Source organism: Aethina tumida, chromosome 1, assembly GCF_024364675.1.
Source record: "Aethina tumida isolate Nest 87 chromosome 1, icAetTumi1.1, whole genome shotgun sequence".
Lineage (NCBI taxonomy): Eukaryota > Metazoa > Arthropoda > Insecta > Coleoptera > Nitidulidae > Aethina > Aethina tumida.
The window spans coordinates 1546574-1690752 of NC_065435.1; the positions used below are offsets into that span (position 1 = coordinate 1546574).

Below are 144179 nucleotides of genomic sequence, written 5' to 3' on the forward strand. Positions count from 1 at the left end.
CAAAAGAATTACAATTAAGGCACATATGGACGTTAAAATTAGTTATACTTAACCAGAAATTGACAAGGGTGTTTATTAATCTGCAAGGTGACAAATGAAAATGGTGAAGAAATACAATTTCTGGTTAAAATGCAATATCAGTTAAAGATAGGTATATAGCAATATGAGAATCTCAACAGAATTTAAATTTAAACTTTCTATGTACAAAGTGTGATTTTTTTTATAAAACATTTATTACAAAGTACATTAATCTACCTTATATTAGACTAAACACATCAATAAGATTTTAAATGTTCGAACCATACAACGGAGTTGTATTATTGTCAAGAGCTAAAAATTGCTTGTTTCTATTTTCAACATGACTTTCTACCAGACATTTATTTTATAGATGCATGAAACTTGTAAAGATGCAACGTCAATATGTCAAGGAAAATACATAATACTACTGTCTGCATTTCTATCATATTTTAAGTCCTTATAATTATAACAAACATAAGCTTTCGATAATACAAGAAAAAATAATAGACTGTCGATAAATAAATAATTTATTCATAAATTAAAAAAAATATTTTACAAAAAATTGTATACATTGATAAAACAATAAAAGTATAAATATTATTGGAGATTTAAAAGATATCCTACTGATTTTACCAGTACGTACATGTACAGTTAGTTTTATAAATTTCATACAATAGTACACTATACAATTTTCTATACAATCTAATTATAAAGGGAATTTTGTACAAGGGCGATGGACTGAGATTTGGCCGTCCAAAAGATTCGAATATTAATCTTGGTGAGGATGTGCTAATTGGAAGCGCAAATTCGTGCCGATCAGTACACTGCAGCTTTTTGCAAGATATGTCCAGACGCCAGCCAATCCAAACCACCCCCAAACAACAACCCAAATCTCAACTCTAGTCAAACTATCTGATAGTTTTTGCTAAAATAAAAATCAATTATCTACATCGTACGATTTCGAAAGTGATTCGGATTGAACATAGGCTCTGCTATTTTAACGAAGATCTTGAACGTCACAATTTAGTATTCGCCTCTTTTGGACATCTCCGATTATAATTTAAAAAGATTTCGCACGTTGTGTGCAAACACATTCACGTTTCACCTAATTTGCAACCGAAAGAGACATTTTTGCTTTAATAACATCAACATTACTTATAAAAAAAATATACATTCATTCTACTGCTACATTACAAGGATGGCCATCATGTTCATACAAATGCTGATTTTATTACACATATAATCTATGTTAGAAGTTCCGCATGAAAAGTGAAAGCTAGAAAGAACCACTGCAAACTTAACATCTGAAGCCTCAGATGATTTCGAATTTGGATCAAGATATTGCAGTGATTTTTTTTGGCTTAAGTGAAAGTATCACATCGAACATTATATATTGAATGCAGACGGCTAATAACAACGTAAATTTTGTTACACATAAAATAAAACTGTGATAGGAATGTTGTGATGCACGTATGAAACCAGAGAATGTATATTTTAAATTAAAACTGACTTATAATAAAATATAATATCGATTATGAATACGAGTATGTACAGTACAGTGCAAAAACTAAACAACCTTCAATACTGTTTTAACGTACACGAATTAAAGCGATTCGATTACAACGGAATAATAAAATACATCAGATTCGTTAATTAACGAAAGATCCGACCTAAAGTGTCTTTGGTTCGTTTTAAAATATAGGATCAAATCCGATAAAAATGGAATATTCACACGAACTATTAAAACTAATAAAACAATGGAGAATTTCTTCGTTATATCCATTTTTAAATAAAAATCTTAAAATAAAAAAAGAGGTTATAAATGGAATAAAAATAAATTATTACTCACTAAACACACTTTGAAATAAATATATATTACAAAACAAAATTAAGTTGCTACTCATTGAATATATTTTAAAAAATTCCTAATGGAAAATGAGTTCATAAAGGAACTAATTAATTTTTAAACACACTAAAAAGATTCATATAACAAAAATGAGTTTATAAATGAGACATATTTTCTTAACATTGTTACTCATTAAACATATTTTAAGTATGTATTCTTAATGGAAAAATTACTTAATAAATGGAATGGAGTTTTTGCTCATTAAACACACTTAAATAAAAAGATTTCATACAATAACAAAGGGTTTATAAATGAGACATATTTTCTTCAAGTTTTAAGTTTTTTCAAGAACATATGTTAAATAAGTATTCGTACATTTATTCAAATTGTTACTCATAAAACACATGGAAATAAAAAGCTTTCATATAACAAAAAAGGGTTTATAAATTAGACAGATTTTCTTTGAATTGTTACTCATGAACATATTTTAAATACTTATACTAATAGAAAAATGATTTTATAAATGGAATTACAAGTTGTTACTCATTAAACATATTGTAAATAACTATTCCTAATAGAAAAATGATTTTATAAATGGAATAAGAATTTCTCCAAATTCATGTGAATTAAAATTATGTATATCATCCTCTTCAAGATAAAATGTTCAACACAAGTTAAAAACTGATTTGACTTTTGATGCACATTTTAGCTTGAAGAAAAAAATATATTAATACCAACGTTTGTCAATAAATATTGTAATACTGTATATAATATCGGTCAATATTGGAATTCACCATCAGATCGAATCTTAGGAGAGGAACTAATAATTTGATCAATAACAGTCTTTTAAATCAATGTACCTTAAATACAAGATACACAATTAGTATAAACAGTTACTTAATTTTTGTTTAGTACTGCATAAATATGTGTAAAATAAAATAATTAAATAGTGTGAATTATTCAGTATATAACAATATAAAATATGATAACATTGTTAAAAACAAATACGCCGTGCCACAAAATTAATACGTCGACAACAAACCAACTAAACCTCGTTTCGTTTACGCAAAATGTACAATAAACTTTTGTTCGAGCATTCAAATCACAATTTGCCGTAGAAATTTGTCAGTCTTCGAGGAAACACCATTTTGTCGATGTATTAATTAACAACGGTCGGCGCGTGCAACAACTAAAGCTTGATTGCGTCAGATCAGATCTAATACGAATAATCAACTTTCGTTGCGCAATGTTATGCATTCGACACGAAAATTTACATTAGTAAAAACATTTACAATTATCACATTAAGGTATAAAACGGTTGAAACGGGAGCTTAGAGCCGCGGCTCGATCGTCTCCATACCTTCCGGGGATATTCTCAGATAGTCGGCGGTCACGGTGCCGTTCGCGGTGCCGTTAGCCGTCGGGAAAATGTCCGGCGCATTCTCGGTGGACGTGCACAACGTCTGAACGGCCAGATGCAGATCGAGATAGTCGTCGATGCAGGTCCATATGCCCGGCCGCTTGTTGTGGTACAGTTTGGCGTACATGTAAACGTCGATCTTGTCGTCGTGCAGCAGGTGCTTCTTCAGCGTCGTCAGTGCGCAGAACGTGGCCGCCTCCGTCCCACCGTATCTAGACAGAAAACGTGTTAAAAAATCTGTTTTTAAAATAATTAAATAAAACAAGTTAAAAGCACTTTTAAAGAATAATTTCCTAATAAATATGAATTAATACAAGAAGCAAGAATTACTGAACATATTAAGTTGTTACTCATTAAACACATTTTTAAAGAGTAAGATTGTGATAGTTAGTTAAGTTAATAAATATAAAAAAAAATAAAATTTTCTAATGACAAAATGAGTCTATAGTTGAAGCAAGAATTCATTCAAATTTTTACTCATTAAACACATTTTAAATTATAAATTTCTTCACTTAAATAATAAGATTTATTAATAAGAAAATCAATGTACAAATGAAATACGAATTATTCAAATTGTTACTCATTGAACACATTGTTACAAAATCCTAATAGAAAAATCAATTTATAGATGAAACAAGAATTTCTTCAAGTTGTAATTCATTGAATATATTAATATACATATATTGATACACTTTTAAATGAAAAGATTTCATATAGCAAAATAGTCTACATACACCATATAAATTTCATCAAGTTATTACTCATTAAACATATTTTAAATAATAAAGGAAAAATGAGTTTATAATAAAGAATAAGAATTTCTTTAAATGTTATACTCATTAAGCACATTTTTTATAAATTGTCACTCTCGCACTTTAAATATGAAGATTTCATAAAACAAAATGGTTTATAAATAAAAAATAAATAAATCTTCCTAATAAAAAAAATGTTACTCATTGGACATATTTTAAATAAGTATTTCTAATGGAAAAATGAGTTTTTAAATAGAATAAGAATTAAATCAAGTTGTTACTCATTAAATACTTAAAAAGATATCATTTAACAAAAAAAGGTTCATAAATGAGATATTTTCTTCAAAATGTCACTCATTGAACACATTTTAAATAATAATAATTAATGGAAAAAATAACTTTATAATTGGAATAAGAATTTTTTCAAGTTGTTTTACTTATTTGACATAATAAGATTTCATATAACAAAAATGGGTTTATAAATGAGGCACATTTTCTTAAAATTGTTACTCATTGAACAAATTTTAAATAATTAAATTATTTTAAATGGAGAAATAAGAATTTCTTCAATTTGAAACACACACACTGATGAATACACTTTTAAATAATATTATTTTGACTTACTTGTCTACAACAACAATTGGTCCATTTTGAATCACATTTTCTAGCACTATGTTGGGTATCTGATAGATGTCAGCAATTGAAGCGCCGCTGTGTGGCCAATTATTGCCGTGTATCATTCTCACACGTATCTCGTAGTCGTCTTGCAGCGATTGCATTATGAATTCCCTGGTTAAATATGTGTTGTGTATGAGCTCGTTCACTAATTTTACTTTAAACGATTCCGTATCGATGGTTTCTTGTTCGACTGGCCAGAACACTTCGAAGTCTTGGTTATCTAATATACTAAGCATTACAATTAATTGTGCATTGTGGTCCCAGACCATTTGCCAGAAGTCCTTGAATGTGCTGCGTAACGGATGCTGCGTGATTATGAACTCCCTCAGACTGTGGAAACCTTGAATCCATGTCGCGTTTATGTAATCGCTTCCGTCCTCGCCGGGCTTCGGGGTCAAATGCACCCTGGAACTCTCCACCGGCAATATATCTCTTAATCTATTCTTTGGCTGGTTTATCACTTTGTTCGCCGAAACTAGATTGAAGTCCTTACACTTAAAGCTTGTCACCAACTGAAACAAGACCGTTAACATTAAATTAATTCATATTTTCGATTAGTGACAGTTATATAAACGGGAACTTTCAGGTCTTTGTTAAATATAAACTACTAATTGTTATTGAAACCGTTTCCTTACTTTGAATTGTACATCCAGAGGCTTCCACAGTTCGCTCTGTCCCTCGGTACAGTTATTCTTCAATGCGTGAACGTATTTTGGGAAATTTTCTCGACTGATATTGGTTTCACCGGATTCGATAGCCTCGACGAGTGCGTCGTGTATAAATATGTACTGTTCTTCGGTCTGGACCAGGAAGTTACGTTGAGACCGGATGTGGCGTAGAAATCCGTAAATGTTAACCTCTCCTCGCGTTTTGATCTGTCTGAGCATCGCGTCCAGTACTATGTATGTTCCTGTACGACCGACTCCGGCACTGGAAACAATTACAGTTATTAATTATAAATAACAGAGAGTGGATGGATAGGTCCACATACCTGCAATGTACTATGATCGGTCCGGCGTCCGGGGGGTTGGAAAGTGCCGATTTTTTTACGAAATGGAGAACTGGAAGCGGATGGTCGGGGGTTCCATGGTCGGGCCAGTTAGTGTAGTGGTACTGATAGACGATCTTTTCGGTTAGTGTGGGTTTCTTCTTTTTAATCTGAAAGTATTTAAAAAACCACACATTAAATATGCTTAAATGTTATAGACTTTTTCAAACATTAAATATATTTTTAAATATTTACTTATAAGTAAAAAATAAATTTCTTCAAGTTGTTACTCACTGAACACATTTTTAAAAAGTAAAATTTTTACTCATGAAACACATTCTTAAGTAATAAAATTTCCTCATAAAAAAACTTTAGATGAGACAAAAATATGTTGTAACTCATGAACATATTTTTAAAGAGAAAGATTTTCTGATAGGATAACTAGTCTATAGATGATTTTTTTCTCAAATTGTAGGTCACTAAACATATTTTACATAAGATATTCTAGTACAAAATAAGATTAAAATTTATCCAATTTTTTACTCATTAAACATATTTTTAAATAAAAATATTTTCTAAGAAAATTAATTAGCATTTCTTCAAATTGTTACCCACAGCACATATATTTTAATTTGTAACTCATTAAACATATTTTATATAATAAGATATCTTATATGCAAATTATATAAATTATTCCCAATAAGAAAATTTTTACTCATTAAACACTTTTTTAATCAGTAATATTTCTTGATAGAAAAACAGGAATTTCTTCGACTTTTACTGATCACTAATACTCATTAAACACATAAATAATAAGATTACCTATCAGAAAGTGACATTAAAAATGGACCAATAATTTATTCAATTTGTTATTAATTAAACACATTTTAACATAATAAAAATAAATTATAAAAGATTTGTTGATGTTATCACTCCACGAATACAGTTTTAAAAAAATAAATCCTCGCAATAATAAAAATAAAGTTGCAAAAAGAAAGAGAAAGTGCCACACACCCAGGATATTCCCAAAATGTAATTTCCTAAGAAGTGAGCAAAGCACATTGCGGCTCTTTTATAAATAAACCCGCATTTCCCCAAATGAAGCCGTCCAGAGTACGATTTGATTAAAACTAAAGCCGAAAACTGGGTCGACCGGATTAGTTTTTAATAAATTATTAAGTAAATGCCATATCAGAAAACAATGGCCCGAATAAGGTATTTGATGCTAAAATATCGGACGAGGAAAAAGAAATTAATTGGACAAGCGGTCATTAATATTCCCCCGGGGGGATGATAATGAAATAAATGGCGGATATAGTCCGTACAAAAAAATATAATCAGGCTTTGTCTGTCGAAATTGATTTGGCATGAAAGCTTTTTTTAATATATTTACGCATCAATAAAATATAAGTTTGTTTACACGTAAGCTTGTTGCATAATACATTAGTTTAGTATTTATGTCACGACGACAATATGTCTTCCAATCGACAGAAAATTTAATTAAATCAACGCATTAAGTGAGGCAATTTGTGAAAACTTATGATACTAATAGAAAGTTTATTTATCGGAACTTTTAATGTGATTAACGTTATTTTGAACAACACTACAGAAATTACTGCAAACTTAATTGTTATTAAAATATTTACAAAACAATTACGTCTAAAGGTATTTTCTAGTTGGGTATAATTATGTAGCTGTTACTTAACATATATTTATTTAGGTGTGAACAAGATCTGTAACATTTAATGTAAATAAATAATCTAAATATTTAATGCAGGATTTGACCAGTTTTCATCTATAATTACAGACCAGTAAATACAACGGACGTTAATAATTTATGGAACAGGACTAATAGCTGTTTAGGCAAATTTAATTTTACCTCACAGAATATAATTTTCGACTATTAAAATATAATATTGATTAGTACGGGGGTCCATCTAAATGAAAGGGTACAATTCCAACCGTTTTGTTAATTACAACCCTTCTTGGAATCTCCTTGTAATTCAGACAATTAATTGAACAAATTATGGAAATGTCTATACAAACAATGAAGTTTGCGGTTCCATAGATGACACATCATTTAGGATGTGATGAATCATCAATTTATGATAATCGCAGTGAATCGAATAATTTTTACAAACCCGTAAGTGACGAATCTGCAAAGTCCTGATGGTGTAAGTCGCCATCACGTCCTCCTTGACCAGTCTAACTTGAATCACCCCGTAGGTCTCGGTACCCTCCTTAGGCCAGTACATATCACATTTCCTCTGCAACAGAAAAACCCGAATAAATAAAACAAATGAAATGAATGGTGACAACGTGCTTACCCGTCCACGTTCAACCAAATTGGTGATCATGACGATGATGTTGACCCGTTGCTCCCAAACCATGCGCCAGAAACAATCGAACGTCGACGGCAAAGGGCCTTGCGTGCCTATGTAGGCTTTAGACCATTGGAATCCGTCGATGTAATTCGCATTGATGTAGTCAATGTTCTTCTTCTGGCCGGGCATTTGCAACAACTGCACCCTGCTGTGATCATCTGGAATTTCAATTTTATGTGCAATCTATTCTTTGCGATTGATTAAAAACGGGCGCGGGGCGAAATTAAAATAGTTGCTGAGCGAAAAGTTTAAACGAATAGTTGTAAAACGGTTAACATAATGGTGAAACATGTTGGGAACATTACAGGGGTTGCACAACACAAACGGATTTCTTTTTATTTTTCATGAATTATTTAAAATAGCAAGGAAAAAATTAAGGCTACCATAAAAACATCTTTCACAAATTCCTACTAAATAATGCCACTTTTTGACAAAAAAAAAAAAAAAAAAACAATTTTTATTGATATTTTTAATATAAATGTCTTATTTTTTTCTTTTTATGCTATAGAAACATTTTTTCCAGCAAAATATATTTAATTTTACTCACCAGATGTTTTTTATATAAACAAAGATGGCGAATTTACATTAAAAATATCAATTAATAAAAAATTAATGTGCTACTGCAAAACACTGTTGCTTTTGAGGCAGTATTACTCTCCATAATTTGAAAAATGTGTATTTGTAATCTGCTTTCTTAATATTTTCTAATATAAGTGTGTCATAAACATATTTTTTATGTTTAAAAAACAATTTATGATTTCTTTTACCCATAAAAATTGCTCTGCTGGCGAAAGAGGTAATTATTTAATATTTATGACTTAATTTTAAAGTTCTTTTAAATAAACTGTCTTTCGAATATAAAAAATTCAAATCAATAAAAATCAAGCATGCTACGAAGAAAAACTTTTATTTTTGCAGCAATTTCTTTCAAAATCTAAGCATTATTCATTAAATTTGAAAAGTGTCTTTATAACGTATATTTTTATTTTTTTAATTTTCTAACAGATGTGTATGAACATGTCATAAAACATCTTTTTTATATTAAAAAAAATTATAATTTCTTTTTTTTTTCATAAAATTGTTCTGCTAGAAAAAAATATTTAATATTTATCACTTCATTTTAAAGTTTTTTCATATAAACTGTCTTTTGAACATAAAAATTAAAAATGTTTTGTGATGAATTCACACTAAAAATATAATTTAATAAAAATTAAGCGTGCTAAGATAAACAACTTTTATTGAGACAATTTCTTTCAAAATCATTATTCGTTAAATTTGAAAAATGTCTTTATAACGTACTTTCTTATTTTTTTATTAATATTTTCTAACACAATTATGTCGTAATATATATAAAAAAAATATTTCTTTTTTTATAAAAATTGCTCAGCTAGAGAAAAAGATATTTAATATTTATCTTTTCATTTTAAAGTTCTTTCATATAAAATGTTTTGTGATTAATTCACATTAAAAATATAAATTAATAAAAATAAAGCATTAAATAACTTTTATTTTTGCAGCAATTTATTTCAAAATCTAAGTATTATTTGTTAAATTTGAAAAATGTTTATATAACGTATTTTATCAATTTTTTATTAATATTTTCTAACATAAATATGTCATAAAACATTTTTAAGATAAAAAAATCTTTAAAATAATATAAGATTTCTTTTACTCTTAAAAGAGCTTTTTACCGAAAAATTTATTATTTAAAAAATATTATTTAACTTTAAAACTCTTTTATAAAAATATCTTGATCAAAAAATTAATAATATAAATTAAGTGTGTAAAGTAATTTCTTTTAAAATCTGAATATATATACCAAAATTGAATTAGTTTTTATTTTTTTATTGATATTTCTTCTACCCATGCGATTACTGCATTAGAAATATTAGTAAAAAATATTTTAAGCAAATTTATGACGTATTTTTTTCGTCGTAATTTGTAGGTTCATTGTTAGGAAAGATCGAATTATTATGAAATTACAAAGCTTTGTGACATACTTTTTTGATCAAGTGATTAAAAATTAAAAAAAAAAACCTCAAGCTTTTTTAATTAAAACTTCGGGTAAACAGAAGTTTGTAATACGATATTTATTAAGACGTCAAAGAAACCGAAAAAAAAAAAAAAAAAAAAAAATAAAAATAAAAAAAAATAATTGCATGTCCTAAACTGTCGGCAAATTAGAAGCCATTTGACCGTCTGCGCCTCAAGAGCCGGCTCCGTTCCCAACAATGGGGGTTCAATTCGAAAAGAAGGGACGTGAAAGCGACCAAATTAAAAAAAAAAAAGAAAAGAAAAGAAAAGGAAAAAAAGGAGTCGTCGTCCGTGTTTCAGCAGGCTAACGGACACGAGCTAAATCTTTAATGGACCGCGTCGCTTCGGTTTTAAAGCGGACGTATCCGGACGGTCGGACGGACGGACGGACGGTCCGCATAAATGGAAAACAGGCAACAAACCAAAATCGAGACTCACATGCGATGATGTTCAGGTACCGGTTCTTGGCCCTGTTGTCCGGATGCTGCGAGTACTCGGACTCGTGCTCGTCGGTCGTCGCCTCCGCCTGAATCGCCTCGTACTCCTTGCTGAAGCCGATGTCGCCGTCGGCGTGCAGCTCCTGCACGTGCCGCCCGAACAGCTGCACCGGTATCGCGCCCTTGTGCTCGCTGTTCGGCTCCGGGGGCGCGTTCCAATCGAGGGACGCGGTCGGCACGCAGCACGGCGGATCGTCCAGGTAATAGTAGGACGCGTGGAAGCATTTCCTGCAACAAATTCAAAAGGGGGTGTGGGTGAGTGAGTGTCCCGAGGGCGCGAAGCCATTACGATTCTGCGATTCCGGCAATGATATACGGCCATTGAGTGCCCGACCATTAAGACGCCTTCTTCAACTTCTCACGAACTGATACGATTTAGTTTTGTTATTGCGGAATTGGACGTCCGTAAAATCTGATGACTTCGTTAAAATTAAATATTAGCTAACGGAAAAAGTAATTTACTAAAATTGTGCAGCTTTTATGCTTTTTCTAACTATGCTATTTGTTGTTTTCCTGTTACATTGTTTTTAAAACATTTTTTGGGTTAAAAATGGCATTTTCAATTTATGCAAATACGCTTTAAAAGTTGAAAATCAATTTAAAAGCAACAGCAATGGCTTGTCACATTTATATTACGTTTGGAGAAGATGCTAGAAGTGATGATTTAGAACAATTTTGGTTTCGTTTAGTGACAATGAATGTATTAATGATGAACAACATCAAAGTCATTCTGAAACCTGTATAAAAGTAGAAATCAAGCAATATCTCATGAAAAAAAGATTAAATTCCGATGAATCAACCATTAGAAAGCTTCATGCAAATAAAAGTGGTAGAAATGGACCCACATAAATTTGTGAAGATAACAAAATTAGGTGTTTCATCTGAGCAAATTGTTGAAGCTAGTATATGGTGTTTAAAAAAAAGGGTTATCCCATAAAAGATTTTGGTCACTGTATGAGGAATTTTACATACTGATTAATACTAAGAGCAACAGTTTAGCTGCCAATTGACCAAGTTCATGAAAAACTGAGTCAAAGAAGAGTTTTGTTGGTCAATAGAAGAGGTATTCTATATTTTCAAGGCAAAACAGTGTTACATGTTGTATTAGAGACACAGGAGAAGCTTTAAAATGTAAAAGTTCTACCTCATCCACCAGATACAGACGAACTTCGATAACTTGATCATGATTTGCCACAAAATAATTGAAGTTTTGAGTTATTAAATAAAATATAATACTCATTTTCTAGAAATTTATCTAGTGATAAGTGTGGTTAAGTAGTAAGTGGAAGAAGGTTGCAGTTACTACTGGGATAGCCGAAAGGTTTGGTGTGTCTCATACATCAATTTTCCGAATATTACAATGGTAATTGAAGACTGGTAACTACACCCTTTTCTGTCCAAGATCCTTTTCTGAGACATTTATTTAACTTTAAGACACAAGAATCTTACTTTAGCACTTAGAAAACATCGAAGGTATTCGAATAACTATTGAATCAATTCGACAACGTCTTAGGGAAGATAATTTACAACCCCGTGTTCCTGCTCGAGGTCCCACATTAACCGTGGATCATCAGAGAGCACGTCAATTAGGGAGAAACGTATTGGAAAGTTCTCTTTATGGATGAGGTCTAGACTTTGCCTGTACACATGCGATAGACGAGTTTATGTGTTTCGACGGTCAAATCAGACACTTACTATATATACTCCTTTTACTGGTTAAATTTTTTTACTAATACAGGATAATCACATGACCACACACTGTGGTCTAAAATTATCTTGCTTCCGTTGGAATTGATACCATATTTAGGACAAGTTTGAGACATGATTACAGTCCCAAGAATTTGGAGAAAGAGGAGGATCTTCTACTACGAATTTGAGTATGAAGCTGTAAATCGAAATAGAAGTGGGAATGGTTAATATTAAATCATATTCATTATTTTATATAAAAATTTAGTTTAATTTGACCATTTTTTTAAGTAAATTACCATATATTTATATAATATAACTCGTAACATAAAAATAGAAATAGTTCTTGGAATTATAATAAACGGTTTAACTCTGAAGAATAACTTGCTTATAAAACAATTGTTGATTACAATAATAATTATTTAGTTGAATAAAAGTTAAACGTTAAAAACATAAATTACTTTTTCCGATAGCTAATGTAATAATCATTGATTTTCCGAATTTATTGCCGGATTATAAAATCATACATATTTATATTACGCATTATTTGCACTTTTGTGCCGTGTTAATTAAAACATGCAAAAAATAAATTAATGTAATAATTAATATATTTATCCATTTATGAAAAGCCAATTTTATTTTTAAACGATTTACACTAATTGCACACAAAAACCTTTAACATTAATTAATATAAATTTATAATTTTTAACAAATTTAACATTAAATTATTTTTAATGCATGCATATGTATTTATTTTATATGTAAATAATATAATTTAACATGTAAATAAATAACAGGATTTTAAGTATAAAATATATATATTCTAAACATTGTTTGTTGCTTTCCCTTGTTTTCCAATAATTATTTTGAGTCATTATTAAAATGCACAAATATATTTTTAAAATTAAAAAGAAAATATTGTTGTGATGATACGATTACAATTTGTCCTGTCACAAATAAACAAAGTATTAATTGTTTATATTAAATAATTTAAATATATAAAATTTGTTTAAGTTATTATATTACATAATTGAAAACAATACCTTTATCATTTATGTACACACAGAATCTTTGGTATTGTTATACTATTTGTTATAACTAAATTTAATTTCATTGTTTGCTTTGTTTTATAAATTATTATTGTGGTGTAAATTATGGATTGCTATTGTTTTAAACTACGTTGTTTTATGTAATATTAATTGAAATTCTAATATCTAAGTTCATAAATTTAATTTGTTTTTAGCTACACGTGGTTCAATGCGTTAAAATATTAATAAACAAAAGTTTTTTTTTTAATTTTTCCTCTACTTAATAGTTTACTGCTGATTTATTTTCTAAGGTAACATATAACATAATTGAGAAAATACGTTTATCATTTATTTATAAAATCTTTGATAATTGTTATAGTGTTTGTTATAACTAAATTAAATTTCATTGTTCCTATTGTTCTATAAATTATAGATTGTATTGTTTTATGGCGTGTTGTTTAGGCAATATTAATTGAAATTTATAATTATCAATTCTGTTCTGCAACTTTATAAATTTAATTAATTTCCTCATACAACTACACATATTGTTAACATTTTTAAAGTCAAAAACTTATAACAAAGGTTTTGCTTAAATTTTCCCAGAATGTTACAATTTGTTTATGTTACCAATGTTGTAAAAATTAATATTAACATGAAGTTGTCCTTTGTGGTGAAGCTTCCTGTGATGGGTGGTTTAAAATTTATCATTTTATAATACAATGGAAAAATTTATTTATTATTTATATATTGAATATTTGGTTAATATTATAGTGTTTGTTACGACTACATTAAATTTCACTTCATATTTTTCTAGAGGTTACTTTTATGATAAAACTAGATACATTCTGTTATACTTTCACATGTTACTTTTTTATTTATTGTAAATGTTATTAAGAAAATATCAATGCTATTTTTTGAAAATTGCATTCTGTTAAAGTTTCCTATGACTGTTTTCAATTTATATGCTTATATTAATTTATAAGTATGATATATAAGTACAAATTTTAATCCTACAATTTTCAAAATTTTGTTAATTTTCTTTTAGTTATACTTGTTTTAGAAAAACAATTCTCTAACAAAAATTTTGTTACGTTAATATTATAAAAAAATATTTTAATAATACTTTTAAAAATTATTCCCTATTTTAAAGTCTCCTGTGATTATTTTCATTGAATTGTTTAAATTTATTCATTAAATATTTGGTAATTATGTGGTGTTTGTTATTACTAAATTAAATTGTATTGTTCCTATTGTTATATAAATGTTTGACGTTAATTTATAGTGTGACATAATTATGAGTTTTAATTTGACAATTTTCCAAATTTTAAAATCAAAAATTTCTTTAAAATAGTTAAAAAATATTGTCTCCTGTGATTATTTTGATTTGTTTTATTTTCAAAAAAATAAATACATTGAAAACAAAAAGTTATTTTATGGTGATTGTTATAATTAAATTAAATTTCAATAAATTATTGATTGATTGACAATTTCTAAAATTTTTATAATTTCCTTATTTGGAAACAAAAGGTCTCTCTCTTAGAATATTGTAATATTACTTTTAAGAATTATTTTTTATTTTACAGTATCATGTGCTTATTTGTATTAAATTATTATTTTTTTAATTTTCTATAAACTATATTTTATTTGGAAACAAAAGGTCTCTTAAAATATTCCCTTAATGTTATTTTTAAAAATTGACTTCTATTTTAAAGTTTCCTGTGATTATTTTTAATGAACTGTTCAAATTTGTTTTATTTTCTAAGGTTCCACAAAATATAATTAAAACAAAAAATGTTATTTTATTATTTATTATGTCTTTGGTAATTTTATGGTGTTTTATATATTATAGTAAATATTATAAAGAATATTGAAATATTACTTTTAAAAATTATTAAATTTGCTTAAATAATTGGTATTAATATTTTTATTTATTTACCTTTGGTAATTGTTATAATGTTTGTTATAACTAAATTGAATTTGATTGCTCCTATTGTTCTATAAATTGTTGATTCACATTAATTTATACTCTGCTGTTTTAGGTAATATTAATTGAAATTTATAATTATCAATTCTGATCTCCAAGTTTATGAATTTAATTAATTCCCCATTAACCACACACGATTCCATAAAATTACTGTTCAATTACTGTTGTTGCTTTAAAGGATGGAAATAAAGAAAAACTAGAATAATACTTATCCTAAACGTTAAAATTATTGTTGATGTCATTATTTACGGATAAGTTTATTTGTCACCATTAAACCTTGACAACGACTAGACAATGTTCGTCGTTTACAAACGCCCTGCAATAGTTCACAATTAAAGATAAATATTAAACATGTGCATGTAGCTTGCATCAAAATCCGAAAGAACGTAATGGACAACGTTGGCGCGAAAGAAGAACAGCACACATTTGCAGAACTCCTTTCGAATACACGTACGGGCGTGCGGTCCGGATTATCCTGCCAATAATGCGAAGCGCTGAGGCATTCCGTTGCAATAATTTTTAGTATAAACAGCGCAGGACTACAAACTATTCGATCCCGGCTGCTTTTTCATATATATTTTCTTTTTCCTTTGTCGTCCGAGACGCGAGCAATTAAAATTCTGTCAAACGCCTTTCAATATCATGTTACAGCAAAAACTCCAATCGCATGTTGAATAAGTCATTATTAATTAATTAAATACAACCGGGGGGTGAGGTGATATATCGGAGAAAAAGGGTGAACTAAAAAAAATAAAATTGAAACGTATAAAGTAAATTAAGTTTTTAATCAATACTGAACGAGTAATAATCCTTGAGTAATTAAAAATGAAAATCTAGGTTAAAATTCAATTTGATTTGGACAACCTCATATTATATAAAAAAAATATTAATCGTTAATGGTTTTTAATCAATACTATTCGTAAAAATGAATATGAAAATAATCCTTGGGCGTTTATCAGTAAATCGTTAGTGAAAAGTATTCGGGATGCAATTAAAAATTTAATCCAGCCAAAAATTCAACTGTATCAAAATATAATTAAGCGAAATCTAACTCCGGCTTTATGACTTCGTATCGTGTGATGGATGCACCGAAAAAAACACTGATTGGTCGTTAAACAATTTTAATGCGAACTATGAAATTTTTTTTAACTTGCGACAACTAGGTTGATTCTCAAATTAAATTATCCTTGCAAAAAGTGTCAGGTTTTAAAAGTTGGATCAATTTATATGTATTTATCTGACTATGTGCATTGGCAAAAATAATTTCAGTTAAAAAATGACATTTTTGGATAACTATCTGCTTTATTTTCCCACAATGTTAAAAAAATCAATATTAAAAATTAAAAAAGTAAATGTGTATAATTTTAAGTCATTTTAATTTAACTAGTATTTTTATTTGTATTGTAATTTAACTTATTAATTTAATTACAATAATAAGTATTTTTAAAGAATTTTAGTACGAACAATTTTTTTTTTTTTCATACCTGGAACTACGATTTTCCAAATTAAATTATCAAACAAACAACATAATTAATGTACAGGTTTTGAAGTGCCAGATAAATTTAAATATACTGCTACATTGCCCACACTTTACTAACATAATAATCTCATCAATGCCCGACTAACGACATTAATTTCCGATAAAAGGGGAAATTGTTATCAACGTCGTCAATTTTGAGTCATTTTTGGGAGAATTAATATACACGATTATCAAATAATATTTTTAATAAATTCTTTCTTCACATTTGGAACAACTAGGATGATTTTCAAATTAAATTATCCAGCAATAACAATAATTATGTGTATAAATTATTTTATGCCATTTTTGAAAGAAGTTAACGTACAAGATTATTATAAATTTTAACCATGAAATTGTTTTATTAAATTTTAAATAAATTAAAAGTAATTTGGTCCAAGAACAAACTCTCAAGAATACAGTTTAACTTGTATAAATTATTCAACATTACCGCTAGTAAAACAAATGTGGGTTCTTTCTAAGATTATTTTAATTTAATTGGTACCATTTGATAATAATTATTTGTATAACATAATTTAGACCATTTTTAGAAGAAGTTATAGTACATAATTATTATAAATTTTAAGTAAATATTAACAATAAAACTACAAATTTATTAAATAAAAAAATAATAAAACTAATTTAGTCCAGCTACAAAAATTCAACAAGTTTCACTTTTAAAAATTAATCAGGTTTATTATTATATTAAAAAAATTATATTATTAGGTAAAAGGCAAATATGTGTTGTTTTATATGTTATTATTATATAAGACAATTAATATTTTTTATTTTAAATTCTTTTCATTTCATTGAAAGAAGTTAACATATAAGATTTTTATAAATTTTAACCATGAACTTATGTGTTTATTAAATATTAAATAATTTCTCTACTATTAACAAAATAATATTAATAAATAAAAAATAAAGTATTTTAACAAATTTTAGTGTAAATATTGAAAACTTGGAACAATTAGTATAATTTTAAAATTGAATTATCCAACAAACAACATAATTAGTGTCAGGTTTTAAAGTGATTGATAAATTTATGCATAGTTACCTGATAATGTGCATTAGTGTAACATAATTTTATTTAAAATGATGTTTTTGTTTAATTAACTGGTCTATTATCACATAATGTTAAACTAATTATAAAAACGAGTAACGTAGCAACCGTATCTTATTTAAATATTTGTCTTAGATTGTTAAAACAGATTGCGTACTGTAAATCTAAATAACGTTACAACACACTGTTGTATCAAAGGAAACAACAATTTCCGTCTAATTAAAATTTGAAACAATTCATCCAAGAAATACCTCAGTTGTGCACTAATTGTAAGCAGATTTTGTTTACCGGGAATTGAAAAATATAATTGTTCGGGAATAATGAAGAGCCAGGGAGAAGCTCGAAGTAATCACAAAGCAATTTTCAGCTGAAGTTTCAATTAACCGCTTAATATTTACCTTTTTAACTGGCGAAAACAGTTTACGAGACGATTTTAATTGGTATCAAACTTTGGCATACACAAAATCTGTCATTTAATTTATGCAAGCTGCGTTATTGGTGATCACGGATTCCGGATACCAAAAAGACAAAAATGCAAATAACATCAAATAGTTCTTTCTTTTTATTATTAACTAAACAATATATGTGTTTGCTAAAATTGGCGTATAAGATTAATTATACATTTTCTTAAAGGTTAAATAATTTACTACTTTGGTCCAATAACAAAAATATAAGAGAATATTAAGAATCTCACTTTTATAAATTAGCCATTTAAGCTACTAAAAATAATATTAAAAATGTTACACACATATTCCTATAAAAATTTTAATTCAATTAGTTTTTTTTTTGTTTTATAATTATTGTTATTATTTAAATTAAGTCAATTTTTCAACAGATTATGAGAGTCGCATTTATAAAAATCAATCAAATTATATATTATGTTGTTCTATAGGTATTTTAATTTAATTAGTATTTTGTGTTTTATAATTATTTGTAATAATAAAATTATGTCAATTTTTGAAGAAAATGTACATGATTATTATAAATTTTAGCTGAAAATTATCCTTTTAAATAATTATATATTTCTTTAAATGGTAAATAATTTAAAACTACTTTGATCTAATAATAAAAATTCAACAAACTTTGAGAGTCTTACTTGTAGAAATTAAATGAGATTATGTATTATTAAGATAAAATTAAAAATTGGCAAATTTGTGTTGTTCTTTAGGTATTTTAATTCAATTATGCCAATTTTATATTTTATATTTTATATTTTAATTTTATATTTAATTTTATAGTGTGTCATATTTAAACTTTAAAGTGTTAAATAAAACTAAATAGGCTCATTATACATGAATGGTTTTAACAATAATTAAAAGTGTTTTTTTGGATTTCAACAAATTTACGACAATTGTAGAAAACTGAAGGTCGTTTTAATTATAGGAATGAAGCCACTAAACAAATAGAAATTAAATTGCATATTTATAAATAAATATTGGTCTGTCTGTGTCATACCTTGTTAATTATTTGTAATTGTATGTATTTTGTTAAATGAATAGACCGCAATTTATCAAATAGAAAATTAATATTTAAGGATAAAACAAGTAATTCTGCATTCACAAGCAGGAAACATTAACACACAACCAAATAAAAATCGACTAAATCAAAACACCATAAACCGACCGTGTAAAATTGGAAACACACGTTAAAAACAGTTTTATCCTTTTAATAAAAGTTTAACAACGCACTTTTATTTTTTCGATTATGCACACTCGTACTTGATTCGTCCGAACGTTCGGACGATTAAATGCGAATATTTAATGGCCTTAACCGTGGTACAAAAACTCACCTCCAAAATACGAAACCCATGACCGCAAGCACGAACGCGACTCCGGCACAAATGACGCCCACAATGATGCCGGTCTTCAGATCGTTCGTGGTCTGCGGCAACGATTCTTCCTGTCTCTCGCAGTTCGGCCTCACCGACAGCGTTTTCTCTTTCGAGTACGGCCCGAAAATCGTTCGTCGCGTATAATTGCTCGTCGTGGCGGCCCTCACCCTCGCCCTATACAGGCCGTGTTTGGACACGTTCAATGTGCGCTGCAACAACGCAAAAATGATCATTTAACATATTTATGTAATTCCAATTAAGGGTAAATAACTTACTGAAGTTTCCAGGTGCTCTTCAGACGCGGTCATCGAATGACTGATGTTCTGATTGTCGAACGTGACGTCCACGTAATAATAGTTGATGGCTTTGTCGTAGTGATCGGGACGTTTCCATTTTATGAGGATGGTGTCTTCGGTTTGGCATGATAGTTCGAGGATTTGCGGCGCGCTCGGTCCCGATATGTCCGTCCTGTTGTACACCGGATCTGATGGTTCGCCCTCGTTCTTCTGCGTGAACGCCTTCACCCAGATTTTGTAATCTGTATTCGGTCCTGAAATTTAAATTTTTCTGTTAATGTCTCTAATTCACATAATAGAAAATCGATACAACTTTAAATAATATAGTTTAAGTCAAGGAAGTGTATATAAACAGTACTTTATAGTTTTAAATATTTTATGTTAAAGTTACAAAGTTTTCAAGATTCCAGTTTAAAGTTTGTCTGAAACTGTTTATAAATAATTTAAACGACTGTCATTAAAAAATAAGAGACAAAGTCATTGTTAAAAAGAGGTGTTAAGTTATATAAACTGCTTTTCAAGAGATTATTATTATTTTTTTCAGTATGTAATTATCTCTTTGGTTTGAATCACTAAACAATAGATAATATTATAAGATTATAATAAACAACTATTTATATAGTTTATATAATTATATAAACAAAAAAAAATTAGGTTTTAGGCAGCTAAATAAAATGGTAATTGCTATTATGTATAAAAGTTTAAATATTAAAATTTTTTTCTCTAAAACATATTTTATATGAATACTAATTAACATATTTTTCCCTAATAAATAATTAATAAAATAAATGAATTTGTAAAGGCTTTTTTGCAGTATGACAATAAAAATTACAATAAAAATTATGTAAACTGAACTTCAAAAATGATACGTTGTTATTGTCATTTAAATGTTTACAAAACTAAAATATTATATTGGGGACAGATTATTTATTATTATTGATTCAGAACTAAATTAAATATAAAATATACTAAAATGTGTTAAAAAATAAAAAATTTTGAGTGAAATTGATGAATTTATTCAGTAATTAATTTTTTATCTGATATTGAGAAAAGTTTAAAAATTAATAAAATTAATCTCATTAATGTAGTGTCATTACATTGACATTTTACACAATAAATGTATATTATAAGATATTCTAAAAATATATACATAAGTAATAAAAAATAAATATTAATAAATAAGTGAGTGTGAAAATTGTTAAGATTCAGAGAAGTTTAAATGTTAATAAAATTGATATAATTTAAATTTTAGCTTATATAATAAATATGTTTATGTGATGATTTTTATAATAAATATATTTATGTTTGTGCATTATTGCTAAGAAGTCTAAATATAAAACATACTAAAATACGAATTAACGAAACAGAACAATTAAAATTGGTAAAACTGTTCTTTGTTTAAAGTAAATTTTCCATTGTTTTTTTCGACTAAACACTCATTAAGCTTGCCAACAATTCCATAAAAAATAAACTCCACTAAGACAGTTTTATTGTGATATTCCAAAATAAAAAAAGTAAGTAATAAAAAATTAAATATTCAACTTGTTTAAATTAATGAGGGAGGATTGTTTAATTTTTTATGTGATAACATTTATTAACATTCTGAGAAGCTTAAAACATTAACAAAAGTAATATTTTTTAAGTTTCACCTGAACAATTTTTATAATAAATATGTGTATGCTTATTATATGTTTATTTAATATTACTAAGATGGTACTAATTAAATGTAAAAGATTTTTAAAGTAAATTTTTCATTGTACTTTCAAGTAAACACTCACTAAACTTAATTTCAACAACAATTTTACAAAAAATATACCCCAATAAGATAATTTGAAGATATATAAAACTACAGAATTAATAATATACAACATTGTTGTATTTATTAGTTTTAAGATGGAGTTGTTTAAATATAAAACATATTTAAACAACTCCATTGTTTATCTATTTAACATATATAAATTTTTCCTTGCTTTTTAAACAAAACAGTCACTAAACTTAAATCAATCAAAAATCGACTATAATAAGACAGTTCTAATAGAATATATTAAAATAATGTATGTAATGTAAGTAATAATAAATTAAATATTAAATAGATAAATATTGTTTTATTCAAATTCAAATTTACATTGTTATATTTAAAAATCTAATTTATTTAGAGATGCTTAAAGATTAATAAAATTAATGGCAGTCAAATTTTACTTCATTGATTTTTAACATAAATATGTTTATGACAATATTTACGTTTATTTATTATTACTGATTAATGTAGTAATGAAACAGAAAACATTAAAATTGTGATACTCTTATTCAAATTTGATTCTTATAATAAATAAGCTTTTTATTATTAATATTTACGTTTATTATTACTAATATGAGACTGATTAAGTAATAAAAAATTTTAAATCAGTGAAGGTTAATTGACAAAATTAGTGATTCAATCTGTATTCAATTTTTTTATGACATTGTTTAGATTGACAGAAGCTTAAAGTCAAATAAAATTAATGTCAGACAAATTTTACTTGAATGATTTATATAATAACTATGTTTATGTTAATATTTATACATTTATTAGTGATTAAATATAAAATAACTAAAATACGTAATGAAATAGAAAAATTAGAATAGTTACTCCATTATTCAAACTTTACCTATTTGATTCTTATAATAAATAAGTTTATTATTATTATTATTTGCATTTATTATTACTGATATGAGACAGATTAAGACATTTTAAATCAGTGAGAGTGAATTGACAAAATTAGTAATTTAATCAGTATTGAATTTTTTATATGACATTGTTTGGAATTACAGAAGCTTAAACTCAAATAAAATTAACGTCAGTCAAATTTTACTTGTATGATAAAATTGCTAAAACTTTGTCTAGAATAAATTCTTCCTTTTTTCAGCAAAACAGTCACAAGGCTTAATTTCATTAAATAGTTTATACAACAATAGGTTCGAATAAGACAATTTTAATAGGAAGTAACTAAAATTTTACAAAAAAATAAGCTCGAATAAGACAAATTTAATAGAACATATTAAAAAAGATAAAGTAGATAAATAAATATTGCCTTATTTAAAACAGTGAATTGTGATTTATTCTGTATTTAATTTTTTTATATGATTTTACTTAATTTTTGTAATAAATATGTTATTATTTACGTTTATTACTGAGATGAGATTGATTAAATAAAGAAAGTCAGATCTAATATATTCTATTTAATTACATCTGGCAAAACTGACAGTTGCAGTAAAAATCATCAGATAGTAATTTTTCTTTGTTTATAATTAATTTTCACTCGTCTTTCAACAAAATATTCCTTACAATTAACAAATATTACAGTTAGTAGGTTCCAATAAGTTTTAACAGAATATGCTAAAATAATATAATATAAATAATATAACCAGATACAGGGTGGTCCGAAATTAATGGGAAAATAACAGGCATAATAACAAAACTAGCAGTAGCAAAAAGTGATCAAATAGGAGATAATTGTTCTTTGTTTAGAATAGATTTTTCACACCTTTCTTAACAAAAATACTAAAGTTAATTAAACAACAATTTGCTAAAAACAATAAATTCTAACAAGACAATTAAATAAAAACGTGTGACTAGATACTGGGTGATAGGACATAAACAGCAGAAGATAAGTGTTTGTAGAGTAACATGCAGATAAACGTGGACTTACTTAAATCAGTGAGGGTGAAATTGATGTAATCAGTGTTGTGATTTATCCGGTCAAACTTGACGTCGGTGGTGTTGGCGTACATATAATAAACCCTGTAGCCGGCGATGACACCGTTGATTTTCTCCGGATTTTCCCATCTCAGCTCTATGGTGTCGGAGGTGACGTTCAGGACCCCCAAATTCCTCGGTTTAGACGGCACTGGAACGAAAGTAGGTGTGTACGATGGAACCGTTGTGGTCTCTTCGGTTTGGCTTTGGCCGAGGCACGCGGCGCAAATCGCGAGCAATACGCAAATAAAAGCATGGCCCATCTTATGACGCGAAATAGATGCCATCCATTCAACCCACTGATCGGATTTCGACCGGCAACATTATTACGCAAACGTGGCCGCGACCATCGTCAATTCGTCGCGTCCGCGTGCAGCCTCACAATATAATGTCATTTTTCGTTTATCAGACTCAATTGCACAGGAAATAACAATAACAGTTAGTGTTTAGGTTTATTATGCACCACCCAGCGGTAAGCTACGACAACGAACCGCTCGCGCAATGTTGCCAATCGACGCGGTACCGACCGCCTACCCGGTAGGTCGGACGTCTCGTCGCGACGGAACTACCGAACCAACTAGATCAATAAACGCTTTGTTTTCTTACGGTCCTTCTGAGCTACGCGAGCCGGTTATTATAACGTTACGTTCCTTTTGTTTCGATACGACATAATAAATTTACAGGACAATCTTTCGTTGCGACCAAATTGGTCAAATTAAATTTCCTGCCCCTCCTCTAGGGAATTTACATACCGATTATCGGCAAATTGGCAACGCCTCACCGTTCTTATTGTTGTTTATTTATAGATGTCGATATGATTTCAAACTTATTTGAATTTCTCTTTCGAATTTATCTAATTGCACGAATTATTGCCATTAAATATACATAATTGTTTGATTACATGTAATTTGGTTTTCTATTACAACGACTCATTTATTTTATTGCACTAGTTTACACATTTCAACTTTACAAACAGAAATTTATTCTTGCGTCTTTTTACGGTAAGTCTGGGGCGCTCCTCAAGAAAATTATATTCAATTTTTTATATAAATCTTTCAGTTTATCATCTTACATAAAGAGGCGTTTAAAATCAACGACAAACTTGATTAAGATGAGTCATAAAGGTGAGTAAAAAATCATGTATCCAACGGTACATAAATTATTTTAATAAGAAGAGAAATAGTTGATTTGCAACTATAGAAAGTTCAAATTTCATTCAATTTTTGACTGTCTTGTTAATTTCGTCAGTTATTGTGAGTATGTGAGTATGAGTTATTTTTTCAACAATAAATGATTTCAATGTCCCAAGTTTAACATTTTTAATAGAAACCTTACAAACATTTTAAGTCTTATCAGTCCAAAATCGAACAACAATTGAAAATCTAATTATAATAGATTATAATTATGTGTAATATATTAATTAAATTGTATCATTTACTGATAAAACACATACATAAACATAAAGAATAATTTATAAAAATATGTATTATTCAAATATTAAAAAAAAACAAATAGTTAGTTGGAAATATATTGTGTCCAATTAGTGCTGAATTAGTTTTAATTTATTTTATTACTAAATTAGTGGTGACACATTTTTATCATAAAATATAATAAAGTGGTTTGGTATTGTTTTTCAGTTTCTCATTTTATATAAACGACGTTCAGAATCAAGAGCAAGGCCGATTCAGATGAAAAAGAAAGGTGAATAAATTATGCACCCAACGATACATAAATCGTTTCAATAGGAAGAAAAATAGTAGAGTTGCAGCTGTAGAAAATTCATATTTCATGCAATTTTTTTACTGTTCTGTTAATTTCGCCATATGAGCAATTTTTTCAACAATAAATAACTTCAATATTAAATTTAACATTTATATTAATATTTTTATTATACTCTATTGTACTTTGTAAAGAAAGTTGCATTGTTCAGTCTCACATTTTACTGACGGCCAGATTCGACGCCAAATCCATTTGAGATGTGTCAAAAATATGAATAAATTATGGATCTAACGGTACATGTCATTTAGGTAGAGAGGAATATGATGGAGTTGTGGCTGCAGAAACTTCAAAATCCAAAAATCAAGTTCAAATGTATACAATTTTGTCAATTATTAAACTTTTTAAAAAAGTAGTTAATAGAAATATAAATAATTTGCTTCTATGTGATTAACCACTTAAGTGGTTATACATTTTTTGTAGAATATACTGGTGTAAAGAATACTGTTTACGGTGTAGTAATAAAAGGAAATAAATATTTACATAACAAAACGAAATAAAAATAAATGTATGTAAGTGTACCATATCAAAACATCATTTAAATAATAAAAAGGTGTTGAATTAAGTGAGTATAATTGCTGATTTATGATAATAACAAATATTATTATAATTGTTTAATAAGTGTTAAATTATTTTACTAATAAAAAAATCAGCATTCGTTTTTATTATGCTTTCAACATTTACTGAATAAAACATTAATTACAACGTAAGTAAAATAAATGTAGTGCTACCTTTTTATATACTTTAATAATACCAAAATAAATATAAATAATAAAGGTCCATTGAATTGGCTAGTTTTTTTATTATGCATGTAATAAGTTTATATTTAAACAATTAAAATTGAAGCAAAATATTTATCAAGTAATTAATATATATTGCGAATTAATAACGTGAGAACAACTTAGGAAATCAATTCTTGTTATCTAATTGTATTTTATAGCTGTTGATTTCTTATAATTGTTTAATTAGTTTAATTGATTCTATAGTTAAATCACTGATGATTTATTTTTATTATGGGCATACATTTTATTAAATACCATAAAGCAAAACAAAACTTCTATATCATTTACAACCTATTAAAAATTAAATATTTTAAAAATACGTAACAGAAATATAAAATAAAACGCTTTATAAATTTATTTTATTATTGATGTAATATATTGCCAATTTTAAAAGTTAATATTCGTAACAAAACATTATTAATAGTATTTCTTATTTGTTTTATAGCTTCATATAACAGTTTAGTAAGACTCAATTTATTTAACTATTAAATGTTGTTTTTTGTCGTGAATAAAGTAATTTGAATAAAATAGTACAATAAAGCTTTTGTGCTTCATTCACAACTAATGAAGAATTACAGTTACATATTTTTTTATTTACTATATTGATAAGTAGGAGATTAATATTTAATAATTAATGTCAACACAAAAATTGATAGTATAGTAATACAAAAAAAAAAAAAAAATAACATCAATATTTCCTCCATTTTTTAAATAAACAATTGTGCAGTAATTTTGCGAATAAATATATATAATGAAAATTGAGTCGGAAGCTTTTTCATTTATTATTTTTTGCAATTACTTTTCAATATAGATAAACAATATTTATTGTTTTTTTTTGTTGGATTTAATAGGACGAAACAATAATTTTAATTATAGTGGAATCTGCCGTGCAACCAAATATGTTTTAATTTTCGCAACAAAAATGTTTTCAATGTACATTCTGTAAATGAATAACTTCGTTGACATTAAATAAGTGAAAAGAAAACCTTTTGTATTTAAAAATCGGTTATTGCCATAAACAAAAGTTATTTTCGTTCGTCATATAATAATAACTGTTGTGGAATATTTATTTTAAATAAATAATTTATTAGAAATCAATATATAAGATTAATTTTATGTGAATATTTAATTAGGTTGTATTTTTTATGTTTCAAATAAAAGTGGTTTATTGGATTATTTATGGCGTAAATGGTGTTTTATTAAGGATAAATATGAAATTTGATAAAACTATTTGGTTTAATTTTACAGTGTCCAGTGTTTTATTATCTTGTGTAGCTACATGTGTGGGCGACCCGAATCGAAATAATTTCCCCAGCGTTTTATAGCAAATTCAACATTACTAACGCAAAGAGAATTTTATTCTTATACATATTTAATATGACCACACACACAAGATATAATTTATTTACTTACTTTAAATATATGTATATTTTTTTAAATGCATATACAAAATGTGTCTGACATTTTTAGTATTAATGATAAGACAAAAGTTCCTTTGTACTTATATGCCAATCAGATAAGATATTGCCACTTTTATTTTTTATTACTTGTTTAATAATTTTACGTTTTACTTTAAACAAATATTAGAAAATATTTGCATATTAGAAATCATTCATAACATACTTAAACTCAAATTAAATTGATTTAATTAAACTGCAATAAATTTTATTAACTTGTAGTTCAGTAATTTATTTATTAACAGTAATAACTGTATATTATAAATTGGAAAAATTAAAAAACAAATTAAAAATATATGTATTCAGGTTGCCTGCTATAAAAGGACCTCTTTTATATAGTTATCTTTGTCGTTAAGCTTTCGTGAACGAAACTTCCTGAAAGTTATTTGTTGTGTTTTTAATGGGTTATATACCTGTTAAATCAAATTTCATATAGATAATCAACATTGTCTGTTTTAATGGAAATAGTGAAAATGTGTCGAATTTTTCGTAATTTGTATCTGGTTTACAGCCAAAGCTATATTAAAAGTTTGTACATGAATTTAATAACAAAACTAAGGATCCGTTGTCGCAGATAAACAGATTTTATAGTTCCCGTTTCCACTTATTAGAGGCAAACAAAAAATTCTTTTTATTCATACTGAAATTGGAAACAATGATGTTATTTTAGCGGTAAGTAAAAATCAATAATATTTACAATGTTATTTAAAGCTTTGAGCTTTATATATTTATTAATCTGTTTTCTCAAAATTCGTGGAGCTTTTAATAGCCCTTAATTTGTTTAATTAGACAATATTATGATTCTGACAATTAATAACTTTTATTCATTCAAATTATTATTTATTTATTTAATAAAACAATTAATTGCCTCAATTTTATCGTTGTAGTAAATTGATAATTTTTAAAATTAAGAGCTACCTCACTGTATTTTTCTTTGAGTATAAATAAAAAGGATTTTTTGTCATCTTTAAAAGGGTACAAACGAGTGGAAACGAAACTAATAAATCTGTTTACATACGGCAGACAACAGATCTTAGTTTTGCCATTAAATATCCATATACAAACTTTTTATGTAGTTTGTATAATAAACCAGATACAAGTGATAAAAAATATGATACATTTTCAGTTTATCCATTTTGACGGACAAAACTGATTAACTATCTGAAATTTGATTTATTTAGTACTCAAGAACTCAATAACAGAGATGCACTAAAGTGGCAATAATAGAGCATTTTGTTCCACATTGAAACTGTTGTATTTTCACTTTTTATAATCATTTAAATTCTGCTTCAAATGTATGTTTTATTTGAAATTTATATATATATATATATATATATATATATATATATATATATATATATATATATATATTATGCTTCAACTGTATGTAATATAATAAAATAATGAGACAACAGAACAATTTCTTTAATTTATATATAAATAAATCTGTAATAAATAATTATAAAGGTAAAATCTTAAATATGGTTTTATAATTATTTAAATTTTGGTACAAATGTATGTTTTATTTAAAATTTGCTAATTTTAAATCTATAGATTTTTATTATACCATAAATAAAGGGAATTATAATCATTAATTATAACATATATTATAAAATAAAATGAACAATTAAAAAATTAGATTTAATTTAAAAATATTCGCTAACTGTGTATTATTACATAATTACACAAACCCCAACGGTGTTTTTTTTTTCAATAAATTTTGGATATTATTTGTTTCGTTCAAATTGTTGTATTTTCTTTATTTATTATTCGATTGAAATGAATCTGTTGTTTATAAATTATCATTTATAAAATTAACTTAACTTATATTATATATAATGATTATAATAACATATAAACAATTATTTATTATAAAACAATAGATAAAATTTTATTATTATTTACACATGTTATTAATTATTAACTTATTTAATTACACATATTTATGTATTTTTACAATAAATTTTAGAAATTATTGTTCAAATTTTTATATTTTCTTTGTTTATTATTATTTACTTTCGATTGAAATGAATCAATTGTTTAAATATAAAATTAACTTAACTTTAACAATATGTTATATTAATTATAATGATTATAATAACATATAAATAACTATTTATTATAAAACAATAGGTGATATTTGTTTAAAATTCAAATATTGTATAGGAAAAATTTCAATTCGGTTGAGAATGTTCTCGATCCGCATGCAACAAAAAAAATTCGACGTCGACCAATCAGACGCAAGGGATGAGTCGCCGCCATTAGCCGCCATTAGCCGCCATTTGCCGCCATTACCGCCGCGTCAGTCAGACCAGCCAGTCTGTTATCGATCGTCGTATCGACCGGTCGGGTCCGGTGGGGTGGTGGTCCGCGCCACCATACCCTCCAAGTTAATTCGGTGGTGCAGTTCGGTTTAGTGTAGTGACTCGTGTGTTCAATTAGTGTTGTGATTAGTGCCTTATTGGATATACTGGATACAACCATGGATTGCAAAGTAGGTGCCTTTTTGTTACAAATCAATTGTTTACCGGGTTGTGCAATTATTTTATTTGAACGGCACATTAATGTTGTTCTTTTATTCCAATTATATTTTGAAATTATTTTATACCAATTCGTACCTAGAAATATAAATTTAGTTAATTCTACTGAAACTTAATACAATAATCACTATAAATACTTTTTATAATGTCGGTTATATAAGTAATAATTAAAATATTAAATTAATTTATATTAATTTTAATTAAAATTATTGGAAAATAAACACTTAACAATTAAGAAAATAATTCAAACAGACCGACACCATAATTAAGAATATGATATAGATATAACTAGTTATTGGATTGTTTTTATAATTTCAGAAGTCGCTAGTATTATAAATAAATAATCAATTCTCAATGTTTTAACTATTGAAAAAACAATTGAATGGTTAATAACAATTAAAATAATAAATGCATTAATAAATCTTTGCATGGAATAGTTCATAAGAATAAATGCATGCATTAAATGATAAAATCATGAGAATAAATCAACTCTACTTGGATTAAGTGGAGTGTTTCAATCAATTAAAAATAAATGCATGGATAAAACTTTGCATGGATAGTTTATAAGAATAAATGCATGGATGAAACTTTGCATGGATAGTTTATAAGAATAAATGAATGTTTTAAATGACAATATTTCAGAATAAATGAACTCTACTTGGATTAAGTGGAGTATCAATGAATTAAAAATAAATGCATGGATAGTTTATAAGAATAAATGCATGCTTTAAATGACAATATTTCAGAATAAATCAACTCTACTTAGATTAAGTGGAGCATCAATCAATTAAAAATAAATGCATGGATAGTTTATAAGAATAAATGCATGGATGAAACTTTGCATGGATAGTTTATAAGAATAAATGAATGTTTTAAATGACAACATTTCAGAATAAATGAACTCTACTTGGATTAAGTGGAGTATCAAGCAATTAAAAATAAATGCATGGATAGTTTATAAGAATAAATGCATGCTTTAAATGACAATATTTCAGAATAAATGAACTCTACTTGGATTAAGTGGAGTATCAAGTAATTAAAAATAAATGCATGGATAGTTTATAAGAATAAATGCATGATTTAAATGACAATATTTCCGAATAAATGAACTCTACTTGGATTAAGTGGAGCATCAATCAATTAAAAATAAATGCATGGATAAAACTTTGGATGGATAGTTTATAAGAATAAATGCATGGATGAAACTTTGCATGGATAGTTTATAAGAATAAATGAATGTTTTAAATGACAATATTTCCGAATAAATGAACTCTACTTGGATTAAGTGGAGTATCAAGCAATTAAAAATAAATGCATGGATAGTTTATAAGAATAAATGCATGCTCTAAATGACAATATTTCAGAATAAATGAACTCTACTTGGATTAAGTGGAGTATCAAGTAATTAAAAGTAAATGCATGGATAGTTTATAAGAATAAATGCATGATTTAAATGACAATATTTCCGAATAAATGAACTCTACTTGGATTAAGTAGAGCATCAATCAATTAAAAATAAATGCATGGATAAAACTTTGCATGGATAGTTTATAAGAATAAATGCATGGATGAAACTTTGCTTGGATAGTTTATAAGAATAAATGCATGTTTTAAATGACAATATTTCAGAATAAATGAATTCTACTTAGATTAAGTGGAGTATCAATGAATTAAAAATAAATGCATGGATAGTTTATAAGAATAAATGCATGAATGAAACTTTGCACGAATAGTATATAAGAAAAAATGCATGTTTTAAATGACAATATTTCAGAATAAATGAACTCTACTTGGATTAAGTGGAGGATCAAGCAATTAAAAATAAATGCATGGATAGTTTATAAGAATAAATGCATGCTCTAAATGACAAATTTCAGAATAAATGAACTCTACTTAGATTAAGTGGAGTATCAATGAATTAAAAATAAATGCATGGATAAAACATTGCATGGATAGTTTATAAGAATAAATGCATGCTTTAAATGACAATATTTCCGACTAAATGAACTCTACTTAGATTAAGTGGAGCATCAATCAATTAAAAATAAAAGCATGGATAAAACTTTGCATGGATAGTTTATAAGAATAAATACATGCCTTAAATGACAATATTTCCGAATAAATGAACTCTATACTTGGATTAAGTGGAGCATCAATCAATTAAAAATAAATGCATGGATGAAACTTTGCATGGATAAGTATAGTATAGTATATTTGAGTTTTTAAATAGTTCTTTCTCTGGTTAAAACATTGAGAGAAGATTTTTTGTTTATTTCTTCGTTGATCGTCAAGACCTGCTCACACCTGGACCATGATGACCCAATCAACTATTGGAAAGACGATAAGGCAACAGGGAAAGGGCGTTCAAGGTAATAATTCATAATTTTAATTATCAATGAAACAATGATATTAATTGAAGGTTTTTGATTAATTTCAGGTAGGTCCAGAACGAGACTAGTTAACCTGGCAACTGGCAACGCAAAGTAAGTTTTTGAACAAATTGATTTTAATTCCAAATCTTCTTGCATCATGATCTTCTGACTTATATATAAATATGTTTTTGAAAAATGTAAGAAAGATACCTTTTATGATTTTCAGGAATGGTTTATTTTTATTTTCTTTGTCAAATTTAATGAGACGTTCTTTTCAGCTCAAATAAATTAATGATACAGTTGTGTTAAATGTTTGTTTGGTATGATTTTCAGGAATATTATATTCATTTATATGTCTTTTAAATAATACTAATAAGGCCCTCTCTTTCAGCTTAAATAAATAAAAAACAATTTAGTTTGTTTTATTTTCGTCACATTTATTGAACAAAATCCGAGGTCTACAAATTCCCTATTTGTTCGTCATATTATTGACCAACAAATTCCCTTTTTGTTCGTCATATTATTGACCAACAAATTCCCTTTTTGTTCGTCATATTATTGACCAACAAATTCCCTTTTTGTTCGTCATATTATTGACCAACAAATTCCCTTTTTGTTCGTCATATTATTGGCCAACAAATTCCCTATTTGTTCGTCATATTATTGACCAACAAATTCCCTTTTTGTTCGTCATATTATTGACCAACAAACTTCCTTCTTGTTCGTCAAATTATTGGCCAACAATTTTCATTTTGGATTATTTTTTAATTATTTTTTTATTTGCAGGAATTCATAATGATTAATTATTTTAATTTATTTACAGATAATAGAGTATTTAGATTTTAGTAAATTGTAACTTAGTGTAGGGCTGCATTTACTCAGCGAGGATTAGTATTTTTGAAATAAATAGTTTTCGCCGTAAATGCAGCGACAAGCTCACCCACAAATTACTAACCCAAAATTGTATTTTTAAATTGTAAGGCTTGTCATAGGATTTTCAAAATTGTACTTCTACTGCAGAGAACAATTTTGAATTATGTCCTATCTGATGACGCACGAAATGCAGAAACAAGCGGGAATAGAATATATTTATTTTCTATTTCCTTTCATTTATCATAGAGACGAATATAATTTTGGGTATTTTACAATATTATATATTTAAAACTTTATTTATTTTTCTTTTATTTTTTTTTTTCATTTATTAATATGTATATTTTTAATTGTAAGAATTATTAATGACTAGCAACTTATCAAATGCCCAGTTCAAGATTATGCTCGAAATTGTCAATAATAATGCAAACGTTCAATTTAATGTTATAATAATGTAGTATGTATATTGCTTTTTTGTTAATTATGATTAAATATGTATATAAATTTGTAAATTCTCTTGGTTTACATTAAAATTGCTGTACTTTGATGGTTTATAATATTCTGAATTAGGATAAAAATGATTATTTATTTAAAATTTGTCGATTGGTATCTCAAATTTTTTGGTTATTATCATTAAACAGGTAAAATGGGCTAATAATATTAAAACAATTAATATAAAATAACAATTTGATCAACTTTTTGATTTTTATTGGTCGAAACTGATTTATTATATTTTTAATATTTAGAATAAATGTTTATATTTCAACAACAATGTTGGGATTCCCGTCCACGGCAGTTGAGTTCCGATTCAGAAGCAGAACCGTGTCGAGACGTGTCTAATGAAAATAACCAGTTCACAGAAAGTCGGTTTGCTGAATGGCAACACTGATGGGGTGTTATACATGAATCAATTCAGTCTATTATCGATCTGCGTATTGATCTGTCGATCGGCGGTGTGTGCTCGCACCCTCGCCTTACATTAATTCGGTGGTGCGGTTCGGTTTATTGCAGTGACGTTTACGGTTAATTAGTCCGCGATTAGGGCCCCGTTAATTAGATAGTATACCTATTGATTTTCACAGTAAGTTTCTTTTATTATAAATCAATCGTTTACGGAATATTTCAATTATTTTATTTAAATTTAAAATTAAGTATTTTGTTAATCATTTATCATTTAGTTAAATAACATAACAAGTTACTTTATTAATACAAACAATATTTTAAAACAGTTACATAATAATATTTAAGTCCATTAATTAGTACAAATTAATTCGAAATTTCTGTTTATATCATGTATCAAATTATTATATAAAATATAAATTTCAGTTTATAATATATAAATCAATTATATGGATATTAAATATTCCGTAAATTATTTACTATTTAAAGGTGGAAGCTTTTTTTGAAAATTATTGTAATTTTGACTTGATAAAACCTTTCAAATTATTTTCTTAATTATCATTTTCGAAGTTATTTTAACCAAAAATTAACGTAAATTCAGTTACATAATAATATTTGGTGAGTATATTATAATAACTGTTTTTTTAAAAAATTGTTTTTATAATTAAAATTTTTGTTAAACAATTAAAATTATGATCCAACATTGATTGTACAACCAATGTTGAGGACGAACAAACAGCAGAAAAACAATGAGTACCGAGAGTAAGGTGAAAAAACACTTTTTTACTGTGCGTTCTTTTTATTAAAAAGAACACAGGTAACGTGCCCGTTCTCTTTTATTATTGCTTATTACATTAAATTTATTCCTTATTCAGAAATAACCTTTAATTTTATGAAATTTAAATAAAATAATTTAAAAATTCCCTTCATCGTTCAACAGTAAAAATAACGAGGTATATATTTAATAATGTGTACATTAATTACATAAAATCAATATAAAGTTTCTGTTAAATATTCAAATATTTTGTTTATAAATTAAATATGAATTTTGATTGTAATCAAATCACTCTTCTAACGTCGATATTTTAAATCAGTTTTCGTCTTTAGGGTCTTTTTTATATTTTTTTATTATTACAGAACATATTAAGTAGGAATATAAATAAATATAAATCATCTTTTAATGTTTTAACCGTTGAAAAAATGTTTTTTTAAATAATTCAATTTTTTTACAGTAATATGTGTTAATAGTTGATAGTTTTTTCGTACTTACTTCATTCTTTTGTTGGATAAATAAAGTCGTTAGAAAATGATATTTGGTCCTCAATTCGAGGTAAAGGAATTAGTAGATTACAGTTTCAGAAAGAGGGTTTGATGCTCATCAAAGTATATAACACTTTACTTGGATACGTAAAGTCTTGAGTCGAGAACGCTCAAATTAGTATATAGTTAAATGCTCAACTTTCATATAAATAGTATTAAATGATCAGTAATTTTAGTGTTTCGAAACCTGAGTTTTATACTCATTAACTTTTCTTGTATAAGTAGAGTCTCGAGATGAAAAAGTTTGTCTTTATTGAGTTTTTATAAATAATATACAACAATTAGTAGATTATAATTTCAGATAAAGAGTATGATATTCATTAAAGTTCATAACACTTTACTTGGATAAGTAAAGTCCTGAGTTGAGGACTTTCAAGTTAGTATAGAGTTAAATGCTCAACTTTCATATATACATACAGTATTAAAACATCGGTAGCTTCACAGTTTCGGAACCTGAGTTTGACGTCTATTAACATTACTTGGATAACTAGAGTTGCAAGATGAAAACTATAGTAGTATAGAGTTAAATTCTCAATTACATTTATTTGGAAAAGTAACGTCCTGAATTCAAAAAGTTCAATACTGACGTATTGTGTCAGATGCTTCTTCAAATTACATTAAAGGTCATTAATTTCAGTTTAGGAAAATTAGTTTGATACTCAACAAAATATTCAATACTTTACTTGGATAAATAAAATCGAGATCTGAAAAAGTTCACTTCAGTATTTAGATAAATAAAGTCAAAATATCACATCAATACTTGGTTGAAAGTTCAATTTTCTTATAATTTACAATTCCGAAAACTAAGATTGATGCTCATCAAAGTATTAAATACTTTACTTGTATGAATAAAGTCGACTTTCGAAAATGTTCATTTCAGTATTGAATTCGAAGCTTACTCTTAATAAGTCTTTATAAACTATGAGTAGTTTTTACAGTTTGAGAACCTGAGTTTGATATTGTAATCTGCAATGTTAACTAATGCTTTCTTTGATTAAAACAAACATTTCTTGTTTATTTTCTAGCTGAGTGAGAAGACAAAAACTTTTCGTTAACCTCTCGGAGCCATGTGAAGTGTGATGACCATTGAGGAGACGATAAGGCAACAGGAAAAGGGCATTAAAGGTAATAATTTTAATAATAAAATTTATTAATGAAACATTATTTATTATTTAAATGATTTCAGGTGGGTCCAGAACGAGACTAGTTAACTGGGCAACTGGCAACGCAAAGTGAGTTTTTAACACATTACTTCGGGCTGTTTGTTCATTGATTTTTTATTGTACAAATCGATTTCTTCAGGTATTGCTTTTATATAGAACAAATTACTGTTTATTCCATTTAATTGTATTATCGGTTTGATTGAATTAAATTTATTCCTTCCAAAAGAAAATATTTTGTGAAGTCTCTTGTATCTTTTGTGCCTTGGAGCATTTCATTTTTTATCTAAATAATATATTTCTCATAAACATAAAAATTGAGGTTTTCAGGAATTCTTTGTTATGTCGTATGTTTTTTTTCAGTTAATCTAATCATTGTTTTTTTAGCTTAAATAAAAGGAACTGTGTTTGTTTTACTTTTAACCTTCACGTTTATTCTTTCTACACTATGATGTAGCATTAGAATTTATGAAATAAACCGAGCTAATACAGCTTAAAATATTCTTGGTTCTTCTTCCTTTGAGCCTTGACTGGATACTATATTTCTCATAAACGTAAACATCGAGGTTTTTGACAATTGTTTATTATTTTGTATATTTTTAAGGTAATCTAATCAGACATTCTCTTTAAGCTCAAATAAAAGAGAAATGTATGCCCCTTTGTTGTTAATATTATTGACCAACATGTTCCCTTTTTGTTCCTCAGATTATTGTCCAACAAATTCTCTCTTTGTTCGGCATATTATTAACCAACGAATTCCTCCTTTGTTTGACATATTATTAACCAACATACTACTTTTTAGTACAGTTCTTGAATTAATTAATATTTTTTAATAAATCATTTACAAAATAATATTCATCGTAGTCTTCCAATATGTATATATACTTATATAAATTATAATTTTAACACGTACGCATGTGCATATGTGATTTTACCTTTGTAGTGTCATCTATCCGACAATAGCACAATATATATATATATATATATATATATATATATATATATATATATATATGTATATATATATATATATATATATACAAATATATAAAGGTTCATATATTATTTAATTTTTATCAGATGACTTTGGAGCCAATTTTAATTAATAATCAATAAAAATACCAAAATACTGTTTGATAAATCGATTGAGTAATGGTGTATGTTTAGAGTAATAGCTTCATTGAATAATCGATTGAGCCATGAATATCATTATTAAATCCAAACTGAAACAGCAATCATAGACTAATGTTGGTTTATGCAATAATACGTAGACGGAATAAATTGTTTTTGTAAAGGAACGGACATTCTAAATGGTTAAAATCGAAAAAGGGGAACAATGAAATGATGTTATTTAATAGAGTAGGTTATTTAGTGCTTGCCACGTAGAAAAATTAAAAAATACGTGTCAGGAGGAAACAATAGAACTTGACCAGATGCGCCTTCCCGTTTGGTGAATTTCGAAAATTGCACCAGTGACGAATCTAGCGTGAAATTGGCAATTTAAGGGCCCCTACCCACCGAAATACGTACTGAATACGTTTAAATTTGTTTGTTAAAAATTTTAGTGTCAAATTCGCGAACGGCAAAGCATAAGGGGTTTCGGAATAAGCGAACACCTACATAAATTGAATAAATCCTGATCAGATTATGAAAAATGCGCGAGTGAGTTGGTGAAAGGTGGGGAACGGAGAGACATAATTAATATGTTATTAGATACGTTATCAGTTAGTTACAGGGGATGAAGTACATGGGGAAAGTGGGGAAACGATTTAATTTATCTTCGATTTATCTCGTAATGAAAATGTATTCCGGGTATTATGTTTGTTATTTCGTGCCCGGTCCTGATTTAGATATAAAACGTGTTATTTAAAAGCGACGACGAAAGCGACTGCTTCCCTTCATTCAACGAATGAAAATAGTTGGCATCTTTTTTGCTTTAACACTTACAACGTGTTTAGGTGCGAAACGTGTTTATTTAGAACGTCAGGTAAAAAATCTAACAACACACATACAATTTCGGGGGCAAACAATTTCAAGAAAATCGAACAAAATTTAAAATTTTTCTTCGTCTTTAATTAATAATATTCAACATTGTATATCCTAAAGTAAGTTATATTAATACAGGCAAAAGAATATTCATATAGGTTTTTTTTTTAATATTTTTGATTTTTAGATATCAAAATTTAATACATCAAATTAACATAATTTATAATTATAGTTTTATTACTAATCTGTAATTTATTTTGTTATTAATTACCAATATTTCAATTGTTTAATTGAACAATTATATATGTTTAATATATGTGGATGCGCATATGCGTATATATGTAAACACTGCCACCTATGCAGCAGTAGCCATATTTACGCCAGTAATACGGGTTGTATATTGCTTTGCTAATATTTTGTTTTAAATTTTATTTAGATAAAATAAACAGATAGTTTTTAAACCTTTACTATTTTTAAATACTGACAAATATCTAATTATTAAAGTACAAAATATATAAAAATATTTTTTTAATTGTACAATAAATCGAAGATATTGCTTCCAATATCCTCACTCAATTTCGACAAATTTCATTTTATTTTATCATAATTTAGTACAATAAACTTATATTTGCCCTAATTCAGATAAAAGAAAAGGTGTTATTTAAAAACCACGTCCAAAACAACTGCTGCCTTTCGTTCACCGATTTGAAATACTTCCAATCTTTTTTACTTTGATACTTCTACGAGTTTAGGTACATTACAAGCCAGGATAAAATATTGTACATAAAAAACAGAAAATCTTACAATTTCTTCATATTTTATTTTATTAATTAATAGTATAGGAACAGACAAGTATATTGACTTAAATTTTTTAAATATTTTTCTTTAAATTATTTATTATTATAGAGTGCTGACTAGTATTGAAACGCAAAACACCAAAATATTGTTATTGTATTACAGTTTTATAACAAATATTTGATAGAAAGAAAATATAAATTTTCTTCAGTACACTCTGTTATTTGGTTATTTGTGCAATATTAAACGTATATTAAAATCTGCTTATGCGCATGTGTCCACACTGCCATCTATCCAGCAGTAGCCATATTTAAGCGGGTAATATGAAAACATTATGAGATATTTTTTAAGGCTTCTCTGTTTTTAAATGCTGATATATGTTTAAATATTATATATTAAAAAATTTTTATTAAATTAGTTTTAGAATTGAAAATAAAAAGCATTATAAATTTGATTCAGTAGATTTTAAATTTCGTCATTCAATTTCGATAAATTTCATTTTATTTCATTATTAATTTGTTCAATAAACTAATATTTTGCCCTAATTCAGATATAAAAAAGTGTTATTTAAATGTCACGTCGAAAACAACTGCTGCCCTTCGTTCACCGAATTGAAATAGTTGCAATCTTTTTTACTTTAACACTTAAACGAGTTTAGGCACGTTAGAATGAAGGGTAAAATATTGTATATAAAAAAACGGAGTCTGATAATTTATTTTATTATTAATAGTATCCAACATTGTTGTCTATCCGAGAGTAATTATATTAAAACGGACAAAAGGATATTTATTTATGTGTATAGATTTTTTAAATATTTTTAAATGTGATTCTCATGCTGACAAATATCGAAATGTAACAGGCCAAAATATTTTTTAGTTGAATAGTCTTGTAACAAATATATTTTATTTTGTTATTAATCATCTACATTTGCATTGTTTATTAACGCAGTTATACATGTTTAATATCTACGCATGTGCATATGCGTAAATGTGTCAACACTGCCATCTCTCCATCAGTAGCCATATTCAAATAGGTATTATAGGTCTGATATTGATTTATTAATAAATTTGTTTTAAATTTTATTCTTTTATAATTTAGGTAAAGTAAGGAGACAGTTTTTGAACTTTCACAATTTTTAAGTGTCCACCAATGTCTGAAAATTAAATTTAGTTGCACAGTAAATCAAAGATAGGAGAGAAAATATAAATTTCATCATTCAATTTCAACAAATTTCATTTTATTTTATTATATTTAGTATAATAAACTTACATTTGCCGTAATTCAGATATTAAAACGTGTTATTTAAATGCCACGTCGAAAACAACTGCTACCCTTCGTTCACCGAATTGAAATAGTTGGCATCTTTTTTACTTTGATATTTCCACAAGGTGTGGAATGTGTTTATTTAGCATAAAGAATAAAAAAATGATACACAAAAAGGGGAGAAACAATTTAAAAAGAATCAGACAATTGCTTCAATTTAAGTTTTATTTTGTTATTAATTAACAGTATTCAACATTGTCATATATTCTACAGTAGTTGTACTGAAGTATACAAAAGGGTATTTGTACAGATTTTAATATTTTTCTTTAAATTTTATTCTCATATTTTTTATATAATTGACAAATAATGAAATATGATACACCAATAGATTGTTAAGTTTAATTGTAGTTTTAAAATAAATATATGAGTTAATGTTTTTACAACAATTGTATTGCATTTATACACATTTAGTATGTGCGCATGCGCATATGCATGTTTGTGTTCCCACTGCCATCTATCTGTCAGTAGCAATATTCATCAGATAATAAGAATATTAAGGAGGTTATTTTAAATACAATATTTCAAATTAGTTTAAAAAAATAGTTTTATAATAGATTAATTCGGATTAATCAATTAATTTCTCTAAATATTTTATATTATTATTAATTAGTATAATAAATTAATATTCGTATTGATTCAGATATAAAAACATGGTACTTTACTATGAAGACAACTTCTACCCTTCGTTTGCCGAATTGAAATAGTTGGCATGTTTTTTAGTTTCACACTTACACCGACTTTAGGTGCGGAACGTGTTTATTTAGCACGTTTTCATTTCGGCTAGGATGAAAAATCACACTTATAAAGCGGGGGAAACAATTTCAAGAGAACTTGCGAAAGAGCCAATTAACGCCGGCTTAATAAACCGCCCCGAAATAAATTAAAAATCGCATGGTCCCAAACATGAATTTTATGGTTAATAACGAATTTACCATAAGAATGGCACCATTGAAAACTCAAGTGTTCAAAATCAGTTCACATAAAAAAAAGCTACGTGATAATTAATTAGCCCGTCATATCAGGTGTGAGCCCTAATCACTTCAATGTAATTTCGCGCCACATTCATCAGGTGTGATAATTGAAAATGAGTTTTAGTGCAATAAAGGAGGTAATTGGAAAATATTTACAGCGCAAATCAAATTTGTAATACCCTAATTACAGTTTGCTTAATAGCAATGGACTCACTACGCCGTTTCTACTTTTATTATTTTATCCAGTTTTATTGAGGCCGTGCGCTTTCAGTTAATTTAGATTTAAAATGACCGCCACATAAAACTGTGTAATGCATACAGGATTATAAATAAATCTATTCGGAATTGGTTGTTTTCAATAAACCAAACAACTCCGGACCGAAATGATTAATCTCAATCAATTGAATTCCTCCTTTTGACCGCGAGTTAATATCTACATTTGTTGAATGCATAAAATAGCGTATGCATACATAAATTAATATCAGGAATTTAATTAGGACGCGCCTGATTTTAGTTAGTTGTTACGGTGTTCATTTAAACTTGTCTTATTAGGGTTGAAAAAAGTTATTGGTTAACTTCTGGATTATATCAGAATTAATTAAAAAATTTCCCGCTTAAATTTATACGCTGTTTCAAGTTTTCATGTGTATGGACGTGGGAATATTTAAATTTTTTTTTTTTATTTTTACATTTTTGAAATAACGCTCTACTCCACTAAGCAACAAATTATTAATTAAAAAAATTTATAATATGGAAATATAAGCTATATTTGGCGTTATATTCCAAGTCAATAATTTTAGGTCGAATAAAAAACTTAATTGAATATTTATAAAATATCGAAAACTTGCTAGCGACGCATTTTTATAAATGCTGTTTTATCTGAAGCAATAAATTAATTTGAATTTAATTAACTTAAGCATCCTGCACCGTTTAAAAATAATATTGTTGTATTATGAATATTCAAAGAGGGGTGGAAGGAAGCCACTTGAATTCCACATTAATCACAACGTAAAACAATGGTGTGTCGCCGGAAAAAGGACAATACTGTTGCAAAATGCTTAATTAACAAATTTATTAATAATTTCCGAACTACGAGTTCGATGAAAGAGCTGAAAAAATGTGGATTCTTTTTTTTATGAGCTGGGGGTGAATAATGGCCTATCTAGTTAAAATCGATAGGAAAACAAAAGGATATAGGTAGAGCCACTTTTACGCTAGGGGAGGAATACAATAATATAGAAAAGATCAAAGTACTTTTTATATAATATTTCCCTATATTAAATTTATACACAGTATCTAACGTAATAAATTTATTTTATTGAAGTATCTCTCTAATGGAATTTTTTCCCTGAGAACATTTGATCCTTTATTTGCAATATCGTATGTGAATTTGAATGAACTTGGTTAAAATTAAGGTCCGTAAAGACGCGAGGATAAAAAAGTATCAAATTTCGCGAACAATTTTATCAATTTGCCTTGTTTAAAGGAATTTTAAACCTCCCTTCCATATACGAATTTCAGCAAAATATTATCCCCTGGGATGTATTCGTTTAAAGCGACAGCTAAAAGAGAAACCATGATAGTTTAGCTGATCCTCGAGCTTATACTGCACTCGCTTCAAAAACGGTTGCAAAATTAATAAAATAAATTGCAACACCCCACTTTAAGATTATAAATATCTGATGTCATTACTTAATTAACAAATTCCTCATATTAATTACGCTTGTTTTAAGACTTTTTGGTTGTCAGAAAATAATTACGAAATGACAATCCTAATATAAAAAGCTTTAATTACTACATGACAATTTTGTCTAAAAATGTAACACCAAAATAAATTTAAAACTACAACAACAAATCATGGTTAGAGAATAAAGTGTATTTTAAGTTTTGTTCCAATTTGTTTTGGGAATAGAGATAAATATAAATTTATTTGAATACATTTTAACAAATTTCGTCAAATTTCATTTTATATTATTAATAATTAGTACATGAAACCAACATTTGCACTGTTAATTGGTGCAATTATACATTTTTAATATACATCAATTTACGTGAATATGTGGTTTTATATTGATTTGCCAACAATATTGTGTTTTAAATTTGATTATTTTATTATTTAGATACAGAAATAAGGTAGTTGTTCCGTATTTTTGAATACCATTAGCCTAAATAAGTTTAATACATAATTTACAATAAACAAGAGTTAGAAAAGCAAATATAAACTTGTTGCCGTACAATTTATGTTTAATTTAATTCTGTGAATAAGTAGTACAGTAAATCAACATTTGCTCTGTTCCTTGGTGTGATTATATATTTTTATGGCAATATAATTGTTTATTAGGTATTTATTAATATAATTATCCAGAATGTTGTAGTTTTTTATTATTTAGATGAATTTTGAGTACTGGCAAGTATCTAAATACTTTTCACCTAGTTCATATAAACAGTTAATGTTTAATTTTACAATAAATCGAAGCTATTAAAGCAAATATAAATTTACTGCATTGCAATTTACATTTTATCCAACAATTTGATTTCATTTTATGTTATTAATTAGTAGGGTAAACCAACATTTACACTGTTTCTTGGTATAATTTTACAATTCCATGTGTGCATGCACATATCCATATATATGTTAACAATGCAATCTATTTAGCAACAAATAGAAATTTTATACTGATTTACTCCAATGTTATGTTTTAAATTTATTCAATTAAAGTGAAAATTAAATTTTTAAAATCTGTAGTATAGTTAAATTTACAAACACAGTGCTTATAGAAAGGAATATACATTTATCTCAGTATATTATAAATTGTATCAAACACCTTCGTCATATTTCATTTAATTGTATTATTAATTAGTACGGGAAACCAACATTTTGTACTTATGCACTTATGAATTTTATATTGATTTGCTGACAATATTTTGTTTTAAACTTGTTTCTTTTATTATTTAGATTAGTTTTTAGTATGTTGAATTACTTTACAATAAATATATCGAGGCTAGAGAAGCAAATATAAATTTACTGCATTATAATTTACATTTTATCCAACAATTTGATTTCATTTTATTGTTATTAATTAGTACGGTAAACCAACATTTACATTGTTTCATGGTATAATTATATACTTTTATATCTGTATGCACATATCCATATATGTGTTCACAATGCAATCTATCTAACAACAAATATAGATTTTGTATTGATTTGTTCCAATATTTTGATTTCTTTACTATTTAGTTAAGAGAGGAAATACTTTTATTGAACCACTTTCACATTACACTATAATTTATTGTTAATTGGTACGAGAATCCAGCATTTGTACTGTTTATTCGTGCAATTATACATTTTTAATATGCACCCAATTTGTACTTATGCACACATGTGGTTTTATATTGAATTTCGTCCATGTTCATTTTATTATGTTATTAATTGGTACAATAAACTAATATTTACACTGTTTCTTGATATAATTATACATTTTTATATGTGGATGCACATATGAAATATAGATTTTATATCGATTTACTGACAATTTTTGTCTTAAATTTGATTCTTTTATTATTCAGATAAAGTAAAAAGGTAGTTTTATATAGTTTAATAAGAAATGGAGGCTGGAGCTTAAATGGGATATATGATATATTTATCTCAGCATCTATTAAGTTGAATCAAACATCATTACATTCATTTTATTATTAATTGGTACTGGAAACTAATATTTGAACTGTTTATTGGTGCAATTATACATTTTTATGGACTTTCATTTAAATACTCATACACAGATATGGTTTTAAATTTATTTACTAACAATAATTTGTTTTAAATTTGATTCATTTATTATTTACCCAACTTTTTAAGTGCCAAATACAACTCACCTACTTAATTTTAATATTTAATATTTAGTTTTACAATGAATCGAGGCTAATAAAGCAAATATAAATTTACTGCAGTATAATTTACATTTTATCAAACAATTTGGTTCAATTTTATTTGATTCTGTTATTAATTAGTACACTAATTTAACGTTTGCTCTATTTCTTGGTATAATTATACATGTTTTAAATTTGTTTACATTGTTATTTAGGTAAAGTTTCTAAACTCTATGTTTTTTTAATGGTGACAAATATTTTAATACTCAGAGAAGAATTTTAAAAGAAATAAAGGCTAAAGAAAGAAATAAATTTACTTTAGCACAATTTAAGTTTCAATAAAGTTCATTTTATTGTGTTCACAGTAAATTAATAATAACATTTGATATTTTTGAAAAGTGACAAATGGAAAAACAATAAAATGTGATATACAACATACACTGTTATGCCCATATGTAGAGCCAATTTAATTTAAAGTAATTTTTTAATTATTAAGCGTTTAAACATTCCTCTATATACAGACATTTTTTATCTACATAGTTTTTATATAACCAATTAATGATTCCGAGTACACTAGACCAACTGTGAATTATGGTGGAGGAGCCGTTATGGTTTGAGGATATTTTTTTGGGTTTGACATGGGCCCGCTGGTTAAGATAGACGGGATAATGGATGGTTTCGTTTATCGTGACATTCTGGAGAATCATATACTTCCATTTGACGAAGATAACATGAGTTTAAGGTGGACCTTGCAGCACGATAACAATCCGAATCATACGTATTACACAAGTTAGTTAATGAATGGTTTGCTTCTCAACGAGTATGTGTAATGTCTTGGCCATCAACAAAGCCCAGACTTCAATTCAATTGGAAACCTTTGGCATGAAATTGATCGAAAAATCTATGCTATCTTTGAAAGAAATATCGATTATATTGAAAAGCTACAAAATCAATCAAAAAAGTGTTTAGAATTACTAGATACTAAATAAAGGAAGATTAAATGTATGTAAGGTTGTTTTATTTTATAGTTACTCCAATTTTTAACCCTTGAATTTCCTTCACATATTAATAAATACCTAACTAACTATTACACTATATTATTATTATACAATAATATGGATATTTAAAGACTTTTATCAAGATAAATGAAAATTTCTGAAGTAACTCTACTTAGATCGATTCATCAATATTTAAATTAAACACGATTAACACGGCTAAAAATATCATAAGGGCACGACATGAAGCCAAGAAAAGTTGGTTAAATATGAAAAATATTCGTTGTCAGTCACGTAACGGCATCAGGCAAAAAAAAAATTTTACAATGAGTAGAGAAAGTTTAAACAATGGCATAACGTGAGTCTTATAGCGAAACTTCATTAATAAGTTTGTACAACGAACAAAGTTGCCCTTCCACGGCGGTTGTACCTGAATTAGATCGAAAAATACGGTTACTTTGACGGTTCGCTCAAAGTTTATTTAATGAAATTGCCGTGTGCGAAGGAGAACGCCTTAATTCTGATAGAAATTAAAAAATGAAAAGTACCATCGATAAAAGCCGAAGCGTTTTTCGTTAAAGGAGCGGGTGTGGTGAAGTTAATACGGTTTTCAACTATGTTAAAGTGCTCGAATTAAAAATACATAGTTATAGTTTGCGCAGGATAAAATTCAAACTTTTGGTTTAATGGAAATTTAATGTTTGTGTCGTATTTTGAACGTGTCGAAATTTTAATTAAAACCTGTTAAAACACGCAAAAAACAAGGGTGAATTTAAGAATGTAAACAGTGCGGCCGTAAAATGAATTAAAGCGCCACTGTATGATATATAAAACAAAGATTTGCTAAGGAAAAATAGGTGGGGCGTGCGGAGGAAAATTGGAAAAAACAATTTAAGAGCAATTAATCATTTGTTGTTGAAGGACCTGTGCGTAATTAAAAAAAAAAAAACGTATTTAAACCGTGACGCAGAAATATGGTGCGTGCGACACATTAAGAATTTCGCGGTGAAAAAAGGGCACTTCGAAAATACACATTAAAATTGTTACAAAGCTTGTATGAATGAAAATTTTTCCAGTTAATGAGCGCCGATTTTTTATGAAAAAAAAAAAAAAAAAAAAAAAGAAATCAAGACTCTGGGGTGGATTTTAATTACGCGGATTAATGGTCGAGCCATCAATTTAAATTTCCATAATTTATTTTATTTATGAATTTGTCCGTGGAAATGATGATTTGTCTTCGGAGTTAAAAGTTTTACTGTTCGGAATAAAAATGTTTGTTTTATTGTTTGAGGTACGTCGGAGTCGTATTTGTCAGGGAGCGTTGCGTCGCTCTTGAATTTACCTACCGAAATAAATGAGAACTTCAGCTTTATCTATTAATCAATAGTCGTCGCTGTGCTTTAGAAATTGTTTAATTTCACGCTATCTGTCCGTCGATTAATTAAATATGTTATTAAATAATTGACAGAAGCCGGAAATCTGTACGCAATTCTGCCGAGCCGTATTAAATTAAACACGCACCCAGAGATGGTGGTGTTTACTGCATACATGCTTAATTGTAACACGAATTCCATATTTGCACAATGTACATGCACTAGTGCTCATATTATACCAATGTGAACTTTTAAACTAATATTAATTTACTAATCTTGTTTTATACTCTATTATAAAAAACTAATATTTAACTTAATTTCGAAAGGATATTTTTATAATTAAATCTGTGTTACTTAATTAATTATTAACACTTTGTATAATACTCTTTTTGTTTTATAATTTTGGTCCATCTCCATTCGGCATAGACGTTTTTATAAATTAAATTTAGACTCCACACTAAAAACTACTTTTCCCCACTGTTGTGTGGTCCAGTGAATGTGATCCTAAGCAAGTTAAACTTGGACTTTCACATTTTTAGTAGAATCAGGGTTTTTTTACAAGTCTGGGTTGAAAAGATCCCCCATCCACTAACTAAAGTGGTGGAAAAAAGTTTGGAATATTTTTAAAAATTAGATTTTTATCTTCTGAAACTTTTTATATCTGATGTAGTGGTGTTAAACAAATTCATTGGATATTTCAACAAGGCAACGATCTCAAAAAACACGTCCAAAATTATTAAAAAACATTAAGTAATATATGTAACGAATAAACAACTATTCCTCCCTTTTTTCAACCACTGTATCTTCTCACAGTGCAATTTCATTAAGTCTCTTTTCCTCCAGGTTGGCTTTAATTTCAGATAAAGATAAAATTAGATTATTTTTTGACATTCGACAAATTTTTTTGTAACTACCACTTAGACAAACTTCTCTAAATTTTTTAATAATACGTGAAACGATGATAATATTTCTTGAATACAGAGTATTTAGAAGAATATTCTTATATTGGATTACGCCTTTTTGTGGTAAACTTGTTAACCACCATCTAGACAATTTTGAATCTGTGTTTCATTTATAAAAGTAAATATTCTATTATTCTACCATACAATTTAAGGTTTTCTGTAATGAAAGAATATTTTATTAACTTCATATATTATTTACACACTTTTTTTCTATTTAATGACAATAATCCTTAAATACAAAGTATTTGCAAAAATATTCTAATATAGGATCTGAACTCTGAATTATAATTTTTCTTACTGTTTAAACTAATGATTAAATAATTATAATAAATAAAAGGCCGTTAGTAAATAATCGATTTAAATTCACATAAAGCAATAAAGAATCCTAAAGTAAAAAGTTGCTATAATTTTGTCCACTGAGAAATAAAAAGATTATGCAACTTTTTAAAGAATATAATTGGATTTACCAGTTGCGTTGTAGCCACAACAATAACAGAAAAAATAATAAACATTGTGGCTACTGGCATCCAATTCAAGTAGCACAGCTCATATTTTTATTACATTTTAATAAGTTGCCATAATTACGGCCACTACTGTACGTATACACAGAGATTAACACGACGCCAGCCATCAAACCCTCATGAATATGTTAAAAAAACCGCCGAAATTAAATTTAAATTCGCGGATGAGGGATGGCTGCGGACTTTTAAAATTTTTCCGCCGAGTTGAAGAAACTTTTGATTGCCCCGGGGCAGCTGTTACTTAAACAAAAGGTCAATAATATTTGCAAGCGAAGAAACACCACCGGCATAAAATCGGAATTATAATTTAAATGTTGTAAAACGACTGTTAAACTTTCGTTCTACGTCGAATTGCCCGACTCTCCGAAACCATCCTGGTAATTGCTTTAGTCACTGTTACCACGGCAACATTGTGACAAATTCACATGAGATTGCATATTTGAATTCGGTTTAGATGGAAATGCTGCGAACGTTCACGCCACCAAGAAAAATCACGGACCGGCGGTGTTTATTAAAAATTTAAACGGCAACCGGAATAAAATGTTTAATATATATAATTGTTGGGAGTAAACAAAAAGTCATTTTTTTCCTTGTTGACAGCAAATATAGGAATTCAAGGATTGAGGAATTCGCCTGGAATGCAATATGTAGTTTTAATGAATTATGAGGAATTTGATTTTGATATTAATTATCACGAAGGCCCTTTGTGTTATATTAATTGGAACATACGATGACAATTAAGTTCCAAATTTGAACTTAAATAATAATTTATTATTAACCCAGACCAACAGTCATTTTGGTGCCAATTATTTTTCAACTTTACGTCCATATTATTTTTATTCATACAACTTTCCAGCGTTTACTCTCTTATTTGACAGGCTCGTTGAGAAAACCTCCAACAATAGTCTTTATGCGGCTATCTTATCACTCCTAACATTGACCTCCCCTTTAATATTGTGATGGATCTATCTTTCTTTTATTTAGATATTTGTATCTGGATAAACTAGATTAGTTTCTTTTAATCTGGAATTCAGCAGTTTCCTGTGAGTATTCATTGATTAAAAAAAAAAATGAGGAATTATTAAATCTACTTCAAAATCATTATATTTTTCTTCATTAGACGTAGATGTTTCCGTATTACCTTTTGACGGCACAGGAAGGATCTAATGTGTATTCCTTCAGGTCTTATTGCTGAATTTAGACTGGCTACTCCCGTCTTTTATTCCTATTCCTTTTGTATTTTCGAGATAAAAATACCAATTATTGTGATGGTTCCGTGGTTCTCTCCAAATCATCAAATATCAAACTTTCTGCCTCTTTCCCATGATTGTCCACTATCCCAAATGTTTTACATACGAAGTATCCATGTCCTTATAAAGTATAAATATGTTTTTTCACTTTCTTTCCAAATGTATTCACCACGTACATATTTTTCTCAAAAGATATCATCATTTTTACTGTTGAATTTAATCAGAACTAAATTCAGTTAACTTTTATTCTAAGAATTAGAAAATACATCTTATTTATGTATTTTATCAAAAAATCAATTAAATGTCTTAAAAACTAGAATTGATAGACGAAATCTGATGAGAAGATGTCTTCACTTCTTTACTTTACTAATATATTAAAAACTAAAATAAAATCAATTAGTCTATACCTCAAAAACTGAAGCTTATGTACGAAATTTGATAAAAATGTATAATTTTTTACTTATAACTTATATCAGAACAAAATTAAATTAGTCTATATCTCAAAAACTAAAACTGACAGACGAAATCTAATGACAATTTTGAAACCAGTAATTTGTTTCTCTACACACATTTCATATATTTAAAAATTCAATAAGCTGCATAGTTTATTTTAAAAACTGCTTGTATTTTGTAATAAATATTATAATATATTATATTTATAATAATATACATTTATTGAATGCATATTTTTTGTCCTAAATCATTTTTGACAGAAAAATAAGTCGTTAATTGTTAAAATGCATAAATACTAATTTATTAACGATTAAAGAAGGCCTGTAAAACAATTTAATTGTTGTATTTTATATTTAAACAATATAGATAACAATTAATGTGTGACAGTTTAATAATTACTCTCTTGATTATGTATATTTATTGATTTAATTTTTACTTTTATTTAAATCATAGAATAATAATTAATATGCAAACTATGATGTACTATAAATAATTACTGTTCGCTATCTAACGCAAACAAATCAAAAATGTGCACTGCAAAAAATAATATATACATTTATAATTAAACAGTGAGGTGGATAAAAAAAAAGAATAATTAACTCCATATTTTCAGTACGAAAGTTAAAACTTAAATGGTAAAGGATATATCTCGGATAACTAGTGGTTAACAAAGAAAAATGATCGTCACTGTTTTCCTGCCGGGATCAACGGTTTTTTAATTTATTTATGGATTTTTCAATTTTTTTTTATGAGTAATAGTTGGAGAATCATTAATCTCACGTGTTCGCGATGACTTTATAAATCAAGATTTGCGGAGGAACTCCCTTCACTGTTTGATAAAAACTAATGAAATATTACGGTTAAACGACCTAAAAATTATGACAAGTGTAAAATAAAAGTCGGACAGTTTAGAATATTCGATACTCGAAATAGATTTAAAGCGAAATGCGGCGGATGGATAAAAGCTACCATTAAAACTTTTCGAAAGCTTGACGTTTCAGGAAATTACGATTTTTTCAGTAAACACATAATTTTTTCCACTTTTTATTAAAACCTACAATTTCCAGGATATTCCAGGTGAGGCTTAAACACATATCCCATCCTTTTGAATATCCAGGATAATTCGCGGAACTTCCGGTATCCTTTAATTTTTTGTCCGAAATCAAAAAAAACAGTCTACTTTTTTGATAAAAGTGCACAATTCAATTGTCCAATTTTCTGTGGAAAACTGCCGTGGTTTAATTACTGAGGTATAATGAACGAATTTAATTATGTTGTTAAATTAAAAATATATGAGGAAACTTTTTTTTAACTGTAGCTTGGCACTTGTTAAACCTTTGAAATTATAAATAGGATTCATAATTACTTGTCGGGAGCTTTTTTGTATATGCCAACTAATTGAATTTTTTTATCTGTAAGGAAACCAGGCTTTGTTATCTATAATTAATATTTAACTCTAATCCGAAACTAACCAAATCAATATTCTGTTAACACCACAATACCCACTTGATAGCTCATTAATTATACCTAACAAATCAGTTGTAGCACTATTTTGAGAATTTCGCATGAATTTCCTAATGTTAACCAGTAATATTAGCAGTACTGCAATTGAAAATCGTTCCAGATGGGAATAAATTAATGAACTTAAATCACTAATTATTGTAAAATATATTTATGTTTTGCTTTAACATTTTATGAGATAACTGCCCGTAAAATATATTAGTAATTATAATTTTATGCGTTCTACTTAACAATAGTTTAAATTTTGAAAACTAAATTTTTGAGAAATAAATTATGTCAAATTTTGTACATATAAAAGTTTTACTGAAGTACTTTACGAAATTAGTTAATAAATATTTTAGTAGAGCATTAATGTTGTACTGAACTTCACATTAATTTGTTTAAATAAATAATTTTTGTAATTTTTAATTACTGATATTGTTTTTGCTAAATTTAATTTAACACAATTTATTTTAATATAATTTTAGAAAACCTGTTCAAATTTTTTCATGCATGCAATTCTCGTTTATTCTCTGTAAAATAAAATTATTTAAATAGTTTAAATTGCCAGTTTATATTCCTACAATTTTTGTATTTGTTTTAAAGTAATTCAATTTTGTTAAAATGTGTTTTACTGAAATTTTTTATTAGATAAATAGAAAATTATAATTTTTTCTGCTTTGTTTTTCTTTACGTTAGTGTAAAATTTTAACTTCATTTGTATTTACATTTTTTTACATTTAAAATAGTGATTTAACACAATTTATTTTAAGATTAATTATAAGAAAATTTTCAATTAATAAACTAAATTCTATAAAAATTTAAATTCTTAAAAGTTCATTTTTATACAGTTACTAAATGTGATAAAACTTATCGTATTTTATTGAAACATTTAATTTAGTTATATAATGGTTTAGAAGCTCGTTAATGTTTAGTATTAACTTAATTATGGTTTTTATGTTATACTTCACATTAGGTAGTTTAAATAACGTTCCATTTTTATATTTTTTTATTTATTTTTTTTTACACCCTGTTGTTTTAGAACTCAATTTATATTAAGGTAATTTTAATTTTGAATAATAATTTCATATTCATTTTTACGCCTCTTTGTTTTTTGGTATTTTAAAAATTTGAGTATTTTATAATATTCAAACCAAATTCTATAAAAATTTAATTTTATATAAATGTTTTATTAGTTATTGAATGTGATAAAAACTCTGTTTTACTGAAATATTTTATGAAATCATTATAAAAATTATATTTTTTATACGACGTTTAACTATATATAAAAATAGTTAATTTTGTTAATATTAAATTTAGTTAATTATGTTTTTATATAATAGTTTACATAACACTGTATTATTGAGTAATAATTTGTAATTAATTCATTTTAAGATAATATAATTTTATTTATTAAACTATATTCTACAAAAAAAAAAAATGCTTTTTGTTCTTTAAATTTAATATAAGTTAATTTATTTTAATATAATTTACAAATTTTATGTAAAAATCAATACCAATATAACAGATTTGTAAATGTTGTTTTTAATATTTAAATTTGTCTTTTTAAAATATTTTAAGAGATAAAATTGTACTTTTTGTCGTTTTTTTATATATTAGTCTAAATTTAGTTTTGAGTCGTAGTAGTAGTTTTTTTTATCTTTTTATAATTGAAATAATGATTGAACACAATTTATTATAAGATTAATTATAAGAATTTTAAGTAGTTAAACCACATTCAATAAGATTTGTTATTTCATTTTTAAAGTTAATTTAAATCAATTTATTTTAAGATAATTTATAATAATAATGTTTTTTCAGTTCTCGTTTATATCCAATAAAATAATAAAATTTAAATATTTCAAATCACCTGTTTATATCTATAGAAAAAAAAAATTCTATTTGTCAAAATTTGTGTTTCACTGAAATTTTGTTTAGTCTAAATTTTAATTTTATTTATGAGTGATAATTTGATAATCAATTTTTGGTTTTTTTCTAATTACTTTAAATAATGAGTTAACACAATTTATTTTAAAATTAATTATAAAAAAATTGAGTAGGATTTTAAATTATTAAACCATATTCTATAAAAGTTTAATTTGCAAAATTTTATATAAAGTTTGAATGTGGTAAAAACTACGTTTTAACTGAAATATTTTACGAGATACAAAATAGTTTAGTACCTCGTTGATTTTGTTAATATTAAATTGTGTTAAGTTTTTTATGTCTTCTTTATGCTTCCAAAATTGTAGATAATTTACAAAGAAACTGTTCAGATGTCTTAAATATTACAAATTATTAATTTATAAGTTATAAAAAAGAATTAATTGTAATTAGTTAACATTTGTTTTACTAAAATATTTTATGAAATTAGAAGAAGAGAATTTTATATAAAATAAAAATATATTTTGTAAAAAAAATAATCTCATTATAGTTAAACGTTTAAACATTTAACGCATTTTCCCTTTTAATTTTTGATAGTTCAAGCTTTGGCACCTTATTAATTTTACAATAATAAGCAACTCAATTATCGTGCTACTCTTTACGTAGTGACTGTGTAAATCTGTGAAAGTTTCGTATTAAATCTCCGATTACTTCCTCGAAAGACTCCCGTAAAAGTAATATTAAAAATGCAGCATTCAGATCAGCGTTGCACTCGTAAATAAATGTTTCAGTGGCTCGTGCAAAACTTTTATTTATCATTTTGGAAGTACGACGGTAAATATGCCGAAACTTCTCCGGAGTAAACTGTACTAACGTGAGGTAAAATGATAGTTATGAGCCGTAACCAACTCCTTGATGAGTTGTAACTGAAATTTCACCAACTTCACCAAGTGTGTTTCATTAGGGTTAATTTATAATAAACTTTGTTAATATGAATTTTATATTTACGAGGTAAGGTGGGTGAGGTAAGTTTGCGCACGACACACTTTTGCCGAGGAGTAAATCTTGTTTAAATCTGCACCGAACCCTTTGCACGAGCTGAGATGTCTCAATTACAAAGAAGAAGCGCATCATTACCTTGTATTCGTTCGGTAGATCAAAGAAATAACGCAGTTAGCCGAGTTTTGTTCATCTAATTATTACGACATGGGGAGCATCTTTTATTTTTATTTAACTCCGCATTGACTTGCATGACTTGTTTGTTAGTCGACTAGATCCGGCAACGATAATCCTTGCATTTTACCAAAAGATCCTATTTCAACCTGAGAAATCGTATCCAAGGACTTAATATATAATATCTATGAAAATTGAAGTGCCCCTTTTTACTCGATCTCCTTTCCGATATCGCGGAAACGGTTCGGCTTGAAAAATTATCAAACCCGAATCTAAACTAGGCTCCCGATAACAGCTTATCGAAATCAGACACTGCATTTAAGTTTTCAGAACCGTAATGAGATGGGCTTGTGTGTAAATCCGTTGCGAAAGGATGTGCCGCACGAAATAACGAACGAGACGATGCCAATTAGTTTGTCTACAAGTCAATTGTTGTCTTATAAATTTTAATGTCCCGATTGCAACGTGATTGCTCGACACGACGTTGGAATATAGTTTGGTGTTTAATGAAAGATTGTCACTGTAACACACGGTAAATTAAAATAAACTAGTTTCGGCTGTTATATTACGAGTTTTGCATTCGAATATTCTGGGCGATTCAGAAATACTATATATAGGGGGAGTGTGTTGGCACAGATATTCCCAAATCCGTTGAACACACTTTTCTGATAAATAAGTAAATATATATGTTGTATGTTTTTGTGTACTTACCTCCTTCATCTGTCATTACCAGCACCGTTGTGTTTGGGCCAAAGCCCTCGGGATTAACGACTTGTAGGGAGACAAGATATTGTGTGTACGTTTCCAAATTTTGAATTGTGTGACTCTGAAATAAAATAATGACTAATTAATTATGTTTCGTAAATTATTAATAATAAAACAATCAAGTTTCACATATATCTTTATGTTTTAGTGTTTTTTTTTTATTAAAACAATGTTTAAGTTCATTTTTGTTTTCATATTAATTTACTATTTTATTGAAACGTGACCATTTTAAAATATAAAATATAAATAATATAAATAAAAACAGAACAAATATATTATTCCTATTAATAAAAATATTAATTTTGATTTAAACTAATACAAACTTGAACTAAATAAAAACTGAGTAAAAATATTTCAAGTTAAAGAAAATTCTTATTCTATTTTTTAAAGATTACTTTTATTTTACAAATTTCTGTCAATCTGTTTCTGTTAAACTAAATCTCTAATTTTAAAGAGATTTTAAATTTTTACATTAATTAAAATAAAAAATTCCAATTTGGTTGTAACTATTAAAAATAGAAATAAAACTTAAATAAGTAGTAAAAATATTTAAAATTCATATAAAACATAAAATGACAACAATAAAACTAATGGAGAAAAAATGTTACACACAATAAAATAATCTTCGTATATCGAGGAGACGTTAAATTTTTATGTTAATTAAAATCAACACCATTTTTTTAAATAAATTAATACAAAAATTCATGTTTTTGTTTTCTGATGTTTTTGAAATATTACTTTTACAATTTTTTTGCTGTTTTGTAAGTATTATTTATGAATTTTAAATTGAAATTATTTATAGGAATAAAATTTTAATAATCATTAATAATATTTGTCATTGTTTATTGCTATTTTTGAAATATTTATTTGTCTTGTTTGCAATATTTATTCTAATTTATAGTAAATATAAACGTTAATTCAGTTTTAGGTCTGTTTCCATACATTCGTAAGCATTTAAATTGAATTCCAATATGATTGTTCTCCTCTACAAATAGGAAGTTAATAAATTAAACTAAAAGGTTGATTGAAATGTTAAATAAATATACATAAAATTTAAATTAACTTTTAATACCTTATTTAAATTAAACGTATTGTTGTGAATTATTGAAATTTTTGTTTAATATGATGAACCCCATTATTTTATGTTAGTCCACTCTTTTTCGTCTGTGAATATGTTTTCAATTAGTTTAAAATGATTAATTGTTGTAGTTTTGTTGCGTTTTAAATAACAAACCAGTGGAAATAAAAAATGATATTTACTTTTTGTATTAAAAATACCTGTGGCAGGAATTTTCAAGTTTAAAGTACACATTGAGTTTGCCGGTTAATAATTTATTAAAAAGGGCTCCAGACATTCATATCACATATCGAACATACATAATCTGCTTTGTAACATTTAAAATATAAATTTTATTTCCGAATAAGGATTTTATTATGTATTCTATAAGTTCAACCTCTTATTTTATAAGAATATATGTGTGTGGAGGAATATATTACTGTGGAAGTGTAAAAGCAAATCGAAACGCGAATAAAAATATATTGGAGCTGTGCAAAATCTACCTATCAATGTTCGCAATTTATGTGCCACATTTAAATAAATTCAATATTATTCAGATGATTATTCACGTAATTTGGTTAGGTTAAATGCACCAGTTGAAAAGGTATTTAAATTGCCAGACGATATTTATCTTTTTGAATTACCCGAAGTACACAACGAATTATATGTTTACACGACCAAACTACTAATAGGCACGCTTTCAATAATGTTTCAGCCGCAATAACAAATTTATTTTAATAGGTTTCACTGTTGGTATTGGGGGGAAACGGGGTAGGTGTTTAAAAACGGTGAAACGTTACGTACCTCAACAGACGGATCCCTGATGTAAACCTCTTGGAAGGCCTCGTTTCCCATGTCCCTTGGCCGATAGGCGATCCTGTATCCGAGGAATTCGCCGTGAATTGTGTCCGGCGGTGGAGGCCTCCAGCTTACATGGATTGCCGATGCTGAAGTGTTGTGAGCCGTGGTGATTATTGGCTTCCCCGTCGGAACTGGAATCAAACAAAATACCTATACACCGATTGTTACACCCGAACTAACTCGACGCTTTGCACCCGGCATCCATTTCTGCTATATTCTCGGCTGTTCATTTTTATTATGACGAAACTTTCTGAATGTTATTTCTTTTTTCTTATTTTTACGTCTTCAATGTAAATTCAGTTACAAATCTAAATAAATTTTATACATGTTTTTCCTAATGGTTTGTGTCCTTTTGAAGCAAACAAAAATTATTTTTCTTTTAAACTCAAATGTTTTTTTTTATAGAAATAACAATTAAGTAAAATTTATAATATTATTAAAAGTTTAGGGCTTTATATAATTTTTATTAGTTTTCTCAAAAGTTTTATTATTGGTGAGAGCTTTTAACTATAAAATATTATTGTTTATGACAACCATAAAATTATTTTTAGTTAGAATTGTTGAATATTGTTGATTTTGATCAATTTATTATTCATTGACACATATTTATTAATTAAATAAAACAGTGAGGTATAAATCCTAGAAAGTTAACAAAGAAATAATAATAAGAAAGAATTCACTAAAAGTAAATCGTGGGCTGAATTACGTTAGTCACGCAAACGTGGAAAACGTAGATTCCTCCCCAAGACAGATAGGTGTATATTGTAATCAAGAATCAATTAAGATTTTTTGTCAACTAAAATAGGAAAACGAGGCAAAAGAAGCAAAAATTGTTTTAGGTAAATGTTTACTAAAACAGAGAGAGTATTAATAAATATGACTCAAAAATAAAAATAATTAACTACCAGCATTATATGTAATTACAAATATTAAAAAGCTAAAAGTTTTCGATGATAATGTATATTTTATTGATTTATATTCTACCAAAAAATATTGTTTTCAATTCTAGGATGAATAACAATTAATCATTAAAAAATTATAAATAAAAACAATTGATTATCAGAATCACATGTAATTAAAAACTTTAAAAAGCTTCAAGCTTTTAATAATATTGTATAATAATATACATAATATTGTATATAATAATAGAGAAAAACAAGGCAAGAAAAACAAGAATTTTGTAGAAAAATGTTAAATAAAAGAAAAAGGTGTTTTAGTCTTAATAAATATGAATATATGAAATAAAAATAATGATCAGAATTAATAAAAATTAACTGTCAGAATCATTCGTATATAAATATTTTAAAAAGCTTCAAGCTTTCAATGATATTGTATATTTTATTGATCATTCAATATTATATGTAATTAAAAACTGTAAAAAGCTTCAAGCTTTTAATAATATTGTATATTTTAACCTTTTATTCTTTCTATATTGTTACCAATTCGAGTTTGAAGGCAAGAAGAGCAAGAATTTTGTAAATAAATGTTGAATAAAAGGAAAAAGGTTTAGTATTAATAAATATGAACAAAAAATAAAAATAATGAACTATCAGAACGAATAAAAATGAACTGTCAAAGTCATACGTAATTAAAAACTTTAAAAAGCTTGAAACGTTTAATAATATTGAATATTTTTCATTTTTTTTATTTCTATCAAAAAACCACTTCGAGTTTGAATAAAAAGGTTTTTTGTTAACTTCAAGATAAAAACAAGGCAAGAAAAAAGAGTATTTTGTAGATAAAGTTAAAGTAAATGGAGAGATGTTTTAGTATTAATAACTATAACTCAAAAATAAAAACTATTAACTATAATTTATAAATAATAACAATTTTATTCTTATCATAAATTAATATTTTAAAGTACTTGAAGAAACTATTTCAAAATTTTAAAAAGCTCTAAGCTTTTAATAATATTGTAATCAGTTAAATAACTGATTTTTATTTTTACTAGACATTGTTTCTAATACAAGTTTGAATAGAAATATTTTATTGTCAATGTCTACAGGAAAACAAGACAATAATCATACGAACTCAATAGTAAAAATTAAACATTATTGTTTCCAATACGAGAATGAACAACAAGATTTTTTTGTCAGCTCCAAGACAAAGGTGCCAGTCAAATGGAAACGAAATATATAAAATCTGTTTACGTGGCACTTATTTTAGTTTTGCTATTAAATTTCATGTGCAATCTTTTTATGTAGCTTTTTACAATAAACCAGATACAAGTTATGAAAAATTTGACACCCTTCCAGTGTTTCCAATATAACGCAAAAAATTGATCATCTATATGAAATTTGATTTAGCAGGTGTAAAAGATTAAAAACACAAATTAAGTTTTGTTCTTAACAGAGTAATAATACCCCACCCCCCTTTAATATATAATAGACACTCGGTAGATTAATATCGTTGATAAGTTAGAAGCTTGGTGACTGAAACTTATTTCAGTTACCTTAGTCTAAACTAATAATAATAAAAATGTTAGTGCATTAGGCAGTTTCTCACTTGTACTCAAAATAAATAAAACATGTTTTCAGTCAGGTTATAGCACATTGTGGGATAAATCAATATTTATTTTATATAGGTACGTGAAAAATATTTTTAAATAAAATTTACTGCTCGACAACATGTTGCGGATAAATTTTCAACTCTTATTATATCAAGATCGTTACGGCTTCTATACCAAACAATCCAATTGTACTTTCTGACAATAAATAAGAAAAATATATAAATCAAAGCTTTTTCATTACTTTCATAAACATTACCCTTTGTAATAAATCCCATAACATAAATTGGTACTTGCTATTATGTAAATTAACGTGTTACAACATGACATGATGTTTAAACATACTTCATATCCTATACACAGTAAATGAACAAGCACAAAAATACATTTTTGACGAAGCTAATTATGTATTAATACAATAGTTTCATTGTGTCCATATTGGTGGAGTATTTTTATTTTTAATCTGCATTAATTAATTTCACAATCACTGTTTTTCAAATTACGAACTGAAATGTAACCGTTTTTGTTAGCATATTTTAAAATTAAGACATAATAATTGATTAATTACAATGGCAAATTTAATAAATTAGTCAATTAGAAACATTACGCACAAAAATATAATATTAAATTAACAATCACTTGTAACATGAACACATTGTCTCATACAGAAATGAAGTTGGACCACCAGAGTGCACTTCTATTAAAACTTTCTTCAAATGAAAATATTAAATTGTTAATTAACATGTCTGTTAGAGAATAATGCCCATTTCATTAATGCATCCACTAAGCAAAAGCTAAACCGTTTTACCAGAATTATAAATTTGTTAATAATATATAAAGTATTTTCCAACCCTTTAATGATGCTTTTATACATTTAAAGTTTATTTTACCCCCAGTTTCTAGTGTGTTAACATTCTTTATTTATTTACGGCGATTTAATTATTTTATACAATTTACCTGCTAAAACGTTTTCAACCACATATAAACCCCTTCCCTATTGAAAAACATTGTTTAATTCATGATACAATTCTCCCCATTGATTTTTTATGAAACACTCATAGACAAGTGGTGTATACCTGTCGGGTACCTTTTAACTTTTCCATTAAAACACAAGAGTCAAAAGTTTGGAAGTTACTCAACGGTACAAAGGATGATTTAAAAATAAAAAATAATTCAACTGGGAAAAAGTACGAATTTATAATGAATGTTTCGGAACGGTGAATAATTTACAGCTTCGAATTGAATTTTTCCGTATTAAATCGCCGGTTGTAAAATATATATACATACATACATCTGTGGTTTTTACATTACAACTCCCCATGGCCGGATAAATTGGTTTTTATATAAACGTCGAGGGTGTCAGAGTGGTACATCTATATTTTTACTTTACAATCCGGATATGCAGCTAAAACGTACAAATATCTTACACATTTTGCTGAGACGTTTTTTGGGAATTTAAATTTCGCGGTCACATTGACGAGTGACAGATGAAATAATTTTAAATTGCGCGCCTCAATTTTGTTGAGGGTATGTCAAAGCTACTTGTCACTGTTGATTTAAACAATTGCAACTCAAGTTATTTATGTTGCAATTGATCCTGGGCAAAGCATTTAACTGTCTTTTGGCTCCACCTGTAAGCAAGTAGCTGAAAACACATCTGTCAAATGACTGTCAAGATGCAATGTAAGTAGAATCATGCAATTTATTATTGTAAATAACAATTCTATTTCCAGCGCATTTTGTTAAGATTAATGAGCCGGACGAATATACCGGAGTATCACATTTTCGGTCTTTTTTAGTATTATTATCTCTGCACTTAGTCTGGTTATTTATACTTTTGTTTCTTAACATATGGTTTATTGGCGTCGAAGTGCAAGAACAGGATATACTGGATGAGAATAACAACGAGGAAGAAGATAATCGCACAAATGTTTTACGTGAGCAAAGGTAAACTAAAGTTTATTTTTAGCCTAAATTAATAACCTTTATATATAAGTAATAGTTATTTTAATAGGAATGATCTTCTTGAATTACAACGTCGTTATGATGGGTAAGCTTAAGATTTAATCATTATCAGATAATTATACTCGTAAATCATAAAATAGAAACAACAATAATAATGATAATTCAGAAGAGGAGCTCACACTATTCGACATATTATCTGTTTGATTATTTATTGTTTATGTAATGTCACCACAACTTTCGAATTCTAGGATCAACAACACTTCGAGTTCAGATGAATATTCACAATATTCAGATCATTCACCTGATACTGAGTAAGTAGTTGCAGAGTAAGTTAATTATTTGTTGTAATAACTATTTATTATTAAAACTTACATTTCAGTTTGCCTAACGAAGATGATTATCTTTTATTTTATATGTAGAAATCGATAATTTTCTGTTGTTCATGTGTTCATGTTTGTTTATAATGTTATCATTAGAACAATTCGATTTGTTAATGTTTCAGGCTAAATTAATTTAGTTATAATTAGTAATGAAATCTTAAAAGACTGAATAAGTTAAGATTTTTATAAATAATGCCTGTTACTTGTTAATCAATTTTATGTTGTTTGTTATTGTTCTGAAAATTTTGTTAAAATATATGTTTAAAAGTTATGAAAAACCATGTATTTATTATAAAATGAATAAAAATGTTAAATATTATTAAATATTTTAGTAAATCATTGTTACTAATTATGTTATAATTAAAACAATTGCGCAGTAACGCTAACAAGTACTCGGCGACCTCTTGTGATGAGTAGCCATACCTTTCAAACGTCACTTTGATTTGAACGTAACAATTAGTTTATTTTAAATAAACAGACTCACTTACAATTTTTGATATAGATATTTAAAATTATTTTTATATACGACAACGTTTCTTGTTGCTCAAGATCTTGTTACTATTTTGAAATATTTGTTATATTATAATTAAAACAACTGCGCAGTAACTCTACCACGTGTACAGCGACCTCTTTTGCTGAGTAGCTATACCTTTCATACGTCACTGATTTGATAGTATATATATATATATATATATATATATATATATATATATATATATATATATATATAAATTAAATTAACAATCCTCTTAATAGTAAGAATCTATATTATATTATTGAATAACTCACTTTCAGAGAGAAAAAAGGAATCTTTTTACTACAGAGAAGAGAACAATAATAATTAACATGAAACATTAAAGTCTAAATATTGCTGACACATAAGATGCTCCTGAAAAATGGTTTACAATGTTATTAATAAATACAAAACAACTCGCTCAATTAAAAATACAATAAGAAACCGTCCTAACAAGAAAACAACTCCTCTTATATACAGACGAATTGAAAAAATCAGTAAACGAACTCCTTTCTTCTTTTCTAAGCAAATAAAATATGAATTAATTTATTGATTTATGCAATATCAATTCATATCAAAAGAATATTTGAACAAGACTAAAGATTGTTCAAAAATATAAAAATTATCCTTCAGAATTTTGGCTAAGAAATTTTCAAATGACCCTTCGATTTGGAGGTGACAATTTATTTTAAATATTATTGTTCTCATTTACCATCTTTATTGTTAATTAACAATAAGTTTTGTTCTTATTACTGAAGACCAACTATTAAAATGAATTGAAAAATTCTTAAAATTTGCCATAAGAGCTAAATTTATTATTTCAATTAGAGTAGTTTTTGTTTTATCTATAATAAAATCAAAAGATGCAGCAACAACACTTTATAGTGTTCTCATTTTGTTCCTTAGATCTGGTTCATGATCCTGAACGTCTAATAAAATATTCAGTATGTCACTTTGAAATGCTACTATAACAGAGAATAATTATTAGTTCAAAATGTATCTTATCTCTTGTCTTAGAATATTATGATATTTCCTAATCTGAATGTTATTAAGGTATACATTTTGCCTTGTATAACTTAATATTATAGACAGATATAATTTTAGATGCGCCCCACAGTATGAATATCGAAGTGGATAACGAAAGACGAATTTAATAAAATAATACGAAACATTATTAAAATGAATCATTTCCAGTTGATTCGTCCCTTTGTTTTTATCATGTTCAATATTTAAATATTTATAGACTGAATCAATATTAATTTTCCAGGCACATAAACATAATATAGACCAATAGTTTGTTTAATTCAATATAAATTAGTAAATTAACCTGAATCACAAATGCATTAACTGATTTTTTCCACGTCGCAGACGAAAATTATATGCTGCACCCCTAACACGTTTGTACTATTCCCTAAGGAAGACCTGCACTTTACTTATTTGTCCATATAAATTTACTTATACCCAATAATGGGAATTTAATCCTATTCTAATCTCCCACTATTGACCTCTTTGTGTGAAAATTACCCCAGAATGACACCACATCAAATTAGCGTTAATAACTTGGAAAATGTGTAAACAAACAACGTATATTATAGTCGAGTCGTAGATGTGTACGTGTCGTTTGGAATTTTTGTGTGGGACTTCTGAACGAGATTTAATATAAAGTTGTGCTTGTTGAATACTAAAACAGATTCACCCACGATTCTAATCGTCGTTTAATAGAATTGATACAAACTTTGTTAAATACAATTTTATCACTTCAAATCTCACGCAAAATTTATACATTAATTGCCCGAATTCATATGCTTAATATAAATTAAATTATTATGTTCGGAAAGTTTTGGGGCGCGGTGCTTTACGCCGTTGTTATTTATGAGTTTTTTAGTTTTCCCCTGATTAAACTTTATTTCACTCTTATACGCGGCAAAACTCCGGAGTCTCTAAATTAATTTTTGCACAATTTGAATGCCGCACAATTATTTGTGTTGTGCCAACAAGATCTTTGAAAATCGATGCAATTACATTAATTACGCCGATTATAAGGGCGGGGGAGCGTTTTAATGCTAAAAACTACAAATTAAAGGCTCTTTAAATTTTCATTTTTAGATTTGCCCGGATTTCTGCCATCGTTTAGCCAATATTGGATACAGTGAAAGGGTTTTAAGCCTGATTAATTGTATCGAATAAAAACGATGTAAAATATTTCACGTGCTAATAGTATATTTAGGGACTCAGATGTGTGGATTATTGTCCGGACTTCGGCCGATAAATTTCGAACCTCTCTACAAATTACAGAACTAAAATTAAATCTCCGCTATATCCTTGATATTTAAAAAAAAACACACATATTAAAGTGGTTCCCGGTTCACTTTTTTTATACGATTTTCTTTTGTTACTTTTTATATAATGGAGGAGGGAGTTTTAATAGAAGAACAAAGTTTATCTCTCTAGTAGCACAGACAAAAGTTTAGTAGGATGCTCTTTAGGCTTTTTTTTTTGTCGAGTACACATTATCGCCGTGTCTCTGCAAAAGGTACAAAACTTGAAATGCATATGAGAGAGGGAATTTAAGTTTCCTCGTGGCAAAAAAAAAAACAATTCCGGGCAGATAAACTTTGTTAAAATAAAACAGGATTGGCTCAAAACATGCTTTCACGACTATTATAATTAATTTAGTGGATGGGGCAGAAAAAGGCTAAAATCTAAGTCTTTTAGTACCAGAAAAAAAAAGGCGGAACCAGAACGGGAACGTTAATCGCATTAGGGTCCAAGTTCGGTTGGAATATTGATTTGGGAACGCGTAAACCTGGCACAAGACAAGCTTTTCGAACAGTTATAATTACGGATAAATAGTAGTGCGAAAATAAACCGCAACATTCAATAGACCGTATCCAAGACTCATTATCTGGGTCGGTTACATTAATTTGGATATCAGTCGACACCACATGTGCCCTTTGTTGGTAGTTTATAAATATTCTGATAGTTAAGAATTTAATCTGCAAGTTTATTATTTAGGCGTTTATGTAACCGACGATGAGCCAGTGAGAATGTAATTTTGAATAAATTGCTCATAATGCAACCGAGCTGCAATATTTCAAGATAAATGTATGCTCCCTAAAGGCCAGTTTAAAATATGTAAACATGTGTGGTATGAACTCACGCTAACGATTATCAGCCAAAAGTATACAAACGAATCATGTTTGGTTCGTATCTTTTGAAATGGAGTCTTGAATGCGCCTCAAAAATATAAAAGACCTATAGAGAAATGTGATCGTTGGCCCATTTATTAAAAGAGAAGCGTTACTAAGAACTTGAAAGAGACCTTTCAAGAATTTAACTATTAATTATCGAGGGATCTATATTAAAAAAATTTAATAACTTAATATTAAGTCAAAACTTAAATAAATAACATTTATTTCTTAGACCTGGCCCATCATTTTGAGCGTCTAATAAAATATTCAGTGTCACTTTGAAATTCTATTATGAAAGAGAATAATTATTAGTTCAAACTGTCTCTTGTCATAGAATATTATATTTTCTAATCTAAGTGTTATTAAGGTTTACAGCAAATTATATATTATAATTATATAAATAACACAAGTTTTAGACCTGTTTGATAATGTAAAATAAATCATGAAATTGATTGATCTCTGCAAAACTAGATATTCATTTTAAAATGAGAAAAAAATATTTATTTATTTAATTTAATTATTATTATTATTTTAATTAAATGAATATAATTAAAAGAACTGCGCAGTAACATTAACACATGTGTGGCGACCTCTAGTAATGAGTAGCTATATTCATAGATGTTTAAATATGTTTGGATTCATTTACATTCATTTTTGTTGTTAATTGACAATAAGTTTGAGAACAACATTTAGAATAATTTATTGTAACAATTTTTAAAATAAACTGAAAATTTCTCAACATTTGCTAAATAATCGAAGTTTATTATTTCAATTAGATTTAATTTTATGTTTTAGCTATTATAAAATCGAAAGGATTCTACAACAGCACTTTATAGTCTTTTTGTTTTATTCCTTAGTCCTGGTTCATGTTTCTGAACGTCGAATGAAATATTCAATAGGTCAGTTTGAAATTCTACTGTAACAGAGAATAATTATTAGTTTAAACTGTTTCTCTTGCTTTAGAATCTTGATATTTCCTAATCTGAATGATATTAAGATTTATAGGAATTATTAAGTTGATACTAAGTTAAAACTTAAATAAATAACACAAATATATATTTATAATGAAATATGATGACAAACTTATGGTTTAATAAGATAAAATATATAATAAACAAATGAACATTCTGACGATGTAAAATACAAATAATAAATTTAGTTATTAATTATACATAAAAAGTATAATTACAAACTTAATGTTTAATGATGTAAAATAATTCAACAAATGAATAATCTGATCTAGAAATTTAGAATTATTTTCCCTTTGCAACAACTATTAAGATGTACTAAGCAATTCTTAGTATTGGTTATAAAAACTAAGTTTATCATTTCAGTAAGATTTAAGTTTTTCTTTAATCTATTATAAAATTAAAAGTATTCAGCAATAACACTTTTTAGTATTTTCATTTCATTCCTTAGGCCTGGTTTATAATTCTGAACGTCGAATAAAATATTCAGTAGGCTAACAGAACATGAGCACAAACTTCTTGTTTAATGATGTAAAATAATTTGAATGTTATAAAGCTATATAACTATTAATTATCGAAGAATCTGTATTAAAAAGTCAAAACTTAAATAACTAATACGAATCTTATGATAACAGACCGTTTGTAATAAAATAGGATCACAAATTTGGGGTTTAGTAATGTAAAATAAATCAGCAAACAATTAAAAGGGAACATGGCCTAAAACTGATTTAAAAGAATGTTTACATAATGTCATTAATACTCCTTAATTTCAGGCTCTCGCTTTTGAATTCTGTCCCGTCTAATTATATATTCAATCACGCCAATTACATTTGAATGAATGTTGGTTGGGATTTGGTAAAATGACCCTCGTATAGTGATTCAATAATTTGCCCACGTTGAACTAATGTATATACAAATTAATAATTAATAATGTGGTGAAATCGGTTAATAATCGTAATAGGATGTTCGAACCTATTTAATGGGATCATATCTAAATTAATGTATTTCACAAGGTAATGCCTTTAGAAATGCTTTTCAGTTATTGTAAAAAAATAACTTACTAATCAATGATTGTATAATATTTTACGAAAATAATGATAAATTACTAATTAATATCAATCAAAATTTTATATTATTTTCTTATAAGGAAGATGATTTTAAATAAAGAGAACCGACGACTTGTTAATGAGGTGCACGCATGTGCATATGATAATATTCGTTCACACTGCCATCTGTCAGACAGTAGCTATAGTAATTCCAATAATAAAAATTATATATATATTTATATAAAGTATCATAGGAATTTTATTGAATTGTTACTATATTTGAATATAATAAAACACAAAATTTAATATTCAATATATGCATTCGGTTATTTTAAATAAAATAAAAATTAACATTATTCAATGGGTGTAGTTAAAAATGTTAATATACGATTTCACAGTAAACGTGGTAAAATATTAAAATCAATTAAACAAAGCGACAGGCATGCAAAAGTCGTAAAATCCGCTTTTGAAATATGCACGGCCATTCAATATATCTGAAAATGATTTTTCGCGCCGACATATTAAACAAAGCAGCAGGCAATAAAAACATTAAAAGTTTTACTATCACACAAAGTTGATGCAATATAACTTCCATCTAATAACACACCATAATTTGAAGTTTCAAGAATATAGAGCGTTGCGAGTTTTGATGGAAATTTAGAGCAATAATTCCCCCTCACCTTCTCTAAGGGTAACCATGAAGTAAGACGCGATGCTCGGCTGGCTCTGGCCTAATTCGTTCACGGCCACCACTCGAAAACTGTACACGGTGTACGGATGCAGATTTTTTATTTGGTGGCTGGTCTGATTATCCGCCGTAACAACACTCTCCAGCTCGTTCCATTCGCCGTCTTCTCCGACGCTGTAACAACGACAAAAATATATATATATAGTATATGTGTGTACACGTGCAAATTTCATACCGTATTCCACTCGTACTTGTTCAATTTCCTTTCATTGTTCAAAATTGCTTGTTACGTTCTCTATGGGACGTCTAACATTAAATATTCATAACATATTCTACATATGTGGTTTAATTACTTGAATTCAATTGACTAATTGTTCCTGCCATTAGAGTTACTAGTTGGATGCTTGCAGTTAACGTATTAAATTTTAATATTAAACATTTATAGTTAATACTTTATTTCAACAATGCTCAAAAAATATATATTGGGAATAAAAAAAAAAAACGCATTTTGCTGATATTTTAATAAACTGCACGAATTGTCTGTAAATTATTGTATTTTAATTAAAATATTTTTAATGAACAGTTATTGATTTTAATTGCTAGTAGTTTTTAATTTGCTATTACATTTTATGGAGCTCCACGAATTTAATCTCTACCTTTTAACAGCTTACTACGCTAGATTTTATTTGTCTGTTTTTCATAAATACAAGCTAATAACTTTGAATAATTCACTGTTATTTTGTTCATTACTCAACATTTAAAATTAAAACAGCAAGGCAAGAAGTTCTTGCAATCAATAAAATTAATTGTTATAGTGCATAAGAATTATTAATTCAAACTGTGCATTTTAAAAGTTTTTATAATATAAAGATTTGTCTGTATCGACTACAATGTAAAAGAATGAGCTGTAAATTGTTTAATAATTTAATTTTTGAAAAAATTATATATTTTAAAGTTACGCCAAACTATGTATTCATTTATAAAATGAATAAAACATTCAGTAATACATTTTAAATTATTTTAAGACATTTATTTTTTATAAATCAAATATTCAAATTAAAGTAAATTTTGTAATTTAACATATTAGCATTAATATTAATTAACATAAATTCATGAATTCATTTTCAAGTTTTGGTGACTCCCCAATTTTTATTGTTAATGAATAAATTTAAAAACATATTAGAATAATATCTGTTTTTTAATCAGTATTTTGTCTGTATTAACAGTGACATTTATTGAACACAATATAAATGTTTAAATTAATAATTTATAAATTATTTAATAAGTTATTCGTAAATTTATGAAAAAATATATTTTAAATTAACAGTGGTAACATTTATTGAAGACAATACAAATTTGTAAATTAATTATTTATGAATTATTTAATAACTTATTGTAAATTTATAAAAAATATATTTTAAATTATTTTAGAGATAATTTTTTATAAATCAAATATTTAAATTTATAAAAAGTTTCATTCATACTTTGATAGAATTGCAGCATAAATTCATAAAAGGGAAGAAGTTTAAAATTTTGGTAAATTGCCAGTTTTTTGTTTGTTAATTAATAAATTTGATTTAATTATTAAGAATAATCTCCTTTTATGTATTAATAGTAACGTAACATAAATAAATGATTTATAAGTTATTTATAAATTTATGAAAAAATATATTATTATTTTTTATATATTAAATATTTGAATTTATGAAAACATTTATTTTATATTATATTATACAATTTTATAATTTAACATATGTTAACAACACATATTCATAAAAGGGGAGAGAATTTTTAAACTTTTTGGTTTTGGTGGTATGTCGGTGCACCGCAAAATAAATTTGCATAAAACGCAACGCAAAAATGAACATTGAATCTAATAAACTAAACACAATTGGAGAAAAACACATTAATTTAATTCGCAATTAGTTTAATCTGAAACATACAGGTATTAATTGTCGTTCCGACGAAATTTTGTAATTCAACAAAATACGAATAATACCGGTGCTAAAACGCACATTTAACATAATTAAATTCATATTTAATTTGAATCGAACGGTTTAATGTACCCATAAAAAATGCAAATCCTGAAAATCTATATTACGTATAAACAAGCTTTGATATCGAAGCACTCGATTTGTTTTGATCACGAATGGTCGATAGTGAACTGTCGGGTCTGTGGTGAAACCAAAAAAAAAAAAAAAAAAAAACAACTAAAGCGATATTTTTGATCGTGGTTTATTTTGATCAGATTTTTATATTTATAACTCACGAACAAGTAAGAGAGGTATGCATTTCGTTGGGGACTTTTTGGGGGATTTCTGCGTTTTTAAATAATTCATTCTTAATTTTGAATTGAGAGATTTTAATGGAATTATTGGCTATCGGCTATTGGATTTTCCCAATTGCCACAATATTCCGGTTTTGTGCCGTATCGAACGGACTCTAGATGTAACTCTAAAATATGCATATTGGAACTATTTACTTAATTTATTAAATGTTTTACGATATTACTTTTATTTATGCACATTATACCAAGTTTCAATTATAAATGAATGCGGTCCATATTTGCTAATTCTTTTCACGCCAACCAATAAAATTTTAATTGCGTTAATTAAGCACAATATCGAAATTGATGTACACGGTATAAAATAATAACATTGTTTCGTTCAATAGTAAATTTGGTTTGTTATGATTATGATTGTTTAGTATTCAAATCTAATTATCCAGAATTATATTAATAATAGATACGGTAAATTGATTTCTATTTTCCCCTCAAAATATATTTAGATTTTAATGTAATTTGTTTCACAAAAAAAGCATTTCATTAACACTGTTCGATAATTTCTGCAATCGAAATTTAACGTTCAAAATTAATGGAATTTATTTACATTTAATATTACATTCCATCTCTATCATGTGGCGTAAGTTTAACTTTTAAAAACAATGTTTCAACTCAAAACGGCTTAACTAAGTTCCTTTTTAACTTGTAGAATATTTATTAGGTTTTAGCACAAACGTGTCGGATTGAATATTGATGACGGGATCAGTGTTTTTATTTACTGTTCAACGCGGATTTTTTATTTATTGATAATGTTCAATTTAAATAAATTAATCACTAAAGAGATTAAATAGGCGGAAGTTTATAAGCCATTAAGCTTAACTTGTTATCTGTTAGTTCGATTAATAATAATGTGCAGCATGTTTTAACAATTCTCGGATTCATTTTAAGAAAAAACTTCGTATGAACGTAAATCCAGGACGTTTTAAATTTTACCATCTGGATCTCACTATTTAAGGCCCTTAGGATATATATTTATGTGAAGTTTTTTTTATTAAAATGAACTGGTGATTGTCTTTTTAAATATATTACCTTATTTTTGAAACACTTTGTATATTCACTGAAATAGGACACCATTTAAAATAGTGATTAACGATAAAAATTTTAAATTAGTACAATAATATTTAAAATAAATTAATCGTAATGTCCATATATAAATTTCATTTGATAAGTATAGCTACTCATTACAAGATGTCGCTACGAACGTGTTAGTATTACTGCGCAGTTGTTTCAATTATTACACTTTGTGGGACATTATACATTTGGGCTACTTAAAAAATTGCAATTATGGTAGCAAAATCTTCAGAAGAGATAAATTTAAAATAAACCGAAAAAATTCTGTTCAAATCCACAAAATACGTTTTATGGTTTATATATTTATGTCAATTAAATATATAAAAAGTAAATATATACTGACCACTTAAAGCTGCAAATATTCAATTGTTATTACTGGTCAAAATAAAACATATTGAAAATATCTTTAGATCTATTTAATCTGGGAAATTCAAATCATCTATTCAATTAGTTTCAATAATTAATTAATAATGAGTTGAATCAGTGATCTAGATACCCATTGGCATTGGTCTTATAAGATAGACCTCCAGGTGTTCTGGAAGTATTCTAGATTTAGGCTTGCTTTCCTTTCGGTGTCTAGCTTAGCAAAATTCTGACTATCCTTGAAGACATCATTCCATTCCACATTCAAATATTAGACGATTATACAATATGGGAGGAAACACAAACTGGGAAAGGTAAGATAGAAGTGCAAAAACTAGATTCTACAAGAAACACTTTGTATGGTAAGAAGCTTTACATCTTGTGCATACCACTGGTTGGCAATTGCACGAGTGGTCATACAATAAATTGATATGGCAGACGTCTTCCTAAATCTATCGCACGTCGTTCACGACCTCCTTTAGATCACGCTCTCCAACAATTGCAGACGGTGCTTCGACTCCGGTTTATCCGATTGTCAATTTCCACAAACTAAAGTTCTCCTTTAAGCCAATAATTGGCCCTCTATCAAACTCATTGAGATGACTAAAATGGAAAAATCCTTTAAACACAACAAAAGTGAAATGAATCTTGAACTGTGTCTGTATTATACGAATTTAACACACACACAAGATTCGACTAACGACCTTCTAAATCTAACCAATTTTTGTCCAGATTTAACCAGTGGATTTATGTATTCCATTTTCTGTGTGATTGAGTATATAAAAATGCTCAATTCAACAACACAATAAACAGATAATAGTAAGTGGACGATTGTTATTTTATCAATACCTCCGGGTCTATTCACAATTGGAAATACATTATTATGCATAAAAATATTTATTTATGACTGGAATTACTTCCTTGCAAGTAAACAAAAACATCCATTTATTATTGTAGTTAACTTTTCTAATGACTATAATCAGGTAAATTGTCTTGTCTTTGTTAAAATAACAATTTAGTTTTAAAAATGCTTTATTTTACATAAAATTACTCGTAACATTGTAAACAATGTAATATGAAACATAAATAAATTATCTCGTGTACCTTTAATGGCTTGTTATAAAGGGTGAAAATAATTAGATCCCTCACTATGAGTATACGTATCTCTATAAATTTTGCTGGCTCCAATTTATTTTATTCCTTTATATAATTTTTTTTTGTGCTGGCCGTAAAAAGGGGCACTTCAGTGAAACCTATATGTGGTAAATTGGTGCTTTTGAAATATTATATTAAGCTTAATTAATTTTTTAAATGAACGTTTATTAAACGGTGCATAGTTGTAGGCAGTTTTCAGTTAATTAATCAATTTTAAGTAACCTTCATTTAACACAGTTTTCGACGTCGGACATCGGAATTTATATCAGATTACGTTTTGCCTAATCTAATCATAAGAATTATCAAATGGAGACGGCATCCCCATTATGTTCGATATCTTTTAATCCGTAATTCTTTTGTATATTTTAGGAGACGTTCAAAAATACCCGGACGCGAGGGAAGAACGAGTTTAGGAGAGATTTAGAGGAATTATCTCCTGCTTTCAAATTATTTAGAGAAATAAAATACTTAATAAAAAAACGTGGGTCCATTAAAAGTTATCGAATTCCTTTTTTTTCCGCTCCGGCCTTCTTTTTAAAGCCGTCGTTATGTTTGTCGGCGAGTGAAGTAAATTAGTTACATTGTTCAATATCGCAATCAATAAAGTGATTAACATGACTCGGTGAATAGATCAGGTTCGTAATGTTTGCCCAATCTGCATGTAATGTCAACGTTGCTAATACCAAGAGTTTACTATTCTCGGATTTTAATCTAATAATTAAAATGTATTACTCGAGTATCGGTACTTACTTATCGGTAAAATCACTTAACCGAGTACACATTACTCAAAGCAAACATTAATTGCGATGGTAATTTAAGTTATTTCACGTTTTGTTGCTGCCGCCTAATCAATTACCGTGTGATTTTAAACATAAGTGGTTGTATATGCAGTCGTTTGAAACAAAACTTCGCTGTCAACGGCATTAAGTGCCTCAACGATACATTTCACTGGTATGTATATATATAATCTAATTTTTAAAATGCATTAGATTTTACAAAAGCGCAGCAGGTATTGGTAAAATCACTTAACCGACTTCAATTAATTTATCATTTTATCATTTCATCATTTCAGCCGAAGGCACATCAAATTATTTAATAATTTGGTCGGTGCAAGAAGAGGCACAGTTAACAACGTAACTGTTCACAAACAAAAGTTTGCAATAATTGTTTATCAATGTTAATTTATCGATGGTATGCTCAAATTGAAATTATTTACTCTATTAATTTTGACAAAATATTTTGTAGTCATCGCATCAATTACAACTACAATGTAACGTAAGTGCTTGTCTGTAATGATGAGACATAACTTTGTTGTCGTTAACTTGGGTAATTTGAAACTCTTCATAAGTTTGTTGTTTGTTGAATTTGCAATTCAGTAGATCATAATGAATAACTCAATTGGAAGTTATGCCATTTAAAAAGGTGCATTAAATATTTATTTATAAAAGTAAGTAACGTCAGTTTATTTTTGTTCCACTAAAGAGTTTACTTTTAATTAATTAATTCAATTATAAACTTTTTAATTAGAAATATTCCATGTAATAAATTTAAAAAAAATAATTAAATTTACTATTTTCAAGTTCTTTAAATAAAATACTGTTGAATTTTTGTAACCTGTGATTATGCATTAATTAATTATTATATTGTAGAGTAATTATAAAATAAAAAAATTGACACCCTATAATGCCATTTTGAATTTAATTTTAATAGTAAAGATCTGCCGCATCCAACAAAAAGTTAAATATACTATCGCTCATATGTAGGGCAACAAATTAAATAAAATATTCATTTTATTAAAAATAATGGATATGCGACTAGATACTAAATAAATTGAGGCTAAATGTACTTAAGGTTATTGTACTTTATAGTTGCTCTACTTTTATCCTTGAATTTTTTTCAAATATTAAAAAATACCTAACTAAATTGTTGTACTTCAAAACTGGCAATAATATGCATATTTAAACGTACACTTTTATTAAGGCAAATGAACATTTCTAAAGTTGTTTTACATGTGGGTAATACTTTAAACATTAAATAATTTAGGTAACAAATTTTTAAAAGATAATTTAGAATTTTTACATTTTAAATACTTAAACAAATAAAATATTGTTTGTTACTGCTCATTTACTAAAACTCAAAATCATAAACTTCTATTTGTACATTTACGTATCAAATATAATATATAAATATTTTTTTTTTAAATTGGAATTGTTACATGACACAAATCTAAAAGTTCTATATTTAAAATACTAGGTCAAATAAAATATTGTTTGAGGTTTTAAACTGGTGCATGGAACAAAATGTTAAGTTATGGAGTTTTAATAAATTATTATTATTCTATTATAATTATTAATTTAATTGGGTTAATATTAAATAGGAAATTTTATATGCTATAATGATAATTTAAATTTGAAATATATATTAAATGTAAATATTAAATTAAGTAAAATTCATTTTAATTTATATGAATTAAAACGGCGCATCCACCAAAACATTAACCATCAAAAACAGTTTTAGATTTAAATTACAATTATTTCAGTTAAATTATTAATTTAAAATCCAGCGAAACGTTAATTTGTTTTCTTTTATTATTAATATAGAGTTAATAATGTTTACGATTAAATTAAATTATCACACTTTAAATCTGTGTATGGTCCAAAATCTTACACCTTACGTAAATATCAATTAACTTTTGAATATGTCATTCCATGAAAGACACTAAATATTTCATAATTCATGTATAATATTACAAGATTAATTTTAAATAGAAAATTTGACATTCTTTAATGTCATTTTGAATTTAATATTTAATAATAAAATTTTCGAATGTCTGCAGGCGCATCCACCAAAATTAACATTGTTTAAGAGTTTTAAATGTAACAAGTGATTAAAGCCAATGAATTTATAAAAAATAGTTTAGAATTTTTATATTTTAATACTTAACATTGTCCATTAATTAAGATATAAAATTGACTTTTTTATACATAAATTGAGCCAAATAAAATAATTTTTAAATAGAAATTGTTTTACGACACAACTTTAGGACTTCTGTATTTAAAATATTAGGTCAAACAGAATATTGTTTGAGGCTTCAAATCGGCAAATAGAACAAAATGTAAACTAATGATATTAAAATAAAGTATTGTTATATTGTAATTATTAATTTAATTGAATTAATATTATAAAAGAATTTTATATACTAAAATGTGAATTTAAATTTCAAATACATATTATATTATGTGATTTGAAACCGTGCATCCACCAAAACACTAATCAACGTTTTGTATTCAACTAAATTAATAATTTAGGGTCTAGTAAAATGTTAATTTAATCTAAATTTTCTTTTATTATTAATACAGAGTTAACAAAGTTTTTGGTTAAATGAAATTGTCACGGTTGAAATCCGTCCTTCTTTCAAAATCTTAAACTTTGCAGACTGCTTTTAATATAGTAGAGGTTAAATATGTTATAAATAACTTCATTATTTAATGGAAACTGTTAAAATACTATTAATTTACTATTGTTTCTTTATACATTATTATTATTTTCATGTTTAATTAAATGTGTTACGTTGCTTTGGTCTTTCAACCAATCCATGACAATTTTGTATTTTTGTTTGGAATCGTTTTCATGTTGAAACAAATTTATTCTTCAATGTATGAAAGCAAATTGTTGTTTAATATATACATAAATTAATCTAAGTAGGCCGCATTAGGTACTGGCAGACATATTTTTAATATATTAAATAAATTGCTACAGTTATGGCTACTATTGTAGGTAGATGAAGATATTATTTCATATACAAAATATTTATTTAAAAACGACTATGTGGCTGAGTTTCTCATATTGTCGTAAAAATTTTAATTGAGATAATAATAATTCATTTATTTAATGAATAATACAAGTTTTAATAGGAAATATTACATGTACCCAATGTAGTAAAATTAAGTTTGTTAATTCTACATTTAAAATATTTCAAATGAAATATTGTTTGAGGTTTCATGCTTTTAAATGTTTCAAAGATTTTAATACATTATTATTAATTCATCATTTATTACATTGTTGGATTTTTGTTAAATAAAAAAATTGACATACTGAATTCAAAATTAATATTAAAAGTTACATGTATATAATTTTTATAGATTGAAACTGGCACATCGACCCAAATGTTAACTTTGTTTAAGATTTGTGAATGTATCAAATAATTAAAACCAACAATTTTGTAAAAAATAGTTTAAAACATTTTTTCACTACGTAAAGTTAGCCAATCATATTATATTTTTAATTGGAATTGTTCGTAACAAATTTGAAAGTTCTACATAAAAATTCTAGGTCAAATAAAATATGATTTGAAGTCTAAAATCGCTGCCTCGAACAAAATGTTAACTTTTGAAGTTTTAATATATTATTATATTCTATTATAATTATTAACTTAATTGGATTAATATCAAATAGCTAATTTTGTATGCTATAATGATAATTTGAAATTCAAATGTGAATTAAATTAATTTTAATTTACGTGAATTCGAACCTGTGCATTCCCCAAAACTAACCATCAAAACAGTTTTATATTTAAAATGCAATTAATTCAACCAAATTATTAATTTAGAACTTAGAGAAACATTAATATAGTTTCCGTTTTATTATTAATATAGAATTAACGAAATTTATATTTAAACGAAATTAACTTGCTTATGGGCTGTGTATTTTCGAAAATCTTAATCTTATAAATTGTTTCTTTTAAATAAATATTAATTAATTTACTACTATGGTAAAATACTTTTTTTACGTAAAATTAGCCATTATAATCTATATTTTAATTGGAATAGTTTTACGTAACAAATTTAGAAGTTCTATATTTAAAATACTAGGTCAAATAAAATGTGGTTTGAATTTAAAATGTTAACTTATGAAGATTTAATAAATTATTATGATAGTATTATAATTATTAATTTACTGGATTAAAATTAAATAACAAATTTTATATGAATTTCAAATATGTATTAAATGTAAATATTATGTTAAGTAAAATTAATTTTAATTTACATGAATTGAAGCTGAATATCAAAAAATTAAATTACAATTAAGCCAAATTATTAATTTGGAACTAAGGACATATTAATTTCAACCATTAATTAATGAAAATTGATTTACTGGTTAGTTTTGAATATAAATACACTAAAATTTATTTTAAATTGGAAGTAGTATAAAATAACGGGATTATTACTAGATAGAGAATTTGATTTTCTGTAATGTCACTTTGAATTTAATATTTAATAATAAAAGTAAAAAAAAATGATTTGATTTTCTGTAAACTCATCCACCAAAAATTAGATTTAGATTCCTCGTATCCACAAAAATCTTAATTTTGGATAAGTGATGATGATGAAGAAAAATTAATTTTAATTTATATGGCGCATCCACCAAAATTTTAACAATCAAAACCATTTTTATATGTAAATTACAATTGATTCAACACAATGTTAATTTAGTTATTTTATTATATTAATAATAAATTAATTTATGATCACATGAAAGTATTGGGCTAGAAAACTGAACACCTTCTAATTTTTATACTAAAATATCAATTTATTTAAAACTGGTGATTAAATTGAAATATCTAATGAACAAGTTTATAAAAGATAATTTAGAATTTGAATATTTTAAATACTTAATTAAATATAATTAGCTTTTTATACGTAAATAACAATTAGCCTACTAATAACTTTTAAAGAAGTTATGCAATTTAAATATTTAATTAACCCTAAACCGTTTTTAATAAATGAATGAATAATGGATCCAACATTTGTGAAATTCCAATTAATTTGGTGGTGAATAATAAAATGTATGAAAAGTTTACATCAGCAACATAACAAAAGTGAAATATTCCTTCCCAACATCCCTAGACGTTTTAGTTTGCGTACAAAACAACGCTTGATATACATCGCATGGCGTAGACATGCAGAGTGAAAGGCCCGTTGTTGGAACATATTGAAAGAATGCCGTTTTTAATTGCTTTATGAATTTTGAATTGTCCCTTAACCACGGCAAAAATGTTTTCCTCAATAAACCGGCAATTTCCTTGTATCGTGTCTCGTTATTTATTTATTTTTTTGCGTATCCGTTAAAATGAAAAGTGAACAAAAGCCCCGTCTCTCGTGTGTATTGATTCGTTCCGTAACGTTTGGTTTTGCCGCGACGTTTGGACTCTGCCTCTACCTCTGAACCGGTCCTGTCCTACGAGTCTAATTACCTCGAATCCATTTACAGGTCGGTATTCTCTTGATGTATCCAGTTACGTCGAATCGCGTGCCATCTATACAGTTTATCTAACCAACATCGATTGGTTCGGGCATCTCGCGATCAAATTAATACGAAGGCACTTTGTTCAGTCTTCAGACTTTTCTTCCACACCTCCGGGCGACTTTACAGCAGCTTAATGCACGGGGTTCGGGCCACGATTTTAATATTTCGCTTTCGTGAATGTGATTTTCATATCGGGGAGTTTTGTTAGCCGTGAATGTGTGTGACTAGTTCTGAATAGTTTCAGAACAATGCTACGGCCAAGTTTACGAAATTAACTTTATAAATCATATCAGAAAATCATTTAATTTTACTTACTACCTACATCCACCAAGTTTTTAAACGTATATTTTAAGGGATTCATCTTCTCGTCGCCATAAATTCGACTTCAGATGCGGAAGTTACTCAACTGGATGTGTTTTAATATTTACACTCACTTAGTAAAATATGATTCCGAGAACTTAAGTGTATGTATGTATACTCGGCATACTATCATATAAAATTCAGCAGGACAATGTCTATATGTCTTTGAGATTAACTTTCTGAAGTACATTGGATAGAAAATCTTTAGTGTTTCTTTATCATTTTTTATTTATTTTTAAACTAATATTAATTATTAATCAGAGCAAAGTGTTTTACTAAATTTTTTTCTTTTCGTAAAATTGACATAACAAAAGGAAAGCAAATAAAAATTGGCAGAATGAGGGTCTTAAATCGATTTAATTTTGATACTTATTATATTCTGATTCAAAGTCCGATTCTGATCCTGATCCTGATCCTGATTTTTGTTATGATTTTATTCTTACTTTGATTCTCATCTAAATTATGAGCTTGCTCCTGATCCTGATCTATACTGTGATTCTCATTCTGATTTTAATCCTGATCCTCTCCTGACATTGATCCTGTTGATATATCCAATTAGATTAAACGTCGATAGAATACCTGTCCAAATAAGTTAAATTTTTAATTTTATTGTGTTTGGATACCAATTCTAATTCAAATTCTGATTTTGATTCTCATTCTCATTCAGATCCTGCTCCTGATCCTGATCTTTGTTATGATTCTTATTCCGATTCTGAAAGTGATCCTGTCTTGATAGTGATTCCTTTGATTTATCGAATGATGTCGAATAGTGTCATATCACGATTACAAAATGTTAAGAAGGATAACTAACTTTTTTTAAAATTGATGGTAAAATGTGTCTTAAATTGATTTAATTTTGAAATTTGTTATGTTAATTTTAATTCGAAGTCTAATTTTGATCCTTATTCTGATTCTGATCTTGCTCGTGATCTTTATTTTTGTTTTGATCTGATTCCTATTTTGATTCTCATCCTAATTCTGACACTGCTCCTGATCTGGATCTCTATTATGATACGCATTCTGATTTTAATCCTGATCCTGATTCTGTTGATATATCCAATTAGGTCGAATAGGGTGCCATCTCTAAAATTTATCTAACCAGCATCCATTGACTGGAGCATCTTGTTATTAAATTATTATGAAGACCGTCCTCAATCTTCAGATTTTTTTCTACATCCTCGTACGAGTTTAATACTCAGTGTTTGGGGCGCCATTTTAATATCTGGCTTTCGTGAATATTATTTTCATATTGGAGAGTGAAGTGAAGCCAAGTTTTCGAGGTAGCTTTACCACCTACATCCAACGACTTTTTAAATGTATACTTTAAGAGATGCATCTCCTCGTTGTCATAAATACCTAATATTTACATTCCTTTTGTAAAATTTGATTCCGGGAACTTGTGTGTATGTATATTTAAAAATAAAATTCAGAAAAACAATGTCTTTAAGATAAATAGAATATTAGACTAAAATTAATTTAATTTAATTTTCGTTTAAATTCCATTTCTGATCCTCATGTTGATTCTTTATAATGATTGTCATTCTAATCCTGATCTTGTGCCCTCCTGATCCTCTTGACGTATCTAATAATATCAATAACATGCCATTCATACATTTTATCTAACCAGCATCCAATTCACAATAAAATGAATATGAAGGCACTTCCTCAATCTTCAGACTTTTTTCCACACCCTCGGACGAGTTTTAATATTTTGCTTTCGTGAGTATGATTTTCATATCAGAGTTTTGTGAGCCGTGAATGTGTGTGACTAGTTTTGAATACTTTCAGAACAATGCTGCGGACAAGTTTTCAAAATTAACTTTATAAATCATATCAGAAATTCAATTAATTTTCTACCTACGTACACCAACTTTTTAAATATATTTTTTAAGAGGTTAATCTCCTCGTTGCCATAAATTCCTCTGCAGATACAAAACTAATTCCACTGAAAGTGTTTGAATATTTAGATTCATTTTGCAAACTATGATAACTGGGACTTATGTGTAGGGATACTCAGCATATTTATGAAATAAAATTCAGCAGGACAATACTCATATGTGTTTAAGATTAATTTTCTAAAGTTATTTATTTTTATCCTAAAGTTCATTTTAAAGCAAAATTTGTTAATAAAATGTTGAGAAAAGTAACTTTGTTTTACTAAAATTTATTATAAAAAAGGAAATAATTTTTGCTCTAAAATAACATATAATAATTCTATTTTTGATTTTACTACTCCTGATATCTGATCCTGGTACTGTTGATGTATTCGATTGCGTCGAATACTGTAGCATGTATACAGTTTATTTAACCAGGATCGATTGGTTGGGGCATCTCACTACTAAAATAATATGTAGGAATTTTTCTCAATTTTCAGATTTTTCTTCTCCACCCCCGGACGACTTTACAGCAGTTTAATGTTTGGAGTTGGGGCCAGGATTTTAATATTTTGCTTTGGTGAATATGATTTTCATATCAGAGAGTTTTGTGTGCCCTGAATGTGTGTGACTAGTTCTGAATAGTTTCAGAACAATGTTACGGATAAGTTTTCGAAATTAACTTTATAAATCATATCAGAAATTCATTTAGTTTTACTAGCTACATCCACCAACTAATGTATATTTTAAAGACCTACTGTGCGCATTCGCCATATATTCAACTACGGGAGTAAAGGAAGCTCAACTTGATGTGTTTTAATATTTATATTCACTTTGTAAAACTTAATTCCAGGAACTTATGTGTATACTTATCTAATAAAATTCTGCAGGACTATGGCCATATGTCTTTAGGATACTTTTCTGAACTAACATTAAAATATAAAAGCTCACTGATCTCAGTCACTTCGAATAGATTACATTGTCATCTACTTCGTTTACAAAAATATTAATTAATATATTTGTCTTAAACCAATACTTTAACCATTTACTTTCAACTTTGATTTTTATTGTGATTCTGATCCTTAGTCTGATTCTAAATGTGATCTCAAATTTTTAAAACTAACCTATATTTTGTCCTGACAAAGCTAAAAACATGTAAAATTATCTATTGATATTTTGAATTAACAAATCAATTATTTGCTTTAATGATTAATTTTGGTCTGAAAATCGGATTTTCAAAATCATTTTCAATCATATCGTTTCAGTTTCACCACATTGCAAAACAAAAAAACTCCAAACATGTGCGATGATGTAAAATCCGTTTTATTAAAACGTTTGATGATGGTTAAATACATGTTACTTGCCTGTATGTCACATAAACAATAATAATTTCTTTGATATGCTTTAAAATAGTTCGAATGGAAAATGTATCTCGTTTTCGACAGTTTAATTTATTTTTGAATTAATTTTGAAATTAAAAATTCTCATAGAATATTAATTTTTTACAGATTATGGTGTTTAGATTTTTAATGCCGTTGTAATGAAAATTTGTAGGTGTAAAAAGTTGAAATCGAAACAGGAAAATTTAAAATTTCCTGCTATTAAAACAATCAATCGCAATTTTATAGCGAACTGGTTAGGTGTAACTGCGAAAAAATCCGATAATCCCACTTTCAATGTTGCATGTAACTTCATTTTTACAAAGCGATTAGTTTATAAAATTGAGTTAAATGTAATTTTTCCAATATTTAGTCGCATGTGTATGATGCGTGATGAGATAAAGGTAAACATTTTGTGCAATTGTTTGATGATTTTTAACACTATTTTATATGTTTTATAGAACATTTTGCATAGACAATGTTACATTTTAGTTTATCGTATTGGTCGGTGGTTTTCACGTCATAAACAAAACGTAATAAAATCTATAACAGTACGTCAATTCGTTATTGGAAATAATTCTTTTAATATTAGTCGACTGTAAATAAAAAATAAATTTTTTGTTTAAATAAATTTTCGAAAGCAACCATTTATAAAATTTCCTATATTTGTTGTTTAAAAACGACGTTCTTACATTAATTTCAAATATTAAAAAATATATTCGACAAATAAATTTTTTAGTAGCAATCACACTGATTTTCAGAGTTTTCAGAAAGGATTATGTGTCAAAGTCAATGTCAGTGTCAGTGCCACTGTTATTGTCATTGTCACTGTCACTGTCACTGTCACTGTCACTGTCACCGTCACTGTCACTGTCACTGTCAGTGCTAGTGTCAGTATGAGTATCAGTATGAATGTCACAATCAGAATCAGAATTAATCATAAACAAAAACAGAATAGAACCACAGAATCAGATTTCGATTTACAAATCAAAACTTAAATTTAAATGTCATTATCAATGTCAATGTCAGTTTTAATGTCAGTCGGTGTCAGTGTCAATGACAGTGTGAATATCAGTATAAATGTCAGAATCGGAATCAGAATTAATCATAAACACAACCAGAATAAAACTATAGAATCAGATTTAGATTTAAAATCAAAATTTAAATTTAAATGAAAATAATTAAAATTGAAAGAAATTCTTTTAACCAATTTACCGAGCCAAATGCAAATATCAAACAATCAAACAAAGTTACGTTTCATTGGATCAGATCATACAGGTTAGTGTTTATTTACATTTAATCAAATAAAATTTGCGTGGCTGATACTTGAACGTTCGCAGATGTTATTTACCAATAAATTGACAGTAAACACAATGGCCTTATTCAGAGATAAAGTTTTCAATATTGAGTGAGAACCATTTCTTTTTAATTTCGTATCCGTTTTTAATGAAGTCCCTCCTTGTTAAACGTTCATTAACTTAAGAACCGTCAAGACACGTATCTGTCGCCGTTTAATAGATGTGTATTGACGTAAAAGCAGGAAATAGCGAACTATTACTACAATTGGTGGGGATGCTCGAAAGCAAAGGCTGCTTTTGACTAATCCCCCACCGAGGCAATGCTCACGCCGGATTTATTTCATTTGGAAGCCCCTTTTTAAAGCGATTATTCACCTATTACTGACTTTACAGAAAGATGAAAAATAGTTGGGGCTCCGGCTCCTCCTCTGTCCCTCTCTCTCTCTCTCTCTCTCTCTCTCTCTCTCACTCCTTTTTTTATGCCGCAGCGGATATTTAATTGGAATACGGGATTTTTTTGTCAGGACTTTTCGTGTACAATCGACAAAACCATTTTTCATCCGTTGCCGCGGCTGATCTCCGAAAAAATGCGAGATCAAAAAACAATCCGGGGCCGAATAAAATACATACGAATCAATCCGGTCGAAATTTGTGCATTAATAATGTGTCCGTCCATCGATTTCAATACACTATTATGAAATCGATAAATCACGAAGTACATAGTTCTGGGCACTTGCACAAAATAAAATTCCGTGCAACTGCGTTGAAAACTGTTTTTAAAATTTATTATTGGGGGGGAATTATCAAATGAATAATGGCATGGTTTCCTGCCATTTAATTGTTTGAGAATATACTCGTATGGTTCCACCTGGAACTAAATATAGACGCCGCAAAACTGTGTCAAATATTCGATGCATGAAACGTTCACTGTTTCGTTCTGTCTAGTTCTGAAATTAATATACAAGGGGTCTCACAATTTGGAACAGTTCAATAATTAAGAAAATCTCCTGAAGAAAATACAGCCACTTAAATTTAAATTGTTTTTCTTATATTTCTATAACCTTTGGTCTAATCGTGCTTAAATTTGGTATGAATTATTCTAAAATACATTTAATTTATCTTTTTCTATTGTGATGCAATAACTTATATCCCATTTCCTTGTCACTAAATATTGTTTTTAAACTATCAATCTTTTCATATTCATTGCACAATTTAGAAAAAAGGTGCTGTTGATTAATTTTGATTGTCACTGCTGTTTTTGAGATATTTCAATTTTAATGTTTGAAGTTAAAGTGATTTACGTACAATACAGAATCAAGTAGGTATGATTTAATGATATATCCTCAGCATTTATTTATATATGTACTTGTATAATAAAGCATACAAATTCTGTGGATGTGTAATTAACTGGGCGAATGTCTTGAAAGAAATTTATCTTATTACACTTTATTTCTACTGAGGAAGACCAAAAACAATTAGAGCAGTTGCAAATGAGGAGAATTTCTTGCATTTAGTTGATGTAAATTCAACTATTAGCACAAGACCTTTGTCTCAACTTACTAATGTATCGCATTCGGTAGTTTGGAGAACTGTGAAAGAACAACAGCTGCATCCTTCCCATTATCGACGAGCCCAACATCTTTTGGAAGGAGATCCATCGTTAAGATTGCAATAACTAATAGACCGTCATGAACACGATCACATATTCTTATCAAAAATAATTTTTTCTGATGGGGCGACACCAGAAATGGTGTTATTAATATGTTTGGGTTAATGAAAAACTTATTATGAGAAAAATCACTACTAACAATCAATTAAAATAAAAGTTTGAACATCAAATAATTGAGAATAAATTTAATGAAATTAATGAACAGCAACGACTGGACGGAATAGTATTTTCAAAAAAGAAATTTTTATTTATTAAATTAATAATAATATTTATTAAATTAATAAAAAGATATAATGTTATTTCTTCATTATTTAATAATGAAAAATAATATATATCATATTCAAATCTACTTGATTTTGTATTGCATGGAAATCACTTTCCTCAAACAAAACTAAAATACCTCAAAATGGCTGTGATAAAGAGAAACTTTTTTTCTAAATTGTGCAAAGAATACAAAAATTTTTATAGTTTTTAAATAATATTCAGTGGCATAGAAAATAGGACAAGAAAAAGAGGAGGACCCCCATAATTTATACAACTGTATTATGTGAAGAAATAATTTTTGTATATTAAAGAATTTTTTAACCCACAATTAAATGCAATTGCAAAGGCGGGTAAATAGATAAATGGATGCTGAGCAAAATTACCGTATTCTTGATTGAAAAACTTCATCTTAATTTTATTAAGGAAACTGTGAAATAAACTGACGATGTAACTTTGTAACAATTGTTACTTGGCCGCTTGATTTATTCTTTTGTTTGAAAATTCTCCGTTACCTAGCAAGCGTAGCACAATAGCCAAAAGGACATTTACTTTTTGTCCATTAAAACGAGTTTTTTGTTGCTAAATTTGTAAAGTAAAGAAATAAATGGCTTTAGGAGTATAATTGGTAAGTTTACTCTCGACAAGAAAAAGGTGAAAGTCGAGGAGATAAAGGAAAATATAATAACGCTACAAAGTTCACAATTCTTATATTAATCCTTCTGCTATGGCGCCAAAAAAAATCTTAAGCCTACTTTGAATGTCAAATTAATATTAATAATTTCCAATTTATCACGAGCAATTTTTTTACATTAACAAAATCTTTTTGTAAAAATTGTTTTTTGGAACAGGAATATTTTATTAATATACTGCGTCTCCTTTCAATAAATACGACTGAAATAGACAGTCGCAATAATTAGCTTGGAGCATGTTAAAGAGACCCTCATTACTTACAAAGGACCATTGGTACAAGATTAAAGGGCGCAGAATTGTAGGAATTTAAACGGAACTTCATACAATCTAAACTCGTATCAAAGAATCAGATGAACCTAAAGAAAATTCACGACTGGATTAAACGAACCACTCTCATGGGTTTATTCGAGTTTAAATGAATTAGACGGTCACTAAATGATGTGATTATACATTTCGTGGTGAGTTCCGAATTAAAATAACCAAGTAAAATCCAAAAGTGTTAAAAAAAATGAATGATAAAAACTGCGAACGAATCTACAACAAGTTAATTGTGAGTTTCGTGAGTAGTTTAAAACAAGAGTTGGAGTCATCAGTTCTGCCCCATTGACACAAAACTTTCAGCTAAATGTTCCGTTCCGCGGAATAATTGCAATAATCTGAGACACGCCATTATGGTAAAACTTGCAAAGAGTGTCTCTCGTAACCATATTTATCAAAAGCACTGTCATAAATATACAGTCGTAATAACTAGCTCGAAGCACGTTAAAGAACCTCTAATCACTTATAAAAGAACCAGTGGCACAAGATTAAAGGAATTGTTGGAATTTAAAATGGGGAAGTTGGTGACATCTGAACAGAGATTAAATTAAATCTTACGTTTCCGTACTTTTAAAACTAAATGAAAACGCTCACCGTATGTGTATGATGTAGTATTTTATGGGGCTGTAGTGCGTATGCTGCGACGGAGCCCATGAAAGATTCACCGATCTTGACGTGAAGCTCATGAAAAGCGGCCGGCCAGGCGGATCCGGAACATCTGAAAACAAGATTTCACTTTTAGTGTATCATCCCTCAAACCAGACGTTTAACAAATAAAAATAATGCGATAAAGGATGAGCCGGCGACAACAGTTTTTTTTTTATTTCAACACGGTAAATATACAAATTTTATCGTGAAAGACTTTATATACTAAAACTTATTAAATTTTTTATAGTATATTTTTTAACCAATTTGTTGATCTGAAATAGGTTTCAAACTAAAAATTACTTTAGACTTGATAAAATTAAAATTTTGTTTGTGTAACTAACTTTACTTTTTTGGGTTTTCTTAAAAATTTCAATGTTGTTTTTACCCCTTTTTTGACTTTGATTTAAGTCTTACCTTCATAAACAATTAACTTTTGTTAAGGTTTTCATGAAAGTTTAATTTTTGCGAAAATATTAATATTTCTGAATCTGATTTTAACTGAACTTAACATTTTTTGAAAACTTGAAATGAGAATTTTATTTATAATCGTCATCTATCTAAAATTTTATGGATAATGATATATAATCATTAATATTTAATCAGCTTACCGTCAAATTTTAAAAAGCAACTAAAATTTTAACTTTAGATGTGATAAAACTTAAATATGTTATTAGATTGTTATTTATAATGAATATGTCCTTCCTTATTGGCTACAATTTTCTTAAAGAATATATTGTTTTTGATAAATTCTTAATATTTAAAACTTTCTGGTACAGGCAAGTTTAAAATCCAACGAGAATTTTTAAAATGAATTCACGAAAAGTTTTAGTCATGATAAAACTTATCTATCTTATATAGAATTTAGAAAAATTTACTTAAACAATATTTCTACTTATTTTGATGAAGGTTTTTTAGAAAATTGCTTTTAATTATTTTTTAATAATTGACTGGCACTGACATAAACAAGCTTTAGACTTGATAAAACTTAACTTTAAGTTGGGAATTTATTTGTAAATAACATTTTTTTATATATATTTTGATTTTTTTTTTGAAAATTATATTGTTTCTAATGGTTTTTTGATATTTAACCACCTTTGTGGCATTGATATATTTTAAAAAGAACCAGAATTTTTGAAACATATCTATAAAAAAGCTTTAGATATGATAAAAGTTAACTTTGAAATAAGAATTTATTTGTAAATAGCATCTCTTTTAATTTTAAGGAAGGTTTTTCTTGAAAATTGTATTGTATTTATGGATATATGATGTTTAAATACGTTTTTGACACTGTCAAGTTTAAAAAACAACCAGAATTTTTAAAAACTATCTATAAAAAAGCTTTATATATGGTAAGAGTTAACTTTGAAATAAAAATTTATTTGTAGATAGCATTTCCTTTAATTTTGAGGAAGGTTTTTTTCGAAAATTGTATGTTTGTATGGATATATGATATTTAAACACCTTTTTGACAGTTTAAGAGACAACAAACAAATATATCTAGCTTTAGCCTTGATAAAAGTTAACTTTGAAATAAGATTTTTTTGTAAATAATATTTCTTCTTACTATGGGAAAGGTATTTATAGAAAATTGTACTCTCTAATGCTGACAAGTTCAAAAGTCAACCAGAATTTTTAAAATGTATCTACAAAAGATTTTAGATATGACTATGAAAACTTTGATTTAAAGGTTTCCTCCTTTCTTGTTTAAAGTTTTCCCTAAAGTTTTATTGTATATGTGAAATTATTAATATTTCACTTTTTTTCAACACTAATAAGTTTAAAAAGTACTAATATTTATCCATGTATTTGCTCCCATCCAGGGTGGGCCCCCTGAAGTTGTGTTTGTGCAAAACTTCATTAAAAACTTTTATGGTGCACATTTGAATTTAATTTTTAATGCAGACAAATAAACTTGCAATAGTAAATGATTCGGATATAAAAAATGGCACAACGTCTAGAGAGAAAATTAAACCTGAAACTCAGAAAAGACAACTTTGTATCAAAGGAATTTTATTATACGGACAATTTATTTAACATAGCATAATAAACTGGGCTCATTATTAAATGGTGTTTTGACGGATTTTACTGCACGGAATTTTATAACCGTTGACGCAAATATACAAAATGTAAAAAAATGGCGTCAGTTCCGAAAAGTCCATAATTGAAATGTTATAGTTTCAATTAATGCGGGGAGATTTATATTTTGTTTTTTGATAAAGTAACAATAAGTTAATTAGTGGCGGATAGGCAGAGTAAGTGAATACTTTTAATACAAATTAAAGCCATAAAACTGATTGAATTTTTCCAGTTGATTACCGAAATTAGAATTTTCCCGATTAATCCGGCATAGGCGACAAATTTATTTTCGGTCATTTCGAATGAAAAATTGAAAAGTTGTGCGGGACATTGTTTTGCGGGTACATTTTGCAATAATGGCGGAGGGCCGGGGTGGGTTTTAGCGGCGAATGCATATTCATATTAAACGCAAAATTATGTATTCAAGGTGTTGTGTAGATAATTTAGTCTTCAATATTCCTGCTCTACATAATTATTATTGATTTAGTAGTTTTGTTTACCACTAAAAGTGCCGGCTTACATACGTGCAAGCTTTCCATGATATATCGGTTTAATACATTTATAATTGCCTTTGTATTTTTGCTTGTGTAACTTCCGGATATTTTTTAACATACGCCGCACGTTTTTAATTAATTAGTGATTAAAAGCTCACTACAGATATTCTTATCAGTCGTGTGGAAAATTCGTTATTTCATTATATGCATGCATTTAATGTTCCGACGTTTTAATTTATACAACGGAAAGGAGATAATTTAAAATTATACACCACATTGTATAAAGCACACGAACATATTTATCCGTGATAAAAAAGCATAATTACAGACTAGTATTGATGTGACATATTTTATGAAACAAATTCGAGTGTGATTATGGCTGCTTTTAAAATTGGATTAGTATTTTATACCTTATTAATATTCAGTGACATGTTAACATTAATTGGTCACATTTAATAGCTCGATAAACTTTAATAGTGAAGTTAATGTCTCGATAACGATTGTACGTTTAACAATGAAACATTCACCTTGATACATCCATAACTTATTAAACAATTACGTAGAAGTTACTTCAATTCCGTCAGTCTTTTACATATTCACTTTTGTGACGATTTATCGCACTGTCTTTATTATCGCTAGTATAATTTGAGTTGCCTGTTCCATTTTCTGTGTAGTTATGTTTATTATTATAACAATAATACAATACAAACACATCTGATTAATCTCCAAACAGCCCATTGTGTCACAACACACATTATCGACAGGAATATCTATAAATTATTATGTAAGTCGCTTGAAGGGACTAAAAATATAACCGCATAAGCAGACATTTAAAAAATTCAATTAACCGCCTGCCCAACCCTACTATTCGCGGGGTAAATGTAAATGATTGCCAATTGACAATATCGGAAATTTTTCGACCGAGGCAAAAGAAACGTTTTTAACCTGCTGTAAAATAAACAAAAATTAATTGAGAAAAAAACGCTCGGAGGTTCGTTTGCGTATTTTTTAATACATTATATACTTTCCCTTATGGCTATGTTTATTCCAGAGTGATTATCTTGATCAGTAAAATAAATAAAGGTTCGACCGACCGGGTCTGTGTAACGAATCCATCTGACTGAAAGGAAACCTTGTGGTTTTTAGCAGTCACAAACGGTGCATTCAAATTATTGGGTTTGTTGTAATGTCAAGTGGAATTTTAATTTTATTGTTGGTTTATGTTTGAGTTTCTCTTATTATACATTCGTGCAATTAATTCTGTACGATTAATTGAACTGGAATTTATATATAAATATTTATTTATGTTGTCGACGTTTTCTCGGATCGACGTTTTATTTCAATGAAAATGAAGTTTCGATGTAGTTTGTGTTGTATTTCTTGACATGAACTGTCTGTGGTGTCCAAACATATTATTAATTTTCTTGAAAATCGATGAAAGTACACAATTTTTTGATATCGACACCATTGATTATTATTTTTAATAAAAATATCTCTTCTTTATTCTCATAAAATATTCATAATTTAATTGATTTCAAAGAACTACTGTTATTTTAGATATTACTAATACAGATTTTTTTATAATTATTTTATTACATTTTAAAACTAGGATTTTTAAAATATATTTATAAAAATCAATTTTGAAATAAGTATTTGGTTTCTAATTAACTTTTCCGTTTCTCTGATGAATATTTACTTGAAAATTTTGTTGTTATTGTGAATTTAGTAATATTGAAATAAGAATTTTGTTTATAATAAAGGTTTTATTGAAAATTTCATTGTTTTTATCAAATCATTTAATACATATTATATTTCTGATCAGAAATATGTATAAATTTTAAACAGCAATTAAATGCTGAGCTTTAGTTTAAATAAGAATCATATTTGTTAAAAATATAATAATTCTTATTTTGAGACTTTTAAAAAAAATTCATTGATTTTGGAATATTTCATTGTCATTCTATTTTTAATACTAATAAATTTTATTAATAAATCAAAATTTAATAAGAAATGAGATTACTTTACTTTGTAAAGGACGTTTTTTCATTTAATAAAGGATTTCTAGAATATTTTATTAATTTTGGAAAATTATTATTACTTCATTTTTGGATATTATTAAATTTTATTATGAAAAACAAGTAGAATATTTAAATTACACTTTATTTTTCTATGGTAAAGTTATTTTTTTTATATAAATTACACTAATTTTGTGAAAAGATTATTTTTTCACCTCATTTCCGAATCTCGTTAAAATTTCGTTATTTTTGTGAATTCATTAATATGGAAATAAGCATTTTCTTTGTAATGAATATTTATCTGAATTTGGTGCTGTCTTCTTTAAAAACTTAATTGTTTGTAATTTTGTAAAAAAATCAGTCAGGTTTAAAAAACAAATAATTTTTTAAAATACAACCATAAAATTAAAATTAACATTGATTTGAGAATTTTATTTTTATTAAAGTTTTATTAAAAAGTTCATTGTTTTTGTAAAAATATTACCATATTATAAAATAACTTTAGACAAGGTTTAGAAATTTAACTTTGAAATAATAATTTTATTTAAAATGGATATTATCTCATATTTTGGTTGTTATCTTAAATAATTTCATTATTTTAAGAACTTCTACTTTTCTGACATTGCTAAGTAATTAAAATTTTTAAAATACATCCATTAAACAGTCTTAAACAAAATTGTCCTTGAGAAATTAATATTTAATAATTTTTTTGACATTCTCGGATTTAATTTTTAGTGGTCTTTCTTTCTCTTTTGGTTAAAATTTTCTTGAAAATTGTATTGATTTTGAGAAATTAATATTTAATCAATTTTCTCACATTGAAAAGTGTAAAAAACAAATGGAAATTTAAAATGCATCTATAAAATAACTTTCAGCATGATAAGACTTAATTTTGAAACAAGAATATGATGTGGAATGGTCATTACCTTCTATTTTGATTGAGGTTATTAATATTTAACCACTTTTTTGACTATGTTAAGTTTACTCATAAGAATATACTTAAACATTGCAAAACTTTTCTTTGAAATGAAAATTTTATTTGTAATAGATAGTTTCTTATATTTTGGTAACGGTTTTCTTCAAAAATTGAGGTTTGAGAATATTAATTTTCTCAAGTATAAAAAAAAAATTTTAAAATATGTCAATTAAATATAATAAAATTTAATTTTGATATAAATATTTGATTTTTAATGGATATTTTCTTCTTTTTTTCCAAATTAATAATTATTAATTAATATAAATATAAAATATATAAAATGAAGTAATATATATGATTTATTTCAGCTATATTTTTATATAGAATTTATTTATTGTTTATGCAAAATTAGATTTATATAATTTCATTATAAACTTTTCAACAGAAATTAGCATAATTAAATAAACATATAAGGAAAATAAAAGTTTTTTCGTCCTGTATTTACAGTCCACAACTTAAGGGTGCAAAACTCGTTAAGATAAGTTTCATATAAAACGTGCATGATATAGAAAATAATAATACTAAACGTGTGAATACTGACTCAGGTTTCCACACGGAAAAAACACCACGTTGGAATCATGATACATTAAACAAAATATTATAAACAACGCCGTAACCTAGAAGCGGTAATTTGCAATTTGCATACTGTACCTAAATGTGAAGGTGCATTATCCATAAACGGCCGCAAGTTTGTTTTGTAACATTATCCACCGTCGTGTTTGGTTATTTTACGTTGTTGCGTCTGCAGGTTCAAACGGCTTATTCGGCGTCTTTCGCGATTTAAGCCGTAATTTATAAAGTCGTACGCGTTTCCGTGAATATGCAGAAGTAATTTTAATTTAGGGCCGACGAAACCTAACCTAACCAGTCGCCTGAATACCCGGAACCGGCGCAGCGAGTGTTTGTCGTACGAAAATGGCGAGGAACACATATTGGAAATTGTCGAAGACAGTCCGGTGCAGTTGTGCGTGAGTAAAGAGATTTTGCTTGTAATTATATTTGTTAGTTTTATTTTCTCGCCGCCGTACAAGATAATCCGCCCGTCAAACACACGACCGCCAGGACCGCATTGGGTAAGCTTTAATTTTGCCATTTTTTTTCCCTTAGATTTTGTACGCTAAACTTGTAGTTGGGCCGGTTAAAATGTTTGCCTCAATTTGTATTTTTCGGATGCTCCCTGCGATCGATGCCCGAAAGGGAAATTTAATTATCGTAACAGGTTTATTTAATTATGTTGATTAATGATTTATGTTGAAAAGTTTCTGAAGAAATTAGTTGTAAGCGCTCTAGTTATTAAATAATCAGATTTCCTTCAAAACAATGAAATTTTACGAGAAACTTATCCTAAAGAGCAGAAAATGTCTGTTGCAAATGAAACTTTCTCTGCAAAGTTATTTTTTATGCTCTTACGTTTTTTTATGGGCGCATTTTAAAAAATTTTCAAGTTTTTTTAAGAAAACTTTCAGCAAAATGAAAGGAATAGTCCATTACAAATAAAATTCTCATTATAATGTTATTTTTTATCAAGTACAAAGTAGTTTTATGGATATGTATGAAACTTATTAATGTCAGAAATATGTTAAAATATTGATAATGTCCCAAAAACTTTTGTACTTTTCAAGAAAATCTTAACCAAAAGAGAACGAATTGTTCATTACATTTTAAAAAGATATTTTTTATCAGGACTAAATTATCTTATCGATGAATTTAAAAAATCTAGTTCATTTTGAAGTTAAAATTTATTAGAGTTAGAAGTGGGATGGAATACTAATAACTGAGAAAACTGCGTTTCAAAGTTTAATTTCCTCTCTAGACCTTGTACCGTTTTTTATATACGAAAGATTACTTTTGCCATTATATTTTATGCATTAAAAATTAAATGATAATGTATACTTGGAAAGTCTTTATATAAGGTTACGCTTATTATATGGGAACAACCCTGTATATGGATATAAATTTTACTTGATATTGAAGCTAAAGCTCAATTTTAAAAAATTTCAGATGTTTCTTATATTTGAACATGATTTTATGGATATATATATATATATATATATATATATATATATATATATATATATATATATATATATATATTAGTTGCTTTTTAAATTTGGCAGAGTCAGGAAAATGGTTAATCTATCATTTAATCATTTTTTTAAAACAATACAATTTTATGGAAAATTTAACGAAAATTAAAGAAACAAAATATTCTTATCAAGTCTTATCAATTCTTAATATCAAGGTTAAATATTAATGGTTTAAGAAAATTAACGATATGTTTAGCAAACCTAAGCAAAAGAGAAGATGTCGTCTATTACAAACAAATTTCTTAATTAAAAGTTAATTTTTATACAGGCATACAGTTAATGTCATTTTATGGATGTAGTTTAAAAAAGTAAGTTGTTAAAACTTATTTGCACCACAAGAGTTTTATATGAATATATATATATATATAAAATATTGAAGTCGTCTTTAGATTTTTCATTTCTGGCTTACAATTAATTTAATTAATCGTGTAATTTACATGTCGTTTTGAATTCAACTCCAGCTTCACACTTTTTTCATTTTCTCTTTATTTTTGCCTTTGATATTTATTCATAAATTTACAAAACGTACTGTAAAGTGTTACTTTTCATAAAAATCATATAAAAATAAAAATTGGACACGAACATCTTGTAACTATTCATTATAACCTCATTAACCTTCCTTTGTGTAATTTATTGCACACATATTTGGCATTTTGGCGAATACGCAATTTATATTATCTCTCCTTTGTAAAATAACCGTTTAATGGAGAATAATTTTGAAATGGTTTGTCCGAATAACTGACCTCCTTAAAGAGAAATTATGGAGTTTCCAATATTTCATTTAACGATCTTATTGTTTGGATTGTTCACATTAAATTAACTAGTTGTAGTTGTGATTTCCTGAAGTGTAGATAATTAAGTGTCAATAGGTCAATTTACTGGAGATCTAAATATCATGCCTGATTGGAATTGGATCCAATTAAGATGTGAACTGTTTTTTGGGGAAAGAAACTATTTAACAAGCTCTTTAATAAATTACGCTGCAAGAAACTTTAATCCGGCGTGATGAAAAATTAGTGGTTAATACTTTTTCAGTTTATAACTAGTTTTTAAATACATATAAATAAATATTCTAGCGAAGTCATGAAACTTTTCTAATTTACTTACAATGAGTCAAAGTAAACTAAGAATAATTATTGCTAAAAATAAGAAAAGTAGTTTACTGTCCCCGGTAATGTGGAAACTTTATGGAAATTCAACTTTAATTTATTACATAAAAGGGAAAAGCATCTGGTTTGATGTATTTTCGTAAAACCAGTAAAATAATGACACTAGTATAGTTAAGAAAATGTAAAACTACAGATTCGGAACACCGTAATAATTTATGGCATTTTATTACCCCATAAAAATTCCCCGGTTAAATATGACATGTTTACCACAAGATGTGTACAAATGCAAAGAATTTCTTTTCAAACATGTAACTTATTTATGCCTACGTCCTTTTTATAATATGCTATATATAATCTTGAATAAATTGAGGCAGTAAATCTAATAAATTGGTTTTCAACGACATAAAATCATGTTAATTAAATCGAAGGGGTCAGCCCATAAGATCGTGTCCATTTTATTACCTCTCATTGACAGGGTAATATGGAAATTACGCCGAAAATGGCACCCTCCATCCCCACAATTAACAGATGAATAAAAAATTAGCGATTTAAGGCTAATTAGAGGAGACAGTTGATTTTTTCTCGGAAAAAATCGGCGAATGTAAAATATGCACTTTGCCTCATTTGTAACCAGCAAGTCGGAGTGCTTTCCGAAATAAATTCCTAGTTCGTCGGGCCCCATGAAACGCTGAAAAATGCTGAAAATGATTTCAATTACTTCCTGACTAAAATATTCTTTTGTGCCATTTCAAGAATTTACAAATGAATACAATAAGTTGTGAGCTGAAAAGATAGGAAAAAAAAATGCTGTAAAATGTTTCGTGTTCACATAAAGCCCCGCCGATTGTTGAAAATTTGCAATTGATCGTTTTTAATTAACTGGAAAATGAAAAATTCTAATGGAACGGGGGCTGAACGCGGTTTATAATTAATGTACGGGATTTATTAGATGTTAATTAATTAATTTGAAGAAAAACAAGTTTTCATGTGAATATTAATTTAGTGGCTAATTCCATTTACATGCATTTCTGTGGAACTGGTTGGTCAGTTTAATCCTATAATAATTAGAAATGGACCGAAAGTCGGTACATTTATTAAAAACTATTAATTAACCATCATAATCTGTAAGCTGCAATTCACTAGGAAATTTATTAAGTTGTAATTACCACAATATGGCCATCGATTTTCAATAGGATATTCAGTATTTTGAACAATATGGGATTAGTTGAGAGAGGAGAAAATGTGCATTACAAATAAATTTGTGAGTTTTATCATGCATCAATATATTTTATGTTATTTACAAATACTAGTTTTTTTTTTAAACTGGATAATTTGAATGTCAAAAATTAGTCTAATTTTAACGTCAACCTGGAGCAAATGAGACTTGCTGAATATAGTTCAAGAAATGTAAGAAGATGATTAGTGGATGGGGGTTCGTTTGATCCCAGGCTTGCTGCTAAAAATGTCAAAGTTCAATTTTGACTTGCTCAGGATCATATTTACTGAACCACAGAACTGTGGAAGTGAGTAGTTTTTAGTAACGAATGTATACAAAAAGTTTATTATCCCACACATGGCGGTGGATCAAATATGCTATGGAGATGCCTCAATTCTTCTGCATAGGCTCCCTTAAACTGATTTATATATACGGGGAGATTTTAAAAAATAATTTGCTTCCATAATTAATATTAACACCTTAAAAATAATTATGCCTAAAATATCTAAGGTATACAGTATCGGACAAAATTAGAACGACTATCTTAAATATTAAATAAAATGTTTAAAAACTAAATTCTAAAACATTTATTTATGCCTGCGACTCGAGTGTTTTTCAGTCGTATTTATGTCTTTCATACATGAATATTATGTTTACATTAAAACAAAAAATAAAATTATTGTGGCCTATAATTCAGAAAGATGGCAAAAAGTTATAAACGAACAGTTTCTTGTATCAAAACAAATTAGCATCAAAAACAATTAAAAGGTTTCGAGTTCGTGGAAGTGTGGAGAATCGAAAACGAGGTGGGCGAAACAGAAAAAACTTCCAGAGCATTTCAACGTCGCAACTCAAATTTTAAGAGATTTAGAAGATTAGTTTAGTTCGAGGACAATTCAGCGTCGGTTAGTTGAGACAGAGCTGCCAGAGGGACGTCCAGCAAAAAACCCAGTGTTTCAAAAAAGAATCGAGAATCAAGGCTTTTTTTAGCTTATAGGCATCGGAATTGAACAGCAAGAAATTGGATAAAAGTACTATTTTCTTATCAATGTTTAATACTTTCGGAAGTGATGGTAGACAGTTTGTTCATCGCTCAAAAAACTATTAAATAAGGAGGTGGCAGGGTTATGGTTTGGGGTTGTTTTTCCTCTTACGCTATGAGTCTGGATAGTAAACTTTTAGGACTATTTACTATCAATATCAAGCTCGTTTTCCAGTTACATTACAAACTACATTCTCAGTTGAAAGTTATTTTTTATAAATTTTAAAATTATTTTATGGATGTATTTTAAAACATTTTAAAGTTGTTGAAACTTGTTAGCATTTCAACTAGGTTGAATTTTATTGATTAATTAGTGATTTGATTTGAAGTTAATGCACGGAATTTAATAGATAATTTGAAGAAAAACAAATTTCCCTGTGAACATCAATTTAATACCTAATTCCATTTACATGCATTTCTGTGGAACTGGTTGGTCAGTTTAATCCTATAATAATTAGAAATGGACTGAAAGGAGATACACTTATTAAAAACTATTAATTATTCATCATAATCTATAAGCCGCAATTCACTAGGAAATTTATTAAGTTGTGATTACTACAATGTGAGATCGATTTTCAATTGGGTATTCAGCATTTTGAACAATTTCAAGTGAAAACAATATCTGAATTTTCATCTTACACAGTTAATTTTGATACTGTCTAAAGCTGTTTTGTTGTATTTTTATTAAATTTGAGAGTGTCAAAAAATGGTTAAATATTAATAACTTCTCACAGAAATATAAATTTAGGGTAAACTTTTTCAGCCTGAAGCTATTTTATAGATATATTTTAAAAAGTTTTATAATTTTAATCCCAGAAAATTGGTTAAGTATTAATAATTTCTCAAAAACATTACAATTTCAGGGAATACATATCCAAAAATTATTTTTTTACCGTTATTTTATGAATTTTTTAAAAAAATTATAACTTAAAGGTATTAATGATTTTACAAAATTAATGAAAATTTCAAGAAAAGCTAACGAAAAAGGGAGATATCAATTACAAACAAAATCCTCGTTTAAAAGTTAATTTTTGTTAAATTTGTTATTTTATAGATATATTAAAAAAATGTTTTTAAAACTTACTAGCATCAATAATACTGTGAAATTTATTAATTAAATTTAATATTAATGCAGATATTTACATAATTCATTGGAAGAAAACATGCAAACATTAATTCAATGTACCAAATTTCATACATATGCACTTCCATGTAATTGGGTGGTTTGGTTTAATCCTATAATAAGTGGACTGAAAGTAGACATTTATTAAAAACTATTAATTAACCATCATAATCTAAAAGCAGCAATTCATTAGGAAATTTATTGAGTCGTAATTACCACAATGTGGGTATCGATTTTCCATTGGGTGTTCAGGATTTTGAACTATTTAGGAGAGGTGTCTTTGACCGAATATGAATTTTTCTTTTCATTTTCATTCTCACATCAATGTTAAGATTTATCATGGTTAAACCTATTTCATGGATACATGTCAGTTGTTTATAAAACTTGATAACGACAGAAAAGTGCATAAATATTATTTTCTCAAAAACAATACAATTTTAGGAAAAACCGTATCCAAGAGTTATCCATTACGAATAAAATTTTCTTTTTATCTTTTATTATTACCAAGTAATCTTATGAAATAATAAAAAAAATAGAATTTAAGAGTTGAAATATTAATAATTTCTCAAAGTTAATAAAGTTATCAAGAAAAGTTAATCAAAAAAGGAGGTATTGCCTATTACAAAATTTTTATGTAAAAGTTATTTTTTATAATGTCTAAAATTATTTTATTTATTTAGTATTAGATTGATTTATTAATTTGATTTGATATTAATGCATGGGATGTAATAGATGTTAATTAATTTTAATAAAAACAAATTTTCACATCAGTTTAGCTTTTATCCTGATTAAACCTATTTTATTGATATATTTAAAGAATTTTAGTTGTTTTTTTAACTTGACAATGTTAGAAAAGTAGTTAAACAATAATTTTTCTAAAATAGTACAATTTTAGGGAAAACCTTATCCAAAGTGAGGAAATTAATCAAATAAACTTTTAAATATTTTATCAAACCAAGTTAAAATAGAATTTAGGAGTAGTTGTTAGAACTAGAAATAGCATGAAATTTAATAATTTGATTTGATATTAATGCATGGAATTTAATAGATATTAATTAATTTGAAGAAAAACAAATTTCCATGCGTACATTAATTTGTTACCAAAATTCCATACATATGCACTTCCATGTAACCGGGTGGTCAGTTTAATACTATAATAAGTGGACCGAAAGTAGATACATTTATTAAAAACTATTAATTAACCATCATAAACTATAATCCGGGAAATTTATTGGGTCGTAATTACCACAATGTGGCCATCGATTTCCTATTAGATATTCAGGATTTTGAACAATTTAGGAAAGGTTTCTTTGATCGACTACGAATTTTTATTTTCGAAATGAAGGTGGAAAAAATGTCCATTATATATAAAATTCTCACATCACCATTAATACAGTCACACAGTCAATGAAAATATCAAGAAAAACTAACCAAAAGAATACAATACAAATGAAAATGAAAAAATATGGTGTAATTTATTAATTTGATTCGCTGTTAATACACAGGATTTAGAAGTAATGTTGATTAATTAGTTTTAAGAAAAGCAAATTTCCATGCGAACATTAATTTAGTACTTAATTCCATTTGTATGCACTTCCATAGAACAGGATGATCAGTTTAATCCTATAATAACTAGAACTAGCCCGAAAGTAGATACATTTATTAAAAACTATTAATTAACCATCATAATCTATAAGCTGCAATTCACTATGAAGTTTATTGAGGTGTAATTACCACAATGTGGGGATCGATTTCTAATTGGACATTCAGCATTTCCAACAATTTAGAAAATGTTTCTTTGACCGACTACGACGAGACTTGTCGAGATTAGTTTTGTAATTAATTTTAAATATCCGTTACTTTGATTTAGCTTTCTTTTATAAAAACTCCATTCAATTTTGGAACGAAGTCTGAACCTTAATAAATAATAAATAATAAATGTTAAGTTACAAAAGACCACAACGAAAGTAGAAGATTACCGGGTATTAGAGTTTGCCTAACAAAGTCTATTAAAAAATCAATTTGGAAATTAAAATGCTCACAGTTGGAACCTAAACGTATTCAGTAAAAATGTTTTTCATTTAAATTAAAATACTTCTTTTTGTGCTTTTTGTTAAGGACATAATTATAAATATAGTAATTTCCGGAACGTTTCAGAAAAATTAAACCAAATAAACAGTTAAAATATTCCTTGAAAGCATTTTTAATGCACCTTGATAAAATATGTCCGTCATCTGAAAGCAGAGATGTAATAAAAATTAATTAAATTTTAATTTCGTTCAATTCCGAACGTTATCTAATTTCGTGGGGAGTTAATTTGCCACTTTACTTTTTGTATAATTTTAATCAAATTATTAAAGTAAAGCAAAAAACGGATGAAATATTCTGTGCCAGCTCTTTTTTGTCCGGTCAGTCAAAAGTCTCTCAAAACTAACGTTAATCCGATAAAATCGAAGGAAAAGTAGTAACACAACTCCAAGTTTTTGGGCCCTTCACTGTGATGCAACACACTGAAAATTTTAGTAACTTCTCAGATGTCTTATTTATCGTCGTTTTTTTTTTTATTTTTGCACATGTGTTTTATCTAGTTTAGAGTCGAATTGGATTGTAAAACGTTGATGTTTCGGTCTTGCAGGGATTGAAGCCTTCCTTTTTATTATTGTTGTTCGGCAAGGTACAGCAATAAAATTTAATCGAGAATGAACCGTCGTCGTTCTTATTTGCTGTTTGACGAAAAAGTTTGTTCCATTTTGAGTTTAGAATGGCTCTAAAATATATCTTACGCAGTTAATTTAATATGAATAACTTGAAATTACGTTTTTGGAACTTTTATTACTGTGTATCAAGTTGTAATTTATCTGTCACCCCTGGTTTTATATAAAATATTATCTCAACTAAACGTGAGATCAAATCAGACGAATTAAGAACTGTCTGATCGAATTAAAAACTTTCCCTAACGTACCCTACAAAAAAATAAAAGTCTCCAAATTAATAATTGATTTCTTGAAAGAAACATCGAAAAAATTAATAAGATGAAAACCATTGTATTTGTGTGTATGTGACCTTATGCAATAAACTTTGTTCAGTTATAATTGAAATATGTGTTTATTGTTCATTTGTAATAATAACAATTTATATTTATGTAACACGTTTATTATCATTATATGTTTTGTGTACTGTATTTTCGATAATATAAATTATCCCCAGCAACATTTATGTGCAAGGATAATTGATCATTTTTTATTAAATTTAAATGCTTTTAATTTTATTTAGATTTACTTTTTATTAATGATGTACATATTTATTATTTTATTTTAATTTGTTGAATTTTCAAATAGTTTGTACAAGAATGTGAACAAATCAAACATCAAAATAAAAAATCTTGCTAATAAAATTTGTTCATAATACAATTTTGTAGTTTTGATGTCATATTTTAGAAATATAATTTTATTTCACTATTTATTTTTGAGTATACTTTTATTTTTATTCAATTATTTTTTTATTTATTCTGATATAATCCAGTGTAATAAATACACATTATGAAAAAATAAAAAAGTTGAATTTGACTTAGAATATAAAAATTTATTTTTATTTAATATTACTTCGTTTTATTGTTCTATTACAGCTAAATCCACCATATTAATTCGAAAATTTGAAAAATTAACTTTTTTTTGTAAATATTGATACCTTATTTTTCACAAATATTTATTTGTTTTTTATATTAATTTATTGAATGTTTTAGTAGTTTTTGAGGAACAAATTCTGTCTGACGTTCAATTAATTTTGTGATAAATAAGAATGTAAAAAATAGCATTATTATTATTATTTTTCCTGCACAAACTATTTTTTACTTTACCATCTGTTATTATCCTGAGACACACTGTATATAATATTAGAACCTTTTAATGCATATGCTCTAATTTTTTTTGATCTTTGATAAAAATATTATTAACAATACATTATTATGAAATGTCCATTAGTGATGAATTGATTGTTGTCTGTCCTACATGATTGATGTGATGTCTTAAAATAAATAAAAAAATACCAAGGTTGCAAAGTATCTTTTCTCACTGTGGAAAATTTATTTATCCATTCCGGTATAACCTTTGTGTACCATATATAGAATATATAGAACCTTTTAACATAAAACACACGTTCTATTTTTATGCTAGATAAAAATAATATTAAAAATACATTATTAAGATATGTCCATTAGAGATGAACTGATTGTGGTTTGTGCTTACATGTTTCAGAATATCAGCTATTCATTCAATACAATAATAATGTTGTAAGTTCCTTTATCTGGAAAATGTACTTTTCAACCCTGGTTTACGTATAAAATATTTTAAACAAATGTATATTAGAGATGAATTGATTGTTGTGTGTACAATGTGTTTAATGTTAAAACAAAACTTCAACACTATGACATACATATCTTTTCTTGTTTAGAAAAATAGTTTTAAACTTTGGAACAACCATTACACAAGTGAATATTTTATAATATTAGAAGCTTTTAACGTAAAACACATTATTTTTTTTGTGATGTTTGATAAAAAAAAATAATAACAATAAAGTTGTATATAAAATGTCCATTAGATATGAATTGATTGTTGTCTGTGCTTATATGTTTGAAAATAAATCGTATGTTTGAAATGAAAACAGTTGATAAATGAATGTAATAAACTAATTAGGGCTGTAATTAATGGTTTGTCCAACTCATATATCAAGCCATTAATTAAATATGAAGACAGTATAAGCAATGAAAATTAATATGAAGAAAGTGAGTTCGTAAGTTCATGTAGAGTAACGTTCTGTAAGTGGTTCAAAGTTGCCTTAATATTGCAGTATAACATTACAAGACATATGTTACATGCAATTTAACAACCCCTAGTTAGTAATAATGGAGCATTACCTTTGACTATAAATCGTACAATGCCATCAGGTTTTGGTCTACTGTTTACAAGGCATATGTAGTCCCCACTATCTTCGGCCAGGGCTGGATGAAAATTCAATGCATAATTTTCAAGTATCAGAGATATGCGATGTTCATGGTCCCATACTGTTGTTGAATCGCTTGCGAATTGGACCAGTTTAATTTGATGCGTTAAACTGTACCATTCCAAAGCGCTAACTAATGAGTGTTCGTTTACTCCAGGACATGGAAGTGATTTATTTTCCCCTGCTTTTATGGTGATTATTTCCGTGTGTAAATTTGTGGCATCTGAAAAAAAAAACCAAACGTCAATTTCGTCATATACACAACACAACACAACACTTAAGTCAGGGTGTCCCCTGTATTTTCAGACCAGACACAGAAAACTGATTCAAGTGTCCACAGTTCATGTGGTCTGAATATATTCGAAACATCTAACTCGAGACACCCCGTATGGTTTTCAACACGAATTCATAACGCACATCTTTTCACCGCGTTTTTAAATTATTCTATTTTATCGCGCCGCATCAAATTTACGCTTTGTGTCCGTTCGGGCGCCGTGTGTTACAAAATAAAAAGTCCTTTCAAGGTATAAATTAAAATTTCACAATTCAACGTTTTAATCGCTCAGTTTTGCATCTATGTTCCTAACATATTTTATATCGTTCCGTCCTTTGTCAAACGAAATGACACTGTGTCAAATTTGCTGGTGCCGTTGTTTTATCAGCATGTTAAAAAATTTAAATTCATCCCTTTCACATGTGTCTACATGTTTATAATAATAATTACTGTTGAATATGTTTTATGTGTATTTATCTGTATCTGTAATAGAGTATAGAATTAAATTTATATAATAAATTGAAATTTAATTTATTAATATATCTAACTGATATCAGTTGTTAATTAATTTAATGGTTTAGTAAATTTTTATGGAACAACTACTGTTTAACTTTAATTAATTAATGAAATGTATTAATTTATTTGAATATTTATTGAGTTAAATATTTATAAAAGTCTTTTCATAAAAATTACTATTCACGTATGGGTTTTATTAAATTATTTTAGTTTCATTTTGCACAATATTTATAATCTCTTAAACGATAAAATCAATTAATTATTTTAGGAAATTTTAAATTGATGTAAAAAGAAATAATAATATGGAAAAATTTCAAGAAAACATTCACAACAACAGGAAATAAAAATATATATTAAGTAATACATTAACAAAATTATAGTCATAATATTAAATTATTTAATTAACAGTCATAAAGTATAATAACATGTTTTTTAGAAATATACCAACAATATACCAGTATTTATTATTATATATTTAATAATAAATTTGTTTTATAAAAAGTTATAAATTTAATAATGATTAATATTGAGAAATACTAACAAATAATGGTGAATTTGAATATCTTTAGTTACTTTATAAATGGAAATAAGTTGATTAAATTAAATGGATAATTTATATATTATGATAATAAAATTCCAGTATTTTTTCTTTATGCATGAATCGTTTTAATTAATAATATTAAAAATATTTAATAGAAAGTGGTAAAATGTGAGAATATTTATAAGAATTTCAAAAAAAAACTTTGCTATGCTGCCTATAATAATGTTTGTTCCATCTAAAAAAAAAAAAATAATGTGATAATTTAACAATATTTCAAAATTTTCATTGTAATTTAAATTAAATTTTTGAAGTATTATTGAAACGATTTATTTGAATGTAATTTAAACGTTTTAAAAAAATATAAGTAATTAATTATTTTAAGAAAATTGATCATAATTTTTCCCTCTTCAAATGGATATAAAAAGATATGGAATATATGCAAGAAAAAACACAACAAATTAGTATTATGCCATTCAACTTTTTTTATTAAAACTTATTTAACAACAATAAGAAATTTTAAACATAAAATATATAGATATTAATAAAATGGCCAATTTAAATATTTTTAGCTACTTTATAAACAGAAATTTTTATTATAATTAATATTAAATTATTAATATTATGAAATGTTTATTATAAGAGATTTATGAAATTACACGAAATAAAAAGAAAATGATAAAAATTATGATCATAATAAAAATTATTTAATTAAAAATGATCTAAGTCTAAGAAAATTAAGAAAAGAATAACAAAGAAAAATAAAAATTTCTACAATTTTTATGTAAACTAAATTAAATAATATTATACATTAATAAAATGTGTAAGTTGAAAATTTTTTAAATATTTTATAAATGGTTGAAAAGTTGATTAAATGTGATAATAAAATTCCAGTCATTTTTTCTTTATTTGTAGAATAATGTCAACATATTAATTAAAAATGTTTAATAAAAAACATAAAAAAGTATAAGAATTGTATAAGAATTTTAAGAAAAATCTTCGTTACACTGCTAATAATAAGTTCCTCTCATTTAAGCAGGGAATTCTGTGATAATTTAAGAGTTTTCTTCAGTTTTTATTGCAACTAAATTTAAATTATTAATATTATGAAATATTATTAACGCGGTTTATTTGAATTTTATTACAATTTATGTGTACTGTGGCGGTAAAATTAATTTTCGGATAATTTTTAATAAACCATAATAAAATTGTTTAATTAAAAATGACAAAGTGTAAGAATATGTACATAAGTAATTTAAGAAAAGGAGAAGCAAAACTTTATTACGCTCTTAATAATAACTTAAATCAGTGGCAAAAGGGCGCCCATAAATGGGAACAAAGCTTTTTGTGCGGACGTCCCCCCGGTAAAATGGAAACGGCGATAAAAAAAGGACCAGAGGGATGTGGAAGGAATGTATCCGTAAATTAGTGTTTAGTTAGGGTCACGAAATGATGAACAGCCCCCCACCCCCCAAAAGCAACATTGTTGACATCGACACAAACAGAACTGCAACAGCTTGTCCGATTAAAAATCATTTCGAAATATTCATATCCGAGTATTTTTTTGTTGTTGCTAAATTGATCCCCCATTTCGACGCGGATCGTTGTCGAGCGTTTGTTATTGTTGTCTAATTGATGGGCGACCTCTCTCGTGAACATCATTTCAAAATGTCATCTTGCGTGTGTCGGATGGCGAGGCTCAAACAAGTGGCTGGCTTGTTAATAATTACAGCCGACTAAACGACACTTGCACTAATTAACACAATACGATACAATATACAATTTAACGGGGTGCACTCCACAATCAGGTCGCATCATAAATTCGCCCGAATCGTATTTTATCTCGTGTGCGGGGATGCTCTTTTTGCACTTGGGTTTCTTTTTTAAACAATAAACTGTTCCACAACTAATCTGGTTATTTATACCGGAAATTATTGGTAAACACTTTACTTAATGTTGGATCAGATAAGTAAGTTTCAAATTATGGCGTCATTTATCATTAATGTGGCTCAGCATCCCAAGTTACTGTAGATAGAGTCTGATTTTAATTATTTTGTGCCATTAACGATTTAAATAAAAATAGCACAACTATTTTTAAGTTAAATTTTAAGTTTTAAGACATTGATTTACAGGTTAATGTTTTCGTAACCGTTGTTTGAGTATCTATATTTGTTTGGTTTTGTAGGTCGATGTTTGTTGGAATTATTTCCTGACGTTTCGCTAGCATAAGTGGCTAGCATCTTCAGAGGTCTAATTGACAACTGAATGACAACTGATGTTCGAGAAATTTCGTTCTGTTCAGTGGTCGTTCTTATCTGCTTAGGGATTTTTGTTCAATAGGGACTAGAATTAAAGAACACAAATGGAGCAGCAAACTAAGGCAATCAGACAAGTCTGTTGTACCTGAAGATGCACTGTTAGATAGAAATCACAAGATAAAATTCTAAGAAAGACGACTGCTTGCCTGGACAAGTGGGCATCACACTAGAATGATTAGTGAAGCCTCTGAGATCTACAAGCACAGAAATAATGTCAATAGAAAAGAAGGAATCCTAAAACATGATAAAATTTGGACACCAGTATACAGAAACACAAAAATCTCTAAGCAGATAAAAAGTTTTTAAGCCAGTCAGTTGTCAATCACATGTCAAAGAGACACGAACCAGATTAGACCTCTGAAGATGCCGGTCCTTCGTGCTAGCGAAACATCAGGCAATGATTCCAATAATCGTTGACCTATAAACCCCATCAAATATAGATGTCTGATAGATTATTTTGTTTTGTAAATCTTGATTGTATGACTGTCGGAAAAAAGATGGAAAAGCTTAAACAAACATCACCACGTATCCATTATTCATGTGTTTTTAGATCAAGACTAGCAAAAAGATTAGTAAATAAGTCTGAGTATTTTTTATTCATTGATTGTCAGGGAAAATATGTGCATAGTTTATTTGTTGTCTCGTTTGAGCAAAACCCTTTTGCATTGTTTATAATGACCGCAGTTGATATTTACCAATTCTTCATACTCAGTCATCTCAGACAGCACAAACACTAACAATAAGGATTGTATTTTGAATTTTAATGCCGCAATTATAATATTTTAGCCCTTGGATACACCTCGATCCGTCCATGGACTTAATAAATAATGTATTCCCGATTTTTTTTTTCTTGTTTTGTTTTGTTTTACTCTCGTATCTTCGGTTCGCTTTTGTGCTCCCTCTCGTGTTTCGAACAAATGGTTTTATGAAAACTGGATAACAGAAAAATGCAGCGGATTTTTTCCTTAATAAAAGACTGGCGATGATCCGTCCATAAATATCCAGTGGATGCAACGTGGTTTGCATCGCAACACATCCCCCGTGGATGTGCCCGAATTAAATATTACGTTTTAAATGTTAATTGATGCGGGGTAATATTTAAATCAACAACCTAATGCAATTATTCAAACGAGCAATTATTTAGTGTTTTAAACATCTCTTCTGCGTTTTCCCTGCGCTTTGATGTTGCCGAATTGAATAATTAATTCGTTTAAGGGAAAACATGTCGGGAAGGCAAGGTGCGAGGGAGAATCGAATTATTTATTAATTTGCGCCGCGACATTGAAAGATTCAGAGACTTAAATGCACAATGTTATCAATTATTTTCTACCCGGTTAAATAATACAGTACGTTAAATATAATTCGTCTGGATTTATAACATTTATTGACAAACATTTGCATAACTTGATGTTTTTAATACGAAAAATTGACGAAGTTAAGACCAAAGCGTGAACACGTAACGTAAATTAATTTAAAACATAAATTAAATTTATTTGAGTGACTCCAAACTCGTTTTAATTAAGAGAAAAAAAAAAAAAACATTAAAATATATTTTCCACACTTAAATGTGTATACAGAATTATTTATGGTATTACATTATTTAAAACATTTAAAGTAAGGTATTCAATTAAATAAATGGTTTAATTTATGTTCTTTTTCAATTAATTAATACTTATATTATTTTATGGTTAAACAATATAATATTGATTTTTATTATTAACCTAAGATATCATATTTGGATTTTTAATAGAAAAAATCATTATTTTTAAGTTTAAGGATGTAAGCACGTAACATAAATTAATTTTAATCAAAAATCGAATTTATTTGTGTGATTCCAAACTTATTTTAATATGTTTAAAAACACTCACTCATATTTATATGTAAATAAATTATTTATGATAGCAAAATTGGTAAAAGTAAGTTTTTGATTATAAATCTGTTTATTGTATATTTTTATATTTTTTAATCTTTACTACTTAAATCGTGTTATGATTAATTATATAATATAATATTGCTCTATATTTATAATATTTATCGACCAAAATCAGTCTAAGTATGTAAACACATCAAGCAAATTAATTTAAATATAAATTAAATTTGTTTAAGAGACTCTCAGCTGACATTCTAGTGTAAATACAAAATTATTTATTAGGATGAAATTATTTTAGAGAAGGTTTTAGAATTTCAAATATGTTAAATAAATTGTGTAATATTATATTTTTTATTCATTATACCATAACACTTATATCATGTTATGGTTAGTTAAATAATAATGATCTGTATTTATATTTATTGGCCAAAATCAGAATATTGTGATTTTTAATATAAAAAATTGCTGATATTAATATTTGAGGAATTAAACACAACGAAATTTAATTTTAAACATAAATCCAATAATTTGAGGGACTGCAAATTAATTTTAACTAGATTAAAAAACATTAAAAAATATATTTTCCATATTTAAATGTAAATATTAAATTATTTAAGGGAAGGTTTTAGGATTTTAAATATATTAAATAAATTATGGAATTTCATATTTCTTTTATTTTTAGTACTTTTATGTTTATATACTGTTTATGTTTATAAGTTAAATAATATAATATTGACCTGCATTTGTAATATTTATTAACTAAAATTAATATACGTAGATTTCTAATATAAAAAATTGCAGATATTACGCAAATTAATTTTAAATATAAATTGAATTTATTTTAGTAACTTATTAATTAGTTTAAAAAGTCTAAAGTGTATTTTCCACATTTAATTATAAATACCAAATTATTTAGTGACTTTAAAACCAATTATCCTCCATCATTTCTCTGTGGATGTCATCAATATTGTTAATTATGCAAATTCAGAATCACATCTGCAGAATTCGACAGTTTCTTCATCGAAACAGCAGTATCATCAACCAGCTAATTAAAGAAATCAAGTAAAGTATATTTTTGGGAGTTCCAAACTCCAAAAATTATGTTTTCAATGTTCTCCTACAAACATTCACTAATCAAATTCAAAGAAGTTTATTCCTTTTGCTTACATTCAAAATATTGACTACTTACTAATATATATTTATGATTAGATGAATAATGTTATATTGAAATTATGCTAATTGAAAAATAGCATATGTGGATTCCCAATATTAAAATTTGATGCTATTAATGCTTAAAAATTAAAACAGGTCACACAAATTAATTTTAAATATAAATTGAAATTATTTGAGTGATATTAAACTCAATACAAAATTATGTATTACATCAAAATTATTTAAAAGGTTTTCAGATTATAATTGGAATATATAAATTATGCAATTTTATATTTTCTATTCTTTAATTTGCGGTTAGTTAATTAATATAATATAGATGAGTTTTTATAATATTAATTGTCCAAGTTTGAAGAAGTGGCTTCAAACTCATTTTAATTATATTAAAAAACAAAAATACATTTTCTATATAAATATAATGTTAAATAAATTATGTAATTTTACATTTTTTTTTTTTTCATTTTTAATCATTATATTGTTTTCTGTCTACTTAAATAATATTCTAAAATAAATAAATTATGTATTATTCGACAGTGTAATTTTTAATATGAGAAATTGACATTAAAGACACGTAACGTAAATTAATTTAAAATATAAATTGAATCAGCGATTCCAAACACATTTTAATTAGTTTTGAAAACAATTAAATATATTTCCCCTTTTATATAAATGATGAACCAAACTCAATTATCCTTAAGAAATTATTTATTATTGTTTATACTTATTTAAATTGTATACTTTTATGCATCTATGACATTTATTGATCTACATCTATATATTATGATTATTAATATAAAAATTGACGTTCGAAGACATAAATATAAAACAATTAACGAATTTTAAACATAAATTAAATTTATATGAGCGACATCAAATTAATTTTAATTGATTTAAATATCATTAAAATATATTTATTCAGCGAAATTATTTAGGAGACGATTTTCAAGAAATCGATTAAACAAATCTTGTAACTTTATATATTATTATAATATTCTGACTAGTACATAAATGAATTATGGATTATTCTATTATTAAAATGTAAAATTGATGACATTAAAGCTTAAGGACCAAAGCGTGAATATACAACGTAAATTAATTATAACATAAATTGAATTTATTATAGCGATTCCACACTCATTTTAATTTATTTAAAAACACATTAGGATATATTTTCCACATTAAAAAAGGTTTTTAGGTTACAATCTATTAAATAAATCGCGTAAATTATTTTTTTACTTTTTAATAATTACATTTTAAAATACTGGAACGCCAGCAAAAATTGCGTTTAATTAAGAGAATTTTTTAAATCGGTTCCCGCTTTCCTACTTTTTACGTCGTTTGTTCTTTTTTACGAAAAAATGATGGTTAATTAAATAATTAATTTAGAATTTATAAAGGGGCACACGTTTATGAAAGTTGCATTTTAGTGATAGTAAAAGTGCCGTAAAAAAGATTGTTATTTAATGTGCTGCAGTATGACATTAAACTCCACTTCAAACATCATAAATAGACAACACAAACAATATATGACATCCTCTGTGTAAAAAAGCATGGTTAAATTTAATTAATCACAGCTGGAGCTTGTTAAAAGTTTACAACGTACAACAAGAAGTTGAAGAAGTCAATAATTATTAGAATGTTGTATTGCATTCGGTAGATTAATGTTTAAGAGGAATCAAGTGGTTTCAGTGATCGATAAATGCCTTGGGATGTTTTCGAGTATGCTTCAAAATAAATGATTGCGGAATTTGGGAAAGTATTATACATAATTATGTTACAAACTCCTTGTTCAATTTTAAGCCAAACGAAATTATAGTGTTGAACAACTAAATCGTCAGTTGTTAAGCTTCCAAATTTAATGTAACGTTACATTAAGACAGGTATTCGGATTATGTTATTCGCACTTAATGTTAAATAATTGTACATTCAATTTCGTTGTGCGTGTGCCATTGTACAAAAATAATTACTTTCTGATTTTCAATAAGTTGAAACGGAATAATTCATTACGAGTTCGACGAGTTTAATTAATATTCCATTTTACGATAAAAACAAATTCCAGTTATTCAGGGAATCAATTTCAGATAATCTAAATAGAATTTGGAGAATTTTTTTTTAAATATTACCAAAAAGGGGACAATAATTGATGAACAAGGAACACGCTGAATTTCAATAAATAATTTCCATAGGTAATGGACCCATAAACCTGCCGAGTATAATTTGAATTTCACACATAAAAATTGAATTTCCAAACTTTTTATTTGAGTTATTACGGGAATTTGATTTCCTACAACGCGATGACGTTATAATTATTTTATATGCTCAACGCGTGATGTTTTAAAGAATAAATTTCAATCCGGATTTTTTCCATTCTCTTTGTCTCTATAACGTTTTATAACATGAATTCAATGACGCTCATCAAATTGAAATGCAGTTTTAATTCAATAAAAGGACTTTATTAACAATAAAATAAATGAAAATTTAACGTTGTTAATTAAAGCTGAATTAACGGTAAATGTGATACAATTTTTTTTATTGTTTAAGTACTTAGATTTCATTAATAAAAATAAAAATATGCGATGTACTACTTGAACTGGATGCCACTAACACTACCTACAATGTTTATTGTTTCTGTTTTTATTATTTTATACTTACTGAAATTAGTTCAAGGACAATGAGTCCTGTAAGTTAGTGGTCCCCAAACCTACAGGAAAAATCCTGTTTCTACTAAAAGTTCAATTTTATCTTGCTTCGTATCACATTCACTGAACCACCAATAATGGAAGAAATATTTAAGCGAGATATAATAAAACTGTTCTTTCCCAACGATAATTTACTAGTTACATGTTGAGGTTCTCGGTTGACCAGCACAAAGTCCGGATCTAAATCCTAATATAAACTTATGAAATGACAAGAAGTGTCGATTAACTTTAAATAAATTAATCATTTCGTGGACAATTTCCAATTTTAACAGACGAAATACGCTGGAAGGAGTTCCCAAAATTGGAAAATCCTATAAAAAACTGTCAAATTTTGTTACTTATGTAACTAGTGACATTACATTTATTTGGGGTAAGATTTAATGAAGAAATTATTAATATGTTAATTTCTCTGGCCACCTTCATATCTACAGATGATTTTTTTTTATTAAAATGAAGCCAAGAATAAGCCACGTAAATATTTTACTATTGTTTTGAAACACCCTGTATATAGTTTAATATAAAAATGTTAAAATTTATTTAAATAAATCATTAATCAAAAACATAAATTACTTCTTCTGTTACTTAATATTTCGTCTGAAGTATTAACAAACGTTTAACCCTAAAAGTAAAATGATCAGAGCAAAAGTAAAAACGTTTTGATGGCGGTGTTTCGGGATTGTTTTAAATAAAAGAAAATCCGGGATTCGGTGTCATGTGCACGAAATAAATTGAAACATTTTTATCGGGTTAAAAAGAAACTTATATTTTATATCAGTTTTTCGTGTGGAATCCTTATGGCTGTAGTCATTTATTTAATGCGAAATTATGTCATAAACCGTAAAACAGTGCACGTAACTTTCCGCATCGTGCAGCCATACCGTACGACATTTTTATATCCACAATTCTACGAATATTTCTGCGCATTAAGTTATATTCCGTGCGAGTTTACGTATTCAATTTGTTCGATGTGATTAAACTGATTTTCTTTGGGGTCTGCGGTAGATATACCTACTTACTTGCATATGTATACATTATAATTTTCGTACGCCGTCCCAGTCAATAGAAATCCTATTTTATAGCTCGCTACATCTACAACCCACCGTTATCATAGCTAATATGTGGTTTAGCGTTTGAAAATTAATTTATTAGTGAAATCCCAAGGTTTATATGAATATGTAACTGTAATTAGATACGGCAATTCCACGACTGTCTTAATTTATGCAAGAAGAACTCACTCAAATTTAGTTTGAAACAACTCATTATAATTTTAATAAGACGTGGTTGGTTTGACTTCAAATATCATATTATTTATTTAGTCCTACAATTTTTTTTCATTTTACTAAAATATTAATTATGAAGGAATAAGTAGTTATGAACTTATAAAAAGGTGGGCGGTTTTACAAACGATTTTGGCACGTTATCAGTTCTTTGAAGTCTATTAGACTGTTAGATCGACATTACATTATAATTGCGATGTTGGATTAGAAAATTATAGCCGACTAACGTATTTTACACATTCATTAAACTTTATATAATAAAAAATCGAATGTTAAAAAAGCAAAGCGTATCATAAACTATTTTGGCACGTTGTCAATACATTAAATTCGATTTAAGTTGTTAGATCGACATCAAATTAAAATTATGGTGAATGGGCTTCTCGAAATTACGGCGAATGTGTGAGTTTTTAATGAAACATGTTTGAATCAATTTTGAAACGATACTGAATCGTTATAAATAAATAATGATATAGATAGATTTGAAAATTATGGCGAGGGCGTTGTTAGATTGTAAATTCATATTGAACGTGTCATTTTTGACTCATTTTATTTCTCAGAATAAATTAATATAAGGTTAATAATATTAATATATTTCAAATGATTTTATGACTTTATAAATAATCGTGAATATAAATTTTAAAATGAGGACAAATTTCATATTTATTTCACTTAATGGAACGAATAAATATTAATTTATAAAAAATCATATGATTTTGCCACATTATTATCAACTATTTGAATATTCCAGTAAGACTGTTAGATGGACATTTAATTATAATTATGTAGCAGGAAATTTTCGTGACGGTAGTTTCTAAAGTTTCTTTATAACTGTAAAGATTTTTCAGACTTATTGAACTTCACAGAATAAATAGTTGTAAAGTTAAAAAACTAAAACGTATCAAACGATTGTAGAAAGTTATAACTAATTGAAATTATGACAGATGAGGAAATATTTCACATCTATTTCACTTCAGGAAATGTATAAATATTAATTTATAAAAAAGAAAATGAATGAGATGATTTTGTCAAATTGTTATCAACTATTTGAATTCCAATAAGACTGTTAAATTGACACTAAATTATAATTGTGAAGCAGTTTCCAAAAGTTTAATTGTAACTTAAATTATGACGAATGAGGAACTATTTTACATCTATTTATCTTCAGGGAATAAACAAACATAAACTTAGAAGAAGAGGGAAATTTATCAGAAATGATTTTTGGTACATCGATCAATCATCAATCGTTTCAATTTTAATAAGGTTGTTACAAAAGAAGGTAATTTTTGTGATGTTAGATTTTAAATTTTTAATGAATGCGTAGATTTTTTGCACTCATTTTATTTTACAGAATAAAATAATTAAAGATAAAATGTTTCAAATGATTTTGAGACGTTACAAATAATCGTGAAATTAAATTCGAAAGTTTTAACAAATCAGAAAATATTTCACATTTATTTTACTTCAGGAAATGAATAAATATTAAATTATAAAAAGGCAATAAATCATAGAAAATTTTATAGTAGTTATTTGAATTATCAAAAGGCTATTCGATTGACATTAAATTATAAAAATTAAGAAGAGGATTTTATGACGGTAAATGTGCAGATTTTTATCCTAATTAAACTTCACAGAATAAATAAAGGTAACGTTAAAAGCACTAAAACATATCAAATGATTGTGGAAAGTTACAAACAATCGACAATTATGACGAATGAGGAGACATTTCACATCTATTTAACTTCAGGGAATAAGCAAATGAACTTATAAGAAAATGTAAATACATTATAAACATTTTTTGCCACATTAATCAATCATCAATCATTTAAGTTTTAATAAGACTGTTCCATAGACATTAGAGTACGATTATGAAGAAAGGAATTTTGTGATGTTAGATTGTAAATTTCTGATGAATGCGTAGATTTTTTGTACCCAACATCACAGAAAAAATTAATGTGTTTTAATGATTAATAATATTAAATAATTCTGGGTCGACGAGATATTTCACATTTCTTTTAATTATTTAAATTCTTATACAGTGTTTTAGATTCTACAATTATGACGAATACATAGACTTTTTATACTCATTAAACTTCACATAATAAATAAATGTAAAATCAAAAATATTAAAACGTATCAAATTATTTTGGAACGTTTCAAATAATTGTTATATTATATTCTAAAATGATGACGAATGAAGAGATATTTCATATCCACTTAACTTCAGAGAAAAAACAAATATGATTTATAAGAAAAAAGAACTGTATCATAAAAGATTTTATCGCATTATCAACTACCATTTAAATTATAATAAGACTTTTAGCCTGACATTAAATTGTAATTGTGGAGAAGAGTGTTTCCATGATGTTATGAATGGTACGATTTTTCAAACACATTTAATACGACACAATAAATAAATGTAAATATCAAAATACTAAAAAGTATCAAACGATTTTGTATCTTTACAAATAATCGTGACATTAAATTCGAAAATTATAACGAGGAGATACTTCACATCTATTTAACTTCATGGAATAAATAAATATAAACTTCTAAGAAAAACTAAATTCATCATAAATTATTTTGGCATATTATCATCAATCAAAATGCTCCCAAGATTGTTACATTGATATTAAATTATAATTATGAAGAAGGTGATTTTCGTGGTTATGAATAATTGTGGTTTTACATTTGCAAATTATGACGAATGAGAAGATATTTCACATCTATTTTACTTCTGGGAATAGATAAATATGAATTTATAAAAGAGGAAATATATCATAAATGATTTTTACACATCAATCATAAATCATTTAAATTCTAATAACACTGTTATATTGACATTAAATTATGAGAGAGGAGATAGTGATGTTAAATTCTAAAGTTACGATAAATTCGCTGATTTTTCACACTCATTTAATTTTACAGAATAAGTAAATGTAAGGTTAAATATAATATATAAACCTATCAAACGATATAGGAACGTTACAAAAGAACTTTATATTACTTTCGTAAATTATGATGAATGAGGAGATATTTCACATCTATATAACTTCATTGAACAAATAAATATGAATTTTGAAAAATCCTAAATGGTTTTGGCACATTATCGCCAACCCTTTAAATTCTGATACGGTTGTAACAATGATATATAAACAAATATGCGGAATTTTCATATTCACTTAACTTCACATAAAAATAAATGTAAACCTATAAAAATGAAACGTATCATGAATGATTTTGGAACGTTATCAGACCTTTAAACTCGGTTATAAGTATTAAATGGACGTAAGATTATGATGTTGGTTATTATAAAATTATGGCGAATGCGCGGATTCACATATTAATATAAATTAACGAAATTTTAATAAAAGTAGAAAGTATCATAAATGATTTTGGGCACGTCATCAATATTTTAAATTCTATTAGTGATGTCGGATTAATGTTTATTCAGAGGTTCTGACAAATATTCGGATTTTTGAACAACACAATACACTATACATGACATACAAATTACTTTTTTATATCATCCATTCAAGTAATAATTTGGAAAAAAGTATTTCAGTATATTTATATATGCAGACGGTGTACAGCAACTTCTTGAAACTTCCTTTGTTTGATTTAGTTTCTGAAACTAGAAATGACGTATTTAATACTACGAGAATTTTATTTAATTTACTAAATCGTGGAAGATTGATGAATATTCAATATGGTGACTTATATTTTCTTTCATTCATTATTTTATTTATAAATTCTTTTCAGTTATTTTATTAATTTTAGAATTTCCCGTAACTAGAACTGCTGTGCTTTTCCCCATTCATTCATAAATAAAATAATGCTAAGAAAACATTAGGGATGTCATATTTATGTTTATTCAAAGCTTCTGATGAATATGGAGATTTTTAAACAACAAATTGTAATAAAAATTATTGTTTTACATTATCCATCCAAGTAAAATCGTGGAAAAAAAATATTTCATTATTTTTAACTATATAGATGATAAATTTTCTCTTGTCTACTTTATTTTTAGATATATTAACAGAAAAATTGAAAATGACGTATTTATTTGTAACGAGAATCTTATTTAATTTATTAAATCGTAGACGAGAACATCCATTGATGTACACTTAACAAAATGACCTTTATGTTTCTCTTAAATCCCTTCTTTATTTTATTTTATCATTCTATAAAAAACAAAATGATTTATTAAAATGTCTTTTATTAATTTTATGATTTCTTGTAATTATTATTATATTATATGTAATTTTTTTCCATTCATTCAAAAATTAAATAATATACGTAAAGCTAAAAAAGCAACACAAATGATTTTGGTATGTCATCAATACTTTAAATTCAATTAGGGATGTCAGATTAATGTTTATTCAAAGCTTCTGGCGAATATGTGGATTTTTAAACAACAAAAAACGCTATACATGACATACAATTATTTTCACATCATCCATCGAAGTAAAAATTTGGTAAAAATTATGCCAGTACTTTTATGTAGACGGATGTGAACAGCTACATCTTGAAATATCTCATGTTTAGTATAGTTTATGAAAGACTAGAAATGACGTATTTAATCGTACGAGAATCCTCTTTAATTTACTAGATCGTAGTATAGAACATCCACTGGTGTACACTTAATAAGGTGACTTTTATGTTTCCCTTAATTCCCTTCGTAATTTTATTTTATCACTCTATTAAAGACAAGTAGATTTATTAAATATTTTTATATGTCACATTTCGCTCGTTCATTCACAAATTAAATGTATGTAAAGTTAAGAAAACGTCATAAAAGATTTTTCTACGTTGTATATCCTAATTCCAAATAAAGTGGTTTTTATACTTGTTTTAAATAAAAGTATCGTTTTTCGGTTGACAAATAATCTGATGTAAAATTGTAAAGAACGTTTAGGGAACATCAGACTTCGTTATTTATCATAAAACGTTTTGGCACATTACCAATTCAGGTGTTTCATAAATGTAACAGTATTTTAATCTAATTTTTGATCGTCTAAAAATATAAACTAGTAACATCAACAAATAGAAAATGTTAATTTAAAAACGAGATGAAAGTGCACGTCGCATCTAATTAATTTAAATTTATAGTAAATTAAGCCGGTTTTCGTGTTATTCATGTTTATACACGCATATGTTTATAAAACGGGATGTGGGGTAAATAATGTTGTTTTATTTGTGCAAGACTAAAGTAAAGTTGAATTGACTAGGTAAATAACCGACATCAAACGTTTTAATTCATCATAAGAGTTTTTGGCAAGGCATCAATTGATCCAACATCACAATGTAATCTATTCAATGGGTCAACACATGAAATTGAATACGTTCTATAATGTTAAAAAATGTATTGAATACATTATAAAAATCCTTTGATTGGCGATGGATCGATACGGTTTCAAATAACGCCTCGAGATACCTTTCAGGCGGTTATCTATCTAAATCAAGTACATTATCGGCGGACCTGCTTCAAAAGTGTTTTATAAAACTTTTCGATATTTTCATCTTTTTAAAATGTCGAAATCTAATCGCTCCATTTATCGGGCCAACTTTCCTGTTTTACTTTAATGCATGCGAATTATTGGAGTACGTTTAATGTAATGAATAACGTTTCTGTTATATTTATCTCGCAGTTTGTTATTTATACGGTTATAAATTTGAATGAAATATTAAATATTCTATAGTTGCATAGAAATGCACATAATACGTAGGGATTTTGTTAAACCTGTTCCTATAAATATCCACGTTATCCTCTTGTTATTTCTTCTAACCTATTCTTTGTAAGTTCCCAATACAATTTTATCAATACTCATTCATACTTAAAGTAGTACACCGCATTATTTGATTCTATTCCGGTTTTATTCAATAACCTTTATGTATTTTAATATTCAGAAGACGAGTGCACCCGTGGACAACTGTAAAAACGCCATAAATAAGATCGTAACGATGTACCGAACACCTGAGACTTTCAGCTGAAAATTACACGAGCAACTGGAGATTTTTCAATCACATACTCATATGAAATGTTCACATTTTCTTCGTGTCGTTCAATCACAACGCGTTTAATTAACAACAAATATACATTACACAATAATAAATAAATCCCTCGCTAATTTACCACATGATAATTACATCAAAGTAAACGCAAGTTATGAGTTTAATGAATAAATTTAGCCGGAGTAGTAAATTGCAATTAGATCATTAACGACATGCCAACGTTAATTTCTTAAGGAATACTTTTAATGCGTGTTGGTTAACATGTTTTAAAAAGATTAAAGGGATTTATGAGATGCATATTTTACAATTTTCGGGTACTAATTGAAGGGAAAATCTAATAAACCGTTCCACAGAAATACGTGTTTTAAAGCTGTAAAGTGTATTTAAAGTTTTATAGTTTTACACCGACGTCGGTTTGAAATCGGAATATTCTAAATCCACAAAAACGTTTCTGTGCGATTAAAACAAACTATCTCGAGGACTGTTCAAGAATAGTAAAACTAATTTTGTCTGAAAAGGAAAAAAATATAGTACTTGTTTTATATTTTTTTAAATGGGATTTTATTAATTAAACCACATGTGACATTAAAACATGATTAAAATTTGAGCAAATTGGTTTATTTTAATTATTTACTTGATTAATGCGATGGTAATTACAGTTTAATTATCGGGATAGCATCTTTATTAAAATTATATGAAATTTTGTTGAATTTTAGATAATTTTAGCTAACAAAGAAACATGAGTGAAGTTGTAAATGTTGATTGGTTAGCACACAATATTTAAATTTATCATTTCGTACGTCATAAAACTGATTTAATCTTTTTAATTGTTATTTATTCGGCAATTGATATTGACTGGTAAATGCCTGCTTTATAATTTAACATTGTGGTGAATTCACGCTTTTAAATAAAAATACACGTAATTAAAAATGTTTTCCTTACTGGAAGAATATTTTTATAATAAATTACGAGATCTAAGAGTCTGTAACTTCTTTCATTAAAATTATTAGATTACCTAGAAATTTTAATTAATCCCTCATTTCTAAAGGAAAAAGTTGAAAACTATATTTAAATTATATTATACAGAATAATTGTGATCATTAATAAAAAATTGACATTTAAATTTGATCAAATTGGTTTATTTTAATTGCGTATTTAATCAATCCCGATGGTCTTAATTATGACTAATACTCATTTATTAAGTTTATGTAGTTATTTGCGGCTATTTCATCTAACAAAAAATACAAATAAAGTTATTAATGGCAATTGATTTACATCCAATATTTAAATTTAACATTCTGTATGTCAAATTTTTTATTTTTTTCTCATTTATAAATTATAAATTGATTATAATTTTTTCTAAATATGTATTTAATTCATTCAAAAATATTAAATTTGGTTGAAATTTATGTAAATTAGTTTATTTTAATTAATTATTTTGTAAATGTTGAACATAAATAAATTGTACGAAATTTTAACGAATATGCAGTTATTTATAAATATTTCATCTAACGAATGAGGTAAAAGCCAATTGTTTCACATTCAGTATTTGAATTTAATATGTCACGTCATAATGGGTTTTGTCATTATTAATTCGATAATTGATATTATCTTTGATAAAAATGTGGTTTATAATTATGGTGAATTCACAATTTTAAAAATATTTAAAAAAATCTAAGAGTCTGTAACTTCTTTCATTAAATTGATAGAAAATACATTACACATTTCAATGCTTCCTTCATTTCTAGTAGAAACAGTTAAACTTTGTCTAATCGTGTTTAAATTGGTTTATTTTAATTACTCATTTAGTTAATTTGGATGGTAATTATTTATTATCACAATTATCTTAATTGTGACTAATACCTCTTCATTTACTAAGATTGCATGATAATTTGGCAACATCTAACAAAGAAATACGGGTAAAATTATAAATAGCGATTGATTTACTTCCATTCCATATGCCATAAAATGGATTTAATCTTTATAATTGTTATTTATTAGGCAGTTGATATTAACTTTGTTAAATGCATGGTTTATAATTTAGAATTTTGGTGAATTCAGCTCTGAACAAAAAATACATGTGATCAAAAATGTTATTTATATTTTTATAATTATTTAGAAATTTAAATCTAATTTAATTTAATATTCCCTCATTTTAAATGATATATAATATAAATTCAATTTATTTTTTCTTAGTAAAAATGTGATAAATTTGATTCAAAATTGGTTTAAATATTTATTTTGTAAATTTCGAAAATAATTGAATTGCACGAAATTTTAACGAAGCACGATAATATATAAATATTTCATCTAACAAAAGTTGATTGGAAATTGTTTAGACATTTTCAGTTAAAAACTATATCTAATTATATTTAAATTTTGTGTAATCGTGTTTATTTACAAAAATATGACAATTAATAATGATTAAATATTATATAAATTGAATTATTTTAATTACGTATTTTCCCAATTTGGTGCTAATTATACATTAATTATCATTAATACTTCTTCATTAACATTACATGATAATATGACGAATGTGTAGTTATTTACAGATATTTCACCTAACGAAGAAACATGGTTAAAGTCATAAATGACGATTGATTTATTTCCCACATTTAAATTTAACATTTCATATGTCATAAAATGGATTTAACCTTTATAATTATTATTTATTTGGCAATTGGTATTAGCTTTGGTAAATGTATGGTTTTTAGTTTAAAATTTTAGTTAATTCAGTTTTGAAAAAATATACGAGACCAAAAATAAATAATTTTAATTATTTATTTTGTAAATGTTGAAATTAATTAAATTGTACGAAATTTTAGTGTATACACGGCTATTTACAGATATTTCATTATACAAAAAGACCTATATGAAGTTGTTAAAGGCAATTTTCATGTCATAAAATGAGTTTTGTCCTTGCCGTTAAAGTTGAAAACAGTAATATTTTATATTCAATATTTAAATTATATTTATAATTTTTATTAATTCGGTATTTGATATATGACACGTGGAAAAATGTGGTTTATGAGTTAAAATTATAGTAAATTCACAGTTTTATAAATATTTATAAGGAATTAGACTAACTTAAGTTATTCCTTCACTTCAAATGCAGACGATAAAAATTATATCTGTTTAAATTTTATTAGGAATGTGTTTATTAATAAAAAATTAATAAGTAAGCTTGATTGTGTAATATTTTGTTACCTACGTATTTGATGGAGCTTGATTGTGTCAATTATGACTAAAAAAACACTGATAATTAGCAATTGATTTACATCCGAAATTTAACATTCAAACTTTCAGAATTTATGGTCTATAATTGAAAATTTTGGTGAATTTAGTTTTAAAATAAAAATATATATTATCAAAAATGTTGTTCATATTTAGGATGTTTTTATTATCTCTTCATTTTTAAAAACAAAAATATTTAATAAATAATAACAAACATTTAATTTTTTAAAAAAATATAATAGTGTTTATTTGATTAAAAAATATAACAATTCAACTTAATATTAATTTGTGTAAATTAAGTTTATTTAAATATTATGTAGATAAATGTTGAATAAAATTAAATTATATAAAAATTGGTGGATGCGCCCACATTTAAAAAAAAGATAAATTTTAAAATTTTAAATATAATATCCATTTATTTTTCATGCAGCTTTTAAAATTAATATCACATATTATAAAATGGGATTAATCTTAATAATTGTTATTAATTTGGTAACTGATATCATATCATCATCATAAAAATGTAGTGTGTAAATTAAAATTATGGTGAATTCGCCTTTAAGAATTTGTAACAAAATTGTCATTGGCCATAAAAAATCAACAATTAAACTTGTTTAAAATGTTATTTTATATATGTATTGTATATAAATGTTGAATATAATTAAATCATAATGTGTTAAAATTTTGGCGAATGCGCCCACATGTAACAAAATGACCAATATAAAATTCTAAAAACCAATTTTGTGTTACTAACAAAGTTGTAAATGGATAATATCCATCCATCCATCCATCAAAATATTTTTGAGTGTGTGTATATTTTATATTTGATTTATAAATATTTTGTGACCACCTTTGTTTCCACATTTCTACATAGTAACGAACATTCGGACACGTACACACATCGACATGAAACGTGTTAAATAGCAATAATAACTGTTAAAAACGTTTTAATACTCGGCGAAATGATTTCTTGGAGCATGCCGTAATAAAAATGTACCTTTTGGAGGATAATGCATCCTTAGACGCCTCTAAAAACGCTGTAAAGAAGATCATAACGATAAACTGGATACCTGGAGCGATTTTGATAAAAGTAACAGATAAACATTTAAAATGACAGTTAAGCGGGCCGGGGGAAAATAAACGTCGAAACATGACAGCACACATAAAATAATTAGATCCGACGTTGTTGTCGTAACTCACGAAATCAAATTCCGATAATAATTCGAAATAGAAAGTTTGGAAATTCAATTTTTCCGAATAGAATTCTAATTATCTTCGACCAGGTACACAAAAATAAAGAACTATATGTAGAAATACATGCGTTTTTTTGTTGTTGTTCCACCGTCGATTGTTTATCGTTTCTCGACAATCAGTTAGGTTTCAATTTGTATAGAAATAAAAGTCGATCTGCATCGGAATAAATTTCCGTTGTTTACTCGTTTAGGGGAGCTCGTAAATCGCAAATTATTATACGCATAATGTATTCTAGGAGTTTTTCAATCTGTGGCGATATACCAACTTAAGAAACTATGTCCTAAATGGACGTTTATTTTTGGTTGTTTCTTTTCAACTTTTATTTGTTTTTAAAGATCAATATCACTCTCTCCACGAACAATTCCCCGATCGACACATTTAAATAGATTGTCTTTTTATCCGGAGGTTAAACAGATAAATTTTAACCTCCCCCATAATTTATTTACTTATTTCGTCGGCGAACATTTAACGGAGCCGTTTAAAAATGTGTTTCCGCGATTTTGCGCTTCCGACTGTTGAAAAATAAAAAGAGTTTCCAATTATTATGCAGTGCAGTCTTACATTTATTATTATTGGAAAATCCTGGAGCAAATCGATCAATTAATCTTAATGTCAGCATTTAAAATGGCAACGTCATGGCCCTCCAATTTCAACCGCCGATGCAACGGTAATATTTCTTTGAAGATGAGATTAACTCCGACTCAAAGTCAGACATCACACGGCCTTTCAAATTGCCAATTAAATTGTTACAGTTTACACTTTTGTTTGTATCGACGGTTAATCTTTAATTACCAAATCCAGTGAACAAATATTATACAGTGTAACAGTGTGCCACATTTTTCCCCTGTTTGCTTGTGTGTAATATATAAAGCTGATGTTAATTATACGGATTGTAATATACGACTGACACTCATTAAAACGTAATAAAATAATAACATACAAATAAATCTACTAAAAGCTTTATATATTACCACATTTTTAACTCAATTCCTGGAATAATTTACACATATTTGAGATATATAATTTAAATTAAATTTTAGTTGATTGAAATAACTTTTAATTTTTTGACAACAGCCATCAGTTATTTATTTAATCAGAACAATATCACTGATATGATAATAAAGCCTATGTGTGGATTCACACACAAATTTAACTAACTAGAAAGTCAAACATAAAAATAACACTCACTTTATTGCGCTAAGTATTAATCACATTTGATTTATAGTGTGAACAAAAATCAATAGACTAACCACCGTTATTTAATGTTTTGCGTATGGTTATCGGGAGGGAGCTTTGGAAGCATCGCGACGTATATTTTGTTCTCGCAGAAATCTGTGAGATGTTTATGGGTATTCTTAAATTAATCTTAGATATGGTAACCATAAAATGGTCGTAAAATATCGTGGATATTATATTTCTTCTGTTACTGTCAGATTTTGTCCCTTACTGAGATCAGGGTTGCTGCACAGTGGGGCTGAAGTTTAATGGGTTCGATATGAATGTAGTTGTAGTAAATGTTGTAATGTAATATTCAAATACTCTGGTTATATTATTTTAGAGAACTGCGACAATTATTTATGAGTATATATAATATACATATATTAATGAACTACTCTTAAATCAATTTATTTCTTTAGTTTATTTATTTTTTGTTAAATTTTATTGAATTTTTAGCATGTTAAAATCTAAAAATCGTCAAAATTTAGACTTTTCTACACCATTTTTATTCTAAATATGTGATACAATATTTTTAAAATCTAAGTAACAGTTAAAAGTTTTTAGTTTACTCATTAAAATTGGCCTAATAGATTTGTGGCAAATTTTGATTAAAAGTATTAATAAAAAATATTTCTATGGTGAAAAATTGTTATTTTTGAGACAATAAATTGTAAATATAATCTAGATTCATAATTTTTATTAATATAAATATGCTAAATACATACTTTTATATTTTCGTTTACTCATAATAATATGTGTAATATCAATTAAACAGCATTCACCATATTTTGAAAAACGTGTGTTTTTGATTTAGTTTATTTTTTTTATAAATATTTTCTGATATAAATGTGTTATTTATTATTAAACATCTTTTTTAGATTTCTTCTTCCCATAAAAATTAGTCTACTGACGAGTTAATGTTTTTGAGACAAACTCAAATTTTTTTCAAAATTTAAGAATTATTCATTATAATTCAAAAATATTTATTTATTAAGTTCCTTTACTATTTTTTATTAATAATTTCTAATATCAATATGTCATAAAACATTTTTTTCATGTTTAAGAAATAGTTTAAACTTTCATCAGTACATAAAAATTGGTCTGCCATCTAAAGATTTATTATATAATTTTTATCACGTAAGTTTTTTAAGAAAACTGTCTTTTGAACATATAAAAATAAAGATGTTTTGTGAAGAACTTTCATTAAAAATATCAATTAATAAAAATTAATGTGTCACAGAAAGAATCTTTTATTTTGTGAGTTAATTTCTTTCAAAATCTATGAATTATCCACTATAATTGAAAAATGTGTATTTATTAATCTATTTTCCTATTTTTTATTACACTTTTTCATGTTCAAGAAACAGTTTAAATTTTCTTTCATCCATAAAAATTGTTTTGCCAAATAAAGATATATTACTTAATTTTTATCACTTAGCTTTAGAGCTTTTTAAGTAAACTGCCTTTTAAATATAAAGAAATAAAGGTGTTTTATGGCAAATTTATATTAAAAATATTAACTAATAAAAAATAATGCGCTACAATAAAAAACTTTTGTTTTTGAGCCATTTTATTTTTTTCAAATTTCTATTTTCTGGTATAAAATGCGTAAATGGTTAAAAAATTATTTAAGGTTTCTTAAACAATCTAGCGAGAAAATTATTATACAATTTTGAATAATTAATAACTTAACTTTAAGGTTTAATTTTAAGGTTTTTTAGATAAACTGCCTTTTGAACATAAAAAATGAAGAGGTTTAATGGCGAATTTACATTAAAAATATCAACTAATCTAAGAAGGCTGAAGAATTAAATGAACTAAAAGAACTAAAATGAATGGTTAGTGATACTGAAAATAATGTATGTGTAGACGGTTTAGTTGAGCGTCATTAATATCTTTCAAAAAGACTTTAGGTACTGTTGGAAAATCAAGTTTGGCAATTAAAACTAGAGTCCGTATCCGTTACAACCGCAAGAGTGTGACATCTAAATCAACGCATTTTACCTATTTATTTCAGCAAATCGATAATGTCATTAGAATTGTTTCCATCCGAGCAAATTAAACGGGTCGAGGGAAAAAAAAATAACGAAAATCCGAGTTTAATAACCCTTTCGGCGCGCCATTAAAGAAATTAATTTTTTAACTTCTCTTATAAAAGGCTCGCATTGTAAATTTGTAGTGTATCGTCGCCTGAAACATTAAAACTTTTAATTGTACGGCATAATCCAACAAGGAACTAAATTGATTCCTCAAAATTTATGGGGGTTGGGTTCATTATCGCAAAAGCTCTAAAAATGAGTCGTTATTAAAAAAATATGAGCTGTTCGTATAGTTTATAAGTCGTTATTAAATTTTGTGTTTTAACATGAAAACGCCGTAACCCCGGTTTAAGTGTGTTTAATCCACGTTTTCCTTTAAGAACTTATTTGTTTAGCACTTTTATATAATACGTAAAATGCCACACATAGTTTTCAGATTGTTTAAAATAAATCCCGGACCGGCCTTAAATATGACCTATTATAAATTTTACGGGCGATTTGGTAATTAAACGTCGAGCGGTGTGATATATTGAATTTTGATGATAAATTGCAAGTAATGAAGTTTTAAACTCAAGATGGTTATTAAAATTAAATTTCATTGAAACTTAACACGTGAAATTTGATTTTTTTATTTGAAGATGAATGAGTTGGGGCGTAAAATTATTTTATATGCAAAGCGCGTCATGTTTAGATTTTACATTTTTGACTTGGCATGAAATTGCTTTTCTACACTGCTTTTTAAAATATTTTAACCACGGATATAAGTTACAGATTATTCTATTCCTTAATAAATTATACGAAATAAACTAATGGAAAATATGAGTAAACTAAGGGAAACAAGGAAATGTACTAACAGTAATATACATTTTTATATCTAGAAAAATCCTTAAAATATCATACTTGTTTTATATGAAAACATATGCTTAAAATAAAAACTTTACTACTGAGAAAAATAGATAAATATATAGAAAAATAAATTAGACGTGACTTAAGTATTATTTTTTATTAAATTTATTATTTTTGTTTATTTTATAATATGATAAATGCATATTATTAAATTTATATATTTTTATTTTAAAAATCTATCTAAAATATTCATTTATCTATAATTAAATATTAATTTTTAATTAAATATTGCCTAGCAATTTAATCATTTTCATTAATTTTTACTCATTACATTTTAATTTAAAATAATTCAATATATTTGCAGAGAAAATAATGGGATGAAAATATTGATTTTTACAATTATTGTAACAAATTTCAGATGACGAAAATAGCAATGTTTATATGAGAAACATTTATGAAACAATAAAAAATGTCAAATGAAGGAAACTAAATTTTTATAAAATATAAGAAATTGGAAAATATAAATAATACAATTATTTTTTGGAATACATTTCAGATGACAAAAATAGTACCATTGAAATATGATGCAATTATTTTAAAAATTTGAATAGAAATTGTTGTTACAGACAAATTTTAGATAATATAAATAGTGAATGGAAAAAATTAAAAAAAAAAAAAATAAATCATACAAATATTAATTGTAACAAATTAGACTGTGAGGAGAAAAACATTTTCATAAAAGAAAGTAAGAGCTTATGAAGTGGTTGTAATAAGTTTCAGATGACAAAAATAGTTTTAGAAGAAAAGTAGAAAAGATAAAAAGTGTTGCAATTGTATTCATAAAAAATTTGACCTGAAACAAATTACAGATGAAAAGAATAACAATATTTTTAGAAGAAAAGTATAAAGGCTAAAAAATGTTACAAATTGTATTCATACCAAATTTGAAATGAAATTATTATTTGCAACATATTTCGGGTTAGATATATAGTAATATTAATCTGACAAACTTTATAGAACAAAAAAATGTTACAGTTATTATTTGTAACAGAGTAGAAATGAAAGAAAGAATATTTTTATAAAAATATAAGAGGTTAATAAATTATATTTTGGAATAAAATTTGAATTACGAATATATCAATCCTTTGAGAATAAAAGTATAAAAGATAAAAAATGTTCCATTTATTATTCGTACCAAACTTATAACGTAATTATGATATAAATCATATTAATAATAGTAATATTCTTATGGAAAAAGTTTAAAAGAGAAAAAAAGTGTTATACAGATATTATTTTAACGAAATATAATTGGAATATTTTGATAAAAAAATAAGACATTGATAAATGTTATAATTATTGTAGAAAATTTTATTCGTTTGAAATTAAACAATTATGTCTAGTAAAATTGTTAAGAAACGTATAAACAGTAAAAACTATTATATTTGTAACAAATTTTCAATGATAGAAGGGCAACACATATACCATAAAAAATATAATTTCTTAGTGGTAAATTTAAGAAAGAATAAAAAAATTATACTTATTGTTTATAACAAATTAGAGAAGAAGGAAAAACTTTTTATAAAAAATTAAATAATTTAATTATTTTTTGTAATAAATTTCAAATAATACAAATAAAAATATTTTTAAATGAGTATATATTGAGTAATATTTTGTTATTTGTAAACAAATTTCAGAAGGCGGAAGTACTAATATTTTTACAAATAAATGACATTTATTTGTTATAAAAAGCATAAATTAAAAAACAGGCGACTTATTTTAAAAAAACAATCTTATTAAGTAGTTTAGTGTTGTTTAATTTATCTCAATCTCAGAACAAAGCTTTTTAATAAAACGGAGCATTATTTTAGAAATTAAAATCTAATTAAAACACTTCATCTTTTATTTAAGGAAATAAATACTGCATTAAAATGAAAAATTCTTGGGTATTAACGCATTAATTCATTAAGAACAAACAGATCCACTTTGTAGATTTTTTTTTGGACGTTTAAGACGAAACGCGATAAAAATAAATTTATTGTTTTAGTTCGGAACGTGTTAATTGTAGAAGTGTCAAAATGTGTAAGTTACACTCGATCTACAAAGACGAAAGTGGATGTGAAGAGGGACTATTTTTGGTAGCCGGATCGGTTTATGTTGGAGCGTAAATAGGATGAAATAATTGCGGGGATCGGCAGTGCCAAAAAGTTCTCAACCCCAGCTGGGATTGAAAACGGTCAAATTTGCCTGATATTTACTCCATTTTCGTAACGTGTCATATCTGGTGTAACCGGAAATTAATTTCGTTGTAACGGCTTATTAGTTGAAACTAACTGCTACGTTAAAAGTTATATTCCGTGAAATTTTTACTGACGCGCATTAAAATTGATGTCGCACCGAAATTGTAATTTGCAAAACGGACGCAAATAGCACACAGTTAGAATCCCACACACACACACACACACACATAACATACACATCAAAATCTCGGAAATCACGTCCGGAAAGGGGGTTTTTACATGTGACATGTGATATTTAATGGAATATGATTTTCTCAGTTGCGATGAATGCATCACGGTTATAATTATTTTATATGCGGGCTTTCACTTTTGAACTATGAAGCCCCGTTACATTGCCAACGCTTTCATCCAGTTCATACGGCAACTTCATAAACATAACTCATGAACACAACTGTACCATTCATCTATCACACTGTACATTTACTTGTTTGTACAAATGCACCGAAATCCTACGAACAATATTTCAGAATTGTGCACAACATCATCAATACAATTCGCTTTAGAATCGATCTTTTGCTTTTTTACCCTTTTTTGTGCCATAGGTCAAGGAAATGAATGGTACGGAAAAATTGACAAAGACTCGCGCAGTTATGACCGCAATAAAGAGGTCCTCTTTTTTGTTTCTCGTTTTGTAGAGACCCTCGTTTAAAAACCGGCCCTTTTAATCTCGAAATTAAAAATAATTTCAACACAAATCTGCAACTATTTAATTTTCTTTAGCGTCGCCGCATGTACGAGTCCATTAACGAAATTATCTGAGGGGGTGCAACTAAATTAAGCACGGTATCGACTTTTTCGCACGCGGTTTGTTTTGTCCATTATTCTTATTTTGGAATTAGGATGTGGGGTGTGAGAGACAGAGAGAGGGAGAGGATGCATTTAAAGCACCGTCAAGGAATCAAAGAAGTGTAAAGCGAAATAAGATGGCCTTTATATAATGGCCGCTAAATCGTTCGTATAAAAATGTTGAAAACTTTAATGGTCAAAGTCGTTGGTATTGTTGAGTTTATTCTGCGAAATGGGAATTAAACTTGTTTCAAATCAACTTCTTAAGACTTTTAGAAGATTCACAATTTAAAGTGTTATTTGTAACATTGAAGTAAATACAATATTCCTAATTGTTGCACTCTTTGTTTTCTTAATAACTGTTTTATTTATTTAATATTATAAGATAATAATAATATTTATATAATATATTAAAAATATATGTGATTTTTTAACCAAATATGAAAACCAAATTCCCTAATTTGAGTGTAATTTGTAGCATTGCTAAATTTATTAATTCGATTTAGAATGTGTTTTAAGTTCGTCCAAACATTAAATCAAATTCCTATGTTGAGTTTAATTTTTAGTGTTAAAATAATAATAAAAAAATATTTATAATTGATACACAACTTGTTCTATTAATAACTCAACAATTTATTAATTTAATTTAATGATATACTATTTTTTTATCATTATCCAAACAAAAACGAAATTCACAAGTTAATTACAAAGTGTAATTTGTATCATTAAAATAAAAACAATATTCATATTTGATACACAGTTAATATTAATTCTGTTAATAACACAACTATTTATTAATCTAATTTAAAGATGTAAAGATTTTTTTAAGTTCATCCAAACATTAAAACGAAATTCCTAAATTTGAGTGTAATTTGTAGCATTGAAATAAAGAAATCTATTCGTATTTGATACACTATTTGTTCATATATTCAATTATTTAAAAATTTAATTTAGAATAGGAATTTTTAAAATTCGTCCAAATATTAAAAGAAGTAATATTCTTAATTGTTTATTAATTTTTTTTAAGTTCGTCTAAATTATTGACAATTTAAAGTATAATTTGTAACACGAAAATAAAAACAAAATTGGTAATTGGTACATAAGTTTTATTTCGTCAGTAACACAGCTATTTTATATTTCAGTTTAAAGATATGTGAATTTTAAAAATTCATCCAAACATTAAAAGAACTTTTAATAACATTTAACGACGAGTACATAAAATTCCAGTTGATTTAAAACCAGTTTCGTATATTTGACGAATGTGACAGTTATACTTTAGTTGATCGACATTTTATGAGTGATTTCATGAAACATCAAAGGAAGTCCTTTATTTCTTTCATGCAGAACTCAATACATTGTTATAAAGTTTCTTGGAAACTGTATATTTTTATTTAATAAACTTTCAACAATAGCTACATTATTTTAAACGTAGTTTTAAATTTTTTTGTATAATAACTACGAGTGACAATATTATTGTTGGGAACGTAATTTTTTAATTAAGAACCCACAATTTAATTATATTTGTGTTGCGTCAAAGTTTTATCTTAATCTCTTGAAGAGAGGCTGTACAAATATTATGTAGTAATTTAAATTGTTATCGGAATGAATATTTTAACTCGGTGACAAAAAAGTTTTATTAAGAACTGGGTTATAATTAACTTGGTAATTGCAAATCAAAGAGGTACTAAAGTTTAATAAATTGTTAGAGCTCAATTCTAAATTATATATTTATTTATTCAGCCGGGCCCTTTAAACATTTTAAATTGGTCTGAAGTCGTTTTCTCCTTCAGTTTACATAAACCTTTGTCGGAAAAATTAAATTTCACTTTTGGACAAAAGGGTTTTTATTAAAATATTTTGTATGTCAAAACAATGGTCCTCGATTATAAAATTATCATAAATTAAAACGTATAAGGTATTACAGGAAATAAGTTATTATTATATAATAATATATATAGATCAATTAATGTTTGTAAAGCATAATTTAGTAAAGCCATTCCGGTATATCCGGAGTTTTGCGAGGAAAGTAATAAATTAGCAAAATTCTTTTAACATCCAAAAAAGCGGCCGTTTGTAATCTTGGCAGCGCTTGCTTGAACTAGCTGAAATCATTCATCGTAATGCTGAAATGTTTGTTAGGTACGTAAAATAAAAACGTTCAAAAGCTTTAATGGCCATTAACCTAACAATCGCACCTAATTGGACATGAATTTCATTTATCCACTCATTTACAGATCAAACATGCGCATTTTATTTAATTATTTTTTAAATTTCCACCCGTTGTTTTTTTGTTCAACAAATTCGTCCAATTTTTAAGGTCGCACGGACACAGGTGGTGTAAAACGCATCGATTTTCTATTGTGTTATTTCGCCGTGTTTTATTGTATGGGTTCTAGGAAAAGGTAAGACAAATTGGGAACAACATCCATAAAATAATGTCTGCAGGGTTGGTAATTTGTGGGTCGTATACTTAAACGTCTGGAAATTCGCACGAATAAAACTTCCTTTAATTAATTTTTTATTTTTACGTACACTTAAAAACGTTCAAACTATGGAAATTATACGGAAGTGCACGGAAACATTTTCGAACGATTAACTGCGGACGAAATGACGGATATTAATGTTTTGAGCTGTCATACGACGGGTTTTTCCTTTTTGGAAGAGATAAAGATGCCATTCTTGTTCAAGAAAAAAGAGATAAAATTGTTAGTTTTTGTTTTAAAATGTTAGGGGAAACGACTGTAATCATACAGTCATTATGTGGGTATCTCTCTTTCTAAATATAAATCAATTTTGATATAAAATTATTTTGGTAACTGTATTTTTTTATTTGTTTACAATTTTATCCGTTTTTTTTTTTTTAATTAATAAATTTTTGTTTAAAATAAGTTTTATGTAACATATTTATTTATATTCTGCAACGATGAAAATAAAATATCCTATCACAAAGTGAAAGATTATAAATTTATTTGATGTTTCAAATATAGTTTGTTACATATAAACGATATATTTTTATCTTGATATTTTATTATTTTTATTGTAAATTACTTTCTCTTAATTTCATTTTTGTCCTATACACTGAGCTAGTAAAAAAGCTTTGAATCCGAAAACTTTCGTAAGCTTAACCAATAAGTCAGAGGTAAAGGAGACACTAAAACTATATTTTGCAGAAATATTGAATTATATATATTATTAATATTACAAAGAACTAATTCACTAATCATTAGTCCTATTTGAAACTGTACCACTTTGTTGTAAATAATATATTTTATCTTACATAGATAAATTATATTTGCTAAAATAAAATGGTTCGTTATTTAAATTAAAATATTGCACAAAATATGAAAGATTATGAACTAAGCAATATTTCTTTAAAGTTTCAACTACAATTTATTATATGAATGTCTATTTTTTATTTTATATTTTACCTTTTTAATTATATATTTTTTAATATAAAGATATTATATTTGTTGTTACCGAATTGTGTACATTATTTAAATTAAAAAAATTTCATTTGTAACAAATATAAAAGGCAAAAACTACTGATTAAAAAAAATGTTATTTTATGTATTTATAATTAATTTTAAATTACAAAGATCTACTTTATTTATTAAAATAAATAAAAATTGTTTAAATTAAAATGTTCACAATGAGGAAGATTAAGAATCTAATAAATATTTCTTTGATGTTTAAAATATAATTTGTTTCATGAAATTGATCATTCTATTATTAGACATTTTTCAGTCTCAAGTTATAAATAACTTTTTTATGTTTGTAATATGTATAAGAAACTCTCATTTTAATTAATTATTTTTATTTTCACATTTTCTTATTTTATAGGAACCTTTTTAAAAAACATGATTTTTCGTTTTCAGGCCGATGTCTTTTATTTAATTAAAAAGATTTTTATATATTTGTAACAATAATATAAAGGGCAAAAATATGTAAGCTTGTTAATGATTTACTTGTTTTTATGAACTGGACATTTTTTCGGGGTAATTCAACCAACAAACAATGATCGTCAACAATTAATGGTGAAATTTCACGTCACACTGATCATACTTTTGTCTGGATAACTCGCTGATTTGATAATAATTTTTCGACGACTAATAATCGTTTTTCATTGTAATAATATTACATTAAAACCAACAGTATATTTCAAAATTTACCATCTAATGTCACTACAGTTATAACATTTGTACCCAAATAATATTTTTACCACACATGGAGTTTTTTCTAACTGTTCTTTATGTAAATTCCATTTAACATGACATTATACAATTTTAAATATATGGCATATGGCACTGTGCAATTTGGCATTAACCAACATTATTGCAAATTTAACTAGATTTGCAACATTAATGAGGATTTTATTCAAGGTCGATATCTTCTTTCATTCAAAAGTTCTACGATGTTTTATGTGTAAGTTTCAACTACAATTTGTTTCATGAATGTATATTTTTTATTCAATATTTTACTGTTTCTATTATTAATTAATTTAAAAGATTTCTATTTGTACCACAAATATAAAACAAAACATTTTCTTTTTTGACATTTTTCAGTTTCATGTTATAAATTAAAGTTTTTCAGGTTTGTAATATGTACCACAAAAAATCTTATTTTGATTATTTTCATGCACATATTTTATTATTGGATAAAGATTGAAATCCTTTCATGAATAATAAAAACAATATAACCTAATTAATGAGTTACTTGCTTTTGTAAATTGGACAATTTTTGGAGGTAATTCATCCTTTTCATTGAACAATGGTGGTCCACAATCAATGGTGAAATTGCACGTCACAGACAAATACAATGATCATACGTTTTTTTTAGATAACTCACTGGTTTTATCCTATTTTATCGACGAATCTACAATAATGTTTTATTGAAATAATGTAATAAATTCTTACCTAACACTCATTTAATTTAACAATAATCAATTTAAAATATCTGAAGGTAACACATTAAATTAAGCTTTTAATAGATTTTATTTAAATAGGTGTCGTAAGGGCAATTTGGCATAAACCAACGTTACCACAAAATTTAGCTAGATTTGCAACGTTTTAATGAGGTTTTTACTCGGGGTCGATATCTTGTTCCATTCAAAAGTTCTACCATGTTTTACGACCTTACTGTATAATTGTATTTTGTTATTTTTACGTTTAATATTTTATATTAATATTAGAGTCCTTTGATTACCTAAAGTAATCCTTTTAAAAATGTTGCTTTGAGTCTCAACGTTGATGGACGTTATTTAAATTAAACAAATTTTATTTCTACAACTAATATTAAGAACTAGTTCAAAAATATAATCCTATCTTACATAAATTAATTTTTTTCCTGTTTTTAAATATACCATAAATCATTTTTGATATAAAATTATTTTAGCGAATGTATTTTTTTTTGTCTTTTTAATTAATATATTTTTATTTCAAATAAGTTTTATGTAACATATTTATTTATATTTTGAAATGTTGAAAATAAAATTTTCTATCACAAAATGACATCAATTTATTTGATTTTTCAAATATTGTTCGTTATATATTTTTATTCTGATATTTTATTATTTTTTATTGCTTTCTCTTAATTTCATGTTTGTCTTATGCAGTGAGGTTGTAAAAAGTTCCCATCAGAAAACTTTCGTAAGCTTAATCAATAAGTCAGAAGTCAGGGAGATAATAAAACTATATTTTGTAGTTCTTTGATCACCTAAAGAATTTTTTTATAATGATACTTTGAGTTACAAGGATGACAAAGGTTGTTTAAATTTTGCTAAAATAAATGGTACATTGTTTAATTTAAAATTTCCTTCACAAAATGAAAAATTATGAAACTAATAAATATTTCTTTGAATTTTCAAGTACACTTTGTTCCATGAATGTACATTTTTTTATTTAGCGGCAAGCTTTTATTAAAATTTTTTTAAAAATTCGAATTTTAATATAAAAGTATTAGATTTGTTGCAAACTTGTCTTTTAGTTAAATTGAAAGATTTCTATTTGTACCATAAATGAAAAGAATAAATAATAAGTTATTTAAAAAGGTCTTAATTTACTTACGTATTTATAATTAAGTTTATATTTCTTTATCTACTTTATTTGCCAAAATATAAAATATATTATTTAAATTATTAAATTCATAGTGAAAAATATTAACAATCGAAGAAATTTTTCTTTGATGCTTTACTTATTAATTGATCATTTTATTATTTGACATTTTTCAGTCTTATGTAAATATTTTTCAGGTTTTCAATTATTTGCTTTCTCACATTGTATTATTTTATAAATATTGGATTCCTTTGATCATTTGAAAATCAATGTAAGAAACAAAAACAGTAATCTAGTAAATGATTTACATATTTTTGAGAATTGGACAATTTTTCAAGATAATGCAACCTTTTCATTGAATAATGATGGCCCACAATCAAGGGTGAAATTGCACGTCACATAGACAAACGCAACGATCATCATTTTTCTGGATTGCCCGCAGATTTGACCATAATTTTTGAACAATCACGTAATAATATTACATTAAAACCAACAGTAAATTCGAAGTTAATGTCATCGTATTCATACAATTGAAAAAAGTATTCGTGGCTGAAACAATATTTTTATCATAAATGGTTTTTTTTGTAAAACTTTTCCTCGTAAATTTCATTTAACGTAACAATAAACAATTTAAAATATCTGAAGGTAACACACTAAATTCAGCTTTTAACAGATTTTATTTAAATAATAAAACGCTTAAATAAAATACCGTAAATCTTTTTTAAATGCGCGAGCTTGAATTCCAAACAATTCCAATTTGTATTTATTTATTGTTCGGAGCGAACGTTACACGGATTTGCTTTTCTAAATTATCCATAATAATTACATTAGAAACGTAAGATTCGTAAAGAAGTCGATTATCCGTCGCAAAACCGCAAGTCGGATCAATCCGCGTACGGTGAACTCGGCCGGATTCAAATCCGGCAAAAGTAAAATGTTTTTCGTTTTTGGCCAATTCGATTTATGTAATATGTATAAGGAACGGGGAGGAACGTCCGCTGGTCTACTTTAACCTTTTACCTAGCACCGGAGGGAGAGAATTTAATAATCCGAATTCGCCTACATTAAAATAGCATTTAGGGTTGGCATTGAGAACTAAACAATAACCGGGGGAGAATTATTCCGGCCACGGACTGTACCTATTAACGTGCTGATATTCGAAACAATGTAAACCTTTAAGTGTGAAAGAAAGTGTGAAATGTACAAAATTCCAAACATACCCACTTTTAAATGGGCCTCGTCCGAATAAGTGGGGATGGTTTTTAACATTTTCACCCGCGAATGTGTGCGGTTTTTGTTCTGCCGTTTTCTATATTCGAATTGAATTTAAATTGCCAGCGATTAAAGATATAAATTGTTAATCGATAAAATTTGTATTAAGTTTAATTTTGTGAAATTGTTTCCTCCGGTAGGTTAACGATCCACCGAGGATTATTAAAGTATTTTAAAAGGCGGGATTAATGTTTTCTCATTACATTGATTTGTATCCTTTGTTTAATTGAGTGGGCACTTTAGAAGTCCATTAATAAACTGAAGTGTTATTGCTTGAAATTGCAAATTTTGTGGCTGAATACGATTATAATTGTTTGCTGAATTACACGCCTAATAATATATAGTTGTTATCCCAAGAGTTACGTATGGTTAATGCTTGGGTAAATAGAAATTTGCGTGAAATCTGAAACGCGAAACTTTCCTTGTTTGATAAGATATAATTAAAACACTTCACCCTTCCATCCGTTCAGCCCCTCGTTCCCTTCAACGATAATTAATCTATTGCACTTAATAGCCCCTGTATTTAAATTTTTCCGGGCCCAAAGGACGGGACGGGGCAAAAAATTTAAAAGCGTGTTTACATGTAATAAAATATATAAAGACGGTATTAGATATAGATTGCGGTGGTGGTATAAGGTTGGATGGATTTAATAAGAAAAGTTGTAAGACGCCGTGCTTAAGTAAAGTATGTAAGAAAAGAAAACATGGGAAAGTTTCGAAAACATTCTTATATAACAACTTACCAAAGTTGCGTCTTTCGGTAAATCCCCACGTTACCGTGGCAAAAGCCAGAAAGCTTATAAACGTCCACATTTTTAGCGGTAACTTGCCAAAATCAGCACGACGATAATTTACATGAGCATCGGGGGGGGCAGGTTTGTACATAAAACCGGCACAAAAATTTAAACTACATATTTAACACGACCGGCAAAAAGGACCGTCAAAAGCCGGCGCAATTATTCCGGAGGGTTAACGGTGACGTGAGACATTGGACCGCGTGAGTAATAACACTGACGTTTTCCAATATGAGGGAGAGCGGAGCACAGTGCGTACATCGCGTTGTTAGGACGGAAACTAAATCACATAGCCGGAGGGTCCCACCGCCATGCCGCCCCCAACTTACTCGTCTCCTTCTTGGAGAGTTGGAAGCGTGCGCGGTCACAAGCGCTGATTTCGTCCGCGCACCCCCAACATCAACATTCCGCTCCCACTGCCATCGCCGCCGCCGCCGCCGCCGCCGCCACCGCTGACTCCGCTCCCTTTGCTCTGCTCTGCCTTCTCTGCCTTCTCTGCCTTCTCTGCCTCCGACCAGCTCCCGCTCCCGCTCCCGCTCCCGCACAACTTATGCTATACCTAATCCATGCTTATGTAGCAAATTTATATAAGTGTTATACAATCTTTTATCCGGCCGTCCATAACAGCAACACCACACGCACACACAACTCCTCGCGTTCCGCATTCGGCCCAACTTCATCGCAACATTTTTTTACCCGAATCTCCACCGACCATCGACCATTAGAGGTGCCACTGACTGACTGACTGACTGACTGACTGACTTGGCACATTAAAAACTCTCTTTGTTCAAACAAAAAACTTTCCCTCCTCAACCCAAATTAGATTTCATTTCGGGCCTGGCCAAGAACCGGTCCGGATTATCTGGAAGATATGGAATCGCTATTAGACTTCCAAATCATCGTCTTTAG

The 144179-nt window shown here is 26.9% G+C and overlaps 2 protein-coding genes across 3 annotated transcripts; one reads left to right on the top strand and one right to left on the bottom strand.

The window, feature by feature from the left end:
- Positions 1 to 2568: 2568 nt before the first annotated feature.
- On the bottom strand, positions 2569 to 109436 carry LOC109601308 (tyrosine-protein phosphatase 99A). Of its 2 annotated transcripts, none has more exons than XM_049968116.1 (10): positions 109432 to 109436; positions 20001 to 20275; positions 19684 to 19934; positions 10559 to 10845; positions 8030 to 8244; positions 7844 to 7969; positions 5706 to 5872; positions 5350 to 5644; positions 4661 to 5226; positions 2569 to 3496 (listed from the first exon to the last, which is right to left on the bottom strand). In XM_049968116.1, the coding sequence occupies exons 2-10, from the start codon at positions 20031 to 20033 to the stop codon at positions 3196 to 3198; spliced, it is 2241 nt and encodes a 746-aa protein (XP_049824073.1). In that variant the 5' UTR covers positions 20034 to 20275; positions 109432 to 109436; the 3' UTR covers positions 2569 to 3195. The 2 variants fall into 2 exon arrangements, with proteins under 2 accessions (XP_049824073.1, XP_019873099.1); XM_020017540.2 differs by lacking the exon at positions 109432 to 109436 and adding an exon at positions 23711 to 24221.
- On the top strand, positions 62815 to 63583 carry LOC126265720 (uncharacterized). The gene is made up of 5 exons (XM_049968125.1): positions 62815 to 62862; positions 62913 to 63126; positions 63194 to 63229; positions 63393 to 63470; positions 63524 to 63583. Exons 1-4 carry the CDS (start codon positions 62844 to 62846, stop codon positions 63457 to 63459), a joined length of 336 nt encoding a protein of 111 aa, XP_049824082.1. The 5' UTR covers positions 62815 to 62843; the 3' UTR covers positions 63460 to 63470; positions 63524 to 63583.
- Positions 109437 to 144179: the final 34743 nt, after the last annotated feature.

Excerpts from the sequence above, each read along its gene's own strand:
- LOC109601308 (XM_020017540.2), bottom strand. The coding sequence starts at position 24,044 with ATGGCATCTATTTCGCGTCATAAGATGGGCCATGCTTTTATTTGCGTA. Across the intron at positions 5,645-5,705 it reads CCGATCATAGTACATTGCAG|TGCCGGAGTCGGTCGTACAG; the intron begins GTATGTGGACCT and ends AATTGTTTCCAG. Across the intron at positions 3,497-4,660 it reads CCAATTGTTGTTGTAGACAA|ATACGGTGGGACGGAGGCGG; the intron begins GTAAGTCAAAAT and ends TTTTCTGTCTAG.
- LOC126265720 (XM_049968125.1), top strand. Across the intron at positions 63,127-63,193 it reads AATGTTTTACGTGAGCAAAG|GAATGATCTTCTTGAATTAC; the intron begins GTAAACTAAAGT and ends TTATTTTAATAG. Across the intron at positions 63,230-63,392 it reads TTACAACGTCGTTATGATGG|GATCAACAACACTTCGAGTT; the intron begins GTAAGCTTAAGA and ends TTCGAATTCTAG.